Consider the following 113,014-nt stretch of genomic DNA (forward strand, 5'->3'; position numbering starts at 1 on the left):
TTTCCACATGGAGACCATTCTTACGGATATCTCTATAGCTTAAAAGGGTACGGGTTGATTCAGGAAACAATAATGCATCCTCTATCATTAATTGTGTACCCATAGGGAGAACAATAGTGGCTCTACCTGAACCAACTATTAGAGCATCACTTCCAGCGATGGTCATAACATTTCCTTCTCTTTTCTTAAGAGTCTGGAAATATTTCATCTCCCTAAGGATAGTGTTTGTGGTTCCACTATCTACAAGACATAATTCCTCCATTGGATTGACATCAGATGACATCTATAGTGAAATAAGAATGCAATTAAAATTCTTATAAAACATATAGAAATACATACACAACTTAATTTATTACAATACCAACATAAGAGTATGACATTACAATACATATAGTTCCACAATTCTCATCTCACAAACAAGTTTGTACAACTCAAGGCACATAGAGTTTGTACAACTTAATTTATTACAACACACTTGCATCTCTAATAAAATAATTAGATAGATATCAATTCTGGATCGAGACTTTAATTGAAATCTCCAAACATGTCATTGGAAGTGAACTCCATGATCATGTCATCCCTTCCTGGAAGGTTCTCAATTTGGTGAGCATTGTTGTTCTTTGCTTCCACAATAGTCTTGCTTGAACAACCCACTTCCTTTGTGGCCTCAGAAGCAAGATTGAAGTGTGCTTCAATTCCTGGTTCTTTTGCTTTGCCTTGCTTTGCTTCCTTTAAGGACTTTTGGTAAAGTGCAACCAAGTGCTTAGGAGTACGGCAATCCTTAGCAAAATGAGAGTAAGTCCCACACCTATGACATTTATTGTCATTCTTGGACTTGCCCTCACTTTTTTGCTTATTTTTACCATTTGGCTTTTGCTTTTTGTTGAATTTTCGCTTCTCGGGCTTGTTCTTAGGACCTCCAGAAGTAGATCCTTTGAACTTTTTATTCTTAACATTATTCTGAACATTATGGACCTCAGGCAGAGGTGTTGCCCCAACTGGGCGCTTATGGTGATTCTTCATAAGAAGCTCATCATGTTTCTCAGCCTGGGTTAATGTATGAATAAGTTGAGAATAAACAGTGTAATTACTAGCCCGATACTGCTGTTGTAAGACTCGGTCAGCGGGTAGCATGGTAGATAGAGTTTTCTCTATCTTATCAGCATCCGTTGGCTCTTTCTCACAAAATTTCAACTTAGAGCAAATTTTATGAACAGCATGATTGTAATCAGCAACGGACTTAAAGTCCTGCAGACGTAAATGATTCCACTCATGATTGGCCTCAGGCCATATGAGTTCCTTTTGCTGATCATAACGCTCTTTAAGAGCAAGCCATAATGTGCGAGGATTTTCCTCCATAAGGTACTCTTGTTTGAGATCCTTATGAATATAGAACCTTAATAACATTAAGGCCCCGTACTTCTTTTGCTCATCTAGCACTACCCCTTCAATAGGTTCATTTATGTGTGCCAAAAGTCCACGGGATGCAAAGTTAATTTTGATATCCGATGCCCAAGTAGGATAATTGTGACCATCTAAAGCAAGTTCATCGAACTCTTTAGCCATGGCCATAGCCTACAAAGTAATACCATTTGATTTAATAAATTTACTCAAAGTAAATTACAATCATGATGGTAAGCAAAATGTTGTAATAAAATGCAAATTAATTTAACTAGCATAGCTCATCCTGATTTAAGATATCAATAGGTAGACAAAGATCATATAATATTCAGGGCAACTCTCAACAATTTGTATATATATATGGTTAGATAATCTCAAATGTCATAAGACATAGAGTAGATCTTAATAGTAGGCAAATAATTTGCTGTCTTAGCACGGTCTCTGGGCCGAATAATCCAATTATTGAATTAAACGCAGCCAATGCTAAGAACTCTACTACACCATATATAAACAAATTAATGATTAAAACATGGTAATCACTGCAATAGTGTAAGCCATAAATGATCTTGGTCTAATCTTTTATTTTGGGGTATATATTCAGTAGGTAATCATCTAGTCAAAAGGACGTGATGTAGACCTTTGAAAATGTGTGAATAAACTCACTATCTTAGGCATGTCTGTATATTTAAATAATCGGCAGAAAATTTCAATCATAGCCAATGCCTTGAATATTTCAAAAATATTCTCCCCAAAATAAATAATTAAGCTATGCATAAATTAATTGCTGTAATTCACCAGAAATAAACTAATGAATAAAATAACAGAGAGATAAGATCTGTGATTTATTGTAATGACACAACAAGTATGAGAGTGATCATGAAATAACGCAAACATACTAGCATTCTTATATTAGAATCCGAATTTGCATAAGTACAAATAAACAAACACATTTGTACAAGTCCACAATCATACAGTGTTCTAATATTTCAAGAATAAAATACTAATACTGATAACACTGTAGAAATTAGCATAGTCTAATTTAAGATTAAGAACTAACACTGCTGAAATTGACAAATTCGAAATAAAACAGAAATAAAAAGAAGGACGTCTTCTGGCCCAAGCCAAAATGGCCGGCCCGCGAAGCAACAGCAGCAGCCGGCGGGTGGGGCAGGCCGCAACCTGGGCCTGGGCTGCCAATTCGGCCCAGGCGCGCGCCCCCCCACCCCCTCTCCCCCTGGCCCATATAAAAGGGCGGCAGTTAGGGTTGAACCCTAACTGCCAGCACCTCCACCCACGGCCAGGGGCGCCGCCGCCGCCCTGGAGGAGCTCCGGCGCCGCCGCCCTCCGCCCCGAGGAGCGCCACCGTCCCTGCCTCCATCGTCGCCCTTCTCTGTCGCCGGTGAGGAGCGCCGGCGCAGATCGGGAAGGAGCCGACCCCCAAGCCCCAGCTCGGTCCGCCATGGGTGGCGGCCGGCCGGCGACCAGCGGCGCCCCTTCCCCGTCCGACGGTGGCTCAAGCAGAGGGAGGGGCGCGCCCCTCCGAGGAGGAGGCGCCACCGCCGCCACTCATGCCCGGGCTGGCGTGCCCGTTCTCGAGTGCCCGAACGCGGCCGTTCGCGCGAGGGCTTCCCTGCGCGCGCGCTGACGGGCCGTGCGGCACCGAGATCCAGGTGCGACGGATGGTGGGGCTCCCGGCCGTGTCGGCGATGTTGACGGCCGGGGGTGTGGACGGCTGAGGTGGAGTCGGTGCAGCGATGGCGGGTTCGAGGATCTCGCCGGCGTCCCTGGAGAAGAGGCGGAGCGGAGGTGCGGCCCGGCGCGCTGCGATGGTCGCGAGCGGCCGAGGAGTCGCCGATCCGTTCGGCAGCGGGGTCGACGGGGAACCGGCTGTAGTAGCCGCCACGTTCGCGGAAGGAGCCCCAGCCGAAGACGATGGCGCTGCCCTGGTGTCGGTGAAGCCAGGCGGTGCGGTCGAAGACGATGGACCGGCCTCCGGGTTCATGGCGGCGAGCGCCACGGGCACCCAGGAGGACGGTCCCGGCGCCGTTCCCTGGAACGGGCACCAGGGGAGGTGCTGAACGGAGGCCTCCCCCTGTCCAGGACTCCAGTTCGCCGGCAAACCCATCACTGGGTCAACCGGTGCCACTGGAGCGGAAGCACGACGCCCACGTCGACGACGACGACGCCCGGCCTCCACCGGAGCACCAGCGCCGCGGCTTTCTCCGAGGAGATTCCGCAGTGTGTTGAGGAGGGAGTCCCGGATGTGCTCGTTGTCGAACGGCACCCCGATGCGGCAGGCGCGGTAGTAGATCATGAAGACGAGGCGAAGAACGAGTTGTGCAGACGGTACGTACGGCCGTGGAGGCATTGTACCTTGGTTTCGCTTTCCAACTCCGGTGATCGCCGGAATCACGAACGGCTCCGGCGCCTGCGCCTGAGGAACTGCTCCCGGCCTTCTCTTCTCAGTGTAGAGCGCTGATAACGTGTTGCAGTAGAAATGTAATAGGAACAGTAGAATGTAAAAACTTATTGATGAACAGTGAATATATATATATACAAGCCCCCGATGGGGCAGTTCCCAGAGTGGAGACCCGCTCCCACGATCCCCATATCCGTGCCAGGAAGAGTAGGAGCGTGAGAGAGGAAACCGTCATTAGCAGTTGCTAATTGTCCACTAATTGATCACCTAGAATATTAAGAATATTCTTAACAGATTTCCCGCACGTTTTCGGCCGCCCGTCCAAAGCGGACCCTCCCGCAGTCCCGCTAGACCCCGAGCCCGAACCGTCTCGCGCCGTCGTCGCGCGCGTGGCGTCCCCAGTCGGCTGGCGAAAGCGACCCGGTGCCCAACTCATCTGCCGATCGGTCGTCGCGGCTGCTAACCCCCGTCTCCCCCGAAGTCCCCGAAGGTCCAAAAGGTGATGATGGCCCGGTGCGTTCCGTGTCACGTCACCACCTCTGCCGCTTCAATCGTGTTGTGTCGTACTCGTACTACACGCGACGGGAGAACGTACAGTACGTACGACTAGGAAAGGCGCGTGCCCGAGCCACGTTCCGCCACTGTGCCGGCCGTCTGGCGCTGCTCGCGTCGTTTTCGCGGCACTAGCTCTCGCCGGTTTGTTTTTTTCCTAGGTAGGTCTTGTTTAGACCTTGATTAGTTCATCTCAAAAATCAAACGTCTTGTTCGCTTAAATTTATCACATTGAATCTTACAACACATGCATAAAATATTAATTTTATACAAAAACAAAACTAATTGCACAGTTTGCCTGCAAATCGCTAAATGAACTTTTTTTAGTCTACTTAGTCCATGATCGAACAATAATTTTAAAATAAAAACAAAAGTGCTACAATACCTAAAATTAAATAATCTTCGAAAATAAACAAGGCCTTAGTTGGAGAATTTTTTTTGTTTTGGACAATAATCAAACGCCTTGTTCGCTTTCATTTGTCTAATTATGAACTAGCAAGTCTTAAAAGATTCGTCTAAACTATATAATTAGTTATTTATTTTATCTATATTAAATGCTCTAAATATGTGCTGCAAGATTCAATACGACGAGAAATTTTAAAAAAAAATAGTTTTTGGGTGAAACTAAAAAAAGAAAAGCCATAATACAGTCGTACCAATGTCGGCGGTGATCGATCGACTTTTTCTGAGAGATGATCGAGGCTAGCTAAAAGTAAGTGAAGGCTAGTATGAATTAATATAATCTACTTACTATGTATAGTACCACTCGTGACCGTAATAATAAATTAGCTAATTCAAATGCAAGTTGGAATATGTTTTCCAGCAAAATTACTGACCCACCTAATTCGCTTTTGACTGACCTGCCAACTGCCATGGAGTACTCGATGGATCGTTCCTTCTTTATGCTGCTGAGCAATGCAAATTGGGCATGCAAACATTTCTAACTCGTTTTTGATGCGGTCGAGTCGATCGAACTGACCAGAGCGCGTAGATGCACCTGCACCCATCTGACTTTCAAACATATAACCATGCTCACGTCACAGCTCGTACGTAGACCAAAAAATAATAATCTTGCCAGTTCCGTTTTGTTATTTTCCTCGTATACTGCTGCTAGTGCAAAGAGGTCTAGCTGAACTTGTGGTTAATTACCTTCCTTTTCATGCGTTGAAAAAAAGCAGCTGCCCGACCTATAGGTGGCCTTATTACCATATCTTATCCTTAAACACGTGTTACATTACATTATTCTGTCGTGCTCGAGAAAGAAGAAAGCCCGTACGCGAGCGTGTTTAGCCAGCTACGCTACTGTAGAAAGAAAGCACGGGCTCGCATCTCGATAGCTAGTCGCTAGTCATCACTCGTCAATCCTCGCTAGGGATATACAAATACTGTTAATCATGTCGAAAGAATACGATTAGATATGGATATCATATGCGATTTAAATATTTAGATATGGATATAATACGATATCAAACGTTAAATATTTGGATTCAGATATAAACAGATATAAACTCTTTTAAATAAATTTGATTTCAAATACGATCGAAAAAATATCTATACCATTTTATCCCTATATTCGTCACCACCACGTCACACGAGAGCCAGCTCTTCTATCCGTGGCACTTTGACGTTGTTGGCTTTGGCTATGTGTAGATGCAGCTGTAGCCAGCATCAGTGTCTTTTGTTATTGCTAGCAACTTTCAGAGTTGCAGCACGCGTGAGGGACGGCACCATTCATGTCGTCGACAAAATGTTCATCACCAATCGAGTACTGCAAAATTAATCATATATGCTACTGTGTTGTTCGCTTGAACTTATCCGCTAAAATTTTATTTTTTTTTATAATAAATCAACATCAACAACTTTTATGGTAAGCATCTTGCTCTGTCTCGCTGACCGGTCCAGTACTCCCTCTATTTCAATATTTGTTTGCTCACTACATGCACGATTCAAAACTTCTTTCCTTATTTAGATTACTTGTCGCTCTCATATTCTACATCCTTCGTCCATGCAGACACAGCACCAAATAAGTCACGTTCTTCTAGCCAAAATGCACAAGCGAACGAGGGTGCAATATGCAACCCATCAAGAATTTTGATGTACTCTTCTTCCAGGCAAGATTGTGACGTAATCTAAGCGAATACTTTCTCTCTTTAATATTGTTGCTTATTTTGTGTGAGATATTAGCTAAAATAATGTGAAATGCATGGCGGGAGTATTATTTTGTAATAACACGCATACAGGCACACTGCCGTACAACGATCAATCTTGGACTGTGGACAAGCATTCAAGAAACAACGGAGTGCCTATCCGCCGCGCGTACTACAGCCAGACGACAAGACGAGAGCAGCGACGCGCCGCGCGGGGCGGTCGTCAGTCGGTGAGCAACCACGAGGCCCCCCTCGCGTGGCTTTCGGAGAACCTGGGAAGGGGCATCTGCATTTGGTGCAGTGGGATGGATGCCGACATCGTCGTCGGCGTCGAGTCATGACTCCTCTGTCGCGCCACAGCGCCGAACGTGCGCGTCGTGGGCGGGGCGCCCATAAAAAGCTGCAGCGCGCGCGGCGCCGTACTGTGGCCTTGTTTAGTTCGCAAAATTTTTCAAGATTCCCCGTCACATCAAATCTTGCGGCACATGCATAGAGCATTAAATATAGATGAAAACAAAAACTATTTGCACAGTTCATCTGTAAACCGCGAGATGAATCTTTTGAGTCTAGTTACTCTATAATTGGACAATGTTTGTCAAATAAAAACGAAAGTGCTACAGTGCCGTTTTTCACCATTTTTTTCGAACTGAACAAGGCCTATCTTGACCATACACGGCCGCCGGCGTTCTCCTGTCGGACGGGTCGGCCCGACCCCGGCGCGTGCACGCACCTTCGCGGCTAGGGCTCGTTTAGTTTCGAAAAAAGTTTATTTCGATATTGCACCACTTTTATTTTTATTTAATAAATATTATCTAATCATGGATTAATAGTTTTAAAAGATTCATCTCGTAATTTACAGGCAAACTTTGTAATTAGTTTTTATTTTCGTCTATATTTAATACTCTATACATGTGCCGCAAGATTCGATGTGACGGGAATTTTGAAAATTTTTTAGTTTTTGGGAGTGCGCTGAACGAAAATAAATTTGTTGCCTGTGCCACAACGGTCAGAACAATGTGTGAGCCCTGGTCTGTCGATCTTAATATAGGCCTGGTTTAGGTCTTGTTCAGTTCAAAAAATTTTTGTTTTTAACTACTGTAGTATTTTCGTTTGTATGTGACAATTATTATCCAATTATGGAGTAACTAGGTTCAAAAGATTCGTCTCATAAATTACAGAGAAATTGTGTAATTAGTTTTTATTTTCATCTATATTTAATGCTTCATACATGTGAACAAAGATTCGATGTGACGGGAAATCTTGAAAATTTTTTGAACTAAACAAGGCCTTACTTTCACCCAAAAACCCAAATTTTTTCAAGATTCCCCGTCACATCAAATCTTTAGACGCATGCATGAAGTATTAAATATAGATAAAAATAAAAACTAATTGCACAGTTTGGTCGAAATTGACGAGACAAATTTTTTGAGCCCAGAGTTGCGAAATTTTTTAGACTAAACAAGGCCATAGACGTGATCTTCCGGCTGCATGTAGTTGTAGGTCTGTGCGCAGAGTGTGGGTTTACGTGTATTCGCATATGTTCGGATACTACCGCTGTAGCCAGTTAAGAGACATAAAAAAAAAAAATGACTGTCGAGTGTCGACCGGGAGCGCCGGCTGCTCAGATCCGAAAAGTTTTTCTTTAACGATAGCATTTTCGTTTTTATTTGACAAATATTGTTTAATCATAGAGTAACTAGACTTAAAAGATTCATCTCGCGATTTACAGGTAAACTGTACAATTAGTTTTTATTTTCATCTATATTTAGTGCTCTATGCATTTGCCGTAAGATTCGATGTGACGAAGAATCTTAAAAAGTTTTTGATTTTTAGGGTAAACTAAATAAGGCCTAAAGCTTAGGCCTTGTTTTAGTTGGTAATTTTTTTGGTTTTGGACTGTAGTACTTCGTTTGTATTTGATAATTATTATTCAATCGTGGATTAACTAGGTTTAAAAAATTTATCTTACAAATTATAGGTAAATTGTATAATTAGTTATTATTTTATTTATATTTAATGCTTTATGTATATGTCATAAGATTTGATGTGATGGAAAATTTTCAAAAAAATTTGAGCACCAAAAAAACAAAAAACAAAAAAAAAATCATGGAGCGCTCGGCTCGCCCTTTTCTCCTTCCGTCCGGTGAAGACAACCACCACCTGTTCGGCTGTTCTTGTCTTTCACGACAATGTAAACCCAATCCGACGAGTGATCGCCCAGTGCGTGCTGGAATGAGAACACCACATCGTCACGTGTTGGTTAAGAGTGTTAAAATTTAACAGATATTATCGCATTTTTATTTTATTTAATAATTAATATTTAATCATAGACTAATTAGGTTCAGAATATTTGTCTCATCTAGTTGTGTTTTTAGTTTTGTAATTATCTATTGTTAAACGCTCTATTTGCCACGCCGCAAACTAGACGCACCATAATTTCTTAGGCATGCATTTAGTTTATGCCATAATTATAGCGTGCTGAATTATCTTAGATACGTGCTTTATATGTCATGGACTCGTTTTAATACGTTAATTTTGTTTTTTTTTGAGAAATCAGGCGTCAATTTTTTTTGACCACACCTTTGGTGGTTGAGAAAATTATGCATCAACCAAACATGCCATAATCAAAGTTCAAGAGGGGCAGAGCGCGATCTTAGCCCCTGTTGTTTTCGAGAAAAACCAAAAATTTTTACTAAGTCCAATCAGCACTCGTGGCTTGTGTGAGAGGTAATAACTGGACTACGTCTAAAAAAAAATGGACGGGGTTAGTTCGATATAATACGGCTAGTGTGTTCGCCGCTGCAGGCTTACAGGGCTGTTGCACAGCCAGCTCTTTCGAGCACACAAGGCCCAGGAAAACGATGTTGGGCCCTACCTGGCCGTGGGCTATCTTTCTTTTCTCGAAGGAAGTGACACAGCCCAGAAGCTTTACACCTTGCTCCTACAAAGCCATGGCCCATCTTATGTGTATGCTTTCTTCTTAGGCCCACGAGAAACGCAGCCAAAAAATTAGTGAAACTGAGGCCGCGCCCCGAAATAATTTGGCGGGAGAATCCCCCTCCATCGGGTCATTCCGGCGTTTTCTTCCCTCCCTGCCTCCGACGGAAAATCTGGGTGGAGAGAGAGAGAGGAAAAAAGAAGAAAAAACAGGTCTCGGGTCCTGAACCCTAGCGGCGGCGATGGCGCGCGGCGGCGGGGGGCGGTCGAAGAAGGAGGAGGAGGAGCTGCAGGGGGCGATGCGCGGGTACCATGAGGCGGTAGCGGTAGGGAACCGGGAGGAGGAGGCGCGCTGGGCCAACGTCATCGGCGACATCCACAAGCGCCGCGGCGAGTACGTCGAGGCGCTCGGGTGGCTCCGGACGGACTACGACGTCTCCGTCAAGCACCTCCCGCAGAGGCACATCCTCCCTTCCTGCCAGTCGCTCGGCGAGGTACACCTCCGCCTCGGCCAATTCTCGGAGGCGCTCAAATACCAGGTCACTCCTCTCCTCTGTGGTGTGGACTTTCTGGTAGTGCAACTGTAAATTGTTTGAAATGTCTGATATTTAGTGATGTATATGTGACCCCCTGCCTCGATTTGGCCTATACTTGGCTCGCAGTGTTGGGTTTAGGTACATGCTGATTGTTTTAGTTGTTTCACACGCTTATTGACCTTGGATTGCATTACATTACATTACTAATTATGCTGTATCTACCCTGTCACAGTACATGTACATCTATCAAGGTATGATCATTAGGTGATTTAGTCACTGCCTCTGTGGTGTTAAATACTAACATCTTGTTGTTATAATTGGGATGCTAATAATTAGAATAATACTCAGACCTCACTTTATAAATCCAAAATTTACATTTTGCTGATTCTGCTACATGAACTCAAACTTCCATTTCCCTTGATGTTTGTTGGCTTGACAGAAGAAGCATCTACATCTTGCAACGGATTCTGATGACCTTGTTGAGCAGCAGCGAGCTACCACGCAGCTTGGGAGAACATACCATGAGATCCTTCTAAGATCTGAAAATGACCATAGTGCCATAAGGAATGCAAAGAAGTATTTTAGTATTTCGATGAATCTGGCAAATATTCTGAAGGAGAAATCTCCTCAAAAGTCGGACTTTCTAAAAGAACTTATTGATGCATACAATAATATGGGCATGCTTGAGCTGGAACTTGATAATTTTGAAGAAGCTGAGAAACTACTTGTCCAGGGTCTGAAGATATGTGACGACGAAGAGGTAGATTCATATGATGACGCTCGCACAAGGCTCCATCATAATCTAGGAAATGTGTATACTGAACTACAGAATTGGAAAGAAGCCAGTGGGCACATCCAGAAGGATATACAGATATGTAAAAAAATAGGCCATCTTCAAGGTGAGGCAAAAGGATACATAAATCTGGGGGAGTTGCATTATCGAGTTCAGAAGTATGATGAGGCACAACAATGTTACAATAAAGCTTTTCAAGTAGCAAAATCCTTGGGAGATGAGGATGCTCTAATTAAACAAATTAAACAGAATATTAAAACTGTTGCAAAAGCAGTTGAAGTATTTGAGCAGTTGAAGGAGGATGAACAGAAGCTAAAAAAACTTGTCCGAGACACTTCTAATGCTCGTGGAACGTCTAAAGAGAGGAAACTCCTCCTTGATCAGCATGCATGGCTGGATAATCTTATTGAGAAGGCCAGTATGATATGTGCATGGAAAAAAGTAAGCGGACCGCATGGTAACTAGTACATGATTTTTAGTTACCTTGCTATAAACTTGGATATTCATCATAATTTATTTTATTAATTTTTGGATCTTATTACAAGTAAGATTTTTTTTTTCATTTCTTATCCTATTTTATGCATGTGCATGAGTAATCAGCATGATAGCTTTTATGACTGAAAGAACTGAGAGTCTGAGACACAATTGTTCTTGTTTTTATCTTTTGAGTTGCAGTTCTGGAACTGTATATGATCTCTCCAAAAAATAATTGGTTAGCTGAATCTGAACATAAAGTTTACTAAAATAGGAAATACTGTTTTGTTTGTCAGAAACATGAATGTTTTATTTGGAACGTCTTAGTAACTTATCTAGACAATTAGGGATTACCACTTCCAACTTAATTACCTGTATTCTATGTTTGCACTGCACTCTGTGAACCGGAAACTTTTCTGAGCAATGCAAAGAAAAGTAACCTGATTTGAGGGAACTATGTGTTAGTGTTCTAATGTTAGATTGGTGCCAAGGGAAATGGTTTGGTACATAGTCTTTGTGTGACCAGCTTCGTCAGAAAAGTCACACTGCCCATTCCCATTTTGATGTCCTGAGACATAACATAAACGTGGGAGCCTGATTTTAATTAAAACCAATCATAGATAACTTTCATTTGCTATATTATGTTTGAAAACCAACTATTGATCAGTTTATTTACTTTCTGAATTTCAGAACTGAAAAGATTAAAACATTGTGCAAATAGGGCAAATGCATTTATGCTTACCTCACTGATATCAACAATGCACTGAGGTGCAATATAATAATGTCATGACTCATTCATGTAACTATTTGTTCTCCAGCACTTGGAATTCTCAAAAGGGAAAAAAAGGGTAGCACAGGAACTTTGCGATCAGGAAAAGTTGAGTGATTCTCATCTGTTGCTAGGGGAATCATACCAAAAGCTTAGAAACTTCAGTAAAGCTCGTAAGTGGTACATGAAAAGTTGGGACATATATCGGTCGATTGGGAACTTGGAGGTGAGTCACTAGTCTATATATTTCCTTATTTGTATTTGCGAATATGCTGTCTCGCCTCCTAGTATGACCACCTTTCCATTGTACTTGTTTACTTGATGATTCTTTTTTCTTTTTTTGGGCGAGCAATCAAATTGTAGTCATCTAAGAGATGTCCTCTTTCAGGGACAAGCATTAGCGAAAGTGAACATTGGCAATGTTCTTGATTCTTGTGCTGACTATCCTGGTGCATTGCAAGCTTACAAAGAAGGCTACAGGTATTATCTTGACGTCTTCCTGTCCAAAAGTCAGAAGATCTTAAGTAAGCATGCATGCTGTGATCTTAAGTAAATGGCCATGAACAACACATAGGACATGACATTGGAGGCTTTATTCACTAACATTTATTTTAGGCATTTGAGAACCCATTTATTGTATTAATGGAAACTATATTTTTTAAAGTTTACGATTTAGAAATGAGAAATTGTTAGTGCTAATATCTTGATTATAGCTGCATCTTTAGTTCTGGATTGCAGCAATCTTCTAGGGAAACACTTTATATATCAAGGGATTGAGCTTGTCCTAAACATCCAGCATTTTTTATACTTTTAACATATTGCAGAGTTTATTTGTTTAATCTCATATTGCCGTTTTAGTTTTTGTGTTACATTATTGTGTTGGGTCTGTGCCCGTGCCAAATGTCTTTTTAATAATTAACTGCTCTTGTGCTTCCATCTTTAGTTTCTGATGCTTGCATCATATCATATGCAGGATTGCTTTGGAAGGAGACCTACCTAATGTGCAACTTTCTGCCCTTGAGAATATGCATTACAGTTATATGGTCAGATTTGATAATATTGAAGAAGCCAAGTAAGTTATTAAGAACAGATTTTGCACAAAAGAATATTATTTTTACATTTTATGCAGACTAAAGGGACTTCATTTTTTAGGAAAATGCAGGAAAAAATAGACAATCTGAAGCAAACACTGAATCAATGTGTAGCAAGGGCTACTGTCAGTGACTATTGCTCAGAAACTGATACTGAAGGTGGTTGCGCATCAGATAATATGCTTGATGCTGAGAATGACTATGGGCAGGCTGCAAATAACTACTCTGAGGAACCTGATGATGATGTTACGCTTGCTTCACTTGTTCATAGGAGTGGAAGCTCATCCAAGATTAAGGCACCCAAGATATGGAGTTCTTCTAAGAAGGTTGACGAACTATGTGATGTGGCTGAAGACATACGTAATTCTTCTAAGAAGGTTGATGAACTAGGTGATATGGCTGAAGGCACTAGGACAGTTTTAAGTAAATCACGTGCTGATCACTCTGTTCGCCGAAAACGTGTCCGTGTGATCTTATCAGATGATGAATCCGATGAGAATCCTGAAATCATTCAATTTAAAAGGACATCAACTAGTCCAGTAGATAGTATGTCAATCTCAGGTACAGTGTTGATTAGCATTGCATATTCATATGTTGGGATGGCTAAAATTTACCTCCTAGTTGTATTGACGTCTCATTTTTGTGGCCAGCAGATCATGGAGCAAACAGCAGCAAAAACCAGGTAACAAAACACTGATGATCCTTTAGGCTTATGTTCTTGAATGGGAATTGAAATCTAAGTCATATTTGTCAGGGATCGAGCTCCCATGGGCATAGAGTTTGTAGGCTAATATATAGCAGTTTAAATATATATTTTACTTTGCAATGCAAAAAGAATTTCTTCACCCAAACACCCTCAATATATCCCTCTCCCAAGCTCCAATTCCACGAATTCTTGTCTAGTATATCCCCATCCAAGAAATTTTTGAAGCTGGAGATATGCCAAAAGGGCCATGATGTGGTTTACAGCATCTGCTGGTTCTCTTTGGTTACACCAGATGTTGATGGCAATTTAAACTTTAAAGCAGTCAGTTCTTGACTTTTTATTGTACTTCTCCTGAAGCACTAGATATTGAGAGCTTCTATCCATCTGCAGGATACTTTACAACCTAATCAAACAAGGGATGCACCCTGTCCTGCTGAGGAGAGTATTTGTTCATTCAAATCAAGTAGTCCTATTGGTCATGCTTTTGAAGGCATAGGATTAGGTGCTTCCAGTATAGGAAAGGGATCAACCTCCAAATCAGCAGCAAGTGGTTCCAAGTTCAGTACTCCTGGCTCAAACAGTCTGCATGAGAGCCAAAATGTTGTTGGTCTTCAATCCACAGATGCTAATAATGTAAGTATTATAGCTACTTCTATCTTTCCATGCTTTTAAAATTATAATTTCTCGAGAATGCCAGCAAGTGAAAAGCATCACAAATTATTCTATCCCCCAGTGGAAAGTTTCTATGACAGTATTATGTTCATTTCAGCCAATTACCTCTGATATGTCTACACATGTGCTGATGTGCATAGAAGCAGCTGACCCCCTCCCCCCCCCCCCCAGGCGGATCTGGCATCTGAGATTGAGCCATGCCCATAGACCAGAGTAAAATTAACATAAAATCGAGCTGCTAACCTTCTCAAAGGATGCTTTTAGCCTTTTACTACCATCACTCTGGATCACTTTGCCTCCTTTGTGTATGTACAGTTACATGTCTGAGACGGTGTTGGTTGGAGTGCGTCTTGTTGTCTTATTGTTTGTGTGGTGTTTGTTCATGCAAACTCCTTTTTTCTCCTATTTATAAAATGGCACAGTTCTCTTGCATGTCTGAGGGAAAAAAGTAAGAGGCACTTCGTGATATTTATTTATTTATTTGAAGAACCAGGAGGTGCATAGTTAAATCTGATGGATCTGTGCATACTCCTTAGCCTCAGACCCTCATCAGGCATTTACTTGCAAGTTACCCAGTTACTCCAACTATGGATATTCTTCTGTAGAATAAAATGGGATGTTTCCTCTGCAGCACTTTTGGGCCTTCAGAATCGGTGGCCATCTGGTTTACTTGGATGGACGCGCTTGTGTACATGAAGGTGCTTTTAGCATTGACTCTCTCAAAGTTGAAGTAGCATGTGTATATTATCTTCAGATTTCTGATGAAAAAAGGGCCAAAGGTTTGTCTTCTAAGTTCTGCTTTCTCGTCATTTACTGTTTACTTTGTTGCCTCTGCATTTGTCCTACTTAGCTTGGTTGGTCTTCTATTATTGGGACACTGATGGGATCTTACGTTCATATATTACTTTCTAGGTCTATTGCCTATCATTGGGGAACTCAAGTTTTGTGGAAAGGTATTGGAAGATGCGGCATCCATATATTATGATGATCAGCTTATTTCTGAACAGAAGTGTGTTGATGTTGTTATTGATGGTATGCATGTTCATTGTCTTTATAGAATGGAGTGCCTTGTTCTCAACTATATTCTTAGGACTACTACTCTTTGCATGGATACTAGGACACATGAAAATCGTTTGGCATGTTTGTTTCCCTTGCTCTCCTTGCCTAGTAGCCTTGCTGATAGGCAAGAAAAACCTTCCAGTGGAGAAGAGCCCATTTGTCTATTCTCAAATGCAAGCAAACCCTTGCCCAGAAACCCACCTTCGATTCCTTGTTGCTAGCATAGGATATGCATTAACAAATTCAACAGTTGAAAAATGTACATAAATAGAATAGTGTATGCGATTTATATACTGCATCATGCTAGCCTACTAGTACAATGGAGTGCCAAATAGAAATATATAATATGCAATTTATATACTGCATCATACTAGCCTACTACAAATCTACAATGTAGTGCCAAATAGAAATATAGAATATGCAATTTGTATACTGCATCATACCAATACTAGCCTACTACAATGACAGTGCCAACTTACCAACTCTTCCAATGTCTTGTAATGACAATAGGAAAAATCCTTAACTATGTTCCTATCCATCCAATGTTAAGAAACCTTCCTCTTTAGCTGTGTAAAGTTTCCAGTGCAGGTTATTACTTATTACACTGCCTCATACAAGTTTAGACTATCATTGACTCATGGTTTACAGTACTAAGTTCACTCTTCAGGGGCTATGGAAAAATGGCATGTAGCAGCAGCTCTCAACTTTCGGGTTTCCTTATTTAAGAGCACTAAACTTCTTCGATAAGAAAATAAGGTCCTCACTCTATTTTTTGTTAGTAGTTGCTGTGAGGCTTTGAGTTCTGGCTGGAAGACAAGCTTTTACCTCTATCCACTTTAAATATTCTTGGATTCTTCAGCACCCATTGTGTACTTGAGCTTGTCACACAAAGCTAGCACCTGCTAGATCTATATGTTGTCTGTCCCCCACCACCACCCTTTCCCCCGCGTGTGCCCCTTTCCTTCTCCCTGGTTCCACTGATGAAGTTCATTATTTCGCATAGAAATGCATCATGATCAAACTGTGAAACATAATTTCCATATTTTTACCAGTTAATATCTTCTGACATACCATATTTGTAATGAAGATTGGGTGCCAAAGCGGCTTATGAAATTGTATGTTGATTTCTGCATGAAGTCCTCAGATGCACCCAATAAGAAGCTGCTGACGAAACTATATAATCTTGAGGTAAACATTTTAGATATTGCATGGCTCGTATGTCTGAATGAGTGTCAAAAAGCAGCTCTACTTAACTAATGCCAAATATGTTCCTTTCTTCTATTTTCTGACAGGTATCTGAAGATGAAATAATTGTTTCTGATTGCGGACTGCAGGATATGTCAATTGTGTCCTTTCTTGATGCCCTAAGATCTCATAAAACAATAGCAGTTTTGGACCTTTCTCATAATTTACTAGGTAGCCTTTTTTCCAGTAACTACAGTCATTTCATTTCATAATTACTTCAACAGTGCTCTATAAATCAGTTACAGCTAATTGGTTGTTTCTTTAGGCCCTTGTACCTGTAGTGCAGCACATAACATGTTCTAGCAGTCCCCTTTTATGTAGTGCTTTGTGCTATTCCAAGCAGTTAAAGCCGTGACTTTTGTAGCTTTTCAAGGACATTATTTTGAATGACTCAGCAGTTATTAATTCATTGATGATTGTATGGCTTATTGGACTGATTTGTTATTCCTGCCCACAAATTTCAGGAAACCAAACAGTTGAAAGACTTCAGCATATATTTGCTTCATCGAGTCACACATATGGTGGCTTGACTCTGGATTTGCATTGTAATCGATTGGGTCCAACTGCTTTATTTCAGGTTTTCACATTCCTAGAAACTTATCTGTCAAAGTGAAATAATATGATACTCCTATCACCCCATCGGGGTTTTGGCTTGAAATTCTGCATTGAGCTTCTGCACATATGTAACATGCGTCCTGTTTAAAAAAGATGAGAAAAATCATTCTAACATGTGGTAATCTGATACACTTTCTTAATGGAGTTATAGTACAAGAGTGCAAGATATTTAAGCCATTTCTTTGAGGTCCACTAGTATTTATTTATTTATTTATCAATGGAAGACCTTGGGTCTTCTTGCAAAATGGTTCTGGAACAGGATACAAAAAACCTGATGAACAATCTGTTAGTTTCTAAAGATTTCTTGATGCTTTGGTATTTTTAGAAATTAATGTTTCTTATAAAACAAACTCTAGAATCCTCTTTGACTGAATCTGCTAGGGATTGGATTTTAGCTGCTTACTTGTTTTAGTTAATTTGGTTTTTGTTCCAAGTGATCTCACTTCTTGACCCGACTCAACATAATTTCTCTTGCATTACAATATATATTCTGTAAAATGCTAAGCCACTTTTTACCTCTTTATTTACTGAATAGATATGTGAGTGCTCTATTTTGACCAATCGATTGGAAGTACTTAATCTATCTGGGAATCGCCTCACTGATGCATGCAGTTCTTATCTTTTCACAATCCTGCAAAAGTGCAAAGGTATGTAGCACTTGATACATCAGTAGAATTGTAGAAATGCATACAACTTCTTTTGGTGACTTGGGGGGGGGGGGGGGGGTAGGATACGGCTACTCGGCTAGCCAGGTCTTTCCCTGTTTTTTATTGTTTTGTTTCATTGACTGACATAAGCCATTTTTTTGGGAAGGAGACAATTTATTTTTGCTTCATAAACTGTATGTTATGTATTTGCTTTGTTTACAGCACTTTATAGCTTGAATGTCGAGCAGTGTTCTATCACGTCAAGAACCGTTCAGAAGATGACAGATGCACTTCATGAAGGGTCTGTCCTTTCACATCTCTCATTAGGTACTTCTTGTTTTCATAATGGCCTACTTCTCTTCTGATTTGTATATTAGCAGCCAAAGGGTGCTTGGTCTAGTGGCTAAGACACTCGAGCGGCACTCCACAGGTCCTGAGTTCGATTCCCCGTGGAAGCGAATTTCAGGCTGTGGTTAAAAAAATCCCCTCGCTCACCCCAGGCCAAAGCACAGGTAAAGAGATGGCCCACACCCCAGGGTTACGTTTCCCTGTGTACGGATGGGGCGGGGGTTCGGGGGTTTTCTCGGTCGGGGTACTGAGATCTTCTCTCTTAAGTACAATACCGTGGGGGCGGTCTTTCCCCCACCGTCGGTCGGGGTACTGAGATCTTCTCTCTTAAGTACAATACCGTGGGGGCGGTCTTTCCCCCACCGTCGGTCGGGGTACTGAGATCTTCTCTCTTAAGTACAATACCGTGGGGGCGGTCTTTCCCCCACCGTCGGTCGGGGTACTGAGATCTTCTCTCTTAAGTACAATACCGTGGGGGCGGTCTTTCCCCCACCGGCGAGTTTGATTTGTATATTAGCAATGTCCATTTACAAATGCTCAAAAATTCTGTACCCTCGACAGGAAAGAACCACCCAATTTCTAGCAATACAATGCTTAACCTTCTATCCAAACTTGCGTCTCTCACAAGGTTAGCAGAAACTGTCCATATGTGTTGATAAATACTAAGGTGTTCGCAAGTATAGACCACACGTGCATGTTGTCCCTGCAGGTTTTCAGAACTAAGCCTGACTGGTATAAAACTGAACAAGTTAATGGTTGATAAGCTGTGCCTCCTTGCACAATCCTCGTGCCTATCAGGACTTCTGCTGGGTGGAACTTCCATTGGACCGGTAATTTGCTTTCCATTTTCTTTTGTTCGAAAGAAAGGCTTTGCGTTCGAGAAAAAAGAAAAGCTTTGCTTTCCATTTGTGGTTAGTGTTTGCAGCCTGTACACAAGCAATATGTCATCTCATCTGGTGCTGCTGTTTATGTAGGTGGAGACAATTAAGCTTACTGAGGCATTGTCTTGTACATCTCAAGAATTACTAAGGTTGGAGTTGTCTAATTGTGGGCTTACAACACCTGATTTGACACAAATCTGTACAAATCTCTCTCGGATCAATATTCTTGAGTTAAACCTTGGAGGAAATCCAATTAATCTGGAGGTTTAATTCCTACTCTCATATGCTTTGGTAACATGTATCCCCATATTTCAGTAGCATTGATCTGTTGCGTTACATTATATTATGCAGGGCTGTGATGCTATACAGGGAATGCTTGTAAATCCCCAATGCAGCATTAGATCTCTCACCCTTGACAAATGCAATCTTGGACTTGCTGGAATTGTTCGTGTTATTCAATCATTATCAGGTGAGGAACAATTTTGTTGAAACATCAATCTCTACATTTATCTAATAATCTTCTACTTTCAGAAAATAGCCAATTAGAGGAGCTGCGCATGTCTAAGAACACGAATTTGGAGTCAGAGAGAACAATAAAGTATGATGAAGACATGCAGGAAGTATCAACAACTGCTGAGCAAAAACAATGCAATAACCCTGAAACAAAGAATGATATAGCTCCAGGGGACATAGATTTTGCGAACATGCAGGTTCCAGATAGTGAAGATGAAGCAGATAATGATGCCCACCATGCCATATCTGGTCCACATAGGAGCTGTGCAAGTTCATCGCAGAAAAACTCTTACTCTTCTTGTCAGATTATTGAAGAACTGGCGGAGGCCCTAATTTCAGCAAAGCAGTTGAAGGTGCTTGATCTTAGTTGTAACGGTTTGTCGGAAGAGGCCATACAGTCACTGTATTCTGCTTGGGCTTCTGTTCCAAGAGGCGATGGAATGGCACGAAAACATGTGAATAAGGAAGTGGTCCACTTTTCAGTGGATGGTATGAGGTGCTGCGGCCTAAAACCCTGCTGCAGAAGAGACCTGCAAATGTGAACCCCTGGACGGCCTTCCGATGCTGAATTATGGTTGCACTCTGTAAATAAATCATCAGCGAATCAACTAGGCGTTGACGCATTGTCAATGTAACTTCACACTAGTCACAATAGCTGGGTGACTCGAGAGAAATCTGGCTTTCAAGGTTATAATCATGCTGATTTGCGGGAATGTATACACTACATGCTTGAGATTTTGGCTTGCAGTTGTTTCTGAGGTGCAGTTACTACTTACTAGGATGCGACGAATCTGGTTGGGTACAGTCAAATTCCTTCAGAGGTCTTGGTTAAATCTAGTTGGGTAAAGTCAAATTCCTCAGAGGTCTTGCGGGAATGTATACATATATATTGTTTTGGATGGGGAGGGGCAGTGAGGGGTGATAAATTCCTTAGCATGTTTGAAGCGGTGAGGTGCAATTTCTATCTCGAATACAAACAGTGATATAAACATTTCAATTCGTAAATCATGGAACAGAATAGTCGTAAAGATACCACATTGGTTTCTTTTGGCCCACCATCGACAACAGATATCTAATTGTTTTTTTTTTGTCTAGTGTACCACATCGCCAGATAAGGATTTGTCGGTTCTAGCAGTTAGAGAATATATTATCAACAATCTTGCGGATAATGCCTATGGTGGGACTGGTTAGGAAAGCAAACCCTAACTAAAGAGCATGATAAGCACCCAAATGAAATAACAGTGCTAAATGACCCTTAAAACACCTCCAAAAGAAAATGAAGCAGCTCTGCGTGCAAACTCTATTCAAATATTTTGAACTATATTTATTTTTTAAAACGAAAATTTTGAACTATATTCCTAGTGTTTACTAGTTATCACATCTGTTTGTAAAAGAAACTCAAGCTCTACATTTGTAATAATTTTTTTTAAAAAAAATGAAGTAATTTCCACTAGCAATTGTGAGCTTGACAGGATCCTCATATGCCCTGACTCTGTGCGTATTCTTCTTTTGGCAGCATTGCATATAAGAAATTAGAAATGCCGTCTTGTTCAGCACCAACCAACCACTGTCAGGCAGGCACCAGTGTGCCAAATCGAGAATGCAATAAGTTCGTTCTTGGGAAGCGCTGGCTCCTATTTATCAACTGTTTCATCACCCTTTTCTTTTCCAAAACCGGCAAGGGCTCGCTCGCTCCAAGAGCCCAATGGCGATCAGGAGCTCCTTCCATGGCCTTCCTTCCACCGCCGCCGTCCCAAGATTCAGCACAAGCAAAAGCAAGGTAACAACACTGAGGCTCAGCGCCACAGCGCACAGCAGCCACGAGCACTTCCCGTCCTCCAGCTCCGCAAGATCCATCAAGACGGTGAGCGGCATTCCATCTAGCTAGCTACTGCTCCCATAGCTTCTAGTGAAGCTGCACATGAATCTGGCTTTCGTGAGAATTTATTTATTTACTTATCTGTGCACGCAGGTGTTTGAGGACCAGGTGAGAGGGGTGGTGTGCTACAGAGACGACAGCGGGGAGGTGATCTGCGAAGGGTTCGACGAAGGGCCTCGCCTCGGGATGCGGCTGCCGGAGAAGGCCTGCTTCCCATGGTAGTGACTGGTGGTAACCCATGCTAAGCTAGCTAGCATCTCACTTCACTGCATCCATCGATCACTTTGTTCCTTTGTACTACAACACAACACAAGTTACAGAACAGGATCAGAAAAAAAATCAGAATGTCTGAACCCAGATCTGCCTTTTGTCTGTTGTCATCAAACTGTGGTGCAGGCCCATGGGAATCCGGGTCACTGATTTCATCGAGCTGTCGACGCTTGGGGTCTTGGAAGACGAGGATGCTCTGAAATGATACGAAGATGGAGCCACCATCAGCTATCTGGAGGAGCTCTGTCGTGTGTGACAGCAACCACATGAATAAGAATAAGAAGACGGAGCCGATCGGATCAGCTATCTGGAGTTCAGCAATATTTACATGATGATGAGTATGAGCATACATCGACTTAGTCAATATACGAACGAGACGAAATTCGTGTTGTTTTCTGAAGCATCAGACCAAACTGTTCATGTTCTTATATGACAACGTTCCTTAATTAATTACAGTCCCGAAGTATACTTCACTCCAGTAGCATCCAACCACGAGTCCCCCATGATAAAATTCGCCACGGTGAACCCCGCGGCATCCTCCGTGGACATGGACGTGTGGACGCCAGTCCAAGTCACCCGTCCGGCCGTCGCCGCGCCGGCGCCGGTGTTCCGGTACTCCCCGTAGTACAGGGTGCCAGGCGCGGGCTGGCCCGACCACTGCAGCCACCCGGCCGGCGCGACGGAGCCGTCGAGGGAGGTCGCCATGACGGCCACCCGCGCGTACCGCCGCCACGGGCGGCCGAGGTACACCGGCGTCTCCCCAAGGTCCGGCGCGCCGGTGACGCGGCACCGGTGGATGGAGAACCCCGTGTTCTGGTTCGGGTCGGCGCGGCCCTGCGCCGTGACGACGTCCTGCTGCCCCGGCCGGGGCCTCCTGGCCTGGATGCCGCAGCGCTGCAGCACCGCGGCGGCGTTGCCGAAGATGAAGTCCACCGTGCCGGAGACGTCCGTGTCGCCGTAGAACTGGCGGTTGGAGTGCGCGAACAGCGTGTCCTGGTGACCCTTCACCTCGCACTGGTACACCACGGAGCGGTCGCCGCTAACCAGCAGAGCCACCGCCTGGCCCTGCCCCGGCCCGGCGCTGTTGAGGATGCTCACGCCCTTGGCGATGAAGCCCGCGCCCATGGCAGCTGCATACATGCATGCATGGACCGGCTCAAATTATAGTATCTACTAATTAACAAAAGCCAATGAGTGTACTATACGTTGCTGCCGTGTGTCGAGAAGCTGAAGAAAGAATGAGAACGGCATTCAGATGTGATTGTGAACGACTACATCGCAAGTGAAGCACCTGTAGCCGGATCATGCATGATGCATCTCGATCTCAATTGCGATCGCTAGCCTACAAGTCGGTCTGCGTCCTAGCTAGGAGTTTTGTTGGAAGGCTAGCTGTCGCAATTATTCTGCCCAGAATGCTCCTTAAGTACCGCCTACCGGTAAGTCAAGGAATGCTTCTTTCTTCGGCAGGGTGGTGAAGAAAGAAGCATCACACTCCTTGCATTTGCTGGTGCTCGTAATGCAACCATTAGTAGTTGTATACTCTATCCGTCCCCCAAAAAAAGAAAGAGTGCACGATCTCATTTTTAAAAAGTCAACTAATTTTGTGTTAATTTCAACTCTAACCAAATCTATCAGAAATACTAATACCATACCATTTATGATACCAAATATATGCAGAGTAATATATTTTTTTATAGTTAATCTATTTAAGACATAATTGCTGCTACTATTTCTATAAACTTTAGTCAAATTTAAGTTTGGTTGATTTCATGGAATACGAGATATGCACTTAATTTATTTGGGACATGGGTGTATGCTACTTCATCCATTCTAAATTTTAGATCTTTCTAGTTTTGTCCAAAGTCAAAGGCCTGTAATCTTAAACTATTTTTTAAAAAAAGAAAAATATAGCCTCCATTTCAAATTATACTTCACTTTAGCTTTATACTAAGCTAAACTAATTTAATTTTAACCATTAGAAAAATATACAAACATCTACAACACCAAAATTAGTTTTGTTGATTCTCCATGAAATATTTTTAATGCATTTACTTGAGTTTGTAGGTGCTAATTTATTTTCAAAAGTTTGGTCAAGGTTAGATAAGTTTGACTTATGAAAAACTACAGGGAATTAGAGTATAGTTTAGAAACATCGAAGACATACGTTATCTACACTAACAAGTAAAAATCCACCATGAAGATTTAGAGATGGGTTTAAATTAAAGAATCTAACTTTAGGCTTGGTCAGAGTTACAAGAAATTTATCTTAGTACAAAAACTAGAACAACGCCTTTTTGGAGGTACTAGTATACTTTATACGAGTGGCTATTAAATAGGAGTATTAATAAAGCTTCGAATGCCTTTCAATTGCTAGTCGTCGTGCCCGTTGGAAGATCCACTTTAAGCTATTCATTGCACTTCAATCAAAAGTCTAGGTACGTGCTCGTGCAAAGGGCTGATGCTGTGATGCAGGCATGCCTGCCGCCTGCGTGCATGTGCCATGTAGTACGTACCGACGGTGGCGGAGGACCAGGTGGTGTATCCGCCGGCGACGCTCCTGTCGCCGTCGATGATCGTCTTCCCCTTCCCGTCGCCCACCAGCATCACGTCTGCCTGCTGGTACGAGATGCTCACGCTCTCCTCGTACCGCCCGGCCTTCACGTGGATCACCTTCCTCCTCCTGGAGATTCCTACTCCGCGGCCGCCGCTCGCCTCGGTGTCCACCTCCGCCGTGACTTCGGCGATCGCCTCGTTGATGCTTGTGTGCGTCCCGCTGCCGTCCAGCGCCACCACGGCGTCCGGCGTGACGACGATGTCGTTAGTGGTCGCCGGGGACAACGACTCCAGGAGCTTCCTGTCGTTCTCGGACAGCCAGGACGGGAACGCGGTGCCTTCACGTGACGGCGGGACGCCGGCGGCGGCGGCGGCGGTCTCGCCCTTCTTGACCTTCCCGACGTGCAGCGCCAGCGCTGTACTGATGAACCGCGCGAGCGCGGCGACCTGCCTGCGAACGGCGTCGCTCCCCGCGGGATCGTCCGGCAGCGGCACGGCGGCCAGGCTGTCGCGGCAGGTGCCCTGGTTCGTCAGAGCGGCGCTGAGCCACGTCGTGGCCCCGTCCGCGTCGGCCGCGGACCCCGCGAGCGCGTCGCGGAGCTGCGCGAGGCTGATGCCGAGCAGCTCGGCGCAGTCGTGCATGCCCGACGACGGCGCCGGCGGCGCGGGCGCCGCCGCGGACGAGGAGAGGTTCCGCGCCAGCGCGCGCGTCGTCGTTGCCCGAGCCATCGCGAACTGGACTGACGCCGCGAACGGGCCCCGCGCCGACCGCGCCTCCGCCGACGTGAGCGCGGTCTCGCATGCGCGCGGGTACGGCGTCGACCGGCAGAGCAACGTCACGTTCGTGGTGGACGCCGGCGAGGCGGCCGCGATCGTTGAGACGGCGGCCGCCTCGTCTTCCTTTCCCGAAGTAACAGGCATCACCGTCGCGAGAGCTAGCGCCGTGGCCATGGCGCAAGACCATGCGATTACTGGCAGAGCAGGTCTTGCCCTTCCAAACGTTGCCATTGTTCTAGTAGGCTTCTTTAGTTGAGCTGCGCGCTTGCTCGTTGTCTACAGGAAACTTTGCTATTTCTTATTTATTTGGTAAAACTAGAAAATAGTCACTCCAACAATTTGGTAAATAGGTTACCATCTTTTAGCAACTTGCCATCCAGCAGCACCGCGTCCCCATATTTGTTAAATTACTATCCAACAGATTAGTTGATTTGGTTGTTAGTTGTGGATCTTCTTTTAAGTTTATCAAACTTAATTGACAAACTATTAGAGACAGAAAAAAATCTCACTTTGCCATATGTATTAGTAACTTACCAAATCACAAGATTTAACAAGTGAGTTTTACCAAACTATTGCTAGATTCTTAGCTGTTGTGTACGTCTCGAGTCGTTAGCTGCATGGTACAGTTTTATTTATAGAGCTGGCGCAGTGCCTTTTGTAGGACTAGTTCATTCACGTGATGGTTTGGACATGTCTTCCAAACACGACTTTACTAGTATAATTATAAAACATAGCAAAAGTATTTTCTATTCCCTCACCTCTGGGCGCATGATAATCAGAGTTAATGGGCAGTTCTAACCCGCAAACTATGAAATAGTTTCTATACTTATCAAATTATATAGACATCACATATGTATTCTTTTTCTATCGTATTATTTCTCTGCGTATCTTGGTTCCCTGTAAACAAAGTTTCTTGTCTAAGACTATCGAGCTGTACACGAGATTCTATTTCATAGTGTAAAAGTTATGTGGAACATTTCAGTTACAGATAGTAGATAATGCACATGCTACAAATATCTGATCCTATTGCATGACCACCCCCTGACCTGTCTTAGAGTAGGATTGATTAATCAATGAAACAATCACCTGTTCAGCTGGAAGGAGATTTTTGTTACCAGCGCGTCATATCCATTTTACTACAACTCTTCAATCTCCTGTTTACATTGTCAATGGACCACCCACTCTCATCTCTGGGGCATATGATCAAAGGTTGTGTGCTCAAGTACCATCAGTGTCGTTGCCAATGCCTTGAGTTGTTGCTAGGGCAGCACTCAGACTATTGTAGCTGGTGCCAAAAAGAATGCTCATCAATCGTGTTCTGGTGCCTTTTCACCTAGCATGTGAGGATGCCTACATAGTAAACATATTTATATTTTAAATAAAAACAAGCTACTATACAATTGACTGACAGTGATAATATAAACTTCAAGCCATGAAAAATTAGACAACCAACTAGAAATAACTTCAAATTTTACAATTATTTAATTTATAATTAAATTGTGTTCACACACCAATTCATAATAACAGGGTAGCAAATATTGGTATTCTATACATTCCTAATGAGAGATTATTGCCCTTTTATTATCTAATTCCCTGCCATGGAGCCTCTAGCTTATTGTTAGCCTGTACATTTCTCTAAGGGCTTGATTGTTTTAGCTTCGGATTATGGATTCTGGTTTCAAATACTAAAGCTAAAAGAAATTTTTACACCACAATCCACAAGCTACGTCCTTCAGCTTACAGCTTTTAAGGATCTGGCTATTTATACCCTACAACCTAGCATTCAAGAATCCAGAGCCAACTATCAGAACTATAATAGATATTGTTTGACATGTTCAAAAAAAATACTAAACCAGTACTTGCTTGCTTACATGATACTGCTGGAAACATGTCATGAAAGACTTTTGGGATTATCCTCCACCAAATCTGTAAAAAAAAATGGGGTGATTTTTGTAATTTCATGAATAACACAAAAGCTACTGTCACTACAGCTATGTTCAAAGAAAACCATCAAGAAAAAACTACACTCACTAGATCATGACCGTCCGCCTATATAGCACCTCATCATCAGTATCCTCGTTATCATCATCCGACACTAGCTGGCTGCCTGGCATCTGAAGCTTCCCACCCATTGTAAACAAAGGTCCCGGTGCATCCCCTTCAATAAAATCCCCTTGCATCCTTTCTTCAAACCTCATATCACTGCAATTCAGGAACCAATCCAAGCTACACTTAATACCCTTACTTGTAACTCTCATATACCTAGGCTTGATTCTTGACTCCAAGCTGTAAGTAAAATATTCTGGGTATTCCAACAATTCACTCATTGGTCGCTTCATCTCACTCTTGAAGAAGTACAAACTGTTCTTCATGAGCTCGATCCGCAGCAGTAGAATCTGAGGACAGCGGACCACCATCCGAGCAACATCCTCATTGGAGATCCCTCGTCCACGGAGGAACTCCACAGGCTTCAATATCACATTTTGATTTAAGCTTACAAGCTGTGGCAACTTCTCAACCGCACGGGCAAACCCATCTGGGTCAATCTGGAGCTTCAAGCTGAAGAAGTACTGTTGTGCTGCTAGCTTCGCTTTCAGTGGCAGCCCGAGTATGGATGGGTACTGTGCAATCACCAATGGCAGGGCCTCCTTCTGAATGCCAAAGCTGAGCAATGCCTCCACGTTTGGTTTGACCGTTTCCTCAAGATCATAGCCGAGAATGTACGGTCGCTTCTCTAGGATCCTCGCTAGGATCCGCATGGGCAGCCCGAGGGAGGTGATGTAGTCGCAGAACGGCTTGATGGTAGTGCCAACCCTCATGCCAAGGAAGAAAGGGAAATGCGTTACCATGGGACCGATGTCTCGTGGCGCCACGCCGACGATGCCGACGAGGTAAGCGACGGAGGTGCTGATTGTGCCGTCGGGCTTGAGCCCCAGGACGTCGGGGTACCGCTCGAGCACGCGGGGGAGGTCCTGGCGATCGACGTCCAGGCCACGGAGCGCCTTGACCATGGGAGCGAGGTCGACGGCGACAGAGGCGTGGAGGCAGGCCGGGTAGGCGCGGACGAAAGCGGCGAGGCGGGCGCGCGTGACGCCGAGCTTCTCGAGGTAGGAGAGGACGGGGATGACGTTCTTCCGGAGGGAGCAGGCGAGGAGGAGCGGGTAGTTGGAGAGGTCGTCGGTGGAGAGGCCGAGGCGGAGGAGGAAGTCGAGGCGCTCCTGGAGCACCTCGAGGGAGGAAGGGAGCTCGACCGCCTCGAGCTCGCCGGCAGGGTCGGAGACGCCCGCGGAGCGGAGGAAGTCGAGCGCCAGTACGCGCGAGACGAGGCGCTCCTTGCGCCCCTGGATCACGCCCCACGTCACCGACGGCATGTCGTACTCCGGCGGCGCGGAGGAGGAGAAGGCGGCCGACCTCGAGGAGAAGAGCCACGCGAGGAGAGGGCCCTCCCGCGCGGCCGCCGCCTGGCTGAGGCTCCGGAGAGTGCGGGCGAGGGGGGCCATGGCTGATGGACGCGGCGCGCCCGGAGCGGCACAGGCGGCGGCGGCGGCGAGGCGGAGGCTGGATTGAGCGGTGTGGCCGTGTGGGGTTCGGCCGGCGGCGGCTGGTCCTTTTGGGCCGTGCCGAAGTGGTGCGCGTCTGGCAGCCTGGGCTGACCAGGTGACTTTAGTGGGCTGTGGCTGGGAAGCGCACGGTTTCCTTGTGAAGCTAGAGAAAAATCCCTACTAAAGCCCATACAGGAGCAGCTGCCTTTCACTCGAAGCCAACAGGCCCATTGATCGAGTTTTAACGAACCTTCTTGGGTTGCGGACATTCTATTAGGCCCGTTCTCCACCCAAAATTTTTTCATTCATCCCATCAAATCTTTGGACATATACATGGAACATTAAATATAGATAAAAAATAAACTAATTACACAGTTTAGTTGAGAATCGTGAGATAAATCTTTTAAGCCTAGTTACTCCATGATTAGCCTTAAGTGCTACAGACATATGCTAATGACTGATTAATTATGCTTAATAAATTTGTCTTGCAGTTTCCTGACGAGCTATGTAATTTGTTTTTTTATTAGTTTCTAAAAACCCCTCCCGACATCCTTCCGACACATCCGATGTGACACCCAAAAAATTTTCGTTCCCAATCTAAACAGACCCTTAGCTATATATAATTATTTATATAATACTATATTAGGCCTTATTTAATTCTCGAAATTTTTTGGTTCGTCTACCGTAGCATTTTTTATTTATATTAGATCATTATTGTAATTATAGACTAACTAGCTCAAAAGATTTTGTCTCATAAATTACAGATAAATTGTACAATTAGTTATTTTTTATTTATATTTAATACTTTATTTAATGTGATGGAAAATCCTTGAAATTTTTTTGAAACTAAATAGAGCCTTAGTTTTTTTATATATAATACAAAATAAATTCGTCCATGCAAAGAGAAAGTTTGGTCTCCTCGGACTTCAGAGGCCCTGCTGCGTTTTACATGTAGGCCTCAAGATGCCAATGGGTACTTGAAACCTGAGTACCTGACGGGTTTTACCCGATAAAAAAATAGGTATGAAATAAATTTTCTACTCATGGGTATGTTATTGGACAAAATCCTATACGGTTATGGGGGGTTACGGGTGTGGGTGTTTACTACCCATACCCGCCTACCCACAGGTAAAAAGTATCCGTGAAAATAACTAGCCACCCTTATCATTTTAGCCTATATAGCATATGAATTTGGTCTAAATCCAACTAAACTCTCATAATCTATATGTATATGAATTTGATGTTATCATATGAATTGAATATTAGTTTGTAACTTGTTGGAGGCTTAGTATGATTGTTTGTGTGTAACTGTATGATATTTATATGTAATTATCGGGTATACTAGCGGGTGCGGGTTACTCGTCGGATAGAAATTACCCGTGGGTGCGGGCATGGAATCATTTTCCTACCCGTGTGCGGGTACGGGTAACCCGACAGGTAAAATTTAGACTTCGCGGGTGCGGGTACGGATGACCACTACCCGTCATGTACGTACCCGTTGCCATCTCTATGTAGGCCTTGTTTAGTTCTCAAAATATTTTGCAAATTTTTTCACATTCCCTATCATATCAAATCTCGTAGCATATCATGGAGTACTAAATATAGATAAAAGAAATAACTAATTACATAGATTATCTATAATTTGTGAGACGAATCTTTTAAACCTAGTTAGTGATTAGACAATATTTGTCAAATATAAACGAAAATGTTACTATTTCTATTTTGCAAAAAAAAAAATTGAAAGTAAAGCGCATGGTTGCCGCGGCGTCATCGACTTGCGTCGCATTCCAGTTAGATAGGAGTATACTCATAAGCTGTGACTCTGCTGTGTTTCACGAGCGAGAACTGATTGCGTGGTGACCACACAGCCATTAATTTCTTTTTAGCTAGGAAAAAAAGAGGAGCTGGCCTGAACAAGGAAGCAAAGCAATCCTGTTGTGTTGCGCACCCAAGCACGGCTCTACTATCTCCTCTGTCGCCGTCGTCCTTGGTGACTTGGTGTGGTGCTCATCCTGGTGATAAGCTATAGCCACTTAAGCCATTGTTAATCTCCTTCCTCCCAGTTGGACACTCGCGCAAGAAACTGCATGCATGCATGACCGGATAGCGTCTTTATACACACACGCACACACATACAAGACGAAGACGATACGCTGCAAGAACGTGGGGATGATAGCTACTGACTACTGAGCAGAGAAACAGATAACTTATTTGTTTGGTTTTTGACTTTAAAATACTGTTTATTGTAAGAAAAAAATATTGTTCAATGACTCATAGATGTAGCAGATAAATTTAAGTAAACAGCTTCAAGATTTTTCATCCGGCGGCGGCCATGGCTCGCAGTTCGATCTGCCGCCGCGGCGTTTGCCGGCTCCGATGAACGGCCTTGTTTAGTTTGCGAAAAATTAATTTTATTTGATAATTATTATTTAATTATAGACTAATTAGGTTTAAAAGATTCGTCTCCCAAATTACAGGTAAACTGTGTAATTAGTTATTATTTTTATTTATATTTAATGCTTCATGCGTGTGTCGCAAGATTCGATGTGACGGAAAATCTAGACTCAAAAGATTCGTCTTGCAAATTACAGGTGAATTATATAACTAGTTATATTTTTTATTTTTATTTAATATTTTATGTATGTGCCACAAGATTTGATGTAACGAAAAAATTTTGAAAATTTTTGCGGAAACAATACCGAAGATGAGAGGAACCGGCCGAAATGGCTTTCAGGTCTGCGTCGCCGTCTCGCTGACCTGTGCGACGTACTGTCGTGCAGTCCTCTGCACCCGAGGCACAGCACATCATGTGCGGATGTATATGGGCTACCAAAGAGGCGGCCCGTCCTTTTCTTAACTCTTTTTCTTGGGGTCTCTCTTGCATCACCATCGTACTCGTACTTGTATACACAGTACTTGCTCGGTTCTTCGTTTCATTTTCTCGCCTCTCTCCTCGTGTCGTAGGCGAAAAATTATTTTAAAAAAAAAGCTTCAGATTAAGGCAGAGGGAGCACCACGACGTGCACTTCAAATCAAATTAATTAAAATACAACCAGGATTATCCCACGGGGTGCACATAATATACATGTCTTGTAATGGGCTTTTTTAAAAAAAGAAAGATGATGGGGTTATTTATTTGCTCCTCTATTACTAATCATTATCCACAGAGATGTGTTTTTTTTGAGGCAACACAGAGATGTGGATAAGGGCTGGACGCTACTGGAAACAATACATGTCTTCTAGCTATAAGTTGATTTTCAGAATTCCAAGTGGAGATAATCACGGATGATGTATCATATTTGTTTATAATTTTGAGTAACTCAGCACACGACAAAAAAAAACACTTATATATATATATAACAATAATTAATATAAACTCATAGCGGCTAGGGGTACTATAGACATTGCAAAGAAAGAGAATCAATAATTAAGGATGACAATTGCCATGCAATCCTTGTTTCTTTCTTTACAATTCGCAATATCTGCATTTTACAATCCAAAGTGAAAATTGGTTTTCCTGTGGTTGTTCCCAGTTGCTCATACCTCTCCACTAAATGGCTGCGATTAGGAAGCTCATACCTCTCCACTACATGGCCGCGATTAGGCTTCCTACAAGGAGATGCAAATCGTTCCTGTTTATAAAGCTCAATGAGAATTCTTCTCAAGGTAAAATTATTCAATCTTTTTTTTGTATTTTAATAAATATTTTTTAACTACCCATCCTTAATTTTATAATATTTTAGTGAGAGACATTTGAAGAAATCTAGAATTCTAGTATTTTTAATTTTTCTTATTTTTTAATTCCTTTAGAAAGTGATAAGAATAGGTTTGGTGAATCCGAAACAATTTTATTTTACAGAAAAAATTAACTATAAATTTAAAATAAAAATTAGAGTGAATCTTCTTCTCTTAATGAAACACGAGCTAGAAGGTCCATTCTTTGGAAAAAAAATAGTTTTTCTCAAGACAAGTAGGACTTAATTAGTACCCCTTCTTCAGATGTTGTGAGAGCACGACCCTATGGCGCAGCATGAAGATGCACTCATGCTTCATTGATATGGCCATGGGATTTGATAAGCCGAGATGGGCAGTTTGTTGGCCTTCTATTATTCTCACCGTCCCATTTAAGAGTCATGAGACGATGAGGTTTTTAGTTGTGAACATTTATCTTTAGATCTCATTAAGAACTATGTTGGGTTCAGGTTAAGCTAAAAAAACCATCATTTTTTTTGCCAGCCTCGAACCTAGTCGAAGCTTGACATGGGTTCAGTTTTTTCACTCATGCCCGCCTGATGGACATGTAGGGTTAAGTTGGATTGGCTTATACTATTTCTTAGTTTTTCTATATTGGTCCAGATATTGGACCAAAAGTGTAGCTCACAACCGATCTGATGGTTGTTATGGGTCAAAAATCATGACCTAATTCCTCACCATAGTATTGAGCAATTCTAAGTTTGACCATTTTTTTAAAAAATATATTAACAATACTAACAAGCTACATATATTATGTATATTTTCTTCATAATTTATCTTCGTGATGTGATAGATGTTAATAGTATTTTTTTTATAAATTTAGTTAAACTTAAAATAGTCAATTTAAGTAAATCCCTTATATTTCAGGACAGTGAAAGTATATTTTATTGAACAACCCTCAAAGTGATCATTTGGGTTCTTCGGTTTTTTTAAAAAATTTTGTTTGCAGTGTGAATTCAACAGGTTTATGATTAGACATAGAACGAACTTAGAGTAAATGACTTCAAAATTAAAAAATCTATATGATCAAGTGTATTAACCTAAATGAGAATATGAGAAAAGTTTGGAACTATAGTGCATTATACTCTATCGCAAAATAAATGGCCAATATTCAAGCCATGGAAGCCATCCCCGGGAGATGCTGTACACGTCTCAGTCATTAGACCGAACCTTTTGAATCTGGACACGTGGGGATCCTCTCATCCGTGGCGCGTTTTATGTTTATTTTACATAATCTCCGTACCTCCGGCTTGCACATTATGATGAGCTGTTTTTTCTCCACGGAAAAACCTTATTTTTATTAGAGCTAACGGAAATACGAAACATTCAAATACTTACAAACATATAGACAGACAAAAAATAGAGATGTCTTGATGATGCAGACATCAAACAGGAGGGATTGAGCGCAGCTAACACCACCAAAAGCGATTGAGCCAAATGGCTCGTCTTCTTCAAAAAGATGCTGATTCGTCACTTGTCTTTGGTTTGGGCCATGAGAATTTCTTTGGCGAGCCTCAACATTGTGTTAGCTCCCTCCACCAGCCGTTCCTTGTCTAATTCTCTATAAAGACCTGACCAATAATCATGAGTGCACATGTGTGACAGCCAGTGGATTTTTTTTTCTTAAAGACAACTTTATTTCTATATTTCCAAATTGCCCAACAAATGACAGCAACCTCTCATGGATGATGGAACTTCTTACCAAATGGAAACTACTTCTCACACCACAACAACATTGTTCTAAGATTCATAGGAATGTTAGAAGCACGGAAACATTTGAACTAGCCAGATAACTAGAGTCACCGTTGCCAACTTCTCTTCCTCAAATTCCCCTTAGTCATAATAGCTTCATTAGCCATGAACTACAGAAAGATTTTAATTTTTTTTAGAGATTTTACCTTTTCATATCCTTTTACGATGAACACCAGTGCATGAACTCGTAAGAGCATTATACATAGATTTAACAGTGAATTTACCGTTCTTTCCAAACATCTACACAACTGTATCAGCATTAGCATTCAATTGAAAATTCATAACATCATGCCAAATATTATCCGCTCATGAAAAGGACGATGAGTTGTTTATACCGTACCAAGAGTACTATACAAAGACGCAATCCCTGACTTGCTTCATCGGATTAGATATATTAAAATAAAATCATTTCTCCGCTTGGCCTGGAGCGGCACAAATGGAGTGCAACGCGGCGTGCCACGTGGCCACGGCCATTCTCCGTACTCGTACTCGATCTCGTCATCTCGTGATCCCACGCCCACGCCGTCCTTGCCTCCGGCTCCGGTAGGCCGGCCCTGTTTGGCTCTTTTCCCCCGTCTCCGTCGTCTCGTGCCGTGCGCTTCCGAGACAGCTCAACTCCACTCCGGACGCGGATTCGGTGACTTTGCTCAGGCAAGTCACGTCGTAACTTTACTCCTGCCATCCACCCTCCAACCAATATCCAAGGAGCCAGATCGATTCGAAGCTCTTTTTTTTCACGTGACGGAGTCTTGCGTTCCCTTCCGTCGCGCCTCACTGGCATTCCGCGCGCAGAGAAGCCGAAGGCGTTGCGCAGGTCCCTCACGGCGTTCACGTCCCTGACAACAACACACCCGGCGACTACGACGCCCGAACTTCGCAACGTCCCGCGGGCACCACACGCGCTCCATGCCCTGCGAGCATCTGGCGTGCGGCGGCTTCGTCGATCCTCGCGCAGCACACCGTGGTAAACGTCTTAGACGACGCTCGAGCTCGTCAGTGTCCATATGCTTCACGAAGGCCACGCTCGTGCTACTGATAGAATGGGCTGCATCGGAGTCGTTCCGACCATGGTCTACACCGGTGTGAAGGCGCACAAGGCCGGTAGGACCAGCTGTATGGGCCTCGACAATGCGACGACACTGCACGGCGAACGCGGACTCACTGGCGACTCAGAGGACATGCATGAGCTTGGTGGTGGATAGGCCGTTGCCGTCGGCGTCAGAGAAGCCGAAGGCGTTGCGCAGGTCCTCAACGGCGGCCGCGTCGCCCGCGACGGTGGCGTCGAGCACCGCGATCTCGTCCAGGCTGATGAAGCCGCCGCCACGACGCCGCCTCGAATTGCACAAGCGCGGCCAACAGGTACTCGCCAAGGGACACCGTAGACGGCCAGACGCCAGTACGAACGCGGCGGACGCCTTCCCAGATGCACCGGCCACACCTCAAATCCTTAATCTAGCAGACGCACGGGGAACAAAGTTCCAAGTCTTGGCTCCTTTTGGCCTGCAAGCGATGGTAGCCCTTGGATCTTAGTTGGAGGGTAGATGGAGAGAGTAAAGTTACGTTGTAACTTCCTTGAGTAAAGTCAAGGAATCTGAATCCCTCCACTCCACTCGTGTTCCTTCCTCCCCTCCTCCACCACCAGCGCCGTCACCACCACGTCGGAGCCCAGCCCAGCTGAGAGCCGACTCCTCTTCCTCTCCCTGAGAGGCTGGAACCCTCCAAAAGAGAAGGGTTGCGGATAGCGTGTCCAAATCGAAATCGAGCACCCCGTTTTCCCTCCGCCTCCCTCTCTATTTAAGGCTTAAGCTAACCTCCCTCCAGATAAACTCCGCCAGCGCAGAGGCCTCATCCGTCTCCATCCCGCCCGCCACCTCACTCACTCGCTCACCGCCTCCGCCGGTGCCCGCGCGTGCGCCATCCCCACTCCAGCTCGCTCTCTCCATTCCGCCGGGACCACGTCGATCGAAGTGCCAGGTACGGCACCGCCGCCTGCTTTTCTCTCCGGCCGGCGTGCCGCGTCGCCGGCTAATGTTAGTTTGTTTCTTCGTTGCTTTGCGTTGGAGGGTCGCATCGCACGGGCGTACGCGGCCTCTGCGCGTGGGGGATTGCGTGGCGGGGTTTTCCGGGCGGTTCGGGTTAATTAATTTGCGGCTCCAATGGCGAGGTCTGCCGATCAGTGCGGTTAATTTGGGGGGCGCCGGGCGCGGCTGCCGGCACCGGCAGCTGGCGAGCGATCGGTCGGTGGGCTTTGGGGATCGTCGGCGACGCCGCCGTACACGTGCATTCGCTCCAGACTTGCAGAGGACAAGGGAGGGAGGGGGGCCCAGCCTGTACTGTACTGATGATACTACGATAGGGCAATTGGGCTGTGAACAACCAGACGAACTAGTGTGGGGGCTGGGCTGGGCTGTGATAGCGGCAGGCAGCTCGTGATGAGGTGGTGAAACTACGGACGGAAAGGACAGTGTGAGCGCGATGCGTCCGTGACTTGGCTTGCCTACGTGCTTCAGCTTCTAGCTACTATTGACTAGAGTGATCGTTGCGCGGTCCAAGCCGTGCAAGGACCATTTTCTAGTACAAGAGAAAAGGAAGCGGACATGTGCAATCATCTTATACTAGTAGTAAAGTCATATGCTACACTGCTACCGTCTCTTTGTCCGGTAGTAACCTTTCGTTGCTATGGAGTTTGGACTGATTCATTCGTTGGCCCATACTGGGAATCGTAGGATGCTGCATTCTCTGTGACAGCTACTTGGTTGGTTTCCTAGCTTCTTTTGTTTCTTTGCCAGCCAGCGCCTGGCAAGTATGGAGCGGAATGAGCGAAGTTCAACTAATAATTTGTTGTCATAGCTCGTAGTACTAGATTGCCATGCCGTCTTTGAAGTGTATTCCCCTACCAACATCTGACTATAATGATTTGGAAATCTGTAATGACCTGACTGTGTAAACTCACTTCATTTCCAGGAGTTGTGGATTTCATGTCTGTGATCGTGGCACCTTAATTGGACTCCGATATGGGTTCTGCTGCTACTGAGGTGTGTAATCTGACCCTTTGGTTGTCACAAACCATGCAGTGTTTGATAACCTTGTTCTTTAACATGAAGGTTAATTATTTTTTAAAAAGGGGAAGGTTTATGTTGATTACATTTCCACTCACAGAGCAATGACACCTTGCTGGGCAATGGAGTTGTTGGGATTCTTGCTGAGACTTGTAACATGTGGGAAAGGAGGGCACCATTAACTCCTTCCCATTGTGCTCGCCTTCTGCTCGGAGGAGGGAAGAACGGAGCTCGAGTAAACCGGATTACTGTGCAGCCAAGCACAAAGAGGATACATCATGACGCTCAGTATGAGGATGTAGGATGTGAGATTTCAGAAGACCTGTCAGAATGCGGTCTTATTATAGGCATCAAACAACCAAAGGTCATATTTCTCATTAAGCTAGATACTCTATTGGACAGTGCTCTGTACCAGTACCATCATGGTTCTGAAACACTTGGAGGTGTCTTCACTTGAGCAGTTGCAGATGATTCTTCCAGATAGAGCGTACGCTTTCTTTTCACACACTCACAAGGCCCAAAAAGAGAATATGCCACTGTTAGATAAGGTATTAAACATAAGCTTGTACCTTCATCATTTCAGTCAACTGCCATTGTCATTTCTGTAGAATATTAAAATGTTAACTATTTCTCAGATCCTTGAAGAAAGGGTGTCCTTGTTTGATTATGAGCTAATTGTTGGAGATGATGGGAAAAGGTCGCTAGCATTTGGGAAGTTTGCTGGTAGAGCTGGCCTGATAGATTTCTTACATGGTCTCGGACAGCGTAAGTACAATGACCAAACTAATAATCAGCTCATGCAATTACTTGATGATATTATGCCTTTGATACTTGGATTTTCCATCTGGGTTTATTATATGAACTAGTTAATTTGCTCACTGCAACTTACAAGTAATTGTTTACAGTGATTTAAAATGAATTCAACTGCTGATTCATAGTACAATCTATGACTGGAGATGTCTCTGTTTGGTGTTGTATGTCATTCAAGCAGCCTAAGGTTTTCCCTTACAATTTCAGGATATTTGAGCCTTGGATACTCGACTCCATTTCTCTCTCTGGGACAATCTCATATGTATCCTTCGCTCGCTGCAGCCAAGGCTGCAGTCATTGCTGTTGCTGAAGAGATAGCAACATTCGGACTTCCATCCGGAATTTGTCCGATAGTGTTTGTATTCACTGGAGTTGGAAATGGTAACTGTGCTGTCAACATATTTCCATTTATTGATTTTTATAATAGGAAGCCCCTTTTATTGGTACTGTCCAACCATGTGTTTTTGGCGTATGCATCTATTAGGGGCCTTGCGCGCTTTGCCTCTTTAGGAGTTGAATCCTTTAACATTGGGTGGTTTCATAATCTTAATGGTTTCAGGGCATAAAACATTTATTCTACTGCACATGTGGTGTTATGATCACTCCATTCCATCTCTATTTTTGGGCCATTGCACAATACTATGTCGTTTGCAGAATTTTGCCGGTGTATATGCCTGTCATTTTAGTGCAAGCTCAAAGAAAATACATCTTACGCTTTCCTTTCAAGGCCAAAATAACCTTAACTCATTGATATTTCCTTGAATTATTGTGGTTAAATATGATTTGTGAAACTAAATATCTTAAGCCTGCTGGCACTAGAGGGGATACTGATAGCATTACATTGACCAAAAAGTTATGTGATGTGGTTTTATCTGAAAAAACTTACACCTGACTTATATAACTTCAACGTGACAGTCTCTCAGGGCGCGCAGGAGATATTCAAGTTATTGCCCCATACCTTTGTTGATGCTGAGAAACTTCCTGAAATTTCTCAGGTATTATACTTTTACTCATTCTCTTGCATTAAATCATAAGTTCAACTAAACTGGTTAACTAACAATTTCCTATGTAATATATTTTCCATAATGAGATTCATCAAATTTCTACCTCCTTTTTCTGTATCCAGCTGGATTAGCTATTGTTACTTGATTTGATTTGATTTGTAAGCATGCTTCTTAACAAACCTAGTTATGCTAACTCTGTTTTTAATGTTACAGGGCAGGAATCTGTCTAAACAATCTCAGTCAACCAAGAGAGTATTTCAACTATATGGTTGTGTTGTGACCTCTAGAGACATGGTTTCCCACAAGGATCCCACCAGACAATTTGACAAAGTAATGCACGTCTCTTCAACCATAAGTGGATTTTTAGTTTCTCCTTGATGGTCAGTTATAACAACATTTTGTTATATTCCAGAGATGTATTCTACCACATACCCACATTTTAATTTCATCATGACCTGATACAATCTTCTCATTATACTGGTTGTGCATCATGAGCCTTTGTGCCTATCTGTTTTTTTTAGTTATAATGACCATGTCCTAATGTACTTCATCTTCTTATACATATATATACATCTTAAATATATTTTTAAGTAAATTGCATCCATATTTTTCAGTTATTTTTCTAATTAGACAAGTACCTCATTAGCTTTTCAATGACTTCAGTGCCTCACTCAAAAATCTTAAATTTGTGTAATCTGCAGGCTGACTATTATGCTCATCCAGAACACTACGCCCCTGTTTTTCATGAAAGGATTGCTCCATATGCATCTGTCATCGGTATGGTCTTGGATGAGTGCTTTTATCAGAAATTGTTCCATCGTACTCTTTGAACCAACTAGAATGTGTTTTTATCAACGTTGAACATGTGAGACCAGTCATGGTATTACCTTGTTTTGACACAATCTTTAATACAGCTCACAAACAATTCTTTCTGTTTCCGTTGTTAATACTCTTAAGAAAGTACAGTATTACTAACTATTATTTTGTATAGCATAGAACAGTTTTAAGGTAAAAACTAGCTCTGTCCATGATAAGATCGCTTTGCGGGTTTTGCTATATAAAGAGGGTGGGATTTAGTAAATATCTGCTGCATTGTAATAAGTTTCTGGAGTAGACATATTTGTCCACTCTCTATAATTTGTGTCTTCATGGTTTCTGCAGTAAACTGTATGTATTGGGAGAAGAGGTTTCCACCATTACTGAGTATGGATCAGTTACAGCAACTGATGGAGACTGGTTGTCCTTTGGTTGGCGTTTGTGACATAACTTGTGATATTGGAGGTTCCATTGAATTTGTCAACAAGAGTACATCAATAGAGAGGCCTTTCTTCCGGTAATGCATTCCTCCATTTTCCCTTTTTAAATTTAAAACTGGAAGGTATAATGACCCATGAGTAGCATCACAATATCCTAAAGTGTGTTGGCATTGGCATTACTTACATCCCTAATTCTTTCGAATATTCGTTGTAGATGCACAATTTGCTTGCAATCTCCTGTCCTTGCCTAGTATTGTAGTTCAGTGGAACATTCTCTGATATTTACAGCACCCTAGATTCTTGGTGGCTGCTTCGTCAATCATCACAGTTACTGTTTAATAGTTTCTTCCTATAGTTATGATTCTCACTAATTACGGGATACACAACCGTAGGTATGATCCTTCTAATAATTCATACCATGATGATATGGAAGGTGCCGGAGTGATCTGCTTGGCTGTTGACATTCTCCCTACAGAGTTCTCTAAAGAGGTACTCCCTTCATTCTCTTTTTTTAGGCACCTGAGCATTTTTGTTAAAAAAATTATTTATAAGGCGCTGCAAGGTTCCGAGGCGTACGTATTAACTTGTGTTTCACGGCATTCGAAGCGACCAAGAATGCTTTGCATCGGATTGGTCAGTGCTAGTTGTATCACGCATGCATGCATCTAAATTTGGAAGTCAATCCATCCAGTTGGAGCGATGTGGCATGCAAAATGGACACGAGCGTGGCACCCAATGCTAGATTAATTCTTGTATATGTACTGCGCTGGCATCTTGGTATCTGTAGTAGTGCTCGTTGCGCCTAAAAAACACAATGGAGTAACAGATTTCTTACTACAACAAAGATGCTATTTTGTATAGGCATCAGCTCGCTGCATTGATCTTACTGATTTTTTCTCGAACATTGATCTTACCATTGTCCCATTGTATTTGAACCATGTAGGCCTCCCAACATTTCGGAAACATATTATCTAAACTTGTTCCTAGTTTGGCCTCAGTGAAGCAACTGGCAGAACTTCCTTCCTACTTGAGAAGAGCTTGCATTGCACATGCTGGCAGATTAACTCCGTTGTATGAATATATCCCTAGAATGAGAAATACTATGATGTAAGCTTCAAATACTTCTATTCTTCACTGTTGTATTCCTCTCAGATAGTTCTATTGTACGATGTGATCCATAAAGTTGCAAACCAGTTAGATGATATTCTTGTTAAAATACGTGGTTTATTTTAGCATTTTGTACTATGCTTGTTGGCAACTATATTACTACCCTGTCTAGGGTTAGCCTAATCAAGGAAATTACAGTTTCTAACAATGGGGAGTAGCATTTTGTTAAACAACCCTACAAATCGTATTCCTTCAAAGCTTCAGTTTGCAGACTTGTTTACCATGGCATAGCTATGCACCTTGCATTCCTCTGTGCACAGTGTTGCCCCATTGAGCATGGTAATGGATGTGTTTCTGAACTTATATATTTTTACTTGTAAACCAGAACACTTCAAGTTTTGTAGAGGACTAAGTGGCCTAGTTTTTAATCTGCTTTGTTCTAACTAGTATTTTTTATTAAGTGGCCTAGTATTTAATAAATGGACAAGGAATCTATGATTCATGTGTCTTTTGTTATCTTATCAATAATTGAACACCACCCTATTCCTGTTTCTTTTAATTTTTTGTTCAGAATCTTCTCTATGTAGTGGTTGTTCATGTTGTATAAATAGTATTTTTGGCATTTTCCCTAGCATCACATAACCATAGTTTTCTCGTTATGGCACTTTGTGTGCTTACCAGTATTTACCAATCGGCATGTTTTAATGGTCATTAGTGTTGTTATCAAAGTCATATTCTATTTCTTGCAGAGATTTGGCCCCCACAAAAACAAATCCATTGCCTGACAAGAAGTACAGCACCCTGGTTAGCAAATAGTATTTTCCTAGTACTCCAGTGCATTCATGTTTTGTATTTGATCAATACAGAATTACTTTGGCTTTTTGTCTTTAAAATTGTTGATTATATGAAACAGGTATCTCTCAGTGGGCACCTATTTGATAAGTTCCTTATAAATGAAGCTTTGGACATCATTGAGACAGGTGGAGGTTCATTTCACTTGGTTAGATGTCAAGTTGGACAGAGCATGGATGATATGTCATACTCAGAGCTTGAAGTAAGCATTTAACTTCATACTGAACCTCAAATTAATTAGCATGGAAATCTTCTCTGGAAAAAGTATTAGGATAAATCTTTTTAAATAAGAATAGTTCCTAGTTTCTTTTTAAAGAACAAATCTTCTGCTGGCCAACACAACCATAATTTGTTGTTTCTGAAACATATGATACACACCTTTTTGCAGGTAGGAGCAGATGATACTGCCACATTGGATAAAATTATTGATTCCTTGACTTCTCTAGCTAATGAACATGGTGGAGATCACGATGCCGGGAAAGAAACTGAATTAGCTCTGAAGATAGGAAAAGTCAATGAGTGTGAAACTGATGCCACAGTTGATAAAGGAGGTCCAAAGGTTTTAATTCTTGGAGCTGGAAGAGTTTGTCGACCAGCTGCTGAGTTTCTAGCATCTTACCCAAACATATGTACCTATGGTGTTGATGACCATAACACAGATCAAATTCATGTTATTGTGGCATCTTTGTATCAAAAAGATGCAGAAGAGGTTATTCTTGCAATGATGCATTCCCCATCTCTTGGCAATTTCTCTGTACTGTTTGGTTGCTTGCATGACTTGCTATTAACATGCTTATGGACATCAATGAGCAATACCAAATTAAAAATACTGTATTTGGTCATCTTGTATACAATATTTGTGGAATTTAACCTTTTATCTTCTCATGTCTCTGTATCCGTACATGCAGACAGTTGATGGTATTGAAAATACAACTGCTACCCAGCTTGATGTTTCTGATATTGGAAGCCTTTCAGATCTTGTTTCTCAGGTAAGTTTCATCCTGATACTTAAATACGAGTGGACCCCCATTATTTTTTAAACCAACTTCATTCATGCTTGGGCATTAGCTCCAATGTGGTTCAGTATGTTGATTTGTGCTTTCTCTGGGAAAATATTTTAAATTGTACCCCTGAATTTGTTAATTACAGTACTAACTTGCCAGAAGATTAATGATGCGAGCTCCTCTTGCAGGTTGAGGTTGTAATTAGCTTGCTGCCTACTAGTTTTCATGCTGCCATTGCAAGAGTATGCATAGAGGTAGTCTTCTTATCTGTTCGTGGTGATTTATAAAATCCTTGGAGCTCTGTTGAAGCAGTAAACCATTATTGATGTGATATTTATTGTGCGGGACTTTGACTGAAAAATTCATCTATTACAGCTCAAGAAGCACATGGTAACGGCAAGCTATGTTGATGAATCCATGTCAAACTTGAGCCAAGCTGCTAAAGGTGCAGGTGTAACTATACTTTGTGAAATGGGCCTAGATCCTGGCATAGGTACTTCCTCAATGTAATGGTCACTCGTGCAAATTTTAATGAAATGCTTATGCAAAAGATATTAATGGAAGTATTAGGGAAAGCAGTGTATAGTGAGAGAAAGTGCTCTTTCATCATAGGTTAATTTTCCTGTACAAACAAGCTTAAGTATATTGATTTATGTTATGCAGATCACTTGATGTCAATGAAGATGATTGATGAAGCTCATGCTCGAAAGGGAAAAATAAAGACATTTACATCTTACTGTGGTGGATTGCCATCTCCAGCTGCAGCAAACAACCCACTTGCCTATAAATTCAGGTAGATGTATCCATGTTCTAAGTAATTCAGTTATCAGTAGTCGTACAATGAGGTTTCTACATCCAGATATTCTTAACAACAATATTTCACGTGGCATCCATTCAAAAAATATTTCACGACTGGTTCAACAAAATATATATTTCACGTGGCAATTTTTTTGAAATGCTTATAGTTATATTCCTCCTTTTCAGTTGGAACCCAGCTGGTGCCCTCCGGGCAGGGAAAAATCCTGCTGTCTACAAATTTCTTGGAGAGACGATCCATGTAGATGGTAAGTCTGTTACAATTTATTTTCCCTGACTTGCTACACTAAATAAGGAGCAAATGCTTGCCCGCCTGTTCCCCTTTTTTTCAAAAATGATGGCAGTAGCTTTACATAATTGTTGAAGAGAGAAGTGATGCTACAAATTACAACATACATCTCATATAAACACACTGCATAGACTTTGGGACTTGGCTGGGTTCAGGCACCTGCTTAGACTTCCTCCAATGGTCACAGTCATAGTCCTACTTTGTAACTGTTTCTTGCTTTTTTTATAGTGGTAATCCCGGGATTACCACTAGAGCTTGTATTTTCACAAAAACTCTACTCCCTCTTGATGAAATACGTACCTCATGGTACGGTCGAAAAAAAATATAAACACACCGATAGGAATAGTACCAACTCAAGAGGTGGGACGCTAATGTATCAAGGACCAAACTTATACGCTATCCATGTATTAGTTTTCTGTCCACAAATAACCAAACTGTGGAGTTACAGAGCACTTGGATCTATTTCATATCCTGTAATCTAATAATCTGTTGAAACAATGGATTACTCCATGCAGCTCTTGAGTGATTTACTTACCACTTCAATAGGTCATAACTTGTTTGAATCAGCAAAGAGGCTCAGACTACCAGAGCTTCCAGCTTTTGCTCTGGAACACTTGCCAAATCGGAATTCCTTGATATATGGAGACCTTTATGGTATCTCCAAAGAAGCATCTACCATATACAGGGCTACTCTTCGTTACGAAGGTAAGCATCTGCATACCTTTTTGCTTCAGTGAGGCATTCCTTTGCATTGCAAGTCTGATTTCCATTCACCATCTTGCTGCACATGTGCAGGTTTTAGTGAGATAATGGCAACCCTGTCGAAAATTGGGTTGTTTGATGCTGCAAATCATCCACTGCTGCAAGAAACTAATCGCCCAACATATAAGGGTTTCCTTGATGAACTACTTAATAATATCTCCACAACTAACACAGGCTTAGATATTGAAGCCTCTGGTGGATATGATGATGAAATCATTGCCAGACTGTCGAAGCTCGGGTGTTGCAGAGATAAGGAAATAGCTGCTAAGACAGTCAAAACCATCAAGTTAGTTCTGATCCCGTGCTACAAAATTCACATCTTTTATGAACTGTTGCAGTGCAATATAAATAATGCCATCAAGTTAATGTGTCAAAAAAATCCCCAGGCAAAAAATGATTTAGGGATAATAGAAACAGGAAATATGAATGCTGTAGTTGTATTTTATTTTAGAACTGACAAAACACAACCATACACGAGCAGGTTCTTGGGACTACATGAAGAGACTCAAATTCCTAAGGGTTGTTCAAGTGCATTTGATGTGATTTGCCAACGAAAGGAACAGAGGATGGCCTATGGCCACAATGAGCAAGTGAGGCTTAATACTATCTTACCAGCTGTTAAAATATCTATACAGATCTTTCTTTCTAAAATCATAAGAGATTCAACCTTATATTTATATTGTCATAAAAAGAAAAGAGGCAATAATCTCAAGCTTAGTAATTTATTGTTTGTAGTTGCCTTAATCAGTTCAGTTGTATAAATTTGACAGGGACAAAACTCAGATATGAAAATGCACTTTTGATTCCTAGCAGATTTGCAGTAGATTGCCAGTTTAATTATTAATGTGAATCCAAACTTCTTTACTCTGGTCTACCACCATATTTCATACTGTTTTTACTTCATTTTCAAAAAATGGATTAAATCAAATCAATAGCCTTTCTCGGATAACCATTGCTGAGACACAGCTCCTGTAAATTCAGGACATGGTACTGCTCCACCACGAAGTTGAGGTGGAATACCCAGACGGGCAACCCACCGAGAAGCACCAAGCGACGCTACTGGAGTTCGGGAAGGTTGAAAATGGCAGATCCACCACTGCCATGGCCCTGACCGTTGGTATTCCAGCAGCAGTAGGAGCCCTGGTAGTAAACCTAACCACGATTATACTTGCGTAACAGTAAGGATAAAAGCCAAAAAGGAAAATGGAAAATAATGTATGTTCATTTGCTCTCGAACCATGTTATATTGCAGCTATTGCTACAGAATAAGGTCCAGACAAAAGGAGTGATCAGGCCTCTGCAACCGGAGATCTACATTCCAGGTGTGCTACATAGTTTTCATGTCTGTCCTTGTGGAATTATCATGACGCAGAACTGTACTGACTTGGTGTATTTGCGTGTGTGAAGCATTGGAGATCTTGGAGTCGTCAGGCATCAAGCTGATTGAGAGTGTGGAGATTTGATAGTTCCGTTCGGATCAACTTGCTGTGGCTGTGGCTGCGCTGCGCTGCAGCCGTAGCAACTCCCATAAGTTCATCAAACGCAAGCTACAGTGAAACGGCTGCAAGGTAGCTACAGTGACATGGCTGCGATGTATATGATAGTATAGCTGGGTACATATATCTTTTGTACATAGTATATTACCTGTCGTAAGAGAGCAAAGAAACCTCTGTATATATGACCAAATAATCCCGGCAAAGAAACCTATGTATATATATGATCTATCAAATAATGCCGATCTATATTGGCTTGGCTATATTGAGGGGCTTATACTAGGTAATAATGCTGCCGCGCTGGTTCATGGCACCACATTATTGCCATTTGCCAAGCAGACTGACCACATCAGACTCGCAGGATGCACCACCCTGCCTATATATGGTCTGACTGTAGAAGGTTTACGATGCACAAAAAGCAACCAGCAAACATAAATCAGATTAGACGTCAGAACAACCACCGTGCCTGAGGTTTACATTGCGTCAGTTCTCCGAATGAACTTTGCGTTCTGTGCACATCATCAGTCAAACACAAGCAACATGAGTCACCGAGCAGAGAACCTTGTCTTAAAAACATGTGGTACAGGTTACAGTCACTGGGGATCCAATTTGCTAAACAAACAACAATCTTTGCATTGAACCTCATGATGATACAATCATCAAAGATCCAGAGTTCTGAAAACAACAGATCCCATGAAGACGCACTGACTAGTTGACTAGTTGTACACCATATACTTGGGTGTTGCACTGAATTTCTGGTAGCCCTTGATGACCTTGTTGACAGCATCGAGGAAATCTTTTTCTGTCACCGTTTTCCTGCGGGCACGGATGGCATACATCCCAGCTTCTGTGCAAACACTCCTTATATCCGCTCCTGGAGTAACAAACAAGGCAATGTGAGAACCTGATCGTCTATCAAAAGGTCCTCCAGTAAAACAAATCAAATCACAGAAAACATTATGGTGATGAAACCACAAGGCAACTCTCACCAGTAGAGTTGGGGCAGAGTCGGGCCAGAAGCTCAAAACGAATATCTCGCTCGCAGTTCATGGTTCGTGTATGGATCTTGAAAATTTGGGTACGGCCCTCCAGGTCAGGTAGCCCGAATTCTACCTTTCTGTCCAGACGACCAGGACGCAGAAGCGCAGGATCCAAGGTATCAGGCCTGGAGAAAACAGAGAAGGTGGTCAGCTTCTTGGGCCTGGAATATGGCCAATAAATTTTATAGCCATAACAGTTTAAGGCGTGGAGCCTAAAATCAGTACGTTTTCATGCAGCCATGTGAGTTTAAGGCATGGAGCCTATAATTTTCATGCAGCAATGTCAGCTTAAGGCATGTGGAGCCTATAAACAGTTGGGTTTTCATGCAGAACTTCGCATATTAAAAATCCTATGTTTCAGATAATATCTTCAGAATAGAGTACAGTGTAATCACCAAAAAGGATCTGGAATCACATGAGTAGAATGAAAAAAATGAAATACCTATTAGTGGCCATGAGAACTTTGATGTTCCCTCTTGCATCAAACCCATCAAGCTGGTTTACTATTTCCAACATTGTTCGCTGCACCTCATTGTCGCCACCCACCCCATCATCGAAACGAGCACCACCAATAGCATCAACTTCATCAAAGAAAACAATGCATGCTTTCTTTGAGCGGGCCATCTACAATAGAGGAATTTGTTTCAGAAATATGTTGGACAGAAAAAACTGGATGAATCTTTACAAATTCGCAGCACTAGATATACCTGGAACAGTTCCCTGACCATCCGAGCACCTTCTCCGACATACTTCTGAACTAGCTCACTTCCAATTACACGGATGAAACAAGCATCAGTCCGATTTGCTACAGCTCTTGCAAGAAGAGTCTTGCCAGTACCAGGTGGACCATAGCAAAGGACACCTTTTGGAGGGTCAATACCAAGCTTGACAAACTTTTCTGGGTGAAGCATAGGAAGTTCAACAACCTGCAAAAATGGTACAGCAAAGAGTAAATAAAGTAGGTCCATAACTACTAGCTGTGATGAAGTATGTGGCTATGTGCCAGCTCACAAGGAAAAAGGATCACATACTTCACGCATCTTCTCAATCTGCTCCTTGCAGCCACCAACATCATTGTAAGTCACATCTGGCTTTTCCTCCACAGTCATCATGGTAACACTTGGGTCAATTTTTGGTGGAAGAGGGATCTGAATCTGGTACTTGTTACGATCAACACTGCAAAAAGCATCAGGTGTGAGATTACAAATTTTTCACTAGGTGGGAAAAAGTCTCAACTTATTCAGGAACAATAGCACAACGCATAGAGAAATAACCAAAAGGCCAGTCATGTTTCAGCAATAAAATGAATGCATGGATCATTTTTAGATTAACCAACCATTTCATCTCTTAATATTATGTAGGGCAGAGTTTTATACTCTAGCATCCAATATATGCTAACAATTATTTCCAAAGCAATAGCAATATTCAAAGATTACTAAAATACAAAGATACACTAGATTCAATTTTGCTTTTCAGAAAACAATACATGCCTACCAAGTCAAGGTCATGGAGGACAGCTCATTCAACAAAGCAATGCTTTCTCATCTATGTCAAACATGTAAAGTTCATGACATCTTTCCAAGAGACATGGCAATCACTACACGATGACCATTGCTTTTTTTAAGCCTTCTAATAAGTAATAACTCAAATCAATAAGCATTATTCTCATAAGACATGCAGCTTGCATGATGGCATATCATTTTCTTACAGGTAATCATCGGATAGATGGACCAGTTTTGTATATTTTTCACAAGTACATAAATGCATAATAGCGCTGTAGTAGAAATGAATAAGTATGATATGCTAAATGAAGAAGACACTAAGACTTATGATATGCTTAATTTGAAAATACAGGATGGCATACCCGACCCTCATCCCTTCCTCGATATCAGTTGGAGAGACCTTATCCCCCAGTCCAACCACAAACTGCAGGATTGAAAACAAGGCATAAGATAAATGTGTACAGTTTCTAGGTGGCATGAGATGGAAATAAAATGGCAAGCATGGCATACCTTTGCAATTTGTTTTACATTTATAACATATTTGGCATCATCCGTATTAGGGCTTATAATCTTTGTACACCTTGCTACCTGCAGGAGGATAAAGAGAAAGTTATTAGTGCACTGGCATGTGTAAAACTGAAACCGAAAAGATTCTGTGCCCGACTATCATGCATGGTAGGTCGTAATTCAAATCTGTAAAAACTACTAAGTAACACAATATCAGGTTCAGTTAATGTACTTGTAATGGTTGTTCTTCTTGCATCATCTGTTTATCTGAAACCAAATCCCACTGGCTAGGTGGAGCCAGCCCTGTATCAGACTCCTTTATCCCTGCATTTAGTACAAGAGCACATCTCAGGTCAAAAGGACCTTGCTAATATCAAAACAAGCTGATGAATTGCAGAACATAGAACATAATAGAAAACACCAGATATAAGATGTGGTATCATATCCAATTCATCTTACTACACTATTAAAGTTAATAACATGTCATTACTACATTGTTAAGTTAATAACATGTCAAATATCTACAGAGCAGGGTGATATATAGCAGCACCTCCATGCCAAAGCTGCAGAGGCATCACTAATGAAACAGTTCCGATTTTTACCCTTTTCAGTAAACTAGAATGTTTCAAGTGTAACACACTAAATAATACATCACTACATCTTAATTTGGATAACTATATGTGAGATCGTCAATTAAATGAAAAATGAAACTCTCCATTAGCTGCAAGAAAATAGCCAGCTGAAACAAGTGTTGCCAAGTGAATATAATTCTCAGTGTAATAACTAAACAATCTAGGCTACAAGATGAATAAAATGCCACAAAGTGATGAAACTTATCCTTAGGACCAACTCAGAAAAAAACTGGCCACATCTCCAATGCCACACCGGACAAAAATCATAATAAAATTATCACTCACCACAAAGGTCATTGATTTTCTTGGCCATTTCCTTGATCTCCTTCTCGACCTTCTTGATGCTGGTCGAGTACGGCCCAAGCCCCTGCAACAGCATCCAGCAAACCAAAATTAGGAAACATCATTAGTTTCTCCCCCTCAAAACACACACGGGCGACCTAAATCTGGTAAAAGCACGATGCCGTCACAAACGACAGAGGAGATAACCCTAAACCGATCTTGAGCCCGAACCGCAACGAACACAAATCCGAAGCCCCGCCCCCAAGTCCAAATCACCAAAGAACCCTAGATCCACGAGATTGGAGAGATCCAAACGAGGGGTCGAGGCACGCACATAGGTTTTAAGGAGGGCGATATCATCCTCGTCGAGGGGGCGGGGGTTCTTCTCGTTCATGATGTCGTCCTCCGGTTCCGGAGCCATGGCTGTCCTCCTGAGCGAGCGGCGCTTTCCGGCGGCGAGGGGAGGCGAGGCGCGAGGAGGCGGAGGCGGCGAGGGGAAGCGAGGGGAGGCGAGGCGCGAGGAGGCGGAGGCGGCGAGGGGAGGCGAGGCGAGGCGCGAGGAGGCGGACGAGGAGATTGGAGATGTCTTCGTCTGGGGTACTTCGACTACTCGGCGGCGAGGGGAGGCGAGGGGAGGCGAGGCGCGAGGAGGCGGGCGAGGAGATTGGAGATGTCTTCGTCTGGGGTACTTCGACTTGGTTTTATTGGTATTTTTCTTTCCTCTTCTCCAAGGGACCTTCTGCACCGTGTGATACTGATCGGACGGAGCTATATATCGCTTTGCCTATTATATAGAGGGAAAATGGAAAATTGGATGACTACCAACCATTGAAAGATGTTATTATAAACCAAAAAAAAGTTTGGGAATGCACCCTTCTTTGCTACTATATTACCATCAAATTATCATTATCACAATAATATTGATTTGTACCACTTTTGTTAACTTTGCTAATATCAAGCTCTTTTGTTTCCTTCCGAAAAAAAAAAGCTCTTTTTTCCAACTCTTGTGTTATCCTCGTCGACTTAGTACGATTTGTGCTAGGCATCTCTGGTTGACATTAGTTACGATTTGTGGGTAGTCTTGAGAGCCAAGCTCCCATTGTCAAGGTTTGTACATGCAGAACCAGTTTATCTTGTCGAGGCGAACATAAGTGGTATTTGGTTGCCTTGCTCCGCTTTCCTCTTCATTATGTGCATGTGCCAAGTGTTTTCATTTGCATGGCATTGGCGGTAGACTAGTCACTGGTAATGATTCAGGGGTGGGTGGGGCTTAGCAGGACCCAATGGCTGTGGGCGGTGAAGGGCACGTAGATGAAGAGGGTCAAAAGATGTGGCAAAGGTGTGAGTGAGAAAACAAGTGATCGAAAGAGAACGCGCTTGAATTAGTTTGATGAGCAAGAACCAATGATAGAACAATTAAGGCGGAAGACGAACTAGATGTCATTGTTTTTAAATTATACTAGAAGAATACCCCGCGTGTTGTTGCGGGGATGCAGATTAGTGGATTGTGTGGCATGATGACACGGACAAACAAAACACTTATGTTTCTTGCTGACGTGGACATTACCATTGTATGGCTAGTGGATTTTAGTTGTGTGTGATAGTGTTTTGCTTAGTTAGACAATTTGTATGTTGAGAGAAATATAGTGATTTGATGACGTGACACTATAACTGCATGGGCTAGTAGATTTTTAATTGTATGTGATAGTGGGTTGCTTAGTTGGACAACTTGTATGTTGAGATAAATAAGTAGTGGGGTTTAGCTTTATAGAAGTGCCACCTCCACCATTCAGGGCCACCATTGTCCTAGCCCTTGTCATATCCCATCGCTAGCCATACCGCCCACCATCCACCCCCACTCTTTATCTAATATGGATTGAAGCTCCTCGTCTCTACCGACCTATTGTCGGCCTCACCGAATACCCAATCAGCAACGACGCCACCACTAGATGTGTCATCTACTCTTCACCCCTTGTTCCTCCTTTATGTCCTCCCTAATCCAAATCGGAGGTATAGACACTGCTCTTCTCGTCTCCATTGTGAACTCTTTTCTATCTAGTTGTCTCCCACCACCCACTTGGCGGCACTTCAATCGCCTCGCTTGTTGTCCCTCAACTTGCCATAACTGTTGTCGCTTTCCCCCTTCTAAATACCATCGACCATGGAGACTTCCACCCCTCTTGAAAAACCAAAAGTCTAACCCTAAGACCCATCGCCCTCCGCTTCCTGCCTCATCCAAGCACACCATTGTGTTGCTTCACCCACCTTCAGCTCAAAGCACATTTCGTGTTCTCGCGCGCCTACCTTCCCTAGCCTCTTGGGCTTACGAAGACACGCCTGACAAAAACAAAGATTGTAACATATGTTATCAAAAAAGATTGTGACGTAGAGACCACATTATTAGTAATTCAATACGTCGCTTTCACTAGCACATAGGTGGGCTTCAATCCTGATTGGAAAACCCCATTTAGTCCTATTTTTTATCCTAGGCCATGCAACCCGGGCTAAAGCCATCCTCGGGACTAAAAAATAGTTTAAAACCCAAGAGACCGCTCTTGCTGTTCGTGAGATTCAAACTCAAGACCTCTTGCCTCGCATGTAGCTTCTTATCAACACAACTGCATACCACATCTGACATAGTTCTGAGCGCTCTCCTTTTAAAATAACCCGTGGGGGACCTTTAGTCCGGGTGGAAGACCTTTAGTCCGGGTTTGTGATACACCCGGGACTAAAAGGACTAAAGGGTGGCTTAGTCTCAATTAGTGTTACTAACCGGAGACTAAAGGTCATTGCTGCAAAAACCTACTGCACTATCTATTGAGTAGGAGATTCTAGTTCTGGTTGATAGTTTTAACCAAGACTAAGTAAATCTCTTATTAGTTTCGAGTGGAATTCTACACGAGATTAAAAACCAAGATAAAAAAAAGTTCTCTACTAGTATTTGGATCTCCCTAGTAGGCAGTAGTCGCCCCTTCAGGGCATAGCGGAGCTCGATCGCCATTGTTCTGGCCGCATCCGTATATATATATACTACTAGCTGCTAGTCCTGTAGTCCAGCCGCCTGTTACGTTGCGTACATGCCGTTGCTTTGGCCTGTGCATGGGGCGGACGTTGCGGTTATTACAGGCAAAGATGGCACGCGAAGTTTCAAATAAGATCCCCGGAAAAGAAGAGAAACAAAACTAAAATATTGAAGAAGACGGTACATATGCATGATAGTAGATGAGAAGGGACTCAAGGTTAAGAGACAGCAAACTTCTGGAACTCCGTGTGAGCTAATTGCTTTAAAGGGTCGCTAGCTACGCTCGTCCAGTGGTATTATAAATAAAATATATTAAAGCCTTGTTTAGTTCTAATTTTTTTTTCAAAATCGACACTGTAGCACTTTTGTTTGTATTTGACAAATATTATCCAATCATGGACCAACTAGGGCTTAAAAGATTCGTCTCGTCAATTTCGACCAAACTGTGCAATTAGTTTTTATTTTCGTCTATATTTGGAGTGGAAGGCCTAAAGGCCGGCGATTTCACCCTTCTTGGGACGCCCTAATTCCGTTCGTTTGTTCCTCACGCAAGGTGAGTGTTGACAAATCGAGCCATGCATGCATCTCGCTCACTGCATCTGCAATTCTGCATGCAAACGTCGTTGACTCCGCCGGTCTACGTTCTCCCCAAGATGAGACCTCGCATGTCGCGCCGCGTTCCATTTCTACGACTCCGCCTCACCCGCCCACCTCACCTTTACGCAAAGGCGTCGCCATTAACGTGCCAGTCAAGCTCCCCACCCCTACCACCGGCAAAAGAACTACCGAGGGACATGCTTCCCCTAGCTCTCTCCTCCTTCGTCTCCGATTAAGCATGCGCGCGGCAGCGCACAGGCTAATTAAGCTAACAAAATCTTGTGACCAGCCAGCAGAAGGCCGCGTCGTCTCGACGACTGTGGTGTGTGTGCGCGCGCTTCTTTATTTGCTTGGCGGCCAATCGATCGATGCCGTCACCGCCGCCGCCGCCGAGGAATAATTCTCTCAAGTCGTTCATGGTGGGCAACGGCAATCACGCGCCCCAGCAGGTCGGCACGAAGCAGAGGCACGGCGGCGGTGGCTTCCCGAGGCTGTCTGCCTCCAGCAAGGCGTTGGTCCTGCTGCCGCTCCTGCTCCTGGCCTTCATCTTCCTCTTCGTGTACCCCAAGGAGTTCGAGCTGCAGGCGATGCTGAGCGCGTGCGGCCCGCCCTCCGCGGAGCCGGCGGCGGCGGGCGCGGCCGTGGTCCGGAAGCCCGACTTCCGGCTGCTCATCGGCGTGCTGACCCGAGCGGACCTGTACGAGCGGCGGCACCTGCTGCGCATGGTGTACGGGCTGCAGCTCGCGTCGCCACCGGAGGAGGAGCCCCTGGCCGCGCACGTGGACGTCCGCTTCGTCTTCTGCCGGCTGTACAAGGACGACCAGCGCGTGCTGGTGCCGCTCGAGATCCTCGCCCACGACGACGTCATCGTGCTCGACGGCTGCGAGGAGAACCTCAACGGCGGCAAGACGTACACGTTCCTGTCCACGGTGGCGCGGCTCTACGCCGACGAGCCGTACGACTACGTGATGAAGGCCGACGACGACATCTTCCTCCGGCTGCCGCAGCTGGTGGCGTCGCTGGGCGGGATGCCCCGGGACGACATGTACTACGGCGCCACCATCCCCTGCGACAGCATGGACCCGTTCCGGGACTACATGGCCGGCATGGCCTACGCGCTGTCGTGGGACCTCGTGCAGTGGATCGCCACCTCCGACGTGGCGCGAAACCACAGCGTGGGCACGGAGGACATGCTCACGGGGCTCTGGCTCAGGATCGGGGACAAGGGGAAGAACCGCTTCAACGCCAAGCCGGCCATCCATGACTACCTCAACCCGGTGCCGGTGGACCAGTGCGAGCACGAGTTCATGCCAAGCACCATCGGTGTGCACAGGCTCAAGAGCAACCCGAGGTGGGCGGAGGCGCTCAAGTACTTCAACTTCACGGCAGGGCTCAAGTCGTCCAAGTTCTACAAGATCGACTAACACCTCTAGCTCTCCTATCTACTGCTTGCTGTGAGTAAGGCCAGGATCGATCCATCGGATGCATGCATGCGCTGCTTAATTTTTGTGGGAGCTTTTTAATTTATTTATACATAAAAACAAATGTGTTCTTCGATTTGATCTGTGCTCTGCTTATCACAAACTCCATCTTTCCACTTGTTTTTTTTTTTACAAAATTTTGTACTTCATAATTTTTTAAGGAGTCAGTAAGAAGAACTGACAGTTATACTAAACAAGAGAGAGAAAACAGATTAGTCGGTACAACATAGCATCATAGCAGCAAAAACACCCTTAAAGAGTGGAACAACGGTTAAACACCAAAGAAGTTGACAAAAACAACACCTAAAACAATTGCAACTAAACCTTTGGAACAAAATCAACAACAATTGCATCTAAAATAAAATCTAACGAATAGGCAGCAACATATCTATCACGTTGCAACCACTACAACTAAAATAAAACATAATGAAAAGGCAACAAATCTCTATCATGAGGTCTAAAAAGCATAACCTTTTCCTCGCATGAGAGAGGCGAGGACGGAGGTCCTGTGGTAGTAGTCCCCTTAGGCAGTGTGCACAGCCCGAATGACATTCCAATCAAACTTATTGTTCTTCCCAATAATGCCGAGCAATTCCTCACACTATTTTGCACTCCTACTTCACAATATATACTTGGCGAAATTTTTATATACATATAACCATGAGAAAAAATATAAAATGTATATCTGTGGGAGGATTGGATGATTGGTCGTTCCACGAGCACCTCTGCCGCTATGTACGAACGGCTAGGTGACGCGTGGCCACTTTATCGCGCTTGGCATGAAACGGGCCATCACATGGCTGGAGGGGCTACATGTGACCGACACAGCCGACCTAACCTGTGTACTCTATTCTCCACGCACATAAGTGAGGTGAGCTACGTGAAGTGGTTGCACCAGGGCACCTCCTTGCTGGTCCTTGTAGCCTGCAGAGGTCACTGCAAGTTTGATGGTGTATTTTGGTGGTGACGCCGCTCCCAACTCCTCTCCTTTCTTCCACCTCGATCAGTCCCCCTAAGTGTTTTGTTATAGGGTATCCATTGCCTGTAGCGAGGAGCCGGATAGAAGACAAAAGCTAATAGAAGAGTAATCTCTCCTGCGACTGGACCGACTCGCCCTCAGAGCTCATAATAATGTGTAAGGTGAACCATGGTAAAGTTTTTTTGCCCTTAAGGCCATGTGCCCTCACTCTCTCGCACTCATTTGATTCACTTTGAGAAGTGTGCAAACACACATTTCAATGCAAAACTGCTTTGAGATATGTGTTTGCATACTTCTTAAAGCGAATCCAATGTGTGGAAGAGTGAGGGCATGTGCCCTTAACGGTAAAAAAACCGCCTTCGGTGAACCATGGCGACACCTCCGATCCCCTACACTCCCAGCTCCATCCACATTGTCTGCCATCATCTGCAAGCTGCTCAAGATTGCCCCCGCGGCAAGAAGATGTACTTTTGCAAGGTCATCTGAAAAACTAAAGGTGGCACCATCTTCTTCCCTTTTGTTTTACCCAAGCCTATTTTTTCATGGCTTTTCCAACTTCTATGCAAACACTCCAGGAATCGAACTTATGGCAGTGCTAAGTTTTCATTTTTTTTTCAACTTATGACAATATTGTGTCGCATCTGTATTTGTACCTTTAAAGTAGCAGCTGACCCTAATTAAATTGCTTGAAACTTGAAAGAAACATATTGTGCTTTTATGACTCTTTTGGACGAGGTGAAGTCTCTCAAACCCTACAAACCATTTGTCCTGTATTTATTTGATTCTTCATAAGTACAACTCAAACTATGAGAAACCTTCAAACTATTGTGCACAAGTCTATGCATGCGTAAATGCAAGTATATGTATTATTCATGGAGGCCAAGTATCTGTGCACATGAGAGAGACAGAGAGTGTATATATATGCATGTTTAGATTGATGCTCGTTGCTTGCGCATTAGGATGCATGACAGCAGGTATGCTGGGATTTACCTTCCAATTCAAGGCAGTACAGGTGTACAGCAACGAAAGCTGTAGCTATTGCCTAATAATAAAAATCTAAAACGTACAGGGTATGCATGGCAACATGTATGGTAGATGGATCTCTACACGGTTAATTAGACGACGTGGTAGACGTTTTGCAAGTCAAGATGATATAGCTTGGATGGCTTGAGCCCCTGGGTGGCGTTGAAGAAGTGGAGCGTGCGCGCCCACTTGAGGCGGTCCTTGAGCTTGTGCACGGCCACGGCGTCGGCGATGTGCTCGTGCCGGAAGCAGTTGATGTCCGTGGCCATCTCCCTGTCCCAGTAGTCGTACATCCTGGGCTCCTCGTTGTACACGTTCTTGTACCTGCCGCCCTTGCGCAGCCACCCGCCGAAGTCGACGTCCTCCCAGTCGTGGTGGTCGTCCCGGAGCTCCGGCGTGGCGGCGATCCACTCCACCACGTCCCACGACACGACGTACCCCATCCCGGACATGTACTGCTTCTCGGGCAGCCAGTGGCAGGGCGTCAGGAAGCCCTGGTACGCGTCCCGCCGCGCCTTCCCGCGCAGCGACTCCGCCAGCGCCGCCACCCGGTAGTAGGTGTCGTCGTCGGTCTTGCCCACGTAGTCGTACCGCCCGAACAGCTCCGGCACGGCCGAGAAGTAGGCGTACGTCTTGCCGTCGTTCATGTTCTCCGTGCAGTTGAGCACCACCACGTCGCCGTGCGCGATGATCTCCAGCGCCACCAGGATGCGGTCCTCCTCGCGCTCGATGCGGCACATGACGAAGCGCACGTCCACCACCGCGCGCACGGGGCGCGGCTGCAGGGAGTAGGCCAGGCGCAGGAGCGCGCGCCGCTCGTACGTGCTTGGGATGGTCACGATGCCCATCAGCAGCCGCAGGTCCACCTCCTCCTCCTCCGCTGGAGAGCCTCCGGCGGCGAGACGGCCGAACACCGACGACGGCGAGCCGCTGTAGTCGTCGTTGTTGCATGAGGACGACCCGATGAACATCCCAGCCGGGAGCCTGAAGTTGTCGGGGAAGAGGACAAGGTAGATGACCGCAGCCAGGAGGATACCAGGGAGGAGGAAGAGCGAGGTGCGTGGCGACGACGCCGACGACGGAGCTCGAGGAGAAGACGGAGGCTTCATCCTGCTGTGTGCTGTCCGGCCGCCCGGCGGTCGTCGTCTAGCTAAGCTTCTCAAGGCTGGCAGCAGCAGCTGCTGACTTGGTGAGAGCTCAGTAGCGCTCGGCGGCGATCGAGCTGTTAGTTAAGCTCACTTAAGTAGAAGGAGCACTGACACTGTGCTTTGCCTTGCGGAAGGTGCTGTAGATCAGTAGATCTGAATTCATGTGTGCATGTTCGCTGAACTAGTCCGGGGTGTAAAGCGCGCTTCTATTTTTGTATAATCCTAGTGTGAAAATCGATGCCTTGTGTTGTCCATACATTAGCGTTTTTTTACTGCAACATGTGAGTATTGACTACGTACAATTGGCTTAGATCTAAGCCGGGTCAGCTCGTGGGTAAATCTTCTTATCGACCTCATCTCGACTGCATTTATTGCGTAGATCCAAAGCGACCAGGATCCGAGGAGTGCAGCTGTGTTGACCAATACTCCTACCGTGCATCACTCTTTTTTAATACTCCAATCGAGTTCTCTAATTCCTGTCTCGTTTTCGTTTTGAAGAGGGACACGGTCACCAAAGTATAGCTTTATCTATGTGCTTATTTACAACGTCCACAATGGTGTTAAAATCACTAACTATTTGATCTTTAAGAAGAATGTTATTAGCTCTTAATGGTAATTTGTAAATAGCTAGCTTAGGAAGTCCCTAGCTATTGTGGTGAGTATTATAAGAGAGATATTTCTAAAAGATCGTGCTAGATTAGCTATTTATAAGTCGCTAGCTATTAGAAAGTCGCTAGCAATGAGAGTGCTACTTTTTAATTATTTTTATACATCATATCGCTAGCTATTTATAAAGTGCTATTGAGAGCCAATATAATTTCTCCTAGCTAACTATTTGATAACCATTGCGGATGATCTTAGTACTATATAGAAAAACAACAATAAATTTTTTAATGTAATCTTTGATAAATTATATACAGCTCAAGCATATAAGGCCACTCCCAATGCTAGAAACTATATGTAATTTCTATATTTATTAATTTTTATAGACACTATATATAAAAACTATGATCCCAATGGATAGTTTCTAACTTTCTATAGAATATCATTTTATCCAATCACATCCATTCTCAGCTAATTATATCACTTCATGACTTGAATTTTGTGTAGACATGGTTTCTAACTTAGACCTATTTTCTATGTTTTTCCTCTCTCTCTTCAATAACTCTCTTGCCACATCAGCAAAATGCTTAGGTGACAATACAATTAATGTATATAGAAACCACAATGGTTTTTTATTGGGAGTGCCCTAATGGTTAACCCACTACAAAAAATTCACCACAATTGAACCAGAGAAACCACAACTATATGAATTACTTACAGAAAACCATAGATCTAAAGTAACATAAAAAAAATTATACTAAAGCATTGCATATCATATGTTTATTATGTAGATATACTCATGTGAGGTCCAAAATAATTGGATTTTCTATTTTATACTTTTTCAAAGATTTATCCAAATAAGCATAATAAAAAAAGAAAAGGATAAAAGAGGGTTCATAAATTACAGGCACCTGATTTTTTTCTTTTTAGGCGTCAAACATCACCCATCTAATCTAAATCTAACTGCTCATCTTCATCCTTAGGACCGAGCACTTTCTCCCTTACTGTTAGTTCATCTTTAATTTGAGGCACCTGTATGATAGGAAATGTGAAGAAAAAATCATCAAAGGAAACAACCATGTAGCTCAAGTGACCAGCTTTGAGAGACGATGGAGCAACATATCTGGTTTTACAGTTGAGGCTGGAAACGCTACCTTTTCGGTCATTTTAGAAGCACATTTTGGGCCATTCAACATGCGATTACACGTATTCCGTCTTCGGCCCGTTAAAAATCCATATGGGCCACATAAGTACTTGGCCCATTTAAAGTAACCCTAGCCCAGCATATCCGCAATAGGCAACACCATTCGATCCCAGCCGTTCTCTTGCGAAACTGACGGATACTTAAGTGCTGCCACCGCCACCCTCTAGGGTTTCTTCTCCTCGTGGCTGCGCCGTCCCCCGCACTCGAGCTCCGAAGCCATCGTATCCGGCGGCAGAAGCAGCGGCGGCGAGATGGTGAAGGGGCGCACGGGGCAGCGCGTGAGGCTCTACGTCCGGGGCACCGTCCTCGGATACAAGAGGTGAGCTCCTTCTCCCCTCAAGCCGATCGCCCTTAGCTTTGCCCATGCAACCGTGTTGTGACGCGCGTGCTGGCGGTGGGCGTGGCTGATGCAGGTCCAAGTCGAACCAGTACGAGACCACGTCGCTGGTGCAGATCGAGGGGGTGAACACCAAGGAGGACGTCGCGTGGTACTGCGGCAAGCGGATGGCCTACATCTACAAGGCCAAGACCAAGAGCAGCGGCACCCACTACCGCTGCATCTGGGGCAAGGTCACCCGCCCGCACGGCAACTCCGGCGTCGTCCGCGCCAAGTTCAGGTCCAACCTGCCGCCGGAATCCATGGTGAGCTGGAGTGCCCTCCCCGTCTCCATTCGTTGCTATGTCCCGTTCTGCACTCTGTGCTCTGTGCTAATTCTGTTGTGCTGTCCCCCTTTGTTGCAGGGCCGCAAGGTCAGGGTCTTCATGTACCCCAGTAGCATCTAAAGGTTAGTGTCGATAGCAATCTACTCAACTTACGGCTACTAGTTGCACGTCTTGATTATTGTTGAATACCTCATACCTAGTACCTCTTTACGTGTTGCCATTGTAGCCTTTCATCCTACACGGCTATACCCATTAGTGCTGCTGTGCCCTGTCTGCAAATGTGTCTCTTTTGGCAGATGGACCTTTTCTCATGTGGTGCAAAATGCCCAATTAAGGATTAGTGGCTGGTTAATTGGCTGTAGTCTCAGTCATGTGAACCATCGAATAATTAGTCAATTCAACATTGATATTCTACAGGAACCTTTCTTTGTGTATTTATGGATTCATTTTGTTGCCACATTATTTGGGGAAAAAAGGAGTGTGTCACGGCTATTTGTACACACATGAATAGGACTAGCAGAAATTATCCACAGGACACCTGTGCTGCCTGGTTTCAGTGGAAGTCATTGCCACATTGGTGTTGTAAGAAAATGGATAAAACGATAGCTGGCTTATTTGATTGATTAAATACCTCTGCATTTTGATGGTTCTTGAATCATAGTCGCTTATTTATTTGAGTCCTTCCAGGCTCCCACACTTCCAAGCTAAGTGCATTTTCAATTTCATTATCCTGTTTTGTGTGGCATTCTGTTGCTTAGCATAGCAGCGTGCCAGAGTTACCTTACCCTTTTTTTTTGTATAAGAAGTATTTTGGTTTGTTGCTGATTCTGAATTTGGAAAAAAAACTTTCTGTCCTTGCTATCATCAAATGTTTTTCTGAGATACTTGCTGAAGTTCTCCACACAAACTTTTTATCTGCTTCTAATATTGTTTCATCCAATGCAGATAATTTGAAGGTTTGGAGGATCATGCTTTTCTTCTAGATTTTATCTAAAGCTGTCCTTGTAAGGGTTGTGTTCAGGTTGAGAGTTAGCAGGTTGAGCTGTCTATTTGAGAACCCTTTAAAGTTCTCCAAGTTTTGGTGTTATGAATCACTTGAAACATTATTATATGGAGTTGAAGTTAGAACTGAGTTAATTTGCCATATTTTTGTATGATGATGCGTTAATCTTATATGCTCTCGTTGCATCTTGAGCAACGGTTATGTGATTTCATGAGCCTTTCATGAGCCTGCTATCTCTGGCTCTATTGGTCGTTAACTAGTAGTTTTGTTTCATGATGCTCCGGAATGGCCAGTGGTATAAAGTACCATGTCAGTGACACAGTGTAAGACGTAATAATGGTAAATATATAAATGCCCCTGATGCTCCGGAACCGGAGTAACCGTTGCACCAATCGTTTTTTCTGACCGTCAATCCGTCATCGTGCTCTTTGATTGGTCTATTTGTAACAGGTAAAGTTCCAATCATGTGCGGTGCGCCGGTGCCTGTATAGTCTGATGTTTTAAGGCTTGTTTAGCGTCCAGACTTTAGGCACCTCTTCTAAACATTTATTTTGCGTATTCTATTGGTTATCTTAAATTTATTAGTTTTAACAAATAAAGCGTCGATTGTACGAAATGATTATGAGACTGATAGTTAAAAGACTATCTTCTTCTGATTTACTGACAAAGAACTAGTTTCGTGAAGTTTATTTAAGAGCGTCATATAGCTTTTAGCTTCAATTCCCACAGTAAAATCGAAGGACAGGTACCAATGAACTCATAGATCGTCTGCCAGTGGTCAGATCGTCTAACGTGGGGGAGAGATGTCTACAAATGAATAGATCGTATAATAATTTGGTGGAGAGATGTCTACAAATGAATAGATCGTATAATAATTTTTGAAGGATTTTTTATGACGTGGGGAGAAAAAACTGAGAAAATTTTGTGAAGCAACCGTCTCATGAGCTGATTTGTTTGGAGAAACTCTTTTACCATTATACGATTTCTTCTATGCAAATTACAAGCTTTGTTTTGTTTATCTTAGAAACTAATAGTACAGGAAAATTGTAACTGTCGACAGATTTTTTGCGGTATTGTAACTGCTTTGCATTTGCAAAACTGAAACGTGGGCCGTAACCACTGGGCTTAGTATGGGCCATAACTGCTGACGGCCTGCTTTTGCCCCAAAATCTGTTCAAGCCCAATTTGCCCAAACCCCTCACTCCGCGTCTCGGTCCCTCGCCGGCTCGCCGCTCGCATTCGCCGTCGCCATTTGTTCCTCCTTCGCGCCCGCCCGCTCAAAAGGAGTTTTCCCCCAAGGAAAATCCCCCCGTCTGCCTCACTGCCCTCGCCGGACGCCGAGCATGGTGGAGGAGCAGATGGAGGAGGCATCCACGGCCCCGGCGGCGGCCACGCCGTTCCAGCTCCAGTTCGACAAGCCCATCCCGTTCCAGGTCTAGTCTGCGCCCTCCTCCCCCGCCTATCCCTTCTGCGTCGCCAAACGCTGTGTGTGCGAGTTCGTGCTGTGCTGATTCTTAACCAGCATGTGCTGAAGCTGAAAAATAGTGTGAGGTCGCTTGGGTTCACGCCGTCGGGGGGCAATGGCTGGTTCACGAGAAGTGGCGGCTGGATCCTTGGGTTGCTGTCGCTGAGCACCGCGTGCGTGCCTACTGTTGTTTGTTGAAATTCCTACGAGGATCAAATCGGATCCTATTGTCGCTGTGCTGAGTTGAGAAGGATGCTTTTGCATTCAGTGGGAACTGGTTGGTCTTAGCTCTGTATGAGTCGTGAAGTGCCATTTCACTGATATGGAGCACTGATTTCAGCTTTGAGTGCTAATTTTTGTAGGCAAATGCACTCTAGTGATTGCACCATTTGCCTCTTGTTCATGTTTAATCTGTCTCATTCCTCTTGAATCATATTTATGGTTCAATACCAAACAATCCCCAAGTAACAGAGAAGTTAATATCAAGCACATATATCAGATGGTTGCTGACACTGAATTTCGCCTTTTGTCGCCTCATATCATTTATCCAGAATCAATTGAGCACAATGAAATTCAATTTCCTATTGTTTCTTTGTTCCTATTTCTTAAGTATGCTAGATGGGCATCAAGCACTGACATGCCTATGTTTCATACTTATAGATAAAATTGGCAGAATGGAATCCAGAGAAGGATCTGCTTGCTATGGTTACTGATGACTCCAAGGTTATCCTCCATCGCTTCAATTGGCAAAGGCTATGGACAATCTCTCCTGGTTAGTACACCCCTATCCATTGCCCTCAGATGCCCGTCGTTTTTACCCACTTTGGATGTTCCTTGTCTTTACAAGTGTGCCCTTTGTTTATACATTTTTACTTAGTAGTTATAGTGATTATAAGATCATTTATGCTTTGAACTTTCAAAAGGTAGTGACAAATGAGAACTAAAGCATTTATCATTGTTCAGGGAAGTGCATCACATCAATTTGTTGGAGCCCTGATGGTAAAATAATAGCACTTGGCACAGAAGATGGTTTGGTTCTTTTGCATGACGTGGAGGTGTGTATCTGGATGATGAATAAAAACTCTTGGTGCCTTTTGTGTCTTCGTATGAACATTCGTTCATACTTCATAAAAACCTGATCCAGTGCCTATCTTCTCTTAATAATTTTCTAATTGCTTATTCTCATTTTGATATCATGCTTACTAAACTTTTATGAGTGAATTAGGGGACACAGGCCTCAAGGACTTCATGATAAACTTCTCACAATATTTTCTTGAAATGAGACACACCTTTTTCCCATATCTACAAAGCTAGCTTGGCCTGCTTCCAGCTATTCACCTGCTGCCTGTATTAAAATGAACTTTACAAATCGACGTCATCAACTCAACAAATAGTCTGTAATAAGTGTAATGTTTTCTTTGGCCATCTTTCAATGGCTAGTTTTCTTTCCATAAGCTTGAAGGGCTAAAAAACAATTTGGTGGGAGAAATTTGCCCAAAACTCTGCCAAAATGCTTAGCTAGAGGCGATTGATTGGCACTGTAATCATACACACACAGAGGGAAATGTATTGCAGTGTCATTAAATTTCTTCACAATTTCACTCAAATTGTTAGAACAAGTAGTGTATGTAATTTTTCATACTCCCTATCAGCTTTAATTTGAGACAAGACAAAATCTGCACAGCTTGCCACTGCCAGTTAATCTTGAAATATAACAATCTCTCGTGCTGTCCAGATCTACTTGTTACTTTTCTTTTACATTGTCACTTTGTGCATTTATAACTGAACATAAATCTCATTGCAGAATGGGAAGATGCTAAGAACTACAAAATCCCACGATGTTGCCATTGTATGTTTGAATTGGGCAGAAGACGATCCACTGTCAAGGGTATGCTATTGCCTTTGCCATCTTATTGTTGCATCTCATTGTGATATAAAAATATAGCACCGTCCAATTTTAAACATCATATAATAACACATTTGTAGTCATGAAAAGTTTCAGTTGATCTATGAATTCAGCTCTAATTAAAATTAGTTTAGGTCTCTACTAAAACTTCTCGTTACTGAGTCTTCTGCTAATTTATTCAGCCTGAGAAGGATGAGTTTTTATCCTATGAAGACCGCACCACACGTTTCTTTCCTCCTGCTCCTGTGATGCCTAGGGTAGGTGGACTAAGTTCGGGAGATACTGGTCTTGCGGATGAGAACGAAGAGGCTATTCCAGAATTTTTTAGTGCTTCCTGTCAGCGTTTTAACATTCTGTGCAGTGGTGGCAAAGATGGTTGTGTTTGCTTCAGCATTTTCGGAATATTTCCTGTTGGAAAGATAGTAAGTAAATACAGTACTCAGTTGTTGTCCACAATTTGAACTCAACAAAAGATAGTCTGTCATGCATACTTTCTCCTGCTTCAGTGTTTCTTGTTATTGGTTCTGGAGACCTTTCTACCCTAACTGCTCATCTAGAAATCTGTTCTACACAGAAATACTTTCTGCAGTTAATATGCGCAATTTAAACAAAGCAAACAGAAGTTGAGCCCTAGCCTTTTAGGCTTGGCTATTGTTATTGGTGGCAGACCCACAGTACATCTGTTTTCCACAAAACCAACAAACTCTAGGTGTCATATGAGTATCTGACTATGTACAATTCATCTTCTTTTCCATGTGTTGACAAGCTAGTGGTGTAATATGGGAGTAGAAGTTTCACATATTTTATGCATTTGCATCTTTATTTACTTTCCTTCTCGGGTTGAACCTATGGGCATTTCAGCAACCATTGCCAGTTTTCTGTGTCATTTTTTTGATTGTTCGTTGTCCAGTTCAGTGCTCTATGAACCAGTAGCTTTATGCCTTTGAAATTTCAGAACATAACTAAAATCCCAATCAATGTTGGATCCTCTGGAAAGAGTTACCAACTCCAGGATGCTTCAGTCAGCGAGGTAATTGATGCTTAGTTTCCGATGCACATGTGAATCTCCTAGAGATGAGATTCTGTTCGCTTTCATTTAAGAAAAAAGAGATTATGTGCACTCATTTTTCTTATATCAGGTCTCTTTATCAAGAAACCTCCAAAAATTGGTTCTTCTGTGCTTCGGAAAGTTGGTTGACACCGACAACCTTTCTCACAGCTGCGGAAGTTCTGGATTACATTGTCTCTACCTAGATACTTCTATCTTCTTCAACCGGTAATGACAACTGTTTCATTGAGCTGTACTTCCTTCCTTGTTCAGAAACCATATCTTGTTGTCTTGTTGTATGCTGAGTTCTATATTAGGATCCACATTTAGTTCTAGAATTACCTATCTTTTAATGGGCCCATGACTCGCTTTTTGCACTACAATTAGGTTTTATAGCATAGTGCAAAATTTCATTACTGAAAACATACCCAAAGTATTTCATTGATAAACTTGTAAGGATGTTAACTCTTGTCTGTGTATCAATTTATGCTTATTATTGTCATGTACTAAAATTTGTATTTATCATCCATAAATGCTGTAAAGAAAAAATGAGCTGCATCAGGTGTCCCAACAAGCATCAAGTATTCAAGATCTGGTCGAAGTTGTCCGTGCTTCTGTATCTTTAATATCCAAACAATGGTCAAACGCCATGGGTTTATTTCGTGTGCAATTTAGTGCCTTGCCCAATCTGATATCTGCACATGGTATGATGGTTTCTCTTGAACCATAAGCATCAGTAAATTTGTGACTTCATTCTTCCATAGCTGAAAGTTTCTAACATGAAAATTTCTATATGCTTACAGGAGTGGAATCTACTTCTGAGGATGAGTTTCTGAGCCTTTTGTTTGGAACACGAACAAGTCCAGCACTCCACCAATTTTTAGCTAGTTCACTTGGTGAAGCGGTAATTGTTGCTCGTACCACTTCTGTAGCTTGTTTTGTGAGAATCTGCCTAAATTGTCATTCATGTGTGGGTAGGGTCTCAAGAGGATAGCCAAGGCTGTTGACAGTGCTGGAAGAGATATTCGTGGCATTATCACTGAGCATCTTCAGGTCAGCTAGACAGCTACTACCTACTGATTCCACAAAAGCATTCACTTACACTATGGTTTTCCAGTTTGTTTTGTGTAGCAGTGGATACTATAGAGCTTTCTTAGCATTTTACTAGTTAGGGATGTCAAACTGGATTTTCTGCATGAAAATATAGCTAGTTATGTGATTCCCTAAATTCAAGGTCATATAATTTTGCTGGACTAACAAGTATTACAGATACATGTACATTTTTCTTTGTTTCTATTGCAAAAATTGAGCGCCTTCTTATTTATGTTCTCTATTTACAGCCTGCAGTGGAGATGATTTCATTTAGACTCTCAGAATTAAGAGGCCTTGCAAGATGGCGTTCACGATTTCAAATTATCGGGTTAGATGAAAAGCTTATTGATGGTGTAACTGAGAGTATAGGGATGTTAGTTGTTCAAGTTGAGCGCTTTTCAAGGGTTGCAGCTACTGTTGTTTATCTGGTACCTTTTATTTTCCTTTTGCATATTCCAGTACCTCCTTTTGGATTAGTTCTTTTTTAATCTTTTGAAAATGAAGCTCCTACATCCTACCTAAATAATGTCCAATTTCTTTTAATGATCAAAGTGTGCTAAGCAGGTTCATCCCACGGACTCTGTTTATTCGAGTAGTAAGCTGAACAAATATTCTTGCAGTTGCCTACCTTTAGCCAGTGAATGTTTGAACAACCAGTTATGTTCCAATAGTTTTCCCCTAAATGTAGTTTTCTTAGTGAGAGAGAATATGTCTCGGTATTGATTGATATATTGCATTGGGCCTCATAGGCTGATTATATAGGATACATAGGACTAACACCCCATGTGGGTAGACAATGTGGTACTATTCCTATTTACTATAACAATGAGCAACCAAGCCAAATAGGCTTGGGTGCTAGGCCCATGGCCCATGGCCAGCCCATAGGGCGCCTATTCTAACACGCCCCCGCAGTCGAATCGTCAGCCACTCTGCACGTTTAGACTGGACCTAAACTCCGTGAATACTGAAGAAGGCAGCCCTTTGGTGAAGATATCCGCATATTGTGAAGAGGTGGGAACATGCAGAACACGAAGATCACCAATGGCGACTCGCTCCCGAACGAAGTGAAGATCGATCTCAATGTGCTTGGTTCGCTGATGCTGAATCGGGTTGGAGGTCATGTAGACAGCACTAATGTTGTCACAATACACCAGTGTGGCGCGCCGAAGAGGGGCATGCAACTCGAGAAGGAGCTGGCGCAACCAGGTAGCCTCTGCAACTCCATTGGCGACCGCGCGATACTCGGCTTCAGCACTGGATCTTGATACCGTGTTCTGGCGCTTGGAGGACCAGGAGACAAGATTGTCGCCAAGGAACACGGCATAGCCCGAGGTGGACTTGCGAGTGTCCGGACAACCAGCCCAATCAGCGTCGGTGTAGACGACAAGATCAGTCGAAGTAGACGGTCGCAGCATGAGACCAAGGTGAAGAGTGCCTCGAACATAGCGAAGAATCCGCTTCAGGGCAGCAAGGTGAGGCTCTCGGGGGTCGTGCATATGAAGGCAGACCTGCTGAACAGCATACGCAATGTCTGGACGGGTGAAGGTCAAGTACTGAAGAGCTCCAGCAAGACTGCGGAAGTCTGTAGCATCAGACACAGGGGCCCCCTCAGCTGCAGCAACCTTAGGATTGGTGTCAACTGGAGTAGAGCATGGTTTGCACTCAGCCATTCCGGCGCAATCTAAAACTTAGTACCTAAATTCTGCTGGTCTTGTGGATCCGAATATGACCTCTTTGTGCATTCAGTATCTTCAAATAAATCTGTAGATTTTGATACACCTAATTGAATCTACGGTTACCAATATTATTTATGCATTGATCATTAGTCACATGCTATTTGATGTGCATTGTGTTTGTGCTATAGTATGTGTTTCTATGCTCTATCCTCTATGCATCATGGTGGTGATATCATGTTGGGGGGTTTATTCTATACTAACCACCATTGTTAACTGTTTCCCAGTTTCAAAATTTCTTCGCCTGGGTTTTAAAGTCCGTCAAAATATTATTAAATGAACCTACCGACCAAGTTCCAGCAGCAAACAGGTTAGATCTTTTTTTTCCTGTTATTCTCTTGATTCACAAATCATGTATCAATGTTTTGTTATTAATTACCAGGTCTCATCCTTTGTAGTGAACTTGTGGTGATTTTTCTTAAGTTCCTTCTTGATAAGGATCCAATCAAACAGCTACTTGAAGCAGATGAGATAATTGAGTGTGATATGTAAGTAACATTCCACTTTCTGTTGTATATTTCCTCTGTAAAAGTTAAAAAGTGTTATTAAATTCTATGCATCCATTGTTTTAACTGTCATGCACATGTCAAACCCCTCCAGTAGGGTTAAATCTACATAAGACCATTATAGCCTGACATGATTGATGTGCTCTACCATGAATTTTATAAATGCCAGTCAACTCACAGGAATTACTTCGAAATTTGCAATTTTTAGCCCCCCCCCCCCCTACACTTGGTATGTTGGCGTTGGAAAATGCATTGTCCTCTGAAGCCAGTTATTGAAGATCTTGGGATATATCGTCCATGAATCTTGTCTGCGTCGTATATGTTCTCTTGTTTTGCTGGATTCATTCCAGCTGTTTGTACTTTATTTCTCCTCTTCTATAATGATGAGCAGCTCTCCAGCTGGTTTTGAGAGAAAAAAAGATATATGAATCCTGTGTCCAAAGTCCAAACCAGCAAAAGTGATTAAAAGTCACTCAATCACATGGAGCTGTTGTTTGTCCCTATATGTGTTTTTGCCATCATTATTTGGTTTAGCTGTTTTAAATTTGTGATGATGCTTTCCTGGCTTCCCACATTTATTGTTTTTTTGTTCAACATGGGTTTTCAGGGATACTGCAAGACATGTAGAGCAACTAGTTGTTTTTGGAGGATTTACAGACACTCAATTTTTGGAAAAGAGTTTAGTAAAACAATTCAATGAATTGGAAGATAGGTGAGTAATTTTATAACTTAGAAATCTGTACCAGTTATATGTTCTCCATTGCTTGAGTTTGATATTTCGTCTATCGTTTGACTAACATTGTTGTTACTTGAACATTCAACATTTTACCATGTCTTTGTATTTTCACTTTCCACAGTAAAAATTCCAAATGTGTTACTCCTTGCCTTTGACTAACGTTGTTTATGCTGCACTTACCACTTCTGTTGTCATCTATTTCAGCTTGAAGGAGGCTTTCTTGATGCCATTTACCACTATCTCTTCACAGATACAATGTCAAGGATTGCTTCCTTTATACCCTGTTACATCATCAGTTAACTTGTCATCATCCTGCACGCCAACATCAATATCATTTTATAAGGTTCATGTTCTCTTTAGTGATTTTTGACAAGTGCTCATCATTACCTGCATCCTATAAACACCATGTTCATAAAGTAAATCATACTCACTGAGTCATTGTTTGCTACTATGCCTGTCTGGAACTCATGTACATACCTTGCATCGATGATGATGTTGTTGTTCATAATTTGTAACCATCGTTACTTAAAAAAAACAGGATGAAGATTCACCGCATGGGGAATCCTCCTATAGCTTAACTGACTATGTGTGCTTCAAGATACCTGATGGATCATTAAATAAAAGAAATTGCATCGGTGTGATAAAGGACTCTGGTAACTGTTGTACTGCCCTCAGCATGGCGTCACTTTCAGGTTTTCTGTTGCATATACCTGATGAATATGAGTGTGTTGACCTGTCACTTTATAAGGTACTCATGTTGTATCTGTTCAGATAATATTCCAGTTTTTGGACAATGCTTGGCATAGTTTACAAAAGGAATAATTACCAATCTTTCAAACAGGACAACCAGGTAGTTTTACTACTGAGTGAAACATCTTGTTCTGATAGCCCTGGAAAATCTTGGATGGTGATGCTGCAGACAGAGAACTTTTCCTTTATGCCACTCTCAGGAACATTCCCTGCAAATATTTACAGTTTGCAAAAACTGGTGGTAATAGTTTTTGTTTCCTATATGTTTGATCTCTTGGTATATACTTCATTTCATAGCAGCTCTATATAATCATTAGCGATGTCTTTGAATTAGTGTGTTGGCAACAACTTAATTTTGTGCTATTTTCTGTTAAATGGTACTAATATGTTTTCTTCTTTCCTGTCATGACACTTGCAGGCATTGGATCTGCAATTGGACGCAGATTACGGGAAAGTTCGTAGCATACCTCACACCGTATCTACTCCACTTGCAGTCAGTGGTATGTCGAGCATGAACTTTCTATATAGGAATTTTATTTGTCATTACAATATAACTCCTGGCGCTTCCTTCTCTGATCGTATTATGCAGCATCAAGAGGAGTAGCCTGTGTCTTTTCATCTCGGAGGCATGCGTTGGTTTATATCCTTGATGAGGATGAGGAAGAGGAGGGGGATGAAATTTCTGATATGGAGTGATTATTATCCAATTCCTTCACCGTCAGCTCGTGAAAATAATTCGGCTTCAGCATTGATCGTCTTGTTGCGCTGGATGCAGAAGCCGGCAGATAGCAATATGTACGGAAACGTTGTCTCGTTTTCACGGCAAAGCAGCGTATGCTCGGGTTCTGAAGCTACGTTCCGTGGTAACAAGTCATCATGCGCAACGGTTTTTAGAGCTCATGAAATCGTCAACCAGATGTGTGGGCCCTACAAATTGGGCTTCATCGTGGTTGCGCGGAAAGTGGGCAAAATGGAAAATGGTGTCACGATAGTCACCCTTCAGCGTTCATCCGTTTCTGATCGTGTTGTGTTATAATGAGTACGTGCAAAAGGGTGTCTTAAATATTGATGGTTACTAGGCCTGATATGTAGAAAGAAGACGTTTTTATGTGGATTCATTCTTTTAGCGTTCGAGCTGCTACTGTACTTGGTAGAGAGTACGTGTTGATTAAACTTGTCTTGCACCGGCTCCTAGCTCTAAACTACTAGGCCCTGACGCATAGCAATTTCGCTAAAAAACGTAATCCAATGGGTAAAAAAAACTTCTGTACTTCAAACGGGCCAACTTTATATCAGTCCATTGCCTGCATGTGTCACGTACGCAAATGTGGCACATTGAGAATCCAACACTTTGTTGCCATTAGCCATCAAACCTTCAATCCTTGAACGACCTCCACAATGGCCAAACGCTATTGCTTTCGCGTTTGTGGTGACATGAACTCCCGAAGGAAGTAAGGAGAGAGATCGATGAAATCGGAGGACCCTTTATAGGTGGCACTTGGTGTGCTATACGAGATGACAAAAAACAGGGGAGATAGACAGTGGCGGAGTGTGGCATAAAAATAAGAGGGGCCAAATTGATCTTTGCAATGTTAAATCATGATGAAAAATTAAATAGGCATATAGTTTAACCTGCTAAGAATTTATGGTCATTCAATCTCTAACACAAGGGGGAGGCAGAGGTCCAGTTTCGCCGCCACTACCCTCTGCCCCTAGAGATAGATGAAATTAGAGAGATGGGGCTCGTTCGTTTCAGCTGAGTCTTGCCCAGGATTGATTCCAGTAGATTGAGGCTTATTCAAATTATATAACAAATCTAGCCAGAATATTTTCCAGTGAGTATGTTTCCCTTCAACCGAACGTGGCCAATCTACTACGTTGAGCTTATATGTCAAATTTATCGATCATTCAACAATGTTTTTCTCTCACAAAGTTGCTGCTACGATATTACGCCATTGACTGTTGGGTTTAGAGTCCATGACTCAGATTTCTGATTTTGTGGCTTTTTGCAGCGAGATCCTCAATAATGTTGCCGCCTATCGCCAAAAACAGAATCACAATGCAATCATAGTTGTGAATCAGCCAAATGGTATGTCGCGGATATATCATGTCATGCATGTAGGCACAAAAAAATGTCATGCATGCAATAAATTGCAACGATATTTCTCCAACTTCCAACCACATTACTCTAGTGTATATGTGAACCAGTAAATTGCTAATCTAACCTTTTAGAATTGTTAAGTACTTCCTCTTGTCACAAATAAGTATTCCCTCTAATTTAAATTATAATTTGTTTTAGTTTTCTAGATACATAACTTTTGCTACACATCTATATATACACTATAATATGAAATATATGGAGTAAAGTTTTAGGATTATATGAAGTCAATAATTTCAAGCTTTGACCATAAATTACTTGTACTTGTTAAGTTTGAATGTTTCGATCAAAGTGGTAAAAGAGTGAATGAGCTCATATGGGGGCTCCGGCTTCTGAGCCAGTGAAGCCACCCACACCCAATTCTGCTTCAGTTCATTTTTAGTTTACTAAAGCTAGAGCACTTTTTTGTCATAGTGCAAAATAAGGTTAAACAACAAGATAAAGCTGGAACCACTAGAAGGCACACCAAACAAGCCCAAATAAAGATAGTACTCCATAGTTAATATTAAAATGGCTGGTTTTATATAACTCTACATATTTGTGACCGCCTACCAGTGACACTAGAAGGAACGTCACTTAAGTTCCTATAATCTTATGGTTATGTCTGTACAACATACTAATGTGTAATGTGCCACTTAATATGAAGGTCCACCTAACAATGCATAGCTGGCACGTGACATCATGATTTGCCGTGCCAACCGTCAGGTACAGTACCAAAACCGGAATTCACGTAGCGTGCTTCGCTGCAGCACCCAAACCTGTGTTCGAGTCAGGTTTCTGCTAGCGCTACAGCTAATGCAGGCGAAACCATCTCGATCGGTTCGCCTAGTACCGGATCGGACGCAACGGCATGCAGCATCTGCTCGCTGGTGTTTTGCCTCCGACGCTAACCCGCCATCTGATCTTGTTCTGATCTTGAATTCTGAAGCAAAGATTTAAAACTGCCCTGGGAAAAAAAAGAGAAAAAAACAAAGCCAAAAAAAAAACCTGCTGCATCGCCCGCATCGCACCGGCCACCAGTCACCCCCTTTCCTTCCTTCCAGATCTCCCCGGCCCGCATCTCGCCCGCCAGCGACCGGCGAGGGGGCGCGCGCCCGCCGCCGCCTTCGCCGCTGCCGCCGCGATGTACCTGGCGTACGGGTGGCCGCAGTCGATCCCGCTGGACCCGGACGACTCGGACCGCGTGGTCCTCCTCCGCGTGCTCGGCCGCCTCCTCCTCGCCGTCTGCCCGGCCTCGCTCCACCTCTGGTCCGCCACGCAGCACCGGGTCCGCCTAGCCCGCTCTGACCGCTCCCCGGAGTCCCTCGCCGCCCACGGCCACAACGCGCACGCCGTGTGGAGCCCCGACGCCAAGACCGTCGCCGTCCTGGTCTGCCCACTTCTCCCTCCCGGACCACTTCGCTCGCTCCCTCCCTCCCTCCGCTCGCGGGCGCGGCACACTCACCATGCTGTTTCTATGTGCTATGTGCAGACCTCTTCCTTCTACCTCTACGTTTACAAGGTTCAGCACTCGGGGAAGCAACTGATCGTCGGTGGCAAGCAGGTCCCGGGGCTATGCCTGGCTAGCATATCCCTGATCATCACCGAGAAGGTTCCTCTCGCCAATGGCGTTGCTATAACGTACTGTGTTCGCGGCTCCTTAACTCTTCGTCTACAAAATGAGGTGTTCCACTACTGCAGGGGAGCTGACTTGTAAGTTTGATGTCTCGTCGCAGGAGCAATTTCGTGTGTGACAGCAAAAGTATGCTCCTCGGACTATCCAATGGGCATGTGCAGGTCGTGTCCTGGAACGCTGAGGTACATGGATATGCATGCAACTTTTGTTTATTGTAAGTTACTGATTATTAGGTGCGCAATAGGTCTGTTGTACCTGCTCTTACGACTTGCTATGCTAAGTGTTGTCTATGTATTTTTGTTGCTTGCCAGTTCTCAGACAGCTTCAAGCCTGGTTGCTCTGTGTGTTCGTCTGAGAAACCTACTGCTGTCATAGATGCGTTGGTGTTTGATCCTCCCAGTTTGCGAGAAAACTCTAATGCAAGGCCTGCTCCTTGCTGCACAGGCAATTCTTCTATTGTCCATGTTGAGCTGTCGGTGAAGCTAAGGTTGCTGGTTGCTTTGTACTCAGGCTGTCGCATTGCCCTCTGTACTATTGGTAAGAAGGGATTAAGGCAGCCTGGCAGCATCAGAGTGGAGAGATGGTTGGACACTGATGATGCGATGTGTACTTCTGTGGCTTCAGAGCAACAGATTCTTGCCGTCGGGTGCAGTAGAGGTGTTGTTGAATTGTATGATCTGGCAGAAAACACACGGCATATACGAACCATTTCGTTGTATGATTGGGGGTAAGTTTCGCATGATATTTTATTTTTCACAAACTGTAGTAGCTGTTACATGGATACTTCTGATTGACTGCCTACATTTCTGGCAGTTGATTTCAAATTTATGCTAATTTGTGAGACAACATTACCTGGGACTTTGTCTGGATAAAACACTTTTGGCATTATGTTGTTATCTCGTGTTTAGGCTTGATCATTTCCTTTTCCCCAGAGTTATAATTTGTTTTAACATTTCATGGACCTTCTGTGGTTAAGGTGTAACCATGCCAATTTTCACCACTCTACTTTTGGTTATTCTATTTGAAACTGAACTGTAACTACTCTTTTTTCTTTTTTGGGTAAAAAATTGTAGGTATTCAGTGGAAGATACTGGTCCTGTTGCCTGTATATCTTGGACGCCTGACAATTGTGCTTTTGCAGTTGGGTGGAAATTTAGGGGGCTGACTGTATGGTCTGTGTCTGGATGTCGGTTGATGTGTACTATTCGTCAAACTGGTTCAAATTCTGCCTCATCTCCAATGGTGAAACCTGGCGCTGTAAAATTTGAGCCTCTTATGGGAGGAACATCACACATTCAATGGGATGATAATGGATATAAGTTATTTGCTGTCGAAGAAAGCTTGTCAGAAAGGGTTCTTGCTTTCTCATTTGCCAAATGTTGCCTAAATAGAGGGCTTTCAGGCACAACATATTCCCATCAGGTTCTTTATGGGGAAGATCGAATCCTTCTGGTGCAACCGGATGATGCTGATGAACTGAAGATATTGCATCTTCATGTTCCAGTTAAGTGTTAATTTCATTGTCTTTGATTTAGTTGAGAGGTAAAAATGCTGCAACATCTGTTGTTTTATGATGCATTCTTATGATGATATATATTTTTCGATGTAGGTTTCATACATTTCCCAGAACTGGCCAGTTCTACATGTGGTGGCAAGCAATGATGGGATGTACTTGGCAGTTGCTGGCTCTCATGGGTTAGTGCTATATGATTTGCGAAATAAAAGGTGGCGTTTTTTTGGTGATGTTACACAAGAGCAAAAGATCCAATGCAAAGGCCTATTGTGGCTGGGAAAAATTGTTATTGTGTGCAACTATGTTGAATCGTCAAATACGTGAGTTCTCACTTCTATACCATCTTCCTTGTTATTCCTATCTTGTAACTGATTTGGCCCCGTTTGGTGGAGCTTTGGTTGGCTTTGGCTCTGGCTTCTCAATGCACTGTAGCAAGGAGCGTTTTTATCTCTCTTCTCAAAATGAGCTAGGAGCTGGTGAAGCCACTATTTTTGGCTTCACTAGCTCATCCTCCGTGCACTGTAGCAAGGAGCGGGAACTGTTTGGAGCAGTGTCAAATGGGGACGAAGGCTCACCTTTTCTAGTTGAGCATGAGAGAAAGCTCGCTATATGGGAGTTTCTCGCATTGAACTGCATTCTTTGAAATACTAGCTGAACTGCATTTTTCTGCTTATATTTTTTTATCTCATTTTATTAACTTAGGCCTCCAATGTACAATGTATTTTAGTCACAGACATGTTTCATTCTTTTGGCTCAGGTACGAGCTTCTCTTTTTCCCAAGATATCATCTTGATTATAGCTCTTTACTCTACCGGAAACCACTGCTTGGAAGACCAATTGTCATGGATGTTTTCCAGGATTATATATTAGTTACTTATAGTCCATTTGATGTACATATCTTCCATGTGACGATCTCGGGAGAATTGTCACCTGCAAGCAATCCAGTTTTACAGGTAATGTCCGTTGTGAAAGAAATTTGCAACCCCAATTCAGAATGTGTTTCCAATTTTTCTCTGTGAATAGTTATTTTTATTTGTATGGATGAACAGCTTTCAACAGTGCGAGAACTTTCAATCATGAGTCCTAAGAGCCCACCTGTTTCAATGCGCTTCATTCCTGAACAAAATGACAAAGGAGTGCTGAAACGAGATATTAATGGATCTTCTGATCTTTTGTCCCAGCAACCATCAAGGTACTTTTCCTCCCCCCATAACATACACAATTCTTTTCTCCTTTATTTTTATTGTTTTTTTATATGATATCAGATGTTTGATCTTGCGGACAAATGGGGAGCTTTCTGTGCTTGACATGGACGATGGACATGAACATGCTCTCACAAATTCAATCGAACTCTTTTGGGTCACCTGTTCCCAGTTTGAAGAGAAGGGTAGTCTTATCAAAGAGGTTTCATGGCTTGACTATGGTCATCGGGGTATGCAGGTTAGATTGATCTTATTATTTTGTACATAATCACTTCAGTATAGATGTCTCTTTTAGGGGATAGTTATTTTTCAAATATCCCTTTCTACACTTTTATAAACAAAGCTGGTTGCAGGTGTGGTACCCATCACATGGAGCAGATCCTTTTAAGCAAGAGGATTTTTTGCAGGTATAAGTTTCTATCATGAGATAATTGTGAATATCTGTTCCAAGTTTTGCCACCTTTATGTGGAACTTGCTGTAGTCATCATATTTTCATATTATGTTCCTTTTTTTTTGTTGAAGACCTCATGACGATGATATTAACAGCTAGTTATACATGGTTGTCATGTGATACTGTAGTTGGATCCGGAGCTTGAGTTTGATCGTGAGGTGTATCCTCTTGGTCTTCTTCCAAACGTTGGTGTGGTTGTTGGTGTTTCTCAGAGAATGTCATTCTCAACTGCGGAGTTTCCATGCTTTGAGCCTTCACCTCAAGCCCAAACAATACTGCATTGTTTATTACGACATCTCCTTCAGGTAAATCACCTTGCATTTGTTGATTAGGTATCTCACATTTCCATTTGTATTCTAAGATGCCATTTATCAGTGAGAAAACAGTTGATATTACCATGGTTTCAAAGGCGACAAGGCGTCCAGGCGAGTGCCGGGTAGTGGGTACACCTGGATGCCTAGGCAACAAGGTGCCACCCTTCCTCAAGGTGAGCTGGGTATGCCTAGGCGTCGCCTTTGAAACCATGGATATTACAAAAGGCAATCCAGGTGGCTGGTGCTTGTTGCCTAATGGCTCCCATGTCTTTGACATAATTGGCACTTTGGCAGCGGAGGTGCTGATCACCGAGTCAGTGCTGCTTGCTGGGGCATGTGGGGGGTTTTTTCGGGGGGGGGGGGGGGGGGGGCAATGCGAGCAGAACTTTTGTAGGAGGATCAGAGCGGTCTCTGGTGGGGTTGGAGGACATTATGTTTCTGTTGGAGGGGAGTGTTAGGGGATTAGTCTTTCAGAGCATTAGGTTCTCTCTTTTTAAAAAAATGTTGACATGAACATATTATTTAGTATGGACATCTTGCTACTCCTTTGGAGCTGGTTAGAGCTTGGATACCGTTCATATTTATTCATCTGCAGTAAGTTATGTAGTAAGGCTATTATCTTTTGACCCAGAATCCCAGATTGTTTACATATAAAATATTAAAAGAGTTGTTACGTCATGAAATTCTGTTACTGATGATGCTGTCTGCTCTGAGATCGTTGCCTCAATTTTTTGTTGACTTATTAGCATAAAAACATTTTCTGATGCCTCTAAATTTTAATTATCCTATGTTAATCGTTTAAACCAGAGGGACAAGATTGAAGAAGCTTTGCGCTTGGCAAATTTGTCAGCAGAAAAACCTCACTTCTCTCACTGTTTAGAGTGGCTTCTGTTTACAGTATTTGATGCAGATATATCAAGGTACTTTTTTTTCTAGCTTGCTATGTTCTGAAAGAAAGGCAGTCTTCCATTGCTTTACTATGTTCCATCTATAATTTATTGGCTTCGCTAGCGGCGCTCTAGTAAGTTCTTTTTTTCCTGACATGTTTTAATTACAGGCCAAGTGCTTCAAAAAACCAGGCTTCACAAAAAGTTGATTCTCCCAAGAAATCTCTTCTTGAGAAAACTTGTGACCTGCTACGGAATTTTCCTGAATATATGGATGTTGTAGTCAGTGTTGCTAGAAAAACTGATGGTCGACACTGGGCTGATCTTTTCTCTGCAGCTGGACGATCCACAGAGTAAGTGTACAACCCTTCTCTTTGAAATATGCATATTCCTTTAATGCATATCTTCAAAAGATAATGTTCTTTCAATTCCTGCTGCTGTTCTGCTTGTAGTAATTACCATAGACAGTATCAGCATGTTCCATCTTATAGTTATAATGTGGTGTGCCTGTAGTTTGCATGTAGTTACATTACATTACACCTGGCGCACCTCTCATAGTCGGTTCGCGTCCATGTTATCTTTGTGATTCATATGTTAAGTAGTCTGTTCACTTCTCCAAGAAAGAGGTTATTATGACTAATTATTATGGATCACTAGTGTAGTAAGAATATATGTTAATAATCGCCTATGAGAAATTTATAGGCTATTTGGTTTGAGGAATCAAACCATTCTAGATAAGGTGGTGCATCATGAGTCCATTCCTCAATTTAGGGAAATGACCCCATTCCTCTTACTAGTACTAATTATTAGCTTGTGAGGAATGAGGTGATGATGGACCAGCCTATTCTATTCCACAATCGAAACAAAAAAGTGAGGATTCGGAAGATGATGGACTAAACTGATTCCTCAAACCAAACACCCTATTAGAGAATTGTCTGGTTCCTTGTGTTTGAGAGGACAGAGATGCTGTTTTGTTTTTGTTATCTGTCAGTTCTCTTCAACTTCTTGATTCTTTATTGATTGCTATAAGCATATGTAGAATTTAAGATTTATCAGGACACATACATTTATTGATATACTAGAGCATGAACAGAGTATGGTGGTATCACTGGGGTGAACTTGAAATTGATCAGACAATATCTTTACTAACCGGCAGTATTTAGATTTGACAAAGTTTTCAAATAAAATACATATGCTTTTAGTATGACCAAACCTCCATGATAGGATGTTTGAGGAATGCTTCCAACAGAGGTGGTACAGGACTGCTGCTTGCTACATACTGGTATGTAACTGCTGCAAGGTCTTATGATAAATCGTTTTAGAATGTTTTGATGGCCATCCAATGGATATAATAATGTTGATGTACTTTTGATACTACACTTTCAACCTCTTTTTATTGCTTGCATTAATTGGTCCAATCCTGTATGGAGTTTGTTTATTGCTTGTTGTAGTTTCTGCATGAAGAAAACATTATTGTTAGTCTTTTATTATGAATTTATGGTCATTGTTAAATTTTTATCATGAATTTCTGCTATAAGCAGCATTGTCAATGTTTTGCAATTATAGGTCATTGCTAAGCTGGAGGGCCCTGCAGTCAGCCAGTATTGTGCACTCCGTTTGCTACAAGTAATTCTCCTACCTCCACCATGTGGTGGTTTACTGGTTTTAGCCTGGACATTAGTTGCCTCAGATGTTCCATCTCTCAGTCTCACTTCCATATGATTGTTGCTTTCCAGGCTACACTTGATGAGTCTTTGTATGAGCTTGCTGGGGAGTTGGTATGATGCTTATGCTATATCTTCTTTTTTACCCTATATTAGTATACTTTGAGATGAATAAGGGACTAAAGGAGTACCTTCATACTTAGGTTCGCTTCTTGCTAAGATCTGGAAGAGATTTTGAGAATGCTACTTCAGACTCCGAGAAGCTCTCTCCAAGATTTCTAGGCTATTTTCTTTTCCGTTCACCATATAAGCGGCAATCTTCTGATTTGAGAAGGTACACCTTGTTCTTTACACTTAAAAATGCTTCTGTTGGAAAATCTCTCATATGCTATTTCCTTTGTTCGACAGTAATTCAATGAAAGAACTTAGTCCACATATTGCCTCTGTTATGAACATTCTAGAGCGCCATGCTTGCTATTTGATGTCTGGCAAGGAGCTTTCTAAACTCGTCGCTTTTGTCAAGGGGACTCAATTTGATCTTGTGGTGAGACTCATCATTCATTGCCTTAACGAATCTTATTGTCCAAAGCTGTTTGTAATCGATCTATGTTGTAACATGATGCAGGAATATCTACAACGAGAAAGGCAAGGGTCTGCTCGTCTGGAGAATTTTGCTTCTGCACTTGAACTGATTGGACAAAAGGTTCTGGTCAATTAATCACAAAGTTTATATGATTTATTGTGCTTAGCATTGTAAATTTATTGTATTTTAGTTGTTTCTCATGCCCTTTGGTCCGTCCATATGAATAAAGTATTTTTGGTTTTCATCTGCTTCTTGGAACTTATTTATCATGTACGTGTTGGTATTCTGATAACAGCTCCAAATGGATACACTGCAAAGCCGACTTGATGCAGAGTTCCTTCTAGCTCATATGTGTTCAGTCAAGTTTAAGGAATGGATCGTGGTGCTAGCTACTTTATTGCGGCGGGCAGAGGTAAAACTTGTGTTCTATTATTTTACATGGTTTAAAATCATTGTACACAATATACATGTTAAATTTTCTTAATAATTCATTGATAAACTTGCTGCCTTTTCTATCTGGACTACCCTCCTCCACAATACACACTGAAAACAAAAAAAATCAATAGGTACTATTTGTATTTTATCCATCTGACGTCACAGTTCACTTTTCCACCCCTTTTACTACATGTGGCACTAGTAGATAAGTGGATGGTGGATAAATGGGAAGTAGATGCTGGCTAAGTGGGGAGGAGCGGTGGAGGGGATGCATTTTTAGGTGGAATGGTGAGGTATCAGGGCCTCAGGGGTGCCTGCACCCTGCAAGATGAGAGATAGGGATGACAAGGTGGAGGTTGGTAGTGGCAGAACTGCAGAAGCAGGCATCTTTGTGGCATGTGGTGTTGCCAATCGTTTAAACTTGATCCAATCATGTGTTATCTGCGCAAAATCTTCAGTGATGGCAGTGTTGCTATATCTTTGAGGTCCTGCTTGGACTAAGGGTATTTCTTTGAAGACATTGATTTGAGTGGAACTTCCCATAGAAATACCCCTCATCCAAGCACCCCCTGCAGAGTTCATCTAATTCAACTAGAACTTGCATGACGCGATTAGGATATCGTCATATCGAGATACTATCTACATGTGACTTAAAAAAAAGGAACTCACAGCAGGATACTGACATGTGAAAGAATCCACTACAAACTTAGATGGCAAATATCAATTTCTGCAAATAACATCCTAGTTTCTTATGTTTTTACCAAAATGGAAAATATAGACAGCCTTATTCGCTATTTTAAGTAGGTAGTATATATGATCCTGACAGTGACACTAGTTAATCCCAGTTGATGTACTACGTGACATTTTTCTTGGCATTGGATAAGTCTGGATGCTATTCTGACCCATAAGAATATCAAAAATTTTAATTGAGGTTTTGAAGGTACAACTGTTTAGAGGGGTTTCTTTTGATGTGAATTATTTGGTTGAGCAAAAAAACTCATCCTTGCTGCTGTGATATGTTTTTGCTTCCTTAGGTTTTGGTGGATCTCTTTCGGCATGATTTGCGATTGTGGAAAGCATATAGCATTACTCTACAGGTTAGTGAACAACTTTTTTTTTTGATTTATGAACTTTTTAGTTGTCTCTAACATGGTTACAATAATCCTTGCTGCAGTCACATGATGTATTCAGAGAATACCTTGACCTTCTTAATATCTTGGAGGAGCAGCTTTCGTCGGTCTCTGATCTTACATTGCAAAATGGACCATTGTCATGAATGCTGGATGACGACACTGATTGAAAAACCGACTGAATGCGGCGTTTTGGCCTTGAGTTAATTAACACATACAGCTAGACGAGAACAGTGGTGGGACCGGGAATCTGATGTAAATAGATTATTCAGGGATTTTTCACTTTGAGAAACACCCCAGAGGCGCTATGGCAGCTTTTTGTGCAGTGATCAGCTAAGCACCTATTGTTGTATCATTAGTTTGTTGCAGCGGAGTTGAGTGTGCATTCTTCGCCTTACTGTAAGTATGTGCTGCACTCTTAACATTGTAAAGCATATACCAATTTTGAGCAGCAAGTTGTTCTCTGTTACATAGAATCGTGTTTAAAGCAAGAAGCATAGAACATGTAGATAGTCCTCACCTGATGTTTGTAGACTGAGATATTATTAAAACTAACACTATGAGGTTCTTTTAATTGCATGTTTTTACATGCACACTGATGTTTTTACTTTGGGCAATTAATGGAAATACCCTAACCTGCAGGAGCAATTTATACAGTGGATGGGGTTGCCTTCCCCTGCCCTTTCGGCAGGTTAGTAAAGTGTACCCTGGAGGAAAGTTAACATTTGATGTGTTTTCTACAGCTATAGGAAATGTATTTTACTTCTATAGTAAGTACATCGGCAACCTTGTATTTTTTTTTCTTTCAGCATCCTAGTCGTTCAATACAAAACGTGTTGCACATGTCTAGCCTCCATTTCAAGGGCCTACAAATATATATCTAAATCTACACAACGCATGCACATGCACCAGAGTATCTGTATCGACCTTGAAAGGTTTGGTACAAAGTCTGAAAAAGTATACATTGTTGTCCATCACTGTCATATTAATTGCTGTTGCAATGTGTAGTAGACTGTTCACTGAAGTGCGTCATGGCCAGATGCACCCTTCGCTGTATGAATGAATAGTCGCCAACATGGGCAGCACGTAGTGATGTGGGCATGTAGGTCCCCGCTGATGTCCGAAGGAGTTAATTAGGAGGATTGCAACAAGTAGTTTGGTGGTTTTCTTTTCCCTGTCATGGTGACCATGCCGCCAGGACTCCGAACCCTGTCATGGTGACCATGCCGCCAGGACTCCGAATCATCGCCGCGTCGGTTGCGCAATTTGGCTCGCTCGCGGACTTTGCAGTTGGGGCTTCGCCACTTGCCCACTTTGGCTGTTCGTGGACTCGTGAAGTCGTGCGGGCAGAAGGCATGGTGCCTGATGCGGTGCCGTTTCCTGTTCTTTTCCTGATACCACCAGGAACCGGAGAATTCCGTTGGGATAGGCAATCCGATGGCGAGAGACAGCACCAGTGGCGAACGGGCGGCGCCGTGCTAACATTTACTGGTAGGTGCGGCGGTACTGGCAGGGCAAGCAGCAGCGAAGACGCAGCTAGCCGTTCTAGTAGTAGAAAGAGTCAATTGGAAGGAATCGTGACGTGCCATCCAGCCGTCCATTGGAGCATCTTTCGCTGCAGCCACCGGAAGTCGAAGCCGTCGCCGTCCTCTTTTTTTTTTTTTTTTTTTTTCTTTTTTGAAGAATCGCTGTCCTCCTCCTGGACGGCTGGACTGGACCTGGGGTGACTGAGAAGTTAGCGAGCGCACTCCGTCTCCAGGAGGCAGGAGCGGAGCCCGCCAAAGTTGGACGAGCTCGAGCGAGTGGCGCCTGTCGCGAGCTCCAGACCTGGCTGAGGAGTGAGGTCCCCCCCCCCGGCCACCGGCCAGGGGGCGGCGGCCAAGGGAGACGTGTGACAGTTGATGGCAACAGCCCCATCGCGGAAGCGTCCACGCTGGCCGCCCAAATCTGCGACTGCGACGCCCACGGGCCACGCGACACGCCCCGCGCGGGCTATTCTCGGACAGCGAGGCCCCGACGCGACCGCCCGGCACCAGCACAGGCACGCTAGCAAGGAAGCTAGAACTGGAACGAGCCGAGCGCCCGGAGGCCGCGCAGGCCGCATGTGCCCATGTGGTGGTGGTGGTGCGGCCGTCGTCCCGTGCTGCTCCTGCCTGCGCGAATAGTCCCCGGCTCCCCCGCCCCGCACGATTTCCGTGACCCCGTGCGCGTGCGGCGCCAACGACGCCTGCCTTCCCCGCCTAGCAACAGCTTGCGGCTCTGCGAAGGCAACCGGAGGCCACACGCGGATGCTGCCGCCGCGCGGGGAGAGCCACACCACATGCACGCACGGCCACGGTTGGCTTGGCTCGGTTCGGTTGGCGCCCGAACGCGGAAGGGGTATGGCGGGAGCGGGACGCGCCCGCGGACCGGCCGTTTTGTTTTTGTTTTTGTTTTTGTCGCGTTACTCGCGTGCTGCCCTGTTTGTGTGCGCGCGACGCGAGAGCCGCGGTGAGAAAGCAAGCGCCGGCGGCAACGGCTGCGTGGCATCAGATTTCTTTTCTTCTTCTTTCCTTGGGCGGGGGCAGCGGATGCCGCATATAGCAATCCTGATGGCCACCTTGATGTACGTGCCATAAATCCTTGTACCGTGTGACGACGACCGGTGAACATACACTGAATGATTTTTTTTTTCTCTCTTGCGAGAAGAAAACATACAACACGGAATGATTGGGGTGCAGGGAGTACGTGTCGACGGTCGGTCGGCGGGGTCGAGTCGACGGTAGGCGTATACAAGCTACAAGGTGGAGTGTGCTAGCTAGCTAGCTAGCTGCTTTGCTTGCAGCAAGTTTAGGACTACGGCAGCACATCAGACCAAGGCAACATAGGAAAACACTATCAAGTAATGGGATTTGCTGAGAAGTATATATACGTGTTCTCTTTTATTAATATATAAATCCTGGTGACGATTATCCCCACTAGATAGTCCCTACTGATGATAATGTGAACAGTATACGTTTTAGGGGAGTGTGACAGAGCATCCTGATCTTCTAGTGCGTCTATGTGTCGTGTGCGTACATGACAGAGCACCCTGAGCCGCCGTGACATATAAACATGCTACCGCAAAGTGCCAATTACAAAAAATAGCTCATCCATCTTATCCGGCCTGCGAAAGCAGCACGTCACTGCCTCACTGGGCGACTCATGCAGATACATGCAAGCTCCACTAGTCCACTAGATTAGACCATGCTGTTAACTTCATTACCTATCGTTGTGTCGTTAAAGGACGGAGTTTTATTCAACGTCATCTACCCCTGATGCCATGGAATGTACGACAAAATGGCAATAGCCTCGACCGCCTTTCTATATCATCAATGCATGACCTAGAATTATTTTTAATTTCCTATAGCCCTTTTCGGCACAAACCTAAGTGGAGGCGCTAGGCGCTAGCCAGTGAGCTAGCCTGCTCACGTCTTTTTATTTATTTCCCCTTTTTCTTTTATTTTTAGAAAAGGACGTGCGTGAGCATACCAATTGGTTGCGACTTCGCGAGAATAGCTAGCCTGCTCACGTCCTAACGCCGATCCTCGATCAGGAATATATTCTTGGCTATGTTTGGTTTTCCAGAATTCTGGTACATATATGATATAAGTATATGGTTTTGATTCTTCTCCTTTAGAGCACAGCACTGACGTTTGTCTGCTCTTTTGCATTATTGCAAGTACCCATTGGTGTCACCTTTGGCCTTTGCGTGCAAAATTTTCGTGCAGAATATGTGGAGCATATCTGCGATAACGTTGAGCTAGCGCTGACCTACAATGACTTGTGAAGAGCTTTTTTAGAAGTACTATTCAATCCTAGTCAAATACAAAGTTTAGTTGGATCTGGGCACAAAGATGGTATAAGGACTGTATGTGTTGGACATCAATCTTCGCTAGAGTCGATATAGGAAGTGCTCCAGTATATATAGGTGCAATGTGTTGCATTAAGAATGAATTAAGAAGTTGTATATTGGACGTATATCATAGTTATGTTGCTGATGCATTTGGTAGAACTTATATTTTAGGTATTATTGAATCAAGTGATTCATCCGTTTTAATTTTAAATTATAAGTGTATCTTAAAAATTGATCCGATGATATTACTTAGTACCCCCGTCTCATTTCAGAGTATTCAAATTAAAAAGACATGGAAAAAGAGATAGCTAGCTGAAAACGTTGGTGCTACACCTCCCGGTCTCATTGCCAAGTCATATTTTTTTTAAAAAAAATAGCTGGATACGTACGAGGATTAGATGGACGATGTGAGCGAGTCATGTGGCAAACGACAATATGTAGTCCGTCAAACACTCTAAGAATGAGGCATTGGTCGATGCCCAAAATGGCCAAAAACCTCGGCCATTTTACGGCCCGGGGTTAAAGACTCCTTTAACACCGGTTCGTAACACGAACCGGTGCTAAAGGGTCCTGCCCAACGGCTACTGACAGCTGCTGTCGGGGCAGAGACCCTTTAGCACCGGTTCGTATTACAAACCGGTGCTAAAGGGGTCCCTTTAGCACCGGCCAGAGCCACGGGCCGAGGCAAACCCTTTAGCACCGGTTTTTGCCCTGAACCGGTGCTAAAGTTTCGGTTTATAGGCCGGCTCCCTCCTCCCCTCTGCCCATTTGAAACCGAGAGCACCATTGTTGTTCTTGGAGCTTCTTCTTGCTTGTTCTTCATTTGTTCTTCATCTCCAACGCCCATCGTTGATCTTCTTCGACTCCGTCATCGTCTCTTCGTGCTTGAAGGTGACTAACTTTTGTCTTTCTTGTCTTTTCATGTTGTTTTTGGCTTGTGATGTTCGCATTATTTTTAGCTCAAATCCACGTTGTTATTTTGAATCATTCACATGAATTAGTATCCATATATATATATATATATATATATATATATATATATATATATATATATATATATATATATATATATATATATATATCGTATTTCATGGTTGACCTAGTATTAATGTAGTTTGCAAGAATGAATTATAGTATATTTTTATGATCTTAGAAAGTAGGATAGTTCAAATTAATTGGTTTGTTAATATCACTTGATTTATTTTTATTACTACATATAATGTCCATTGTATCATACATGTTTACTAGTAAATGTGAAATTTATAATTGTTTAAAAATTGAGTATGGATAGTAGATGGCAACCGTGACCGGGTCTTCGGTCTCTCAACGGGTTCAAAAGCGATACCGTCCGGAACTCCCTCTCATTACTTGTGGCAAGTGTGGGCAGAAAATTTTGATGGAGTACAAAGTGTCAAAAGAGGGAGTAAACAAGGGTCGTATATTCTACAAGTGTCCAGATCGTAATGTGAGTTATTTCCAGACATTTGCTTATATATGTGCATATTTTTTTAAATGATATTAATTAAACTTTTGATTCTCTCTTTTAATTTCAGTGGGACGGTACCGGCGGATGTACAGATTGGTACTGGGAGGAAGAATACATTGAACACATTAAAAAATCTTTTGCACAGGTGGTTGAGGCTGAAGGTGGTGAGGCAGTGAGCCGACGAAAGGAGTTCAATGATGTTGATCAAGCGAATGATCTATCTATTATAGTTGGGATCGGACGCGAACTAATTATGTTGCTTAAGTGCATTTTAGTTTTGGTTTTTTTAGTGCTAGTTGCGATTGTATTTGTTGTAGCCAAGCTTTCCTAAATTAATCAACTATGTATCTTAGACATGTTGTGCAATAAGATGAGAAACTATATGTGTGTATTTTTTTCATAATATATATGTTATATTTAATGCAGATGGTAACACGTAATTGGATGTATAATGCCGATCGGCGCTCCGAAGAGTTCATTAATGGCGTGCACTATTTTTTAAGTGTGGCCGAGTCAAATAAGAGGGACGGTTTCATGTGCTGTCCATGTGCCGTGTGCAAGAATTTGACGGAATATTCTAACTCAAGAACTCTTCATTCACACTTATTAAAGTCAGGTTTCGTACCAAACTACATTTGTTGGACCAAACATGGAGAAAGCGGGATTATAATGGATGAAGGTGAAGAAGAAGAAGAAGAATTGGACCATGCCAATATTATTGCTCAGTACGGTGGCTTCAATGATGTTGCAATGGAGGGAGATAATGAAGAAGAGGTGGCGGCAGAAGATGATCGGGGCGATGATGCTTTTGGTGATGCCATCCGTGATGCACAAAGAGAATGTGAAAGTGATAAAGAGAAAGCCAAGTTCGAGCGCATGCTAGAGGACCACAGGAAATCGCTATATCCCACCGCTGAAGAGGGGCAAAAAAAGCTGGGTACCACACTAGAATTGCTGCAATGGAAGGCAAAGAATGGTACATCTGACAAGGCATTTGGACAGTTATTGAAGATCATAAAAAAGATGCTTCCGAAAGGCAACGAATTGCCCACCACTACGTATGAAGCAAAACAGGTTGTCTGTCCTTTGGGATTAGAAATCCAGAAGATACACGCATGTCCTAATGACTGCATCCTCTACCGTGGGGAGGAATACGAGAATTTGGATGCATGTCCAGTATGTAAGGCATCATGGTATAAGATTAGACGAGATGATCCTGGCGATGTTGAGGGTGAAGAACGTCATAGGAAGAAAATTCCAGCCAAGGTTATGTGGTATGCTCCTATAATACCACGATTAAAACGTCTGTTCAGAAATAAGGAAAATGCAAAGTTGTTGCGGTGGCATAAAGAAGACCGTAAGATAGACAATATGCTGAGACACCCTGCCGATGGATCCCAGTGGAGAGCGATAGACAGAGAATTCCCAGATTTTGCAGATGATGCTAGAAACTTGCGGTTCGCCTTAAGTAGAGATGGTATGAATCCTATCGGTGAGCAGAGCAGTATTCACAGCACTTGGCCAGTTACTCTATGTATCTACAACCTTCCTCCATGGCTATGTATGAAGCGGAAGTTTATTATGATGCCGGTGCTTATCCAAGGACCGAAGCAACCTGGCAATGACATAGATGTCTACCTAAGGCCATTAGTTGAGGAACTTCAACTTTTATGGAGCAAACCAGGAGTTCGCGTGTGGGATGAGTACAAACAAGAGCACTTTGACCTGCGAGCATTGCTGTTTGTAACAATCAATGATTGGCCAGCTCTGAGTAATCTTTCAGGCCAGTCAAACAAGGGATATAATGCATGCACACAATGTTATGAAGACCTTGACTGTGTATTTTTGAAAAAATATCGAAAGGTCGTGTACCTTGGCCACCGTCGGTTTCTTCCTGTGAACCACCCAGTACGAAAGAAAGGCAAGCATTTTAAAGGCAAGGCAGACCACCGGACCAAACCTCTCAATCGAACCGGGGATGATGTACTCGAAATGGTCAAGGATATAAAAGTGGTATTTGGAAAGGGACGAGGCAGCGAACCTATTCCCAAGGATGCTAAGGGACACGTACCCATGTGGAAAAAGAAATCCATATTTTGGGAGCTACCTTACTGGAATGTCCTAGAGGTCCGCAACGCGATCGACGTGATGCACCTGACAAAGAATCTTTGTGTGAACTTGCTCGGATTCATGGGTGTCTACGGGAAGTCTAAGGATTCACTTGAAGCACGACAAGACTTGCAGCGCATGAAAGAATGAGACAACCTGCATCCAAAAAAGACAGATGATGGACGTCATTACTTAAGCCCTGCTAGCTACACTCTGAGCAAAGAAGAGAAGGAAAGCATGTTTGAATGTCTTAGCAGCATCAAGGTCCCATCTGGATTCTCCTCCAATATCAAGGGAATAATTAATGTGCCAGAGAAGAAATTCCTGAATTTGAAGTCCCATGACTGTCACGTTCTAATGACGCAATTGCTGTCGGTCGTTTTAAGAGGAATTCTACCTCCACACGTACGTCTAGCCACCGTAAAGCTATGTGCATTCCTCAATGCAATTTCTCAGAAGGCAATCAATCCAGAGCAACTAGCTACTCTGCAGAATGATGTCGTTCAATGTCTCGTCAGCTTTGAGTTGGTGTTCCCTCCATCCTTCTTCGATATCATGACACACCTCCTAGTTCATCTGGTCAAAGAGATTCGTATTCTCGGTCCTGTGTTCCTACACAACATGTTCCCCTTCGAGAGATTCATGGGTGTCCTAAAGAAATATGTCCATAGTCGTTCTCGGCCAGAAAGAAGCATTGCCAAGGGCTACGGAACAGAGGAGGTCATAGAGTTCTGTGTTGACTTTATTCCAGACCTTGACCCAATTGGCATTCCTGAATCTCGACACGAGGGCAAACTCAGCGGAAAGGGAACACTTGGGAAGAAAACATATATTGGTACGGGAGACGATTACTTCAATAAAGCACACTACACAGTTCTCCAGAACTCCTCATTGGTGGAACCATATGTTGAGGTACACAAAGATTTCCTGCGGTCCTAGTGGCCCGGAAAGAATGAAGCTTGGATAATGCGTCAGCACATGGAAACTTTTGGCGATTGGTTGCGCAAAAAATGTCAAGGTGATGAAAACATTGATGAGCAACTTTATTTGTTGGCCAGGCAACCATCATGGCATGTCCTCACATACAAAGGGTACGAGATAAATGGTAACACATTTCACACAGTTGGCCAAGATAAAAGGAGCACCAACCAAAATAGTGGTGTACGCGTGGATGCCACGGATCCAAATGGGAACAGACAAACATATTATGGACGCATAGAAGACATATGGGAACTAGTCTATGCAGCTAATTTTAAAGTTTCTTTGTTCCGGTGCCAATGGGTGAAGATGACCGGAGGTGGGGTAACAGTCGACAAGGAGTATGGGATGACAACCGTGGACCTTAACAATAGTGGGTTCAAAGACGAACCATTCGTCCTTGCTGCAGACGTGAGTCAGGTGTTCTATGTCAAAGATATGTCTACGAAACCAAAGAGAGGAAAAAATGATGACCACTCAATCATCAATGAGCCAAAGCGCCACATTGTCCTTTCTGGAAAAAGAAACATTGTCGGAATTGAGGACAAGTCAGACATGTCAGGCGATTACGAAAGGGATGATCGAATTTCGCCCTTCCTAGTCAACAAAGACCCAAGCATTCTGTTAAACAATGAGGATACTCCATGGTTACGGCAGGATCATAACCAAGGATCATAACCAAAACTTTGTCAAATGCAAAAATGGTCTATATATGAAATGTAGATTTTGATGAGTGTAACAATATTGGTATTCATGACTTTTCCATTCGAGACCATCTAGGGTTCCGAAACCGCTGCGTGGCTATGAGTTCTATGAAAATTCAAAATTCAGTGGTTCAAACTTTTCCAAATGAAAAGTTGACCATTAGACAAAATGTAGAACTTGATGAGTGTAGCAATCTTTGTATTCATGACTTTTCCATTTGGGACAATCTAGGGTTCGGTCAAAGGGTGTGTTTGTAAAAACCAATGCTTTGACTTTGGTCAAACTTGGTCAAATGGCCCATTTGATGACTTCAAATGAAAAAAGTTTGAATACAAAGTTGTTAGAGATCATCAAGATCTATATTTTATATATTGTCCATTTTTCCATTTGGATAATTTTGAGCCAATCCTAATTACATTTCTATAAAATCCAAGACGGGTTTTGGTCAAACTTGGTCAAATGACAAACTAAATTACTTCAAATGAAAAACTTTTGAATACCAAGTTGTTAGATATCATCAAGATCTAAACTTTTTATATACACACCTTTTTCATTTGAGAAAGTCTAAGTTAACAATACCCACCAATTCTTGAATCTCACACAAACTATATGAAACTATATGTGTCAATTGTGGATTTTCAACTACACCTTCCCAAAACTTTGTCAAATACAAAAATGGTCTATATATGAAATATAGATTTTGATGAGTGGAACAATATTGGTATTCATGACTTTTCCATTCGAGACCATCTAGGGTTCCGAAACCGCTGCGTGGCTATGAGTTCTATGAAAATTCAAAATTCAGTAGTTCAAAGTTTTCCAAATGAAAAGTTGACCATTAGACAAAATGTAGAACTTGATGAGTGTAGCAATCTTTGTATTCATGACTTTTCCATTTGGGACAATCTAGGGTTCGGTCAAAGGGTGTGTTCATCAAGATATATATTTTTATATGATTTTTTATTTGATGAAAATTATACCCAACTAGCATTCCTAGTAATAAATAACAAAAATAAAAAGTTTTACGTCAATATGATGTGAAAATAAATTTCCAGTTCATTGGATATAGTTTTTGTAAATTTATTAGAATAATATATTTTTGCATTAACAAAATACTAAACATTTCTTACAAAATCATTGCAAATTATAAAAATACAATAAGATATTTAAGTTTAAAAATTTTCATGTGTACATTAAAACAAATTACAATATATGTCACTGTTTAAAAAATATTATGCAAAATATTTAATTTACTATATAATTTACAATATAAACTGTATATATAAAACAATTGAAAAACCTTAAACTAAAAAAATGGGCCTTTAGCACCGGCCCATAGTGGGAACCGGTGCTAAAGGGTCCTGAAAATTTCAGGAGCCCGCCCTAGCGCGCGCTGGACCCTTTAGCACTGGTTCCAGCCACGGACCGATGCTAAAGGGTCCGCCTCTATTTAAATCATGGGCGCCCTGGATCTGAGCAGTTCATCTTCGTCTTCGTCGAGTTCGTCATATCCAGCGCCGCCGCCCGTTCATCTGCCCGTGCGCGACCTCGCCGATCTCCAGCGCCGCCGTCTCCAGCGCCGCCGCGGCCAGCTCCGGCCACCAGCGCCGCCGCCACGACCACCATATCCACCAGCGCCGCCATCTACGCCTCGATCTCCACGCCCGGCCCCGCGTGTCCACTGCACACACGCCATGTATAATACAAAACCGAGATCGATATATACATATATATATATATAATAAATACTCCACTGCAGTTTATATATATATAATAAATAAATGTTATGAATTATATGCCAATCACTTTGCAATTTTAGTGATTTCTATATATTTTTACACAAAAATAATAATTATTGAATGCTAGCTAGTATATATATTAAGTATATATATATACACTAAAAAATAATGCATGATGTTAGTATATTATTCTAGTAATAGTTTTTAGTACATTAGTATAAGTGTAGTATATATTATTCTTGTATTATTTTGTAGTGTTATTTTTTTAGTATATTATTTGTAGTATTATTATTCTTGTATTATTCTTGTATTATATTTTATTTTCTAGTGTTTTGTATATATTATTGTTTGTACTATTATTCTAGTATTATTCTTTTAGTATATTATTCTAGTGTATTACTAGGCTTAAGATTCTAGTATTATTTTTGGAGAACTCCAGCACTTTCATTTGTAGTAGTACTAGTAGTATATAAGTCTCTAATATCTATTTTATTTTCTAGTGTTTTGTATATATTATTGTTTGTACTATTATTCTAGTATTATTCTTTTAGTATATTATTCTAGTGTATTACTAGGCTTAAGATTCTAGTATTATTTTTTAGAGCACTCCAACACTTTCATTATTTTTGTAGTATTATTGTAATATATATTCTTGTAGTATTTTTAGTATATATTTGTAGTATATTATTCTTGTATCATATTTTATTTTCTAGTGTGTTGTATATATTATTGTTTGTACTATTATTCTTGTATTATTCTTGTATTATATTTTATTTTCTAGTGTTTTGTATATATTATTGTTTGTACTATTATTCTAGTATTATTCTTTTAGTATATTATTCTAGTGTATTACTAGGCTTAACATTCTAGTATTATTTTTGGAGAACTCCAGCACTTTTATTTGTACTATTATTCTAGTATTGTTTTTTAGTATATTATTCTAGTGTATTTCTTATCTTATATAGAATATATATATATATATATGTATGGTTGTAGACATAGAAATGGCTGACCGTCCTCATGATGATCCTGATTATATGGAAGATGTCATTCAAAATATGATCGACGACGGTAGTCAGTACTTTGTTGATTACCAAGAGATCATGCAAGGCAATCGTACTGAGCAACAAGAGGGCAATGCCCCTGAGCAACAAGAGGGCAATGCCCCTGAGCAACAACTTATCGTGCAACAAGAAGAAAATACTGGCGAGGTATGTAAATGTAAACATATATAATTAATGCATCTCTTACATTAGGTTTTAGACTTATTACTTGGTTATTAATTTAGTATTTTTGTTTCTATATCTACGTGTAGCCTTCTGGATCGACCTCTACAGGGAGAAGCGTACCTCCACGAGGGCCAAAGAAGCCGTTGGAGGGCAGCTATGTAATCTCTGAGTTTGAGATAGCTACAGACAGACCACTTGGTGAGCATGCAAATAAATATGTTAGTCACTGTAGATATCTTGTGAGAGATCAAATACCGATCAGTGCTTGTGAATGGAGAGAGAAGCGAGGTGCTCCTGAGATCAGTTTTGTCTCTGATCGTGACAAGGAGTTAGTTTGGAAAGCCGTCACAGACGTTTTCACCTTCGACACCAACGATGAAGAGTTGAAGGTGCGAATTTATGACTGGACTATGAAGAAGATGGCAGTACTCTTCCAGAATTGGAAGAAGTCTTTGTACAATAAATATGTCAAGAAAAACGAGACTCCAAATTTCAACCTCAAGCATTATGTAAAGCTGAGGGCCTTCTGGGATGACTTTGTGCAGTACAAAACATCAGAAGAGGGCGAGGAACGAGCCAATAGAAACAAAGAGAATGCCAGTAAAAAGACATACCACCACCATATGGGATCAGGTGGTTATAAGAGTGCTGTTCCCAAGTGGGACCGAATGGAACAGGAGATGCTTGCTAGGGGGGTCACACCCGAGACAATAGCAAAGAATTGGAGCGAGCGCTCCAAACATTGGTTCTACGGTCATGGGGGAAGCGTGGACCCAGACACCGGGGCGCTAGTTTGGGGCCAAGAAATCTCTAGAGCAGCAGAGAGACTAGTCCGTGCACGAGAGGCGGTTCAGTTTGGTGAGTTCAGGCCTAACAGGGAGAAGGATGAACTCACCTATGTGCTTGAAAATCCTGAGCACGGTGGGCGTACGAGAGGCTATGGGGCAGTTCCGTGGCTGCAATCATTCCAAGCCGATCAAGATACCTACAGAAGCCGCTAGAGAAAGAAGGATGAGGAGGCAGAGCGGATCCGCCGCCTGGAAGCTTTTGTTCTGCAGTCACAAGAGCGCGAGAAAGCTCGTGAAGAATGGATGCAGGCAGAGATTCAAAGGCAAGTGCAAGCAGCACTTAGTCAAATGACGAAAGGGCAAGGTACATCACAGCCTGAGGTCAATGTTAGCCCCCCAGGCCAGTTGAAAAGCAGCTGCGCATCCACGGAAGTACCAACCATTCAGGATGACACGAAGCTACACTTCCCCGTGGATGATGTCACAGAGGCTTTTACTACCTGTGAGCTGCATGTACCAGATGGGAATGCCACCAAAAAGGTGGCTATCGCTGTTGTCAACCCTATCGACCGAACGAGAACTCCAAGAATCCATAATCGACCAGTACCTGGTGGATATGCTAGCGTCTCGGTTGATAGGGTTGAGAAAGGTTGTGGCAATGTGCCACTAGACATAGAAGGGGGAGACGGAGAGAAGACCTTAGGTGAAGCTGAGAAGACATTTATTTATTGGCGCAAGCGCTTCATAATTATTCCTCAGCATAGGTTTGTGTGTGATTTTACTTCTTATATTATTTATTATGTATTGAAATTAAAAAAAAGTTTGCTCACAAAACTTGTAATTGTTTTCTTTACAGGGACTCTTCCAACCTAAGTCCAGTTCTCTTCCCAGCGCATCATAGTGCTGCTGGCGGTGACAATGCTGGATCTCCTCCAACACCTACGGTGGCCACACCGACCCCGCCACCGCCTCCACCACGGTCTCCACCTCCTCCACCGAGGTCTCCAACTCCTCCACCGAGGTCTCCAACTCCTCCACCGAGGTCTCCAACTCCTCCACCGCGTTCTCCAACGCCAAAAAGATCGGCCCCACCACCTCCACCGCCTGCACCGCCCTCTCCAAAGAGTGCACGGTCGGTCCCCTCGCCTCCAAAGCGAGGTAGTAAGAAGCGGTCCGCCCAAGAAGGACCGAAGTCATCGGTCCACCTCCAAAGAAGGCTGCCTCAGCAAAGAGAGCTAAGACGCCAGAAAAATTACCTTACGAAAAGAGTAAAGAGGAGGTAATTGCTACATCCAAAGCTGAGGTCCAACAATTTTTTGATAAAATAAAGGAGGATAGGAAAAAACGGCTTAACCCAGAAAAGCCGTACTTTTATGTGAAGCCATCGGAACTGAGGCAGAAGGTGGCAGACCATCAAAAGAAGCAACGCGAAGCTCAGAAAAAGCCAGCACTTTCGGACTATGAGCGGTCTCTGGTCAAGTCTTCACAGCCTACTAAGAAGAGAGTAGGAAAGGGGGTCCCACAGCTCGGAGAAGTATCAAAACGGTGCCCCCTTTGATTGTGCCAAATCAATACGGCTCAAATGAAGACTTGATGCCAAAGAAATCCTTAGTGTTGTCTGAGCTAGACTCGCTTGAGCGTTACTTTGGACAGAGCGGTTTAAATATAGAAGAAATTGCCGCCATTCTTGGATGCCAAACATTTGAAAAAGCCGAGGTAGTTGATCAATGGAGGGCAAGATATGAACCGGGCAGGAGTCTATTCGACCCTAAGCGTTTACACGAGCTCGGCACACAAATGTTTGCAATAAACAAATGGTGCATTGAGGCGTCTAAAAGGGGAGATAATTGGATTTCTGTTCGTATTAGACAACATCACTACTTCCGTGGAGATGACCTCATATACGTGCAGTTCGAAGAATTGCACCAATTATGCCACCTCGACGCTCTTGACAAATCTCTTGTCAGCTGCTTTTGTCTGTAAGTATTTTTTTCTTTTTATTATACTTCTAACTTCTTTAATTACATGTATATAATCCTTACACACTTAGGATTTGTATGTATATATGCAGGCACCAAATGAGAGAGCTCAGAATGAAAAATGATAATAGTATTGGGTTCGTTGACCCTTATATTGTTTTCAAGGCTCCGCAGGCAGTGTGGACAGCAGATCATGAGACAGAAGTCTGCACCAATCTTATGAGGTTCTTTGTGAACCAAAAAGAAAAACAAAAAATACTCTTCCCCTTCAACTTCGAGTGAGTTATATAGTTATTAAGTGCATGCATATTTTATTTTACATTATAGGACTGACTATATATATATGTGTGTGTAAACAGCTTTCACTGGATACTCATGGTCATTGAAATTCCCAAGAACCGGTTGATAATCTTTGACTCAATGAGAAAACCACAAGAAAATTATCAACAAATGGTAAACATTATTCAAAGGTACGTAATGTCGATCTCAGCTACAAAAATATCATAATATGACTTTGTAATTATTAGTTCACGATCCACAATGGCTGTGTATAGGGTTTGGGAAAGATTCATTGACCGTGAACATCTCAGTGGATGTAAAGCGCCGCTTAACATAATACATCCACAAGTAAGTTCTACTAGCTAACAAACTTTCGCTAACTTTTAGCCTTCTTATTGTCGTGGTCTATATATATATATATATATATATATATATATCGTACAGTGGTGTTTAAGACAAGAAGGGGGGAACAATCTATGTGCATATTACGTGTGCAAATTCATGATGGCACAAGTCAATCAAACACCCACAGAGACGCTCAGAGTACGTTACATGTCTCTTTTCATTATCTCCTGAATTATATTGAATAACTTAGATAACTAATACCTTTTTTATTTATTTCAAATTAAAGACGGAATGGCTGAGGGAAAAAGTCCTACAACAAGACCGAATCAAAGCTATCCAAGAGACGATAGCAGGATTTCTCCGTGACCAAGTGATCAATCCAAACGGCGAGTTTCACTTCAACGGCAACGAAACTCTTATTCCAAACAACGATGATCATTTATATCGTTTGTAGACATTGGGAGAAAAAAACTCTATGTATATATGTGTTACGAATTTTGTACATATAAAACTATATATATATATAAAGCTTTTTACATATCTATTTAATTTTTGATGTGGTCTATTCATTTTATTATAGGCAAAGCTTAATTATTAAGCTAAGCCTATAATTTTCATTTATATATGCTTAATATGCGTGTAATATAAATATATTATTGTATCAGAAAAACATGTATTGAAAAATCTATTATTATATATTATATATAAACAAGAACCGAAGAAGTGAACCAAAAAAAAGAAAAAGAAACCCTTTAACACTGGTTGGTAATAACGTGGCAGCCCTGGCAGGACCCTTTAACACCGGTTGGTATTACCAACCGGTGTTAAAGGGGGGCTTTAGCCCCGGTTGCCCGAACCAGGACTAAAGGGTGGGCCTTTAGTCCCGGAAGGGCAGCACCGGCTCAAGAACCGGGGCAACAGGCCCTTCTCGATCGGTGCTAATGACCGAACGTGTGGCAGTGAAACTAAATAATATTGACGCATCGTGGTACGTGAACGTGCAGTGACAGGTTCCATAACACTATTGCATATGATATTATGATTTGATTCTTATTAAGTGACATGTTGCTGACGTTTGTACGCTCTCTTTAGCATCGTTTGGCATATTATTTGGTATAATTTTTGCTTTTTTTGTGAGTGGTTATGGGGGTATATTTCAAGCACATCTTATGGTATCCTTGACTTGAGTTGAGTGCGCCATCCTACAGCGACTTATGTCACCTTCTGTTAGATACTCCTATTATATATCTTCAATTATAATCAAAGTATCAATACATTCCATGAAACATGTAAAGGAATCTTCCACTCTGTTTTGCATGTCACAAATTTGTTTTTGGCTGCACTAATAAGATAGAACAAGCATTTGACGACCATTAATATTTATTTTATTAATTCATCATTTTATTATTAGTGTCAACTTACCTATATGATTACAATTTTGTATCGCATACTCACTCTATCCTAAAATATAAGGAATCCATATTTCAAAAGTTAAACTAAAATACAAGGTATTTCGGGTCACCCAAATCAGCTCCTTATTTTGACTGAAAATTGTTTGGATACCATGTATTTTAGGACGAATAGAGTGAATAGCAAATAACATATAGCTAGAGCAACTGTTGGTTAAAGAATCATGTCCTAAAGAAACCCATCATGCATGCCTATTAATTAAGCTTAAGCAATATATATTTCTTATAATCTTAAGCTGCATTAGAACTTTGTCTATACATATAAGCTATCAACATCAACAGTTTGCTAGCGGATACAATTGTAACAGCTATCTATTCATACAAAGTATCCACATCAGCACGCCACATTATTATCTATACTAATATGTTGATGCATGCACAACTAATCTAATCTAGACACCCTAGATAGGCCTCGCTGGGAGTCATATGGCTAACGACTACATACAGAGTATACAGAGTATACACACAGTGATGAGATGAGGCACACTGAGTCAGTAGTGACGACTCCATGGGCATCGCCGTACGTGACTGGTTTCCACATTCGTGCGTGGTGTGCCGCCGTGTAGTACCCAGCCGCCCAGGCAAGCGACCAGAGCCGGGCCGAGCCGACCCGGAGCGGACGAACCCCGCGGTGTCGCGCGATAAATCGGGAGCAGAGCAGGAGCAGAGCCTAACAGAAAAGGCAAGCCGCGTGTCGTCCCCGCCAGGCAGCCACTGCCACCCTCCCCCCACCTCTCTCGACCCCACCCGACACCGCGCGGACCCGGAGCCGCACGCCCGCACCGCCTCCCGCCCCCAAACCGGCGCCGACGAGCCCCAGCGCCCAATGGCGGCGGCCTTCCTCGACCTGGAGGCCCGCGTGACATGATCCCTGGCCCTCCGAGGAAGGGAATATCCGCGCGCGCGCGCACCCCCGCCCCACACCCCAGCCAGAGCCCGCCCACACAGCCCCCAATCCTCGCCTTCCCCACCGCAAATCCTTCTCGACTCGTCCGTCTCTCCTCCACCGCCTCGCGCGCCGCCCGGCAGGCGGCCGCAATCGGCTGCTCGTGCTCGCGTGGCCCCGGATCGCCGCCAGGTGCTCTCTCTCTCTCTCTCTCTCTCTCTCTCTCTCTCTCTCTCTCTCTCTCGTGGATTCTCTGAATTTGTTTCCTTCTCATCGGTCGTTTTGTTCTGCTTCCGCGTCCATTCGTTCGTTTTGGCCCTTCCCCTTACTCCGGGTCCGGGGGAATTTAGGAGGGGTTGGTTTTCGTAGGTGGCGGTTTGAGATTTTGCGGGAGGGGGTGGGTCGAGATTCGTGGGAGTCGTGGCATGCGGTTCCGCAGCTCCGCTCGAGGTGCTCCAGCGAGATTGCTGGAGCTCGTTCCATGAATTTTTTTTGGAGTCTGATCGCAGGCCTTTGATTTCAGCGCGCGTGCGTTAGTCTTGCTTGGCCCTTGTCTCGGAAAGTTGTTTTAGTTCAGCATGCATCAGCTTCGTTTCTTACGTATCTGTATTTTTGTGGGAATTTAGGTCATTATTAGTGATCAGTGAAGGCTCACCCTGTGTGGGATCAAAATTGTGGCTTTTCCCTCTCGACAGCAGATGACTTCTGCATTTTTTTCTGAACCCTTTATTATTTGCGGTCCTTGTTTTTTTATGGAAAATCGTTGGAGAACTGGGTCTCAGCTAGCGGTAGGATTTTTCTGAGGTGCTATTGGATGGACTTGGAAAATAAAGTACTCCTAAATATGTGGTAAAATAACTGTGTGATTTGGTAACAGAGGTTCGTGTAGATCAGTAACTGTGTGATTTGGTAACGGAGCTTCGTGTAGATCAGTTACCTGTGTGATGGAGATGCACACCTCACTTTTTTCCTGTCTTCCTTTAATGCATTAATAATAACTGTTTCTTTGCCCCCTTTCAACAGGAAGTGACTAATTGGTGGTGCGCATAGGACTTGCTGGATTTCAGTTGTCTGATATACTCAGGACTCAGTGCTGATCAAGTGAACCTATTCGCTTCAACTTGGTTTCAGTCTCACACAAGTATGGCGCCCTCTGCTGCAGTCCCGGGCGGTTCTGAGGCTGAGGGGGCACCACGCATGGCCAAGTTCCTCTGCAGCTTTGGAGGCAGTATCCTTCCCCGACCACTCGATGGCTGTCTTCGATATGTTGGTGGTGAGACAAGGATTGTCATGTTGCCGCGTGACATATCATATGCCGACCTAGCTGCACGGATGAGAGAGCTCTATAAGGATGCTGATATCATCAAGTACCAGCAACCTGATGAGGATCTGGATGCGCTGGTCTCGGTTGTGAACGACGATGATGTGGTGAACATGATGGAGGAGTATGACAAGGTCATTGCCACTGGGGAGGCCTTCACTCGGCTCAGGATCTTCTTATTTTCTCAGCATTTGGATGATGATGCTGCATCAGTGGCTGTGCATTACAATGTAGACGAGCGGGAAACAGAGAGGAGGTATGTAGATGCGCTCAACAGCCTTGGTGATGTTAAGTCACCTTCCTCCCCTGTATCTGTGGAGCAGCTTTTTGGCATTGGAGGCAATGATTCAGGAATTCCAGATTTTGCTGGCTTGAGACATTTGAATGTCCCTCGTCCATCACATAGTCAGAGGTATGGAGAGATGGATTCCCCTTGGAGCCCTGCATATGTCTCGCCTGGCCAGTACGGAGTGCATGACCCAAGGGATTTTCCAATTTCACCATCATCTGCAAGGTTCCAAGTAGGAGCGGAGGATTTTGATGAGAGGATTCCTGACGACTTTGTAAGGCAGTCACCAAAATATCGGCATTATGAGGCCCAGTCACCATCACATGTGGATAATTTAGTCTGGCTTCCACCTGGTGCTATAATTCAGCAAAATGCAGGCTTTCCCGGTAATTTGAGCCGGTCCAACAATTTCTTGGATGGGAACAGCGGATGTGATCACTGCCGTTCACCATTCCAGAAGGGTCAAGGTTCAGTGAGTGATCCTATCTATATGAACCCTCGTTGGACTCGGCCAGTCCAACAACATTTTGACCAAGCAAGCATGATTAGTGATTATCCAAGTCACCATGCTAGTTCTTGTTCAGATTACTGCCGCCCTGGTGAGCATTATGTGGGAGGTCAAGATGTTAGATTGGAAAATGGTGTTTATGTTAAAGAGCAAAATGGTGGCCATCCTCCCATGTTTTATAATGAGTCACATCCTCATGATAGAGTCTGGCATGCACATACCAACCAAAGTCATCAGCGGTATGAGGATCCAAGGCTGCATCATCCTGCTAATGGTAGAGTGATTGAACCATACATTGTCGATGGCAACTCTGTCAATTCAGCATTTGCACCAAACAAAGTATATGAAATGCATTCAGCATCTCTTGGTCGTTCTAGTCATGAAAGTCCTCACCATTTTCATGGTACCAGTGAGCTCATAAATGACACGTACCACAACCAACAAGTTGGAGGCAGTGGGTCGTATGTGCAACCAGCAGGGTTTGAAGAATCCTCTGGGCAGCATTACAACCACTCTTCGGCCTATGGTGCAGATTCCTTTTACCAAATGCAGCAGAATTTGCCACCGATTCAGTCCCTGAGGAGGAGAGCGAACAGCCCTGTTCACACTGCCTCACCATATGATTCCCCACACCTGCCAATGCCAAATGGGAGCATTAGCACAAACTTTGTTAGAAATACAGGTGATGTTAGTCCCAGGATACCAGGTCTACCTGGATATGATCGGATGCCAAACCCATGGACTCCTCCCAATGGCAACATACCATATAGAGTTGTTGGACATGATGTTCCTTCTGCCATGGAAAACACTAGTGCTTTTGCACCTAGGTCTAATCCAACTGCTGCTCAGTATGTTCAGCCTTTTATTGCTCCTGAATCAATCCAGCATCAACCTGGAGGTCCATTGATTCATCCTGAAAGAGCATACCCTGAACCCATGCCGGCATCATATGCTGATAGCAAAGTAGCTGTTTCTGCATTGCCCCTCACTGATCAATTATCCAGGTTGGATGCAAACACAATGAAGAAACTTGAAGGTCCAGATGATAACTCTACTCGAAATGTGAATGAAACAACTCCTTTGCATGCTGTGAATGAACCAAGTACCTTACCCCACCATGTTGGAGCTGTGCATGAAGTCAGTCCTAAGCAGAAGCCAACCGAACATGAAAGCAGGCAAAAGCAACATGAAGCTGGGGCTACAGCACTGCAGGAATGTGGGGATATTTCAGAGGATAGGTTGAATTTCCTTCCTGAATTAATTGCCTCTGTTAAAAAGGCAGCACTGGAAGATGCTGCTGAGACACAAATAGTCCAATCAGATGCTAATGCTGCTGTTTCACCTGTTCCTGATGATGACGATAATGGAAAGAAGTTGGATGAGGCAACTGCTGTTGTAAGTAATGCTTCAAGGTTGAGCTTTTTAACTACTAAACTACAAATGATCTCCACTCAGATCGTTTTGTTTTGCAGAATACAGATGCAAATCAGGACCCTGATTTGCAAGGAAGCCTTGATCGGCAGAAGAGCTCCAAGATTGAGTCCACAACTGCTGAAGCTGAAGCTTTGTCAAAAGGACTACAGGTATGTTTGGTGATCTCCTTTTGTGTAGTACTGTTTGAATTTTACCTTATGTTCCATTTATAATCTGTATGGATCATGCAGACTATACAAAATGATGATTTGGAGGAAATTAGAGAGCTGGGTTCAGGTACTTATGGTGCGGTCTATCATGGTAAATGGAGGGGATGTGATGTTGCTATTAAAAGAATAAAAGCAAGTTGCTTTGATGGAAGACCATCTGAGAGAGAGCGTTTGGTATGTTTAATTTGCTTTGTTGATAGGTCCCTCAAATTTAGATTTTTGTGCTTTCAAATGTTTGCACTGACCTTACGTTACTGATTCATCGAAGTCCTTGACAGTATTCTGAACAGTATTTTGAGTTATTCAACTGGTCTGAGAAGAAAGTAAATTTGAACTTCTGCCTCTGTGCAAAATGATTCTAGTTCAGATTTATCCAATTTTTGCAGATTGCGGATTTCTGGAAAGAAGCTCTGATCCTAAGCTCACTTCATCATCCAAATGTGGTTTCATTTTATGGTGTAGTTCGTGATGGTCCGGATGGAAGCTTAGCAACTGTTACTGAGTTTATGGTCAATGGGTCTCTCAAACAGTTCCTGAGGAAAAAAGACAGGTACTACATTTCTTAATTCAAGAAATAAGAATATATGTATCTTTTATTTCTCCTTTATCAAACTCTAAAATAAAGCACTTGTGCAGGACAATAGATCGCCGGAAGAGAGTAATATTAGCCATGGATGCTGCATTTGGCATGGAGTATTTGCACGGGAAGAATATAGTCCATTTTGACCTGAAGTGTGAGAATCTACTAGTGAACATGAGGGATCCGCAGCGACCAATCTGCAAGGTTTGATCCCTTCCCCAGCCTTTCCCTTTACTGCTTTATCTTTCTGGGGAATTATTTTGGCAATGGTCGATATCTTCTCCTGACTTTTCCCCAACTCAAATACTTTCTGATCAGATCGGTGATCTCGGACTATCAAAGGTTAAACAACATACTTTGGTATCTGGTGGTGTCAGAGGAACCTTACCATGGATGGCACCAGAGCTTCTGAGTGGGAAAAGTAATATGGTGTCAGAGAAGGTAAGACTACTTTGTCTTGTAAGTACATTTATTTGACCATATTAAACAATGCCCCACTTTTTTGTATTCTGACAAAAACTATTTTTATGTATCTTGTAGATCGACGTCTATTCGTTTGGAATTGTCATGTGGGAGCTGCTTACTGGGGATGAGCCATACTCTGATATGCGTGCTGCTGAAATTATTGGTAATGTCAAGTTCCCTATAGTAATGTAGAATGCTATGCCTTGATCTGTTATGACACTTTCCACCACATTTCGACATTATGTTTTGGTATATCTTAGTTATAATAATTTGTGGACTTCAGAACTCTGAACAGATGTTCAGTGAAAGTTATCTTCTAGAATTTACTTGCATTTGGATTTGGATGCAGCTTTGAAAGAATAAATAAGGCCGAGCTAATAGAAAAGAAGGTGGTATCTATAGTGGACATATAAATGGGTCAGTTGTAAGTCCCCAGATGTCTTGAGTAGTGAAGGTGGGACATATAATTAAATAGTGGACTTCATACAAAGCCAGATTAATGTAGTTGGAGTTGTACCTTGAATCGGGTTATTGGAACTGAAATGATGATGAAGATTCAAGGACTTAACAATATGTATGGTGTAGTTATGTAGTTGCACTTGCAGAATTTGTTTCCTTTTTTGGATTTTCCTGTGATAGCATGACTTTTTCTCCTTTTGCATAGTAACATTGACAATTTGGTAGCTGTGGATTTGCCCTACATTGTGCTGTGTCATTTCAGTACACATAATACAGATAGGGGATTTATGTTAAGTTTTTTGAATCTTAGTCATAAATATATCGCCGAGGCTTGTTATTATGTCACAGAAGTGATTTCATTGTAATGCATTTTTCTAGGGGGCATTGTAAACGATTCCCTACGTCCTCAAATCCCTTCGTGGTGTGATCCTGAGTGGAAGGGGTTGATGGAAAGCTGTTGGTCCAGTGATCCAGCTGAGAGACCGTCCTTCACTGATATATCTCAAAGGTTGAGGAAAATGGCCGCTGCAATGAATGTGAAGTAAAGGTTTGGAAGCCATAAATGGATCATGTAAGTGTTCCCACATCCAATATAGTGATTACAAGAGGAAGGCAGAGTTCAAACTGGATTATGAGTATGTTTCAAATGTCTTGGCAGCATCTCAGTTTACCCTACTCCAAGTGATTATTTATCAAGTGCTTACTTCATGGAAGAAAAAGTATGTCATGGAGATTCCAAAGCATGTTTAATGTGAGTCAGCTATTGGGTTTGTTTATTCCTTGTATGACCCACTAGTAAAAACTGACGTTTCTGTTACCTGTTTCAGGATATTTTTTTTTAATCCTGCAGTAAACCGGCTATCAAATGCCTTCGGTCGAAAACAAGTATGCTATATAGCGTATTGTCTTGATGGGAACTGTTGGACTGTAATTGTAAATAAGTTTTGACTTGCTTCATCTTGCTGGCACGTATTAGATGTGCAAAGTAATAGGCACGATCAAAGCTGGACACAGTTATCCTTTTTCCCCATACAAATTGTGTCCTAGGAGAGATGGATCGAACACGACTAGAGCTATCCTTGTTCAGATTGTACATAGTCTAAAAATAATAGTATAATACTGTTTCCCTGTATATATCACCACTTCCTATTTGAATGACCATATGTTTGCATCGTCCTTGTTTCACCTCCATGTCTGGTTACAATATATATCGCCTGTTTTTTTGTAAAAGTTATCTTGTGGTTTTGCTGTACCCCCATTTATTTGGAGGGAGAGTAGAGTAGTTTTCCTGTTCAGTCCTCATCGATCAGGTAAAGCCACTGTCTATCCAAGGAGACCATGGAGCAGCGGTATCAATTGCATTACCATTGTTATGCTCCATTGCTTGTCACTCTGGATGCAATTTGACTTCTAATTTTAAATATGGAGAGCATATAATTTTGCAGACATAATGGAGAAGGATGTTTAGGTAGCTCTGCTCCATGAATGTATAAACAGTGTGATGCCTGTCGCGTCCAACATTCTGACTTTCTGAGATTCTCATTTGTTAGTGTCACTTACCTGCCAGTTCCGTTCTCCTCTTTTATGTAGGAATACCTGATTACAGTTTGATTAACAAGGATAATTTCACCACCTTGGTATACATAATTGTGGCCTGGCCTGGCCAAAATTACAGTGTAGCCTAGCAATTAGAAGTAGGTAACCTGTTTTGATCTGCATTATTGTTCAGAATTCCTTGCACTTGTCCTCCCAATCAGACTCGGCTTAACTTGACCTTGCAGGGACTCGTTGCCTTTGACATCTATTTGGATTTTGGAACCTGCTGTTCCTTGCGATCTTTACCAACACTATATTATACACCAGTATCTGAGCTATGATTGGCCATGCATGGTTCATATGGGGAACTTTAGGGTAGACGTGCCTTTCTCCTGTCTGATCATCACTCACTGATTAGCCTAGCTAGCCTCGCAGGACCTGTCTAATTAACAAAAAGAACAAAAGAACTCCAACTTGCTCACCAAATCACACAATTAGCTGCCACTACTGACACTTAAATTATCTCAGCACCAAATTGCACTCAAAAGTCAAACACGTTAACAAATGACACGGGCCGCCATTCGCCTTCCTCCTTCCGTTCTCTTCTCCGTGTTGCCTTCCGCTGATGCTGAATGGATGAACAGGATTATTGATGAACTGAATGCTTTGTTCCTTGATGATATGCCTTGTTGCCTGCCATGGGTTTGTGCGCGTAGGTGACAAGTCAAAAGCTTACCCAAGGACAGGGAAGAGGGCTTTGTGTGTCGAAATTGCATTGTATGGCGAATAATCATTGGAGGACGGATGGACAGTAGTCACAGTAGGTGCGGCACGGTTTGGCCTCTTCTTCAGAGCCCTGGGACACACCAGCTAGGCTAGTTAGGGTTATATATATATATATATATATATATATATATATATATATATATATATATATATATATATATATATATATATGCAATAACAAACGAATAGTTGATTGGCCATTTGATTGACTGAAATTTGGTGATTATTTGGTCTGTAATCTGTTTGTGTTCACTTGAATGATCGTTGCGGTGATGTTTCGCACGAACGCCTGCATGCATTGGCAGGTATAAAGCAAATTAAGTGATCTCACGCTTGCAGAATTAAAATGTGATGAAGGGTGATGGATGAGCTTAGCAGGTAGTACGGGCAGCTGTCTGGATACTGGTAACTGGATATGAAACTTGATAGAAATGACAGCTGCAGAGGTGAGCAGCCAGGGCTTGCTTGCCATCACAACACGGTTCTCTGATCTCGTGTCATGACTCATGACTTCATGAATCTTGAGTCATAGCAGGAGTTTTAATTAGATAGGGGACCGGACTAGTTCTTGGAGTATTATGCATGGTAAGGCTGTATTTTGTAGAGTAGCTAGCTAGTCTTCAGCCGATACTAGCAAATTAGTCATGCATCTTAATTCATGGTTACTCTCCTTCAATTAATCTATCCGGTGTCGATATTCGCACACCATCGGTTTAAACAGCTTGTGAAAACATGATACCACCACTGTATTTACTCCAAGATTTCTGGTACCCCAGGCAGCAGTAACTCACAATTCAGAACAGGGATTTGAGAATGCTGATCCTGCAGATTTCCTCACTTCCCCTTGTCTGTTCCTGCTGGTTCAGACTTTTTGTATATAAAAATATATACATGTAAGTACTATAAAAGGCTCCTGGTTCAGGGAGGCTTGATGAGATTCAGAAAACCCGGAATTGAATAGTGAGGCATAGGTTGGATCCGTTCCCTTGGTCGCTTCTGAAAAGACAGAATTCGACACGGTGGCGAGCTAGAGAGAGCCCTGCCAGGCTTTTCTTTCCCCTCTCTGTGTCTGTGCTAGCTAAGCTAGCTAGCTATGGTGATGCATGCAACAACCAGAGCCCAGAGGAATCTCCAATGCAAAGCAATGCAAGTGAGATTTCTGATTTCTCCGTCCGGCCAGCACGGTTCCGGCCGTCGCGACACATGCCACCACCAACCACCCTTTTCATTCTAGGGTGGCAGGCAGCGCGCGGCGGCCACCTCGCCATGCATCTTCCTGATCTCCCTGTCGTCCTTTGCCACTCCCGTCACGGTGCAAAGCAGTGGAAATATTCAGGCTCTTGCAACCCCTGACGTCAAGCAGCTTACACACACCACCACCACCTCCAGATCGAGCACCAACAGGTGTCCGCAGCAACAAGCAGCAAGTGCACTGGGAATTCAGATGTCTTCAGAGAGAGCGTGCAAGAACAGAACAGTAACAGCCTAACAGGGCCGGCTGCTTTTTGAATTTTGATCTGTTCTTGCCGTGATAGCAACTGATCTGGTCAAATCATCAACGACGACCGACCTTCAGGCTGAAGCAATTAGCGTCACCACTAGTAACTAACTTCTGCTTTCCCATTCCCAGCTAGCGTTAAGAAATATCCTGCCGGTTAAATCCGGCACTGTGCTCAGACGATGAAATGGGAGCTTATCTTTGTCGCCGTCGGCATGACAGACAGACGACCATGCATCTGTTTGCCTGCTAGCGTGACACAAGTATATCACATGAATGGAAGAACACTAGCGGCACTACTAGGGTCTCTGATCCCGCCGGCCTCACGTCGTCCAGTCCAGTCGCCCTGCTGTTTGTCGGGGCAAAAAAAACTTGAGATCGATGGATCGATCGGTTGGCTGGGGAAAACGAATAATTGACAGGTGATGGATGGCAAGAAATTAAAGGTATGATGAGGCCTTTGTTGATCTGATCGGATGAATGGATCTTGCATGGTCTCGCCCTGCATCTGCATGAATGCAAGATGGAGCTGTCCGATCATCAACGGCTACCATATATAGCCTTTTTATCATGGCCGTCGTCCATCGCCTAAACGGAACGCTCTGTAGTCTGTAATGCTAGATTGCTAGTTTTGTTTCTGTGGTTGTACGTACGTTGTGCTATGCTAGTGATCGATGCCGTCTGAAGAACGGCAAGGACGGACGTGATTCTTATGGGAATGTGTAGTTTAGAATTTAGATAGATTTCACTGAATCCCTCCATAGCTTTAGTTGCGTCACCGTGTAGAAAATCATGTATCATGTGTCAATATATATATGTGAGAGAAATTAGAAGGAAAAAAAAAGGCCGACCCTTTGATTGATTTTACCTACCTTATTAAGTTATTGTGCAGATATGATGATAAGAACACACAGCATGAAGGCATGGCTCATGTACTTTGCTTTGGGGTGCAGACTGCAGAGCCTCTTATTAGTAGGCCAAAGTACTACTATGCATATGCATTCAAATGCTAGGCTCCAATGAGGCTCACCAAAGGATATCCAGTTATTCCCACTGCCTTTTGCAACTTTTTCCCGGCCTCTCTTTGTGCTCATCTCCTTTGATCCTTTCCATCCATTTCCCCTCCAAGATTTAAGACTGCATGCTTTAATATAATCCATTCCATGTTGTTGATGATGTGCCAGGCAAATGCAAGGGAATGAAATGCAAATAATATAAAGGGGCCATGGGAATATAACTCTGCAGGAAATGACAATCAGGAACGTACCAAATGACTCGCCCCAACCATTTCCCCTTTGCTACTATACGACCCTGCTGCTACGGGCTGTGCTTATTTAAATTAAGCCATCCTACTTTGGGCCGGCTAATCAAGTCTATCCTGTGGACTTGAGGAGGATTAACGTGGATTTGCCTTTTGGGAAAAGGTGATGGCTCATCTTGCTTCCATCTACTCGGTCATCGCCTACTTCTGAGCCACTGACAGTGGGGCCAGTGGCCTCTGATTGAGTAATGTGGGCCCCACTGTCGGTGGGTGATCAACTAACACTTCATGGTTACTTCTGGATGGTTTGTTGTTTAGCACGGCAAATTACAAGGTCAATCGATTATTAGGGTTTTGGCGCCAATGTGGTTATCTTCAATGTAAAGTGCCTTTGCCATGCATTAATTCTCCAGCTTAACCTCTTCCTGTTTGGAGGTATCTCCTGATGCATAAATTAGGAGGGGGCACAATGGCCACTTGTCTGCGTGTGGCATGCAGTGAGTGACCATATCAGAGCTGCTAATTCAAAGACAGGTAGCTAGCTAGAGATGGAAGACTAATCAACAGCTGCCTGTGGCTAGCATGATGCATGGCATTGTAAATTGGTGTAATTAATCCTTGGTGTTCCCTCAAATTCCTTTCACTTGGAAGGTTGTTGGTGATGGTTTTGTATGTATCACTGTCCAATGATCATCACAGGTAGTTAGAGTTGTTGGATATCACTGTAAATCTGGATGGTTACCTGCAGCCAACCTTGGAACACGTTACAAGGCATTGGAATTTTTAATCCTTTGTTTTTTTTAAAAAAAAAGCTAGTACGTAGTATACTAGAATTCTATATAGATAAATATATATGTGTAGCATTTAATAGCTGAACAAAATTTCCATGCCAAGTTAGGTGGTACAAGAAGAAAACAAGCAGCTGGAGAGAAGCATGGAGGACGACTGGGAGAAGATGGTCAAAACAAAAGGAGAACGCATTGCATGCATGAACCGATCAAACTGTAGCTGAAAACTGAAGATGTTGGAAGTATATAGTATATATATACACACATCTGAATATCTGGTGATGGCCATGCATGCCTTTGGTTTCAATAGTTACACAATTGTGTAGCTAGCAGGCTAGTAGCCTCATCGATCAGGT

At 42.8% G+C, this 113,014-nt stretch overlaps 13 protein-coding genes across 20 annotated transcripts; 8 read left to right on the plus strand and 5 right to left on the minus strand.

Annotated features, from left to right (window-relative positions):
• LOC110434857 (SH3 domain-containing protein C23A1.17-like) lies at positions 2,915 to 4,055 on the minus strand. The gene is made up of 2 exons (XM_021459616.1): positions 3,959 to 4,055; positions 2,915 to 3,876 (listed from the first exon to the last, which is right to left on the minus strand). The coding sequence occupies exons 1-2, from the start codon at positions 4,053 to 4,055 to the stop codon at positions 2,915 to 2,917; spliced, it is 1,059 nt and encodes a 352-aa protein (XP_021315291.1).
• Positions 9,603 to 20,837, plus strand: LOC8081952 (protein TONSOKU). 2 transcript variants are annotated; one of them, XM_021460453.1, is made up of 20 exons: positions 9,603 to 9,995; positions 10,432 to 11,226; positions 12,078 to 12,254; positions 12,417 to 12,508; positions 13,002 to 13,100; positions 13,181 to 13,680; positions 13,773 to 13,801; positions 14,216 to 14,458; positions 15,129 to 15,276; positions 15,410 to 15,529; positions 16,644 to 16,744; positions 16,849 to 16,972; positions 17,266 to 17,378; positions 17,952 to 18,063; positions 18,286 to 18,390; positions 18,973 to 19,039; positions 19,121 to 19,241; positions 19,386 to 19,556; positions 19,644 to 19,761; positions 19,824 to 20,837. In XM_021460453.1, the coding sequence occupies exons 1-20, from the start codon at positions 9,699 to 9,701 to the stop codon at positions 20,345 to 20,347; spliced, it is 4,056 nt and encodes a 1,351-aa protein (XP_021316128.1). In that variant the 5' UTR covers positions 9,603 to 9,698; the 3' UTR covers positions 20,348 to 20,837. The 2 variants fall into 2 exon arrangements, with proteins under 2 accessions (XP_021316128.1, XP_021316129.1); XM_021460454.1 differs by having other exon boundaries at positions 9,603 to 9,950.
• On the plus strand, positions 21,345 to 22,434 carry LOC8082697. Its single transcript, XM_002452888.2, has 3 exons — positions 21,345 to 21,669; positions 21,778 to 21,902; positions 22,081 to 22,434. Exons 1-3 carry the CDS (start codon positions 21,511 to 21,513, stop codon positions 22,157 to 22,159), a joined length of 363 nt encoding a protein of 120 aa, XP_002452933.1. The 5' UTR covers positions 21,345 to 21,510; the 3' UTR covers positions 22,160 to 22,434.
• On the minus strand, positions 22,367 to 25,515 carry LOC8082698 (pectinesterase). Its single transcript, XM_002454623.2, has 2 exons — positions 24,468 to 25,515; positions 22,367 to 23,084 (listed from the first exon to the last, which is right to left on the minus strand). Exons 1-2 carry the CDS (start codon positions 25,513 to 25,515, stop codon positions 22,405 to 22,407), a joined length of 1,728 nt encoding a protein of 575 aa, XP_002454668.1. The 3' UTR covers positions 22,367 to 22,404.
• On the minus strand, positions 27,315 to 28,897 carry LOC8081953 (transcription termination factor MTERF4, chloroplastic). The gene has a single exon (XM_002454624.2). The coding sequence runs from the start codon at positions 28,782 to 28,784 to the stop codon at positions 27,315 to 27,317; it is 1,470 nt and encodes a 489-aa protein (XP_002454669.1). The 5' UTR covers positions 28,785 to 28,897.
• LOC8081954 (alpha-aminoadipic semialdehyde synthase) lies at positions 36,024 to 47,046 on the plus strand. Of its 3 annotated transcripts, none has more exons than XM_002452889.2 (26): positions 36,024 to 36,305; positions 37,296 to 37,366; positions 37,491 to 37,754; positions 37,852 to 37,938; positions 38,026 to 38,155; positions 38,408 to 38,581; positions 39,116 to 39,195; positions 39,418 to 39,534; positions 39,906 to 39,981; positions 40,366 to 40,537; positions 40,853 to 40,949; positions 41,404 to 41,567; positions 42,317 to 42,371; positions 42,481 to 42,621; positions 42,808 to 43,128; positions 43,328 to 43,408; positions 43,612 to 43,677; positions 43,799 to 43,916; positions 44,087 to 44,216; positions 44,408 to 44,487; positions 45,075 to 45,233; positions 45,324 to 45,576; positions 45,772 to 45,880; positions 46,272 to 46,433; positions 46,543 to 46,612; positions 46,698 to 47,046. In XM_002452889.2, exons 2-26 carry the CDS (start codon positions 37,346 to 37,348, stop codon positions 46,751 to 46,753), a joined length of 3,183 nt encoding a protein of 1,060 aa, XP_002452934.1. In that variant the 5' UTR covers positions 36,024 to 36,305; positions 37,296 to 37,345; the 3' UTR covers positions 46,754 to 47,046. The 3 variants fall into 3 exon arrangements, with proteins under 3 accessions (XP_002452934.1, XP_021315923.1, XP_021315924.1); XM_021460248.1 differs by lacking the exon at positions 36,024 to 36,305 and adding an exon at positions 37,192 to 37,216 and having other exon boundaries at positions 46,698 to 47,032; XM_021460249.1 differs by lacking the exons at positions 36,024 to 36,305; positions 37,296 to 37,366; positions 37,491 to 37,754; ... (2 more) ...; positions 38,408 to 38,581; positions 39,116 to 39,195 and having other exon boundaries at positions 39,457 to 39,584; positions 46,698 to 47,032.
• LOC8082699 (26S protease regulatory subunit 7A) lies at positions 47,225 to 51,434 on the minus strand. Its single transcript, XM_002454625.2, has 10 exons — positions 51,081 to 51,434; positions 50,750 to 50,831; positions 50,065 to 50,156; positions 49,836 to 49,913; positions 49,688 to 49,749; positions 48,855 to 48,999; positions 48,531 to 48,749; positions 48,266 to 48,447; positions 47,773 to 47,948; positions 47,225 to 47,657 (listed from the first exon to the last, which is right to left on the minus strand). Exons 1-10 carry the CDS (start codon positions 51,165 to 51,167, stop codon positions 47,500 to 47,502), a joined length of 1,281 nt encoding a protein of 426 aa, XP_002454670.1. The 5' UTR covers positions 51,168 to 51,434; the 3' UTR covers positions 47,225 to 47,499.
• Positions 54,444 to 56,047, plus strand: LOC8081955 (beta-1,3-galactosyltransferase pvg3). The gene has a single exon (XM_002452890.2). It carries the CDS (start codon positions 54,734 to 54,736, stop codon positions 55,787 to 55,789), a length of 1,056 nt encoding a protein of 351 aa, XP_002452935.1. The 5' UTR covers positions 54,444 to 54,733; the 3' UTR covers positions 55,790 to 56,047.
• LOC8082700 lies at positions 57,774 to 59,136 on the minus strand. The gene has a single exon (XM_002454626.2). It carries the CDS (start codon positions 58,955 to 58,957, stop codon positions 57,941 to 57,943), a length of 1,017 nt encoding a protein of 338 aa, XP_002454671.1. The 5' UTR covers positions 58,958 to 59,136; the 3' UTR covers positions 57,774 to 57,940.
• Positions 60,921 to 62,675, plus strand: LOC8081956 (60S ribosomal protein L35a-1). Its single transcript, XM_002452891.2, has 4 exons — positions 60,921 to 61,122; positions 61,217 to 61,445; positions 61,545 to 61,588; positions 62,412 to 62,675. Exons 1-3 carry the CDS (start codon positions 61,055 to 61,057, stop codon positions 61,584 to 61,586), a joined length of 339 nt encoding a protein of 112 aa, XP_002452936.1. The 5' UTR covers positions 60,921 to 61,054; the 3' UTR covers positions 61,587 to 61,588; positions 62,412 to 62,675.
• Positions 63,669 to 72,878, plus strand: LOC8082701 (anaphase-promoting complex subunit 4). Its single transcript, XM_021459343.1, has 19 exons — positions 63,669 to 63,902; positions 64,595 to 64,706; positions 64,898 to 64,989; positions 65,739 to 65,822; positions 66,023 to 66,262; positions 66,796 to 66,870; positions 66,980 to 67,116; positions 67,432 to 67,592; positions 67,692 to 67,792; positions 67,867 to 67,941; positions 68,229 to 68,408; positions 69,941 to 70,023; positions 70,112 to 70,201; positions 70,827 to 70,931; positions 71,160 to 71,298; positions 71,494 to 71,703; positions 71,797 to 71,946; positions 72,124 to 72,205; positions 72,295 to 72,878. Exons 1-19 carry the CDS (start codon positions 63,813 to 63,815, stop codon positions 72,399 to 72,401), a joined length of 2,313 nt encoding a protein of 770 aa, XP_021315018.1. The 5' UTR covers positions 63,669 to 63,812; the 3' UTR covers positions 72,402 to 72,878.
• LOC8082702 (guanine nucleotide exchange factor subunit Rich) lies at positions 74,819 to 84,647 on the plus strand. 3 transcript variants are annotated; one of them, XR_002452233.1, is made up of 23 exons: positions 74,821 to 75,232; positions 75,335 to 75,483; positions 75,579 to 75,660; positions 75,790 to 76,205; positions 76,552 to 76,981; positions 77,088 to 77,311; positions 77,749 to 77,944; positions 78,041 to 78,183; positions 78,257 to 78,431; positions 78,547 to 78,600; positions 78,774 to 78,950; positions 79,767 to 79,879; positions 80,017 to 80,199; positions 81,071 to 81,128; positions 81,413 to 81,472; positions 81,583 to 81,624; positions 81,714 to 81,844; positions 81,919 to 82,054; positions 82,136 to 82,213; positions 82,389 to 82,505; positions 83,563 to 83,625; positions 83,703 to 84,057; positions 84,301 to 84,647. XR_002452233.1 is itself a non-coding variant. In XM_021459126.1 (22 exons), the coding sequence occupies exons 1-22, from the start codon at positions 74,987 to 74,989 to the stop codon at positions 83,802 to 83,804; spliced, it is 3,375 nt and encodes a 1,124-aa protein (XP_021314801.1). In that variant the 5' UTR covers positions 74,821 to 74,986; the 3' UTR covers positions 83,805 to 84,253. The 3 variants fall into 3 exon arrangements, 1 of the variants encoding a protein (XP_021314801.1); XM_021459126.1 differs by lacking the exon at positions 84,301 to 84,647 and having other exon boundaries at positions 83,703 to 84,253; XR_002452234.1 differs by lacking the exons at positions 83,563 to 83,625; positions 83,703 to 84,057; positions 84,301 to 84,647 and having other exon boundaries at positions 74,819 to 75,232; positions 81,972 to 82,054; positions 82,389 to 82,452.
• Positions 101,434 to 107,974, plus strand: LOC110434614 (probable LIM domain-containing serine/threonine-protein kinase DDB_G0286997). Of its 3 annotated transcripts, none has more exons than XM_021458994.1 (11): positions 101,434 to 101,716; positions 102,548 to 105,037; positions 105,115 to 105,225; positions 105,307 to 105,459; positions 105,672 to 105,835; positions 105,922 to 106,069; positions 106,184 to 106,306; positions 106,406 to 106,493; positions 107,168 to 107,360; positions 107,448 to 107,540; positions 107,617 to 107,974. In XM_021458994.1, exons 2-9 carry the CDS (start codon positions 102,668 to 102,670, stop codon positions 107,332 to 107,334), a joined length of 3,324 nt encoding a protein of 1,107 aa, XP_021314669.1. In that variant the 5' UTR covers positions 101,434 to 101,716; positions 102,548 to 102,667; the 3' UTR covers positions 107,335 to 107,360; positions 107,448 to 107,540; positions 107,617 to 107,974. The 3 variants fall into 3 exon arrangements, with proteins under 3 accessions (XP_021314669.1, XP_021314671.1, XP_021314670.1); XM_021458996.1 differs by having other exon boundaries at positions 107,448 to 107,508; XM_021458995.1 differs by having other exon boundaries at positions 107,168 to 107,508.

Source organism: Sorghum bicolor, chromosome 4, assembly GCF_000003195.3.
Source record: "Sorghum bicolor cultivar BTx623 chromosome 4, Sorghum_bicolor_NCBIv3, whole genome shotgun sequence".
Lineage (NCBI taxonomy): Eukaryota > Viridiplantae > Streptophyta > Magnoliopsida > Poales > Poaceae > Sorghum > Sorghum bicolor.

Coding starts and splice junctions, on each gene's coding strand:
- LOC110434857 (XM_021459616.1), bottom strand. CDS start 4,055: ATGACGGTTTCCTCTCTCACGCTCCTACTCTTCCTGGCACGGATATGG. Junction 3,877..3,958: donor AACTGCCCCATCGGGGGCTT/GTATATATATAT, acceptor ACACGTTATCAG/CGCTCTACACTGAGAAGAGA.
- LOC8081952 (XM_021460453.1), top strand. CDS start 9,699: ATGGCGCGCGGCGGCGGGGGGCGGTCGAAGAAGGAGGAGGAGGAGCTG. Junction 16,745..16,848: donor CGAAACTATATAATCTTGAG/GTAAACATTTTA, acceptor ATTTTCTGACAG/GTATCTGAAGATGAAATAAT. Junction 19,557..19,643: donor GAAATCCAATTAATCTGGAG/GTTTAATTCCTA, acceptor TATATTATGCAG/GGCTGTGATGCTATACAGGG.
- LOC8082697 (XM_002452888.2), top strand. CDS start 21,511: ATGGCGATCAGGAGCTCCTTCCATGGCCTTCCTTCCACCGCCGCCGTC. Junction 21,670..21,777: donor CCGCAAGATCCATCAAGACG/GTGAGCGGCATT, acceptor CTGTGCACGCAG/GTGTTTGAGGACCAGGTGAG. Junction 21,903..22,080: donor GAGAAGGCCTGCTTCCCATG/GTAGTGACTGGT, acceptor ACTGTGGTGCAG/GCCCATGGGAATCCGGGTCA.
- LOC8082698 (XM_002454623.2), bottom strand. CDS start 25,515: ATGGCAACGTTTGGAAGGGCAAGACCTGCTCTGCCAGTAATCGCATGG. Junction 23,085..24,467: donor CTGGTCCTCCGCCACCGTCG/GTACGTACTACA, acceptor GCATGTATGCAG/CTGCCATGGGCGCGGGCTTC.
- LOC8081953 (XM_002454624.2), bottom strand. CDS start 28,784: ATGGCCCCCCTCGCCCGCACTCTCCGGAGCCTCAGCCAGGCGGCGGCC.
- LOC8081954 (XM_002452889.2), top strand. CDS start 37,346: ATGGGTTCTGCTGCTACTGAG. Junction 40,950..41,403: donor CTACAGAGTTCTCTAAAGAG/GTACTCCCTTCA, acceptor TGAACCATGTAG/GCCTCCCAACATTTCGGAAA. Junction 46,434..46,542: donor CAGCAGCAGTAGGAGCCCTG/GTAGTAAACCTA, acceptor GTTATATTGCAG/CTATTGCTACAGAATAAGGT.
- LOC8082699 (XM_002454625.2), bottom strand. CDS start 51,167: ATGGCTCCGGAACCGGAGGACGACATCATGAACGAGAAGAACCCCCGC. Junction 50,157..50,749: donor GAAAATCAATGACCTTTGTG/GTGAGTGATAAT, acceptor TACTAAATGCAG/GGATAAAGGAGTCTGATACA. Junction 49,000..49,687: donor GAGGAAGGGATGAGGGTCGG/GTATGCCATCCT, acceptor TGCTTTTTGCAG/TGTTGATCGTAACAAGTACC.
- LOC8081955 (XM_002452890.2), top strand. CDS start 54,734: ATGCCGTCACCGCCGCCGCCGCCGAGGAATAATTCTCTCAAGTCGTTC.
- LOC8082700 (XM_002454626.2), bottom strand. CDS start 58,957: ATGAAGCCTCCGTCTTCTCCTCGAGCTCCGTCGTCGGCGTCGTCGCCA.
- LOC8081956 (XM_002452891.2), top strand. CDS start 61,055: ATGGTGAAGGGGCGCACGGGGCAGCGCGTGAGGCTCTACGTCCGGGGC. Junction 61,123..61,216: donor ACCGTCCTCGGATACAAGAG/GTGAGCTCCTTC, acceptor TGGCTGATGCAG/GTCCAAGTCGAACCAGTACG. Junction 61,446..61,544: donor ACCTGCCGCCGGAATCCATG/GTGAGCTGGAGT, acceptor CCTTTGTTGCAG/GGCCGCAAGGTCAGGGTCTT.
- LOC8082701 (XM_021459343.1), top strand. CDS start 63,813: ATGGTGGAGGAGCAGATGGAGGAGGCATCCACGGCCCCGGCGGCGGCC. Junction 64,990..65,738: donor TTCTTTTGCATGACGTGGAG/GTGTGTATCTGG, acceptor ATCTCATTGCAG/AATGGGAAGATGCTAAGAAC. Junction 67,117..67,431: donor ACTTCTATCTTCTTCAACCG/GTAATGACAACT, acceptor AATGCTGTAAAG/AAAAAATGAGCTGCATCAGG.
- LOC8082702 (XM_021459126.1), top strand. CDS start 74,987: ATGTACCTGGCGTACGGGTGGCCGCAGTCGATCCCGCTGGACCCGGAC. Junction 77,945..78,040: donor CAAGCAATCCAGTTTTACAG/GTAATGTCCGTT, acceptor ATGGATGAACAG/CTTTCAACAGTGCGAGAACT. Junction 82,506..83,562: donor CTTTATTGCGGCGGGCAGAG/GTAAAACTTGTG, acceptor TTGCTTCCTTAG/GTTTTGGTGGATCTCTTTCG.
- LOC110434614 (XM_021458995.1), top strand. CDS start 102,668: ATGGCGCCCTCTGCTGCAGTCCCGGGCGGTTCTGAGGCTGAGGGGGCA. Junction 105,038..105,114: donor TGGATGAGGCAACTGCTGTT/GTAAGTAATGCT, acceptor TTTGTTTTGCAG/AATACAGATGCAAATCAGGA. Junction 105,836..105,921: donor TTCCTGAGGAAAAAAGACAG/GTACTACATTTC, acceptor GCACTTGTGCAG/GACAATAGATCGCCGGAAGA.